Source organism: Medicago sativa, chromosome 7 (genome assembly GCF_051527215.1).
Source record: "Medicago sativa cultivar Bolivia chromosome 7, Bolivia_mono, whole genome shotgun sequence".
Lineage (NCBI taxonomy): Eukaryota > Viridiplantae > Streptophyta > Magnoliopsida > Fabales > Fabaceae > Medicago > Medicago sativa.
Genome location: NC_140755.1, coordinates 16,665,251 through 16,809,429, shown reverse-complemented (window position 1 = coordinate 16,809,429; position 144,179 = coordinate 16,665,251). Strand labels below are relative to the sequence as shown.

General features: G+C 34.1%; 6 protein-coding genes, 4 long non-coding RNA genes and 2 pseudogenes across 10 annotated transcripts; 8 read left to right on the top strand and 4 right to left on the bottom strand.

The window, feature by feature from the left end:
- Positions 1-8,647: 8,647 nt before the first annotated feature.
- Positions 8,648-9,085, top strand: LOC146904660 (secreted RxLR effector protein 161-like). The gene has a single exon (XM_085728336.1). The coding sequence runs from the start codon at positions 8,648-8,650 to the stop codon at positions 9,083-9,085; it is 438 nt and encodes a 145-aa protein (XP_085584462.1).
- A 6,791-nt stretch (positions 9,086-15,876) lies between these two features.
- Positions 15,877-17,512, top strand: LOC146904659 (uncharacterized). Its single transcript, XM_085728335.1, has 3 exons — positions 15,877-16,089; positions 16,158-16,379; positions 16,468-17,512. Exons 1-3 carry the CDS (start codon positions 15,877-15,879, stop codon positions 16,909-16,911), a joined length of 879 nt encoding a protein of 292 aa, XP_085584461.1. The 3' UTR covers positions 16,912-17,512.
- Positions 17,513-37,091: 19,579 nt separating this feature from the next.
- On the top strand, positions 37,092-37,493 carry LOC146904658 (protein GLUTAMINE DUMPER 6-like). Its single transcript, XM_085728334.1, has one exon. The coding sequence runs from the start codon at positions 37,092-37,094 to the stop codon at positions 37,491-37,493; it is 402 nt and encodes a 133-aa protein (XP_085584460.1).
- A 26,297-nt stretch (positions 37,494-63,790) lies between these two features.
- On the top strand, positions 63,791-65,035 carry LOC146904657 (protein SOB FIVE-LIKE 4-like). The gene has a single exon (XM_085726644.1). It carries the CDS (start codon positions 64,458-64,460, stop codon positions 64,833-64,835), a length of 378 nt encoding a protein of 125 aa, XP_085582770.1. The 5' UTR covers positions 63,791-64,457; the 3' UTR covers positions 64,836-65,035.
- Positions 65,036-85,061: 20,026 nt separating this feature from the next.
- LOC146904656 (agamous-like MADS-box protein AGL62) lies at positions 85,062-86,946 on the top strand. The gene is made up of 2 exons (XM_085726713.1): positions 85,062-85,580; positions 86,851-86,946. Exons 1-2 carry the CDS (start codon positions 85,062-85,064, stop codon positions 86,944-86,946), a joined length of 615 nt encoding a protein of 204 aa, XP_085582839.1.
- Positions 86,947-89,921: 2,975 nt separating this feature from the next.
- LOC146904655 (aspartic proteinase CDR1 pseudogene) lies at positions 89,922-91,330 on the top strand (annotated as a pseudogene).
- Positions 91,331-96,337: 5,007 nt separating this feature from the next.
- LOC146904654 (uncharacterized) lies at positions 96,338-97,946 on the top strand. Its single transcript, XR_015019043.1, has 3 exons — positions 96,338-96,780; positions 97,260-97,355; positions 97,447-97,946. It is a non-coding gene; the product is annotated as an uncharacterized LOC146904654 (long non-coding RNA).
- Positions 97,947-98,974: 1,028 nt separating this feature from the next.
- On the top strand, positions 98,975-99,642 carry LOC146904653 (uncharacterized). The gene is made up of 3 exons (XR_015019953.1): positions 98,975-99,228; positions 99,315-99,395; positions 99,541-99,642. It is a non-coding gene; the product is annotated as an uncharacterized LOC146904653 (long non-coding RNA).
- A 1,867-nt stretch (positions 99,643-101,509) lies between these two features.
- On the bottom strand, positions 101,510-103,151 carry LOC146904652 (uncharacterized). The gene is made up of 2 exons (XM_085728331.1): positions 101,742-103,151; positions 101,510-101,632 (listed from the first exon to the last, which is right to left on the bottom strand). The coding sequence occupies exons 1-2, from the start codon at positions 103,149-103,151 to the stop codon at positions 101,510-101,512; spliced, it is 1,533 nt and encodes a 510-aa protein (XP_085584457.1).
- A 9,289-nt stretch (positions 103,152-112,440) lies between these two features.
- On the bottom strand, positions 112,441-120,201 carry LOC146904651 (uncharacterized). Its single transcript, XR_015018435.1, has 5 exons — positions 119,930-120,201; positions 115,221-115,296; positions 113,918-114,077; positions 113,692-113,812; positions 112,441-113,145 (listed from the first exon to the last, which is right to left on the bottom strand). It is a non-coding gene; the product is annotated as an uncharacterized LOC146904651 (long non-coding RNA).
- A 10,936-nt stretch (positions 120,202-131,137) lies between these two features.
- Positions 131,138-136,568, bottom strand: LOC146904650 (uncharacterized). Its single transcript, XR_015019662.1, has 5 exons — positions 136,211-136,568; positions 133,660-133,735; positions 132,651-132,802; positions 132,425-132,545; positions 131,138-131,888 (listed from the first exon to the last, which is right to left on the bottom strand). It is a non-coding gene; the product is annotated as an uncharacterized LOC146904650 (long non-coding RNA).
- A 7,180-nt stretch (positions 136,569-143,748) lies between these two features.
- The window catches only part of LOC146904649 (6-phosphogluconate dehydrogenase, decarboxylating 2-like), a 735-nt pseudogene continuing 304 nt past the window's right edge, over positions 143,749-144,179 (bottom strand).

Here is a 144,179-nt window from a genome sequence, read left to right as displayed (position 1 = left end):
TCTTGCTTTGTTTCTTGTTACTTCTCCTTGCTCATTCAACTTGTTTCTGAATACCCATTTTGTTCCAATAATGTTCTTGTGCTGAGGTTTGGGTACCAGATCCCACACATCATTTCTTTGAAATTGATTCAACTCTTCTTGCATAGCTAAGATCCATCCATCATCTGAAAGTGCTTCATCAACTGTTGTAGGTTCAATCATTGAGATCAGTCAAATCATTGAACCTTCTTGTCTGAAGTATGATCTGGTTCTTCTTGGACTATCTTTGTTTCCAATGATTAACTCCTCTGGATGTGAAGACTTGTGCTTGAATGTGTTTCTGGGAGGATCTGCTTGATGTGAGCCGTCTTGTGCTTCATCAGAAGCAGCTTCATCTTGTGCTTCTGATGTGGGTTCAGCTTCTGGACTTTCTTCAGATTCAGCTATCTGATCAGGTTTTGGAGTATCTTCAGGCACCTGTATCTCTGCATAACTTTCACCTTGCTTTGAAGTTTTATCTTCAAGCTCTTTGTCATCAAATTTAACATGCATAGATTCTTCAACACAAAGTGTTTCTGAATTATACACTTTGTATGCCTATGACCTTTCAGAGTAACCTAAGATGATTCCTCTTTGGGCCTTGGCATCAAATTTCTTTAGGTAGAGCTTGTTATTCAGAATGTAACATGTACATCCAAATTGATAAAAGTAAGAGATATTTGGTTTCCTTCCTTTTAAGAGTTCATATGCTGTTTTCTCCAAGATAGGTCTGATATAGATCCTATTCTGGACATAACATGCTGTATTCACTACTTCTGCCCAAAAATGTTTTGGTAAATTGTTTTCATGGATCATGGTTCTGGCCATTTTTTGTAAAGTTCTATTCTTTCTCTCTACAACCATATTTTGTTGTGGAGTTCTAGGAGAAGAGAATTCATGGACAATTCCATGTTTTTCACAAAAAGCTTCAAATGGCTCATTTTCAAATTCTCCACCATGATCACTTCTGACTTTCAAAATCTTTGATTATTTTTCAGATTGAATTTGAGTGCAGAAACTACTGAATACATCACAAGCAACATCTTTACTCTTTAGGAATTTCACCCAAGTCCATCTGCTGTAATCATCAACAATGATTAATCCATATTTGCTTCCATATAAGGATGCAGTACTCACTGGTCCAAATAGATCAATGTGAAGTAGTTCCAAGGGTCTGGAGGTTGAAACAATGTCTTTGGTTTTAAAAGATGATTTCACAATTTTCCCTCTCTGACATGCACCATAGAGTGCATCTGAATGATAGTCAATATCTGGTAGGCCTTTGACAAGTTGTAACTTACTAAGCTTAGAGATTAATCTCCAGTTAGCATGTCCCAACCTTCTGTGCCACATCCATTTCTTATCATTCACTGACAAAAGGCAAATCACCTTCTGGTCAGCCAGTTGAGAAAAATTGATTTTATAGACATTTTCTACCCTCTTTCTCTTGAACACAATGGATTTGTCTTCCTTGTTGATTACAGTACAGTTGGCTTTCTCAAATAATATGTCATAACCATTATCACAAAATTGACTAATGCTCAAAAGGTTATGTTCAAGACCATCTACCAACCATACATTATTAATTGAGGTAGAGGAATTACCAATAGTTCTTGTACCTATGATCTTGCCAGACTGGTTGCCTCCAAATCTTACACTTCCTTCTTCCTTCATTGTTAGGCTGAGGAAACTGGACTTCTCTCCTGTCATGTGTCTTGAGCAACCGCTGTCCAGGTACCATGATTTTTGTTTCACCTTTGCTCTTAGACATATCTGCAATATTGACATTTTCAGATTTAGGTACTCATTGTCTTATGGGTCCTCTCAGGTTAGTACTAGAAGTTTTACTCTTCACTTCTTATACCTTGTGCTGTGAGTTGGTTGCTTCTGATTAACCATCACCTTAGGTTTTTCAACCTTTGGTTTTGGTACTTCAGAAGCAGTAACTGTCTTCTTCTGAAACTTAGACTTCAGAACCTTAGATTTTGGTTTCACCAAACTCTGAGGAACAGGTTCTGATCTCTTTAAAATCCTGATCTTTGAAGTGTTGGAATCAGAGTTGATCATAGACTTTGGCTTAGAGTTCTTTGGCTTTGAAGTAATCTTAGCCTTTGAGCCAGAAGCTTCAGGTTCTGATTGAACAACAGTTTCCAACTCAACATCTTCAGGTACAAAGAAGGTTTTCAATCCTTCCTTGATGCATTCACAACATGCTTTGAGATTGATTTCATTAGGTTTCCCTCCTGAAAAGCCAATCCCTTTGCCATTATTTCTGTAAATGTTGTATATCATTGAAGCCACTCTGCTACTGTCAATACCAGACATGATAAAATCCTCAAGAGCAATTTCATGGTTGCTTAAAGGTTTTTCATTACACTTTTCTTGTAGCTTCTGACATAAGAACCTGAGCTTGTCTTCATATGTTTTACAAATGAAGTCAAAGCCCCTAAGTCCTTCTTCAGAAGCTTTCAGATCTAATAGAGTTGATTTTTGTTGTTTCATTAAATCAACATATTTTTCTTTTAAATCCTTCAACTCATTGGTTCTTACTTCAAAATGTGTAAGAAGTTCTTTAAGTGACTCAACATGTTCATTTCTGGGAATTTTGGAATATACCTCGTTTTCATCTTCTGAGTATCTGATCCAGCTTCTGAAGTTACTGTTGCTACCAACCCAACAGCTATCTTTGCATCTTCATCAGCTTCCTCTTTATCAGATCCAGATTCACTTCCCAAATCATCCCAGGTTGCCATTAAACTCTGCTTAATCTGTTTCTTGAATTTGCTTGGTTTGAATGTTGACTTCTTTGACTTGTCCTTTGACTTTTCCTTCTGAAGATCAGGGCAATCAGCAATAAAATGTCCAGGCTTCTTACAGTTGAAGCATCCCTTCTGATCTTCTTTCCTTGAGCTTCAAGAATTACTCCTTTTGGTCAGAAACTTCCTATTCTTCTTAGCCAGATACTGAAGTCTGTTGGAGAGCATAGCCATCTCAGCAGCATCTGGTTCAAAATCTGAACATGATGGTTCTTCTTCTTCAGATTCAACCACTTTGAGAGCTTTTGATGACTTGCCTTTGGATGGAAGGGCTATTGATTTACTCTTCTTAGTAGACTCATGTTGATTAAGACTTAACTCATGAACTTTGAGAGAACTAACAAGATCTTCGACACTTAAAGTGTTTAAATCTTTAGCTTCCTCAATGGCAGTCACCTTTGGTCTCCATCTGGCGGGTAAGCTTCTGAGTATCTTGCTCACATGATCAGAAGCAACATAACTCTTTTTCAGGATTTGTAGTCCAGAGACTAAGGTTTGAAACCTTGAGTACATCTCCTCAATAGTTTCATCATCCTTCATCTTGAACAACTCATACTGATGTACAAGCATAAGATCCTTTGCTTCTCTGACTTTCTTGCTCCCTTCATAGTTAGCACAGAGAGAAGCAAACATTGCTTTAGCAGTTGACTTGTCACTCATCTTCATGTACTCTACTTTAGGAATAGCAGTGACAAGTGCTCCTCTGATGAAGTGATGCTTCTTGTAGATCTTCTTCTGAGAAGGAGTATGTTTCTTTCTATCAACAATAGCTCCTTCTTCATCAAGAACCAAGTCATTACCAACACCTTCTTCTAGTATGTCCCAGAGTTCTTCGTCTAAACTCATGACATAACTATAAAAGTTGGTTTTCCACCAAGAGAATTCTTCAGGGTCTCCGTTGAACTTTGGAATCTTTCCAACACTAGCTTTCTTACTATCACTACAATCATGTACGACATTATTATAGCTAGTTTGACTAGTAGGAATAGGAGATTCACCAGACATGTTTTTCTCAGATCTTGGACTGTTACACTGTTAGGTTTTATCAACATAACCAAGGCTCTAGATACCAATTGAAGGTGAGAAAAACACAAGAAGGGGGGGTTGAATTGTGTTTTGAAAAATTCTTCGTTTCTCTTCTAAAAACTGAACACACTGATCAGAAGCTAAGTGAAACAACTTCTGAGGTGATAAACAGAATCTGAACGCAGCGGAATAAAACAGAGAGAGAAGAAGAAAGACACAAAGCAATTATACTGGTTCCTTCCACAATCCGGAAGTAGTCCAGTCCCCCTTGCACTTCCAAGGAGATTTCACTAGAATGTAATATCTGATTACAATTGCTCAAGCACACAGCAAGAGACTTCCTTTGCTCAAGCACACTTTGCAAGAGTCTTCCTATGCTCAAGAACACAATCAAGAGACTTCTATGCTCAAGCACAACTGCAAGAGACTTCTAAGCAAACAAGATTACAAAGAATAATGTTTGAGATTGAACACTTGATATACAATCAGAGGTGCTCACAATACAATCAGATACAGACTCTAAGACTTAAGAATTTCTAAGACTAGAACTTTGAGAAACAGAAATTCTAAGTGAATGCAGAACAATTTCAGCAGAGGTTTGGCACTTGTAAAAGTATTGAGAGTCTTTCGTTCAGCATTGCCAAATCTCTAAGACTTCACTCCTTTATATAGAGGTGTGAAAGAGACGTTGTGAAATTGCCAGCACATCAAAGAGTCGTTGTTGAAGCTTGATCTTTCACCAATGATCTTTTGCCTGATTTGGTTGTTGTCCAATGAAGAACCAATTTGAAATCCATTCCCATTGTGAAGGAACATCTTTGCAGGCATAGCTGTTATTCTGGAGCTGTTTTCTTGTCTTGTAGCGTGGACACAAAACAGAGTAGTGGAGAAGGTGGTTGTACAGTTCGTACAAAGTACAATGTCAACGCTTTTTGAAGATAAGCTTCCAAATCTTCAAATCTTCACCAAAGTGACCGTTGCAAGGTTCCACTAGCCTTCTGCAAAGTTTTCGAATCTAATAGACAACTTTTGAAGTGTTGATCCTTGAATCTTCAGCTTGTGGTGATAATCAGCTTCTGATGAGCTTCAGCTTCTGATGAAGTCACTTCTGAACTATCCGCTTCTGATGACTATCAGCTTCTGATGACTTTCAGCTTCTGATGACTATCAGCTTCTGATGACTATCAGCTTCTGATGACGTCATCATACTTCAGATGCACTTCTTCAGATGCTTTCAAGCTTCTTTTTCTTGATTCCTTAGCTCTCTTTTTGTTCTTCAGAACCTTTATATGATGTAAATTTTAAATTGTGGTCCTGTACACTTGAACAAATATTAGCTAGTCCAATTTTCAATTTTTAATACCTTGTTATCATCAAAACTCTTTAAGATTCATTGTTAAACACATTTTGTTCCAACAGTGGTTCCCTCCTTACCATAAAGGATAATATCCATGAAACACTCAAAAGACTTCAGTAACGAACATAGCAACAAGAAAGCCTTATCCTCATCTTCTATACTAACCTCAATGTTAGCCAAGTCATCAAGAATTTTGTTAAATTCAGTCAATTGCTCCGTGGTTCATTTAGACTCCAACATCTTGAATGAGTAGAGTTGTTGTTTCAAGAGTTGCCTATGAGCCAACGATTTCGTCATGTAAAATGACTCCAACTTAGCCCACATCGACGCCACAGTAGCTTCCCTCTAAGAAGATGATGGAAAGTACTCACTATGCAAGTGGGGTAGGAAGCATCATGTATGGAATTGTTTGTCGTAAACCGGACTTAGCTTATGAGGTTAGCATTATGAGTCATTTTATGTGAAATTCAGGTATTATGCATTGGCAAGCTTTGAAGTGGGTGTTGAGGTATTTGGACGGGTCTTTGAAGGGAGGTTTGAAGTACACATGAGCATCTCAAGAGAAATACGCTTTGGAGGGGTAGGTAGATACGGACTATGCGGGAAATGTGGACACAAGAAAATCTTTATCGAATTTTGTGTTTACCCTTTATGGCACGACTATTAGTTGGAAGGCAAATCAACAATCCGTGGTGGCGCTATCTACAACTCAAACGGAGTACATTGCCCTTGTTGAAGGGGTGAACGAGGCCATATGATTGAAAGGTATGTTTGGTGAGTTAGGAAATACTCAAGAATGTGTGAAGATACAATGTGGTAGCCAAAGTGCCATTCACTTGGCAAATCACCAAGTGTATCATCATATGGCAAAGCACATTGACATTTGTTTTCACTTTGTGAGAGACATGATTGAATCGAAAGAGATTGTGGTGGAGAAATTTGCTTCGGAAGAGAATTTGGCGCATGTGTTTACCAAATCATTACCTAGATCAAGGTTCAAGCATTGCTTGGACATGATCAAGTTTGTTGAAGAGTAATTCCCTATTGGATAGAGTAGCGTTGTGGTTGATGGTTATATTGACATCATCACCAATTTGAAGTCAAGGTGGAGAAATATTGTTTATTGCCTTCAAATTTGTGATTCTGAGCATATGAAGAATCGTGACACGATTTTTGTAGCGTGTCACGATTTTCTTGGCAGGGAGCATGTTTTTCACGGTGTACAATCGTGACACGATTTTTACCTGTGCCTGACTGCTAGATAAGTGTTTCAGTTCAGATTTTTGTAGAGAGCTTGAAGAGAGAGAAACTTAAAAATACAAAGGAGATAACTTTAGGGTTGAATGTCTTTGTAGTGAGGTTTTCTTAGGTTGGGAAACATTATAATCACCTTGGGTAGTGAGATTTCACCATTGGAAGGATCAAAAAGCTTCCTTATGTATTTTTCTCTTAGGATTCATTGAGAGTGTGGGTGACTTTAATATGGTAGAAATTAGGTTTTGTTATTTTGTGAGCTTTTAAGCTAATTTCATGTAACCCTTTGTATCACTTTCATCTTAGTGGATTGGAGAGTTGTTCTCTCCCCCAGAGTAAGTCATATTGGACCGAACTGGGTTACCATCTTGATGTGCTTGTTTTCTTTCTTGCTTTAATTTCTTATCTTGTTTGCTTTGATTATGCTTGTAGTGATGCTTTACACATAGATTTATATTCTTTTTGTTGTTGTTATTGCTTGAGGTTAGTTGGCTCATTGATTACCACTCCTTTTGCTCTAGACATCTTTGTTTTTCATTGGTGTGATTCTTTTGAGACAGAATTCACAACACATCATATCCTATTTTATGAGGTCTTTGAAGAAATGAAATAATCTTGCCTAAAAAGAAAGAGTTATATGTGTTTAGCATTTTGAGTTGGGTGTTGAGGTATTTGAATGGGTCTTTGAATACGGTTTGAAGTACTCAAGAGCAGCTCAAGAGAAAGATGATTTGGAGGGGTATGTAGATGCATACTATGCGGAAAATGTGGACACAAGAAAATCTTTATCGGGTTTTGTGTTTACCCTTTATGGCACGTCTATTAGTTGGAAGGCAAATCAACAATTCGTGGTGGCTCTATCTACAACTCAAGCGAAGTACATTGCCCTTGTTGAAGGGGTGAAAGAGGCCATATGGTTGAAAGGTATGATTGGTGAGTTAGGAATTACTCAAGAAAGTATGAATATACATTGTGATAGCCAAAGTTCCATTCACTTGGCAAATCACCAAGTGTATCATGAGGGGACAAATCACATTGACATTCGTTTGCACTTTGTGAGAGACATGATTGAATCGAAAGAGATTGTGGTGGAGAAAGTTGTTTCGGAAGAGAATCTGGCAGATGTGTTTACTAAGTCATTACCTAGATCAAGGTTCAAGAATTGATTGAACTTGATTAAGTTTGTTAAATAGTAATTCCGTATTGGAGAGAGCAGCATGGTGGTTGATGGTTATATTGACATCATCACCAATTTGAAGTCAAGGTGGAGAAATGTTGTTTATTGCCTTCAAATTTGTGATTTTGAGCATGTGAAGAATCGTGACACGATTTGTGTAGCGTGTCACGATTTTCTTGGCAGGGAGCATGTTTTTCATGGTGTACAATCGTGATACGATTCTAAGCAATCGTGACACAATTTTTGGCATGTTTGGCACGTTTTAAGGATAAGATTGGTCATATCTTGGGTCGTACGTATCAATCGTGACACGATTTGTAAAATCGTGACACGATTTTGCCTGTGCCTGACTGTTATGTAAGTGTTTCAGTTCAGATTTTGTAGAGAGTTTGAAGAGAGAGAAACTTGGAAATACAAAGGAGGTAACTTTAGGATTGAGTATCTTTGTAGTGAGGTTCTCTTGGGTTGGGAAACATTGTAATCACCTTAGGTGGTGAGATTTCACCATTGGAAGGATCAAAAAGCTTCCTTTTATGTTTTTCTCTTAGGATTCATTGAGAGTTTGGGTGACTTGAATATGGGTAGAAATTAGGTCTTGTTCTTTTGTGATCTTTTAAGCTAATTTCTTGTAACCCTTTGTATCACTTTCATCTTAGTGGATTGGAGAGCTGCTCTCTCCTCCAAAGAAGGTCATATTGGACCGAACTGGGTTACCATCTTGGTGTGTTTATTTTCTTTCTTGCATTCTTATCTTGTTTGCTTTGAGTATGCTTGTGGTGATTCTTTACACGTAGATTTAGATCTGTTTTGTTGTTGTTGTTGCTTGAGGTTACTTGGCTCCACTCCCTTTGATCCACACATCTTTATTTTTCATTGGTGTGATTCTTTTGAGATAGAATTCACAACACATCATATCCTATTTTACGAGGTCTTTGAAGAAATGAAATAATCTTGCCTAAAAAGAATGTGTTATATGCGGTTAGCATTGTGAGTCGGGTTATGGAAAATCCAGGTATTGTGCATTGGCACACTTTGAAGTGGGTGTCGAGGTATTTGAATGGGTCTTTGAAGGGCGGTTTGAAGTACACAAGAGCAGCTCAAGAGAAAGACGCATTGGAGGGGTATGTAGATGCGGACTATGCGGGAAATGTGGACACAAGAAAATCTTTATCGGGTTTTGTGTCTACCTTTTATGGCACGACTATTAGTTGGAAGGCAAATCAACAATCCGTGGTGGCGCTATCTACAACTCAAGCGGAGTACATTGCCCTTGTTGAAGGGGTAAAAGAGGTCATATGGTTGAAAGGTATGATTGGTGACTTAGGAATTACTCCAGAATGTGTGAAGATACATTGTGATAGCGAAAGTGCCATTCACTTGGCAAATCACCAAGGCTATGTTTGGATTGGTGGAGAGTGGTGTAATGGAATGGAATAGAGTGGGGATAGAGCCACATTCCTTTGTTTGGTTTTGTAAAAATGGAATGGAATGGAATGGAGTGTGATGGAATCCAGTCCATCCAATACCACTCCTTCCTTTAATTTTTCATTCCGCCCAATTTGGGGTGTATCCAATGGTATGGAACAAATTAATAATTAAATTACAATTTTGTCCCAAATTTTCTATTCCATTACCCCTCCTTATTCCCTCTTTCTTCTCTTCATTGTATCTTATTTTGTCTTGCTCTCATCCTCTGCAGCTCTTCTTTTTTTTTCCCCAAAATTGATACTGATGCTTCTTTTCTTGATATTCATTATTCTTATTTGTGGGAAATCTATTGTTATTTGTGAACCCAAACTTCTTCATCTTTAATCATGTATATTTATTTGTGTGACCTAAAAATTGAAAAATTGTTGTTCAAAGCATACAAACAGTGACAAATGATGAGAAATTGTTGGTCGAAGCATACATATAGTGGTATATTATATCTTGAATCGGTATCCTACTTGATGAGGAATAGGCATCCTAACGCATACCCTTAACATATATTAAATTTTAAATGCATAAAGTTGTACCCATGTTTCACAATTTCCATTGAGTTCATGATTAAAGTTGGTTTTGTTCTGGATGCCAACGAAGACACAAGTGCTACTCATGAAGGATGCCAAAATAAGCACGTATTGATTGAATTGAGTTGAAAATTCAACTTATTGATGTTTTCAAATAAAGGGCAAAATTGGAATAGAAAGTTATAACTCATTCCATTCCGTCCACTATCCAAACAACGGAATGGAAAATTAGTTCCATTCCGTCATAAAATATCCACACAATGGAATGAAATCTTTGTTTCGTTGCATTCTGTTCCGCTCCATTCCATTCCGCTCCATTAGTTTTAATTAAAGCAAACAAGATAAGAAAGCAAGAAAGAAAACAAATACACCAAGATGGTAACCCAGTTCGGTCCAATATGACATACTCTGGAGGAGAGACAAGCTCTCCAATCCACTAAGATGAAAGTGATACAAAGAGTTAAAAGAAATTAGCTTAAAAGCTTAAAAACTCTCAATGAATCCTAAGAGAAAAACATAAAAGGAAGTTTTTTGATCCTTCCAATGGTGAAATCTCACTACCTAAGGTGATTACAATGTTTCCCAACCCAAGAGAACCTCACTACAAAGACATTCAATCCTAAAGTTACCTCCTTTGTATTTCGAAGTTTCTCTCTTCAAACTCTCTACAAAATCTGAACTGAAACACTTATATAGCATTCAGGCACATGCAAAATCGTGTCACGATTAAAACGTGTCAAACATGCCAAAAATCGTGCCACAATTGTTCAAAACCGTGTCACGATTGTACACTCTAAAAAACATGCTCCCTGCCAAGAAAATTGTGACACGCTACACAAATTGTGTCACGATTTTGCACATGCTCAGAAAGGCAATAAACAACATGATGTCTCTTTAAAAAAAAAAAAAGGATATGATCGATGCCATTTTATTTTGACAAATGATCGATGTCATTATTCAATTCTTAATTATCATCATTGCTATAGCTAAATAACCATAGTCGCGGCGGGCAGGATAAAACTTTCTTAGAAGGAGCATTTTGACAAGTACAATTGTGAGCCTGACTTTATGATCCAAAATAATTCATGAATTCTGCACTACAGTCGTCGTGATTAGCACAGTCGCCACTTGTCATATTTATGTGAAAAAATTCTACAAAAGGTTCCTTCAAAAATTCTACAAAAGTTTGATCAAATCATTTACTTTTTTTGAGAGGAAAATCATTTACTAACATGTTAGTTTATTCATAAATAATAATAATAATAATAATAATAATAATAATAATAATAATAATAATAATAATAATAATAATAATAATAAGATTAATAATAGTTTCTTCAAAAAAAATAAGATTAACATTAGTATTAAGTTGGATCGTGGTCTGGACCATCAATCTAGATTGTCGTATAGATCAAATTATGTGATTGCCCACAAATCAGTACAACTGTCCCTTGAGGACACCTGTTCAGTTGAAGGCCTAACAACCTAAAATCTTAATTATCCCCTATAAATTCTAATGTACAACAATATTAGGTCGGATATCCCACTCTTTAGCCTAATATTTGTCTCACTCTCTTGACCACTCACTGACTTGAGCTTTAAAGCACGGGCAAGTACACCATCCTCTTCCGATGGAGAATGACTCACAGTGGATCAACAAGAAATTCCTCCCTCTTTGTAGCAGCAGTCGACCCTTAGTCTGTCTTCCTTAGGTCTGAAAGGATTAACAATTTTACCAAATTAACCCTTGTTGAGGTGCTAGGTTTAGTGGTAAGAGCTTACTTTATAATCACAAAGTGAATGAAAACCCCATCAAAGATAATTGTAAAATGATTATTAATGTCACTTTATTAATAAAACATTTACCTTTTATGCTTTTTTTAAAAAAAATCTATTACTTGCTCGTTATTATTATAAGTGTATAGATAAAAATAATAACGTGTGACAGATTGAACGTGATATAATTTAAAAGAAGTAATTAATGTTACAATAGATATTGAATAGCAAAAATAATTTACCACAACTATTTTTTTTTATAAATGTGACAATATTATGAGAATAATAAACAATTCACATGATTTCATTTGTATTGGTCATTTGAATTTATCAGTAATACGACTTACTAATTTGATACGTACCTTTCGATACGTTTGTGTATCCTTTTTTTCTTGTTTTTTTTTCCTTTTTTTTTCCATTTAAAAAGAGTAAATTAAAAGTGTATAATGAATAATATCGCTCAAACACATATATGAAATATGAAATCCAAACCTAGGGTTTGTCCACATGATCATATTTCTTTTTTGATAAAAGCAAAACGATAAAAATTCATTCAATTTGATAGAATGAATCAGATACAATAACATGATCAACATCGCTAAAAACGTAAAGGGTGAATCTGCGAACAAACTTAAAACACCCAAGTTAATAGCATACAATGGTAAAATGCCTACAAATAATATGATAAAATTTAAATCACCAGAATACTCATGTTTGTGGATATGCAAGGTTGACATCCAAATCATTGAATGAATTTGTGATTAATTGAAACTGATCTTTCAATAGAAATCAAATGGACACCGCAATAAGACGAAAAATCAAGCAACGCCGCACAAGACGACTAACAACAACACGCCGCACTCGGACGACGAAATCACGAAAAAACACCAAAGAAATAACTTGATATATGTGGAAATCACTTATTTAGGTTGAAAGAAGTGAGAAAAAAAAGATGTAGAGAGGTGATTATAGGTAAAAAAAAAATAACCTAAAACCACTCATTCCTCGATGAGCGAAAGAGAAAGAGAACTTAAAGAGAATGTGGAGTTTCTCTCACTAAAAAATTCAGCTGAATACACCATTACTTGACAAGGACTTTAGTTATGTTTATATATTGTGCATTTATATATTTTATTAAAAAAAATATTTTTTAATAATGTATCGTGACTGAATCATGTCTTGAAGTTTACAAAATTTCTATATCGCCGGTATCATATTGGTATCGTGTCAAATATATGAACTTTCACATCTACTAATTCATAATCAATCTCTTAATTAGAAAATCAATTCCAAGTTTGTTGAATTTTTTTTTATCCGACCTTGTGTTTACGCTGATTTTTGGTAAACAACCGTTGGTTTAAACGTTGTTACTTGCAAGATCAACCAGTAAATCTTAGGAGCATATTTGTGCTTTTTGTGTAATTTCAAGAAATGTAATGTGCATAAAGAGTTAAATAAAACAAAGAAAATAAAAGCAATCGAACTCAACCAAGTTGAATTCAATCGAAGTTTGTTAAGTAAAAAACAAAGAAATTGTTCAACATGAACAAGTAAAATGCGAAAACATTTAAGACAAAGAACTTAAATTGCATTGATTGAATGTAAATTGGTACACAGATTCATACATTGCAACTTGTAACTCGTTTCTCGCTTCCATACGGATAATTTGAGTGTAAGTTTTGTATGATTGAATTGCGACCTTTTTTCCATCAGAAAAACTACTATTTATACAAATAGAAATAACTACCTAAATTCGAATTCAAACTTATAACTATAGAAAACTAACAAGTCTTATCCATTAAATTTGAATTTCGAACGCGCCTTAGAGATATCCTTATCCAAAAACTGTCTTCTCGATAGGTTTTGTCCGTTGAACCGGAACACGTGCTCCCAGTAAGCCCAACTTCGATGAAAAACCTTTGAGTTAACTTTCTATTTCTTCGATGATAAGGTCAACTCTCCTTGACTACATTTAATGATAGCCTTTAAAATTTACAGGCTAACAAATTGCCCCCCAGAAACGTCATTGTCGACTCATCTCATTGATGGGGAGAGAAAGATGTTTCTGAACCCGATGCTTATACTTTAGCTTGATCGATGTTTGAACTCAAATGACGTCATCCATCTAGGGAAACAATTCAAAAAAGAAGATTTTGGTGTCCCTACTATAGCTAGTGGGCCACGTTTCATTGGGAACTACCACTTTGTAAAAAACTGTCAACACAAGATGTTGACACATGTCTAGATCAAAAGGCTATAAAACACAAAGGTTTTACCTTTACCTTTTCCCTTTCCAAGCTTTCCTTTTTACTGTTTATTCTTCTTCTTCAACTAGGGACCGAGAAAAACCCTTTTCAAAAACTTCATCTTTTTCCAAAAAAATTTGCACCATTCCATTCGTCGTTTCCAATCATCAAATAATCAAACCATGACGAATGCACAAGGTTCTTCCTCTGGAACTACAAAACGCGATGAACCGATCAACTTTTCTAAGGAATTTTCTGTTGGTGCTCCTGTATTCACTGAAGAATCAGACATAAAAGAAGCAGAAGAGAAAATCTGGAAATCCCAGGTAATTATCTCTTGTCCTAAATCAACACATGCATTGTTAGGGCCACTCCCTTTAAACAAAGAAACCCCAAAAGGTCTTAGTGCCATTTTTCCATGTTCTGAAGAGCAACTCCCTTTAATCTTTACTAAAGGTCCATACGACCTAAGTTTTTTGAAGTCTAAATTCAGAACAGAACCGAAGATTAGTGAATGTGAACCCTATATTGGCTGGTTGGATAAGTTAGAAAAGAAAAAAGGTCAATTCTAGAAAGACATAGGAATCTTTGACCTTATCCAGCTTTCTAGGCAAGGACCCAAGTATCATAATGAACTTATAATTGCTGCCTTACACTTTTGGAATCTTTCGACGAATAGCCTGCACTTAAAATGTGGTATGCTTACACCTACTTTGTTAGATGTCGCAGGCATTACTTGCCTCAAACCCACTGGCCAAACTTTCGATCCAGAAAAGCACCAATCAGAAATCTCATTCGACTTTACTAGGCCTGCTTATGGTCTTTTCATTATAGACCATTATGATACTTCAACTACTGAAGTTTCTGATTCAGAACACATAGCCTTTTTAACCTGTTGGTTATCCAAATTCATTTTTTGCTCGAGGTCTATCCAGATCCCCAAAAAATTAACAACTTTAGCCATTCAATTACATGAAGGCAAAGATATTTGCTTAGGCAAGCTTATCTTAGGATCTCTATATGAAAACCTAAACCAAGCAGTAATTAATGTTAAAGGGTACTCAACTGGAAGAAGTTTGATTATTCCTGGTCCTATTTGGCTATTTCAATTGTGGCTCTTGGCCACTTTTAGGACAAAACTGGCCGTCACACTTCCTATTCACCTTAAGAAATCATATGGAGATAGCTCCATCGAAGGTATAGGTTTCGCCATGCTCCAATATGGCAATAGGACCTCTCAAGATTTATTTTCTATTGCTTTTAATACCCTCCTAGAGTGTGATACCTTTACTCCTGCCATGGCTCCATTCACAGTCAGACTCCAAGGACCAACTTGATTTAGAAAGGAATTTCCAGCAACTTCTGTCGAAGATGAGGCGGAAGTCAATGCCATTTGGCAAGCATACTTAACCCCCACACTTTTGTCTAGCAGACTCACTGCTGGTAGTCCATATGGGTTATATGGTTATCAACCAAATCATGTTGCTAGGCAGTTTGGGTTAGTTCAACCTAAGCCCTCTTCTTTGTACCAAAGCATAAATGACCTAAGGCAGCCAATGATCGAACACCTTTGGAGGTCAAATTTACGTAAAGCTGAAAAACAAACACTCGTTTTCAAGCCTATTCCATTTACTTTGTCTACTTCATGCATTGAAGCATTCTTTCGATGGTGGCATGAGTATTACAAGCGCCAGACCAATTGAGTGAATCCCGATCAATTGCTTCCTCAACTAATTCTTACTTTTACTACTGTGCTGAACAGGACAAAGAAGAACAAAGGTACTCATATTCGAGAAATTCAAGCTTTTCAGAAATATTTTCAAACCACATATGACCCTTTACATCTAAAACGGACAGTTAATTATGCTGCCCAAACTTTAAGGGATAAAATTTACGATAAACTCCCTTCGATGAAGTTCCCACCTTTCACTCCCAGTAAATATCTTTTTGCTTTGCATTTTAAAACAAAATTCCCGCCATTGCCAACTAGTAAATTGGCATTAGCTTTTAGGCCACCATATCCAAAATGGTTACCTTGCATTTCTTCACTGGGAATGAAACAACAATTAATAAAGAAAGATATACACTTTTAGAGTCATCTTGGCTTAGACCTTGCTCATATTCGAGTCACTTCTCCAATAGGAATAGGTATGAAACTACCAATCAACTTTTAGGAAACAACAAACAATTTTTATAAATGAAAACTATTGTCACTTATCTTGTATCCTGCCTAGTAGCTATTTCCTTGGATTCCAAAGATGGCAGTGATGATGACGATGTCCCAAAGCCATCGAGGTCTAAATTAGGGAAGGCATCGAGGAAAAAATCATCGAAATCAGAGAAGAAACGGATTACACCGCCTCCTGAACCATCTCCCATGGAGATTGAGGACCCTGTTCCTGAAGATCAGGTAAGTCTTATTGATCTATCTTCAAATATTTCCTTATGTGAGAATCTCATGGTCAATGTTTTTTTCAGCCTGATTCCACTTCTGGGACCATCGAAGTTACTACAACTTCAGAAATGCCAAAAAACAAAGAAGGCCGAAAGAAAAGGAAACATAAAGTCCAAGAGATCACTGTCGAGACTACACACACCGAGGGATCTCCAGTCAAATCGAGCCCAAAAAGGAGAAAACAAGGTCACAAGAACTCCAATCCTAACTGCGCTCAATCCTGTGTAGGTGACAATGTTTCGAAGGTAATTTATCGATCTAATGCCATATTTAACATATCCTATTTCATGTTGTTTTGACAAACCCTTACAATATTTATTTTTGTTTTTTTAGGGTATCGAACATGGCATTGCTGATACATCTCGACAATGTCAGATTCTCTCAACTGACAAAGGAACTCCAACACCTATTGTCGAGGAAGAGGAAGACGTCGAGATTAGTTCTCCTGAGGATATTGTCACTTCTCCCAACCAGCTATCAAAAGCACATGATGAAGGTCTAATCCTCAACAAGTTAACTGAGGAAGGAGAACCAAATCTGGAGAAGGACGCCTCAGATCAAAATGATCCTTCATCGAAGAAAGTTACGTCAATGGCCAATCTGGACTTGGTGGATGCCATTATAAGCCAGGAAGAACTCGATCGTCTTGAACAAGAAAATCCTCTAGATGCCTTTGCTTTCTTGATGAAAAATGATGTACTTTTATCAAGAGTAGTGGCAAATCATCGAATGTTTCTACTGATGCTCCGTCAAAGACATCTAAAGAAAATCTCTTAGCGGAATTTCGAGACAAAGTCTTGAAAGTCAATCTACTGGAAGCCATCAAGCAAGATGAGTGTTATTGATGAAGTGAAAGGTTTACTTCACAAATTATGTGAACTTCCTTCTGGTTCTAAATTCCAAAACCTCTCTCAAATGTTAGGGCCTCTTCTTGATAGCATCAATCAAAGCTTTCAAGAGAAGAAGACTGATCAGGCCCAACTCGAGGAGCAAACACAACGTTGTGACCAGCTTCTAGCAGATGTTTCCGCCTTCAATGTTAAATTTGAAGCCTTCCAACATGAAACTCCAGTCATTCGACAGAAGGTGGAAGATATTGATACTGCTATTGCAAAGCACAAAGCAGAAATCCAAGCATCAGAAACCCAGAAGACAAACCTCTTAGACAAAGAAAAACTTATGAAGCAAGAGGCTCATGCTGTCCTTCAAAAGGCTAAGGAATCACGACGCTCTCGAAAACAAATTCAAGCTCTTACTGAAAATTACAATGCTCTCGATGGAAAGCTTTCAGAATTCAAGAGCCAAATCGACAAACTTTTGTCCGAATTTGTCATTTAGTACAAACGTCTTTGTAATAATTTTCTTTTTTGAAACAATTTGTTCCCTTTTATCCTTGTTTCATATTTTATGATGGTATTCCTACCATCTAAATGGCGTTAATATTTTTATTGCTTAAATTTTCACTAGCCAAATTTATTTTCCTTAAAGTATTCCAAGAATACTATTTTAGGAACAAGTTTCAAGAAAAAGTAATGATGAGAAACTAAAAAGTTTCTTTTGTTTAACCAAACAAGTTAAACTAGCCTAGGAAAACGTAAATTTTTTTGTCAATAATGACATTTAGAGGAAAATAAAATAAAGAGTAAATAAGTAAACTTTTCAACTTCCCTCTTTCTCTAAGGCAATCTGCCGTTACTAGCGCCACGTATATGCATCTGAACTTGTTTAGAAACCGTAAAAAAGTAACTCCTTTTAAGAACCAACACGTGCTGGGTTGCTAAGCATAGCATGTACGACCTCTTTTATTTTCAAAGAACCAACAAAAGGCATGCAGTGATTTGTAGGGATCCCATTGTCACCAAATCTTTTGGTAACGACTGCATTCGTTTGCTTAATGACTTGGAACCAACTCATGAGAAACTTGATTTCATGTTGCGTTTATGGAACCATGGCAGTCCTATGTTCTGCCTCCTTCGATGTTCTCAACAAATGTTGCATGAAACTCTAAATCTTGATACCATAAACTGCTTGTTGAAGAATGCTGCTCCCTTTGAAAGTGCTAAATACTTTCAACTTCTCTTGAGGGCTCTTGGTCCTACTCGTTTAAACTATAAGAAACTTCTTGAAGATTTCAGGGAGCTACTGATGACTAGGAGAATGGAACAATTCCGGCTGGATATCCTGGGAGGTACTACTCCTTTCAGGTTTCGCTGCACTTGGTATAGGAGACCCATGCCTGCAGGTCTGATCCGTCGACAATTCTGCAACAACTGGCTTAACTGCCCAGGCGATGGAAGGGCGGGGCATTATCGCGGCTTTCTCCCTACTGCTGATGAAGACTACAACTTTCACAACTTCTGCATCGATTGTCGTCTGGACAGCGAAGTTCGATGGTTCATCGAAGTTTTCGGCATGAATCACCAGTGGTAGATTCTATAGCCTATCGTTGTTTAAGTTTTAATCTATCTAGTTTGTTTTGTTTGCACTTTTGTAATGGTCAATCTATCCATTTTGGGACTTATAATGTAAATTGCCCATTAGTTGGCACTATCTTTAATGCCATGTTTCGCTTTTTATTTCGAATTACTCTTGTGCAATTTTAATTTCTTGCAACATCGGTTTATATTTTTTCAAATATTTACCGTTTATGCGCATAACTCTTCGATCATCACTTAATTCTTTAATTTCATACGCATTATTCGAAAAAACTTTTCGAATTTCCCATGGTCCTTCCCAACTAGGAGACCATTTCCCCAACACTCGACTTTTCTTGTCCATTGGTAGAATAACTTTCCATACCAAATCTCCTTGTGCAAAGAGTTTCGACTTAACTCTTTTATTATAAGCCTTAGCTATTTTTTCTTTCTGCTTTGTGAGAACTTCTAGTGCCACTAATCTTTCTTCATCTAAATCTACCAACTCATCTAGAATCATATCCCAGTAATGATTCGTCGGGATCTCGAATTGTCTTTGGACTCTAGTCGATTGAAGCAATATTTCGACTGGCAAGACAGCATCATGGCCAAATGTAAGCCTGTAAGGTGTAGTATTTGTCGATTCTTTGGGAGAAGTTCGACATGTCCACAAAGCTTCACCAAGAAATTCATGCCAATTTTGGGGTTTGCCTTTGGCTTTCCTTTTAACTATAGAAATAATATTTTTATTTGCTGCCTCAACTTGACCATTTGCCTGGGCATAATATGGTGTTGAAGTTAAGAGTTTAAAACCTGTTTTTTCAGCAAATTTCACCATCTTTCGACCAGTAAACACATATCCTTGGTCTGTGGTGATAGTTTCAGGAATGCCAAAACTGTATATAATATGTTTTTGGATGAAACTTATCACTTCATCCTGTGTAACTTCTTTTAGTGGGATCGCTTCTATCCATTTGGTGAAGTAGTCTATCCCCACTAAGATATACTTATGGCCTTTCGATGACTTAGGTTTTACTTCCCCAATTACATCTAAAGCCCAACCTTTGAATGGCCAAGGCTTGACTATCAAATGTAGTTCACTCGTTGGTACGCGTTGGATTCCAGCATGTTCTTGGCATCCTTGGCACCCTTTTGCAAACTCTATACAATCTTTTAGCATTGTTGGCCAATAGACTCCTTGTCGAAATAAAAGCCATTTCATCTTATGGCCTGCTTGATGCGTACCACATGCTCCACTGTAAGTGTTGGAAACAGCCAAATATGCCTCAGTTGCTCCAAGACATTTAAGTAAAACTCCTTCTGGAGTCTTTTTGAACAAATCGTTCCCCACAATCACGTAGCTCAGGGCTTTATATTTTATTTTTCGACAAGTTGTTCCGTCAGGATTTTCCAGATAATTAACAATAGGTTTTCGCCAATCATCATCAGATAAATTGTTAACAACCAAAATTTCGACTAAGTTCATATCTTGTACTTGTCTATGAGATGACTCCATGCCCCCAAGTTTTGGTGTTGACAATTTTCTGGGAAGAGATCCTTTTGAACTACGCTTATTCCTGATCTCGATTGGCTCCTACTCTTGATCTTTCGAAACCTTATATCCAGAAGCTGCTTGAGCAAGGTCATTTGCTTCTTGATTATTGTAACGCCATCCTTTTTATTTAATTATTTTAATTAGTTTTAGAATATATTTATATGATTGGTATGATTTACATGATTTATGTGATATTTTGTTATGTTATATGTTGGTATTTACTAGCATAATATATTTGTTATTTGTTATAGATATATTTGTTATTTGGTGTAGAAATATATTTGTTATTTGTTATAGATATATTTGTTATTTAGTGTAGAAATATATTTGTTATTTGTTAGAGATATATTTGTTATTTGTTAGAGATATATTTGTTATTGGTGTATTATTATTATTAAGTGGGGGAGAGATATATTTAATTTAGAAATAAATAAGATTATGAGGAATAGAGTAGTTTTGAGGTGTAAGAGAAATAAGAAGGGGGTTAGAATAGAAAGAAGAATAAGTTGTTGGGCCAAAATAGATTTAGGAAGAGCGCTTAGTATTATAAATAGAGAAGCTTAGGTTAGAAAGAGTTTTACATTAAACCGCTTTTTGGAAAAGAGGAGAACAAGAGAGAAGAGAAGAGAAGAGAGAAGAACCAAGAGAAGAGGCTGCCCATCGATTTGTTAAGGTAAGGGTGAGACTATCTTGCATTAATATTAAGTTGTTAAATCATTAGATTACATCTAACAAGTTGGGGAGAGTTTGTGAGAATTTGAGAATTAGGGTTTTGTGAGAGATTTGATGATTAGATGATGAAAACTTGTTGAATTGATGTAGAAATTGTGTATAGACCTTAGATAATCCATAAGATGATTATTTGAAGTAGTTTTGAGGTTAGCACCATGAGATTAGGTGAAACTTGAAGAAAATCTGCATTCAGCCCGAATTTTGATATTAAAACTGGTATTAATCGGTGCGGAACTGGTCTTAGGTGCAAACACGAAAGTTGTAGGTATGGATGTTAGCTTTCGAATGCCGTTGGTCTCACGTCAAAACGATTTATAGAACTTGAGTTATGGTCAAATTATTGCATGTAGGTCACAGTGAATTTTTATGGACTTTCAGCACAACTTTTCCTAATTTAAAATGAAAACTGGTATTGATCGGTACAGAATTGGTCTTAGGCGTAAACATGAAAGTTTTAGATAATTTTGTTAGCTTTCTAGTGGCTTTGGTTTGACGTGAAAACGATTTTTAGTCTTTGAGTTATGATGAAAATACTACAGGGATGTCTCAGCGAAATTGCACAGTGACCGCATTCTTTGTTTCATGTTTTTGCGTTTTGTTCATATGTTTCTGTTTTGAATTGATCTTTGTTGTAAACATGAAAGTTGTTGATATTTGTGATACCTTTCCAGTAGCTTTGGTTTGACATGAAAATATGTTGTGGATAATTTATTATGTTTTTACAAAGATACATAGTGATTTATTGTTGATGTTTAAATACGATGTTATATGATGTTGTTTATGATTGATGAATATGATGTTTTAAGATGTTGTTTATTAGCATTTGATATTGTTATATTATGATATGACATGAATTATTTATGTGATCCATATGTTGTCAAGATGCTAAGATGTTAAGATGTTAAGACGTTAAGATGATAAGGGTTGTATAAGTCGGTCTATTTGTAAAGATTTAAAAAGATGTCCATGATAATGAAATTATAAGAGATGTTCATAAAGTTGTCCAAGTTGTAGGAAGATGAGTCCATTGCATACTCATTCAAGTTGGTTGGGGGTTTGATGCCCTGGAATGCTTAGTCATTCACACGATGGGTGAGGGCTTGATGCCCTGGAGCTTTTGCTCACTATGTTGGGGGCTTGATGCCCTGAAGAGCCTATTTACGCTCATATAAGTTGGTTGGGGGCTTGATGCTCTGTATTGGTACCACATGCATATTATCAAGATGTTTAAGATGATTTAAGATGTTAAGATGTCAAGTTGTCAAGTTGCCAAGTTGTTAAGATGTCAAGTTGATAAGTTATTAATGAAGTGCTATGATGAATGAAGACGAATAATTATGATGTTTATGTTGATGATTGATTATGATGTTATATGATTTATGATAAGATGTTACGTGAGTTATGATATGATGATATGTGATGTTTTATGAATATATTTATGATGATACATGATAACGTTGTGGTTGTACTTAGGATGCTATAAGATGATGTTTATAATTATGTTGATATATGAAGTTGATTACGAATTTTATTATGAAGTTGTTTTGGTAATGTTATGTTTTGATAATAATACTTATGTGAATTACATGATGATGCTTATGATTATATTTGATATTAGATGTTGATGATTATAAATAATGTTTGATGAAATGTGATGACATTTGTGATTAACATTGATGCTATGTGATAATTGTTGGTGACTATTATTGATGTTATAGGATGATGTTTAAGATTAGTAATTGATGATATATGAAGATGTTTATGATTAGTGTTATGATAGTTTATGATTAATGTAGGAAGATTAATGATACTAGTTAAAGAAGTTAAGTTGTTAGATATAATTAATGAATTATATGATGTATTTGTTGTTAAATGTAGTTTATGAGTTACCTGCTTAATATTTTTGTTTGAGAAATCTCACCCCTTTGCTTGAAAATGTTGCTCTTCGTATGGGTAACTTGCAGGTAACCAAGATTAGTTGTGGTCATGAGTGGACTCCTCACAAGTGTGTGTCTTAGGTGCTCTGATACGTAACGAGATGAGATTATGTCTTCTATTTCTATTCCTTACGTATTGTTTATGAACTTTTATGAATAAATGACGAAACAAGACTTTATGAGATTTCATGATGAGGCCTGCATGCCAAAGACTTTTTATGTTGAATGAACTAATTCCGCTGCGAAGTTTTGAATTACTTATGTTAAATGATTTTTGAAGAATAAACTGTTATTTATTCAGTTTATGAATTTTTAAGAAGTGTAGCATTCCGTTTAAAGTTGAAATACTCTAATTTATTTTGAAATTTTTACGTTGGAAAAACGGGGTGTTACAATTATCCATCCGAGGAATATGTTTTATTTCGACATGAACAAAACGTTTGAGTAACGTATTTGCCATAGTGAGGTGTAGAATTAAACCATCTTTGACACATTTGTATTTTTTGGTCAATTGTCTCTACACTAATTCTGAATCTCCTTTGATTTCTATGTTTTTTGCCCCCAGTTCGAGTAATATCTCTAAACCGGTAATTAAGGCTTCGTATTCAGCCTCGTTGTTTGAACAGAATTGGTTAATTCGAACCTTATGCTTAGTTTTAGTGTTATCTGGCGAAACAATCACAATTCCAATTCCAACGCCATTTTTATGACTTGACCCATCAAAATATAAATTCCAACACTGATTTTCGATGCCCCCAGGCAAAGGTTCTTCCATCGAATGATCAGCAATAAAATCAGCCACAATTTGGCCTTTAACGGACTTCAAAGATTGATAAGTCAATGAATATTCCATAAGCGCTAAAGCCCATTTTCCCACTCTGCTGTGCAAAATAGGTTTTGACAACATATGTTTAATTATATCGAAATGCGAATAAACATAAACATCAAAAGGCTTTATATAATGCGTAAGTTTTGTACATGAAAAATACAAACAAAGACACAATTTTTCGCTGGGATGGCATCTTGTTTCAGCATCTTGTTTCAGCACCATTCATCCTCTTGTGATAGCATACTTCCCATAGTATTTTCAGATGTTGCTATATACAATTTCATCTTTCTATCTTTTAAGAGAGGTGACAAAATAGGAGGGTTCATCAAATAAGATTTGATCTCATCGAAAGCCTTCTGGTGCTCTGGTTCCCATTTGAACGCATCTTCTTTCTTCAATCGAAGTAGTGATGTAAATGCTTGCGTTCTACCACTTAGGTTCGATATGAACCTTCTAAGAAAGTTGATTTTTCCCAACAAGGATTGTAACTCTTTCTTGGTTGAAGGGGCTTTAGTCTCCATTATTGCTTTGGTTTTGTTTTGATTTATTTCGATTCCTTTCTTGGGGACAATAAAACCTAGAAAATCACCTGCACACACACCAAATGCACATTTTAATGGATTCATTTTTAATCCATATTGCCTCATTCTTACGAATGAACGGCGTAAGTGATCTAAGTGCTTGTCTTCTGATGAAGATTTAACCACATTGTCATCAATGTAAACTTGCATGAAATCCTCGATGAAATCATGAAACATCGAATTCATTGCTCTTTGGTATGTAGCACCAGCATTTTTTAGGCCAAATGGCATTACTAGCCATTCATAACAGCCTAATGCCCCCGGGCATCGAAACGCTGTTTTAGAAATATCTTCTTCAGCAATAAAAATTTGATTGTAACCTGAATAACCATCAAGCATAATTAGATATTCGAAACCTGCTGCTGAATCTACTAGCATTTCTGCTACAGGCATGGGATATTCATCTTTGGGAGTGGCGAGATTTAAATCTCTAAAGTCGATGCAGACTCTTATTGTCCCATTTTTCTTTTTGACAGGCACTACATTTGCTAGCCAATCTACATACCTGGCCTGTCTAATGAAACCGCATTTCAAGAGTCTTTCGATCTCTTCTTTAATCTTTGGCAAAATTTGTGGCGCAAATATTCTGAGAATCTGCTTCACTGGTTTCTTATCTAGTCGAATTGGCAATTTTAATTCCACCACGTTTCGATCTAAACCAGGCATCTCATTGTAATCCCAAGCAAAACAATCTTTGTATTCTTTCAGAAGCTCTACAATTCGATCTTTGAATTCTTTGGGAATCTTAGCGCTCACATAAGTTGGTCTTTTGACTGAGCCGTCTCCCAAATTTACTTCTTCGAGAGGATCTTGCGCCTTCATCTTAATAGTAGAACCCATAGGATCTTCTTCGAAACCCAGAGGTTCGTCATCATATATACAATCTAGTTTTTGATCCTCGAGGAGGTCATCAGTAACATCTTCAAACGGAGTTTCAATCACCTCTTTTTGTGAAATCTCGGCCTCTTTAGCCGTTTTGTATCGAGTTTCGGCCACATAGGCCGTAATTTTATCCCAAAAATTGGGTTCAATCATGGATCAGTTTTCGACGTCCCACCCAGTTGGTGAGATTGCATACTTTGTCGATCCTGGACTGAGGTCATTAATAACCTTCTTGTATGCTGAATTTCTTGTTCTAAGTACATTTTCTTCTTCTATGGGAACTTCTTCACGATTCACCATTACGTAATCATGATCAACAAGTTCTCTTTCCCATACAAGACCATCTGGATGTAGTTTCATAGTACACACTTCATCTTCAGAAACTATATATTTAGGACCCAAAGAAAGGACTGGAGAAATGTTTGCAAGTTGTTTATCGAACTTCTTGGTGATGGTATTAACCTCAGCCAAAAAATAACTTTGATCGGCTTCGACATTTTCCACCAGACCATCTTCTCTCCAGATAGCAATCCTTTGATGTACGGTAGAAGGTACTGCCCTCACACCATGGATCCATTCCCTTCCTAACAACACATTAAAGTTAGCCTTAGAGGGAACTATCATGAATGTTGTTGTTCTTTTCACACTTCCAACTATCAAATCTACTTCGACAGCCCCAAGGGAGTTGACAGTTGTTCCTTCATAATTGGTGAGAACTATGTTATGTGGTTTCAAATCAAAATCAACAAGTCCAATTTTTCCTAAGAAAGATTGGGGTATCAAATTGACAGTGGCACCTCCATCCACCAACCCTTTATTCACGCCCACGCCGTCCGTTTATCTTGGCTTGGATAAATAAAGGTTTAAGGTGATGCATCATCGAAATATCAGGCCTCTCGAATACTGCATGTTGATCTTCGACACAGCCATTGTTCATCACATAATAACATAATGGCTTATGAATAGCCATTTCATCGGTGAAATCACTTTCCACTTTGTTTACTTCAGAAGGTACATCGTACTCAACTGGCAGTACTGACACAACATTGCATACTATGTCAAGACTTGGGTCAGATTCAGAGAAATTCGAAGTCATTTCCTCATCCTCCTTTGGAAGGTCTTTCTTCAAAGTTGATAAAGGGGGAAATATTCTTTCAGTGGCTGATCTTTTGACCATTTCAAAAACAGTCTCCTGTTTTCCTCCCTTTTTCTCAACATTGGTGATGTCTTTCAACACATTTGCCTTCTTCTGGCATTGATACCTCCGCCATTGTGTTTTTGTCATGGGATTCTTACCCTTATAATTGTTGTGGTAAGCATACTTGCTGGAATTCGATGTCTCCTGCTGATGAGATGTTGTGGCCACTCTTTTCACCCATTTTGTTGGTGGGGAGGAGTAACCAAATTTTTTGCCCCCAGAGAAGACCCAAGTATCTGTTGGAGCCTTCGAAGAAGGATTGAAAGTCCTCCTGTAACCTTGGCCTGGATTTTTCTCTGAAGGTTTCATCTTATAAGGGACACCGCGCTTGTTGAAACCAAACTTTGGACGGTTATCAACCCATCTGTCTTTACGCTTGACTTGAGGTTGAAATCCCTCAACGGATTTTGCGGCCTCTTTATCGAAAAACGCGCTACATCTTGGACAAAGCATGGCATGTGCATTGGAGATCTTTCATCTATTGAGAAAATCTATCAAAACTTCCTCAGCTTTAGGGTATGCCACTTTCATTTTTTCAGTAAGTTGGTCTTCAGTGACCATTGCATTCTTTGATTGATGGTCTTCAGTAACCATCTCTTCGCCAGTTTTTAAATTTTCATTCGAAACTGGGGCCAAGGAGGGAGATTCAGTATCAAATTTCTCTAAGATATCTACCATGTTTATGGTAATCACATCAGCATACATTGAATCAGCCTTCTTCAGAGGATCTGCATCTATCTGCATCGGCTGTTTGATCTTATCTCCAAATTTCAGCCTTCCTTCATCGAGAGCTTTTTGCACAGAGTCCCTGAAACGAGTACAACGAGATAAGTTATGGCCTAAGAACCCATGAAATTTACAAAATCCCCGCTTCTTTCTTTGTTCTAAAGGAGGAAGTTTCATATTTTTTGGCACCAAAATTATGCCATCTGCATCTAAGAGATCAAAAATCTCTTCACATTTAGAAACATCAAAAGTATATGTTTTAGACGGGTATTTATCGTTTTTAGGTTCTTCAGGATTTTTTCCATTCGATGGCCTTAACAATTTGCATGTATAAGGCGGCCCATTTTTTAGTTCTGCCAGGTTAATCTCATTTTCTTCGATAGTATCGGATACCCAATCGAATTCAGGGTCACTGTCACCTGCATCTACATAGGCGATTTTTTCCTTTTTAGGAAACTTGTTCGTCCAGGCTTTTTCAGCCTTAAGCCTTTCAACTTGTCGAACTTGGTCTGCTAATTGTGCCATATCTCTAAGATACAGAGTGTCCAATTTCTTTCGAACAGAATAATCGAGGCCACCGGCAGCCATTTCGACCAATTCATGTTCTGGCACTGAAGTAAAACATCTTGCCTTGAGAAGGCGGAATCTATTTAAGTAATCATCAATTGATTCATGCGTCATTCGACGAACGCTGGCCAATTCATTCAAACTGATTTTAGATTGGCCCATATAAAATTGTTCATGAAAGGCCTTTTCTAACTGATTCCAACTAAAAATGGAATGAGGAGGCAATGTGGTGAACCAAGTGAACGATTTTTCATCAAAGAACTTGGAAAATATTTTAATTTCAAGTTTTCATTGTTTGCCATTTCGCCAGCCTCCATAAGATATCGAGCAATATGTTCGACTGTTGACTCATTAGTTTCCCCCGCAAACTTAGTGAATTTGGGGACTTTCCAGTTTCTTGGTAAATCAGTCTCTAAAACATACTCCGATAAAGCCGACACAAAATTTGGCCTATGTAAACCCATATTAAAACCATTTTGGGCTAACAAAGCCTCGACAACATTCGCTATGTTATTATGGCCCTCATAATTGTTTCGACGGGCTTGCATGACCACTTGGTCTGCATTTTGATGCCTGTTCACCAATATTGGTGCCCTTTCAGGCTCTTCCAGAATTTGCGCCTGTGCCTCTGGCGGTTGAAATTGATTTTCAGGCACTTGGGCATTTTGACTAACTGCTGGGGGTTCTATTGACCCACCATTTAAATTTCGATTTAACGGTGTGCTTTGTGCAGCAGGGGCACCGAAAAAATCAGCAATGCGCTCCATTTGAGCGGACAACGCTTGATAACTATTATTAGTGTCTCGAATTAAAGAATTAATCACTGCACCCATCTGTTGTGTTACCAAATTGGCCATATCGTGGTTGGTCTCATCCATTTGTTGCCTTAATGCCATCATGGATGCATTGGTTAAAGTTTGTTGGGGTGTTGCAATCGGGATGCTCACCCCAGGAGTGAACAATTGGGACAATGACACATTTAGACTTTCTGAGAACGAAGACGGGTTCGTGTGTAGGCCTTGCATTAAAGATGTTGGCATGCCGTATGGCATGTTTCGACGGCTTGTACCAAGATTAAATGCTGGAACGGCCTGTGTAATTTGGCTAGGGACAGTTGGTCCCGTCGGAATGGCCTGAGTGATTGGAGCAGACGTCGTGACCGCAGGAATGGCCTGAGATGTCGACATGGCCATCGTCGATTCGACAGTCTCTTATGTTGTCGCCATGGTACTACTCGGAATTGCTTGTGTACCACCAGATGATGAGGGAGGGTTGGTTGTTGTTCCTGGTGCGGCATTTGATGCCGCCGCGTTTGGACTAGAAAGAGGACGTACCATTTCAGGAAGTTGTTTTCTACTCCTTAAGAGCATGCACAACACAAACCAACAATATAATTCAAAACAAATTTCACTATGAAATTATTGACAAAAGCATAAAAAGGTCCCACTGGGCGTGCCAATTTGTTTACGCTGATTTTTGGTAAACAACCGCTGGTTTAAACGTTGTTACTTGCAAGATAAACCAGTAAATCTTAGGAGCATATTTGTGCTTTTTGTGTAATTTCAAGAAATGTAATGTGCATAAAGAGTTAAATAAAACAAAGAAAATAAAAGCAATCGAACTCAACCCAGTTGAATTCAATCGAAGTTTGTTAAGTAAAAAACAAAGAAATTGTTCAACATGAACAAGTAAAATGCGAAAACATTGACAAAGAACTTAAATTGCATTGATTGAATGTAAATTGGTACACAGATTCATACATTGCAACTTGTAACTCGTTTCTCGCTTCCATACGGATAATTTGAGTGTAAGTTTTGTATGATTGAATTGCGACCTCTTTTCCATCAAAAAAACTACTATTTATACAAATAGAAATAACTACCTAAATTTGAATTCAAACTTATAACTATAGAAAACTAACAAGTCTTATCCATTAAATTTGAATTTCGAACGCGCCTTAGAGATATCCTTATCCAAAAACTGTCTTCTCGATAGGTTTTGTCCGTTGAACCGGAACACGTGCTCCCAGCAAGCCCAACTTCGATGAAAAACCTTTGAGTTAACTTTCTATTTCTTCGATGATAAGGTCAACTCTCCTTGACTGCATTTAATGATAGCCTTTAAAATTTACAGGCTAACACCCTGTTGCCAAAAAAAATTCCAAATCTGACCCCTTTTCACATTTAAATACAGATCTAACCCCCTTTCAGGTATTTTTTTTGTTTGGTTTGTCGTTTTCCTCATTACCGCAGTTTCAAATTGCGGTAATGAGCTTCCTTTCTGACACACGACTGGTTGGTACAGGGTGCAGCAAGTTTGACTTATTTTTTTTTTTTTTTACTTTTTTTATTCATTTCCGCAGTTTGGAATTGGAGTAATGAATTTTAATTATTTGTTCGTTTTTCCTCTTTTTGGGTCAATGTATGTTTATTAAAATTAAATGCAAATAATAATAAATAAAAAAATATTAATGATAATTGTAATAAATATTTATTTATTTATTAATTTAAAAAGGTCGACCCAATAGTACTCGCATTAGGTCGAAGAAAGGACACCGACGCCGAGACTGTTTGGGTTGTGTCGGCATCCCGGTCATATTAGGAGAAATTGTTCGACCATTAACTATCGGTAGTTAATATCGTTATGTATTATGTGTTCAACCAATCAAACGTGAAATGTTTTTAAATTAATCGTCATGTAAAAAAATTAAGTAGTTTTGTCGTTTTAATGTCTATTTTTACTATGCAAAAGAAGTAGAAATGTATGCAAAAATGATTGTGAATTTGGATGAATAGTATGATATTTTTATAGTGTCAAAAGGAGGAAAAACGAAAAAAATAATTAAAATTCATTACTGCAATTCCAAACTGCGGTAATGAATAAAAAAATAGTCAAAAAAATAGTCAAACCTGCCATGTGTCAGAAAGGAGGTTCATTACCGCGATTTGAAACTGCGGTAATGAGGAAAACGGCAAACCAAACAAAAAAAAAATACCTGAAAGAGGATCAGATCTGTATTTAAATGTGAAAGGGGTCAAATTTGGAATTTTTTTGGCAACAGGGTCGGATAAAAAAAAATTCAAGTTTGTTTATGTGGGTTGGTGGACGCGACAACAAGAGAGTGTTAAGATGTTGACATAATGCTTTTACAATGATGACACGCATGAATGAGTCAGAAAACAAGTAGTGGCTATGAGAACCTGATTTTCTTCATCACTTTTTGAAGAGCAATAATATATTTTCCACTAACAATGTCGGGTTTTGAAAGAAAATTTTGATAGGCTTGTTTATTCCGTGTAACTAAGACAAAGAAAAGGTGAAGAAGGTGTGACAAATTCCTTGTACATACTTCTTCATTTCATTATGGGCAGACCTAATAGGATCTTCTTCAATAGTTGTCTCAATTTTTATGGCTGAAACTAGCCGTTTTCTGTGGATATATGTGAGGTCATTCCATTGAAAAAATTAATCATGTTGAGGTGAATATTGTGGTCAACTCTCTCATCACAATAATTGCTTTCTCCTTAATGAAATATAAGAAAAAATAATAATAGTTAAAATATTGATGTATGCGGATTACATTTTAGATCATGTACATAAACTTTTAAACTAACTTTTTTTTTGTTTATATTTCATTTCAAAGTAATTTTAAATATCTTGAGAACTAATTATATATTATAGTAGACCATTTTTAGTTACAAATTTACCCTTAACAACATATGCTACTTGTTTTTAAATTCAAATTTAAAAACATATAAATAAAATATTGAAAGTGAAAATGAAATAAATTTAGATAACAATAAGTTATAAAATAGAACTAAATTTAGACTAAAAAACAATAACAATTAAGTAAAAACTAAAAAAAAAAAAATTTACAAAAAAAAGTAAGAACTAAATTTATAAAGTCTACATTTTACAATGATAAAAAAACATATTTAACTTTTTATACAGAGAATGTTGCTTTCCATCTTTTATAATTTTTATCAAAAAGATCATAGGTTCCATGTTTTAAAGAATTCACACTAAATTGCATCACCAATTAAATGTATCTTAATAACATGCCACCTCCATAGTTCATTTTAATTTATGTTCCATGATATATTAATCTATATGTACGTGCGAGAAGAAATTTAAAACATAAACAGTGGAAAAGAAGAATAAGAAATTTAATGGAGGAGAATACTATTCCAAAGAAATAATAGTACATGTAAAACAGTTTTTTTTTTTAATGATAATAGTTGTATACCAAGCTAACTGTGGGACACATCTACAATACACTATCAAATAAAAAATGGGAATGCTACAATGGGGAAAAATAAATTCCTTTTTTCATCCCTTTTTCTAAATTTCCTTAATATTTACTTTCTTATCTCAGATATTTTTCTTCCTTAATATCAAGCTAGGTACTTAAAAGCCTTAAATAGTTTAAGCCTGACGTTATCTCCAAATATATTCTTCATCAACAAAACACCTGAAGATAAAGCAAATACGGTCAGAAATCCATATCTGCTATTAATAAAATGAGAGGATAAAGTATCTTATTCCTCTATGCTTTCATGAAGTGTGCAATTTATATTGAAGAACCCCATTCATGGAAAGACTGGATTATTTTGTTAACAATACATGGCAATATACTGGATTCATTTTAATATTAATTACTTGTGTGTAATTGTTTGTTCTCTTTATTAAATAATAATAATTGTCCTCACAAGTTTTGCTCAGTTGGTAGAGACAATACATAAAAAAAAAATTGTAATTGTGTGTTCCTGAAAACATGACCTTCTTTTCACACACAAAAAAAAAAAAAGAAATGATATTTGTACAAATTTTGTACATTATATTTTTACCCCCTCTTTCTTTTTCTCTCACTCTCTATTGTTTTTGACCAATAAGAAGAGAGAAAAAAAAATTGTCACAAAGTTTATCACCGAATGGTTGTTCAAATATCATTACTAAAAAATAGTGACACAAATGGAGCGAGATTGTCACAAACTTTATTAGTTTTTTTTTTAAGGAAAATATTTTAGTTTCTAATCACCGTGTTTAGGAAAGGACCAATTTTTCCAAAATATGAAATCACTCACGCAAATGGAGCGAAATTGTGCATTACATGTATGAGTTGGCGAGATACTTTTTCCTATTATGTTAACAGAAGTATCTTTAGTGCAAATGATGTGATGAAAACATAGCGTTGGATGGTGTATTGGTACAGATACACATATCTCGTTGATGGATCATCCTTGGTTAGCAATAAGAGAGAGTATCTCGCCAACTCAGATAGGTAATGCACCAGCTCACTCCATTTGTGTGAGTGAACTGATTGATCAAGCTACCAAGACGTGGAAACGTTCCCTTGCCTCTCATCTATTTGATCCACATACTACAAATTTGATCTTGAATGCTCCTCTTTTTCCCCAAGTTACTAATGATATGTTGGTGTGGAAGGGTGAAAAGAACATACGGTATTATGTTAGTATTGTTATCTAATTTGTGCAGAATCCATTCGAGATATTACTCATTTACGCAAGCCAAGAAGTTGGAATTCTATATGGAAAATCAAAGCACCAGCAAAGGTGAAAAAACTTCAATTTGGAGAGTATGTCGTGATTGTTTTCCTACCCGTATTCATCTTCTTGGTAAATGTGTTACATGCCCTTCTGAGTCTGTTATATGCAGTGACAATATAGAATATACTTTACGCGCTATTTTTACTTGTCTCTGATCTATACAGGTATGACGCACAACGAACCTCTGAATTGATGTAGAGCTAGCCGTGATGTATTTTGATACCCCGACAACAATTGTTTTTACATTATTACAATGATTTCAAGAACCAGAAATTGCTTTATTTGCAACCGTTCTTTGGATCTTCTACAAGCGTCAAAATATAATATTATGGTAACAAGTAGACGAAATGAATACCTAAGTTTTTGAATGTGTTGTGCATATGTTAGAAAACTTGAAGCTTGCACAAGAGTTGTGCAGAACAGTAAGAACAACAACCACATTTTTCCACCAGGATTGAGAAATATTCACAACGCACGAGGGCACTGTTTCGCCCAGGTAGATTTAAATGTAATGTTGATGCATCATTCTCATATATCGATACTCCCTCCGTCTCACAATATGTGTCTTCTTTTCTAAAAAAATTGTTCCAATTTTTTGTCTTTTTTACAATATCAATACAACATTTATTATTTTTTTCAATAACATATCATTGTTTATTGCAGTTCAATCATTTATAACTCTTCCACAAGTCGTAATTAATAAGAGTGTTTTAGTAAAGATACAAATTTTTCCATTAAAATCAACACTATTAATCATTTCCTTAATAGTCATGTCAAACTCAAATACGGCACATATTGTGAGACAAAAGGTTTCTCTATTGAAGATTTCTCTATTGATTTGAAGATTGTTGTCGATACTTTTAATGGTGACAACAATAATAATAACGAGTTTGGCAGTATTATTCACCATTGTAGATAGTTGTTTAACACATCTTTTAACAATTTTAAGGTTGAGTTTAGCCCGAAGCAAAAATAAATAGGATGGCTCATGAATCAGCAAAGACAACCCCATTAAAAAGTAGCTTTCAGTTGTTTATTGATGTACTATCTTATATTAACGCTTTATTATCAAATGAAATGAGATGAATGTTTTCCACTAACAAAAAAACCAAAATTATTAAGTACTACCTTTTTTTTTGTTTGAAAAAAAAAGTACTAATTTAAAATGATTATATTTGCAATGATAGGAAATATATTCAAGTCTCATTTTAATTTATAGCATAACATTAAAAGTTTCCTTATACATATTTTTAAAACTCTATTCTTCCTCTCTCTCTTCTCTCCTTCTCAAACCCTAGCCGTCACCCTTTTCTTCTTCTTCTTCTTCTTAGAGGGGTGATTTAGGGTCAATTTTGACCCAAAAATACCCCTCCGAATTGTTTTTCTTTCTATCCTAATTGAATAAGTGATTTCACATATTTTCTGTTTTCTTTCGTTTGTTTTTGTGATTTCGTCGTCTCTGAACGACTTTGTTTGTTTTGATTTCCCGTCTTTGTGCGGTGTGTTTTTGATTTCCCGTCTTACTGCGTTGTTGATTTGATTGAGGTTGAAAGATTAGCTTTGAGCAAGTGCAGATCCGATCAATGACAATGACAATGACTTTGGCGTCGTCAACGTTGCAGATCCGGAGACATGAGTATTCCGGAGATGAATATAGTCATATTAGTCATATTTGTAGGCATAAATACTTTACCGTTTGGATTTATAGTCATATAGTCATATTTATTTTTAGCAAATTTGGATTTGTATTGTATCGATGTACTCTATCAATTTGAATGAATGAATATCGTTTATTTTTGTCAAAAAAATAAAATTAAAAGTTTCCTTATGAAAAAAACCTAACATTAAAGTTTATTTGTTTGATTCGCAATCAAGAATTACAAGGTTCCTATGTTTTTTTCCTTAAAAAAAAAAGGTTCCTATGTTTAAAGTCGATAGCAGAGTGAGTTTTTCTATTATAAGAACAAACATCAGAGTGTTTTTTTAACGATAAATTCATGGGAGAAACAGAGAGGGTAATAGTTGGACCACCATATCGATCATATCTCATTGTTTTTACTAAAAAAGTCATCATGATTTTTGTTTTCGTTATGTTACTGTCTAGCATGTTTAAAATATGTTGCTGAAATATTGTTTGAGTAGAAAGTTTGATCAATATCTTAATGAAGCCCACTAGTGATAAGTGTAAGTTCATAATACTCTCTCCTCCGTCCAAAAAAATATAAGAGAATAATATTTTTAGATTTATTAAATAATTAATGTATATAGACTATACTAAGAACTAAATACATCATTTATTTAATAAACCTGAAAAAATATTATTCTCATATATTAGAGGGTGTAGTTCGACTTTGTAACATCAAATGCAGTGTTTAAATTCTTTCAGAGACGTTCTTAAAATAACCATTAATTTAACTTTAATTAATAATTGTATACTCATTAAAAAAAATTAATGAAATATATATCTCATCTCAATGATATATGCCCATAAAAAACATGTAACTGAACAAGTTTTATTTTTCTTTACTCCTTAGCACTTATACTGATTCTTGGCAACATCTAGATTTTCTAACTTACTTGTGACTCTTTACCATATTTTGGCTATAGAAACTTCGCCTTTTCAATTTTCAAACATAAAAAGCAAAAAAATATTGTGCCTACATGTGGTTAGGTGAAAACCAAGTAAACTTGTGTTGTGGAGCCAACTCATTCTCATGGTAGCACCATGTTTTCCCCATGTTTTCATTCTCTTGGTAGTCCAATATTTTGATATCAGGAAATTAATATTTATTTTGAAAAAGATATAAGTACTATTCTGGGCAAAAAGGATTGAATTCTAGAGAAGCACATTATGGGGCTGCATTGACGATAGATCGTTGCTAACCTTCCTAATACTGAGTTTTAAATGTAAGTGGTTAAATTTTGCATGGCTTATGAATAAGTAAAATATTGAATAATTAAGAGAGGTGATCCATATATTAATGTCCTAAAGTTTTAGATAGAGATGTAGTGTCTCCCTCTCTTGTGGTCCTAAAACATTGACCCATTAGCCTCTCGGACTCCCCAACAATTAGTATCAGAGCCTTGATACATCTTTGTTGGGGAGCAAGAGCTAGATATTGTTATATGAGGTGGGAACTAACAATTGAGGTGGATATTGTTGGGTTTCAAGTATGAGTGCCTAAGTCTCACATAGACTATGAACGAGTAATGTTTGATATATAAGAGCGGTGATCCATATACTTAATGTCTTTAGAGATAAGACGTCTCCATCTCTTGTGGTCCTTGAGCATTGGTCCGTCGTTGCTCTCAAAAGGCTATCAAAAAATCACTTCATATTCCTTTCAACAAACTCAACGGATTTTTACATGAAATCTTGAAATCCAACCTTTAAAGGGACATCTACTCAAAAGAATGGTACATGCCGAATCTAAAGTTTTTTGTGTAGGCATAAATACACAAAAGTACTCATGTATAACTTTTGTGTAGGCATAAATATGACATGAATATAGTCATATTAGTCATATTTGTAGGCATAAATACAATTTTTGTGTAATAATGATATTCAGACATTCTTAACCTTTTAACACTCATGTATAACTTCATTTTCTTTATTTTTATTACATTATCAATTTATTACATTAAGCACATCACTTCCGTTGTCTCTTTCTTTCTTAGAGTGTTGATGAGGAGATTGAGTGTTTGCAAAACATTTTCTTTTTCTTCTTCTTAAACCTTATCTCATATAAACCACTTTTGACATACAATATCACTAATGCATTTGCACTACTCACGTCTACAAGCATCTAGCTAAGCACAAAAAGGAATCTTCCTTAATACCAAAAGGGTACTTTTGTAAACAAAATTTGTCATTTTTACTATAAATTCTTGAACCCCCACTTCACTTTTTTTCACTTCCATCCATAAAGAGAGAGAAAGAGTTAGAAATTAAAACAAAGAGAGAGAAAAATGAGGTCAATCAACACTTTATCATCATCATCAACAACTCAAACCAATGAGATTAAGATATGGCAATCTCCAATTCCATATCTATTTGGAGGCTTAGCTATAATGCTAATTTTAATTTCAGTTGCATTGGTGATCCTTGTATGCTCCTACAAAAAACGTGGTTCTTCTCAATCATCATCAAATAATTCAGATGAAGAAATGAAACAGGTAATGTCCAAGAACATAGAGAAGATTAATTCTGAGCCAGAAGTACTTGTGATTATGGCTGGAGAAGATAAACCAACTTACATAGCCAAACCAATTATTATCACTACTTCTTTACCTTACTGCACTTGTGGAGCTGAATCAACTTCAACAACATCTTCATCAACCTTAACCAATGACCAAACATTAACTAATTAAGTTGTTGTAAGCAACAAAATTTTGATATAGTATAGAGAGCGCTTCCTTTATCATATTCTAGTGGTTTTGTGAGCACTTGAATATGATCACTTAAGATGAGTTTTTTTTTTCTTTCAATTTTTCTTTTTGCATGAAGTTTTGCTTTTGATAATGAAGGGATGGCGACTTACTTTGCTACTAACTATGTTTGTTTGTTTTTGTTTAATTAAGTTTGAGGATGTTGTTAATATATTTATTTAGTTATGCAAATTAATCACCATAGTAACAAATAATTAAGTTTGAGGATGTTTGTGACTTCGCTTGCTTGTTGGTTAAACTAGGATTATGAGAGCCACGTTCTTCTAAAAATCGGAAAGTCAAAAGAAAAAATAACACTTAGTTTTTTAAACTATTTATAAATTCAATCTTATATCAATGCGTAAGAAAAGATATTCGTTGCGAGATATTAGTTCTTTAAATAAATCAAAACGAACCGGCCAATTCAACCCAAAATTAGTTAACTCGATAGTTAGTTTAATACTTTTTTTTACGTATTTATCACCCGATTCGATTGTGATTGAACTAATTGACTATTACTTGAAGATCTTGCATGTTTGATCTTCAATTAAGTTTTTGAAACGTTGTTTGAGAAATTAGTCTATGGCCCTTGATCGAGATTAAATGGTTCAAAAAAATAAAAAAATAATCACTATATATAGTCTAAAGGGTCTAAGCATAGAATTGAAGTTTAAAAACAATAAATTACACAAGAACAAGAAATCTCCTGAACTAATTTTTAATATATAAACATATTCTCTTAATTTTTCTATCTTAAATCATGGTTTGGAATTACATTCTCTTGAACATAGTCCGTGAGTTTTTTAAAAAAGAGTATAAATTGGCATGTCACATAAAAACATCATTTTCTTTTTGTTTCGATTTAGCATATGATTCCATTTGTTTTGTGAGTTAAAATTTCTGAGTGTAAGGGATGACACGAAACGCATAAGTGTGTACTTCGTAAGCAAAAGCAATTATTATTTTAATGTGGGGCTTCACCAATAACCAAATACAAACATTTTTTACTGCTCTTTCACAAAAATAATCGTTATTTTCAGTCTTAACCTTTCGTTTATTTTGGTCAAGTAACATAGTGGCTAGAATTCACCTTTTTGAAGGTGAATAAGTGGGGTGTCTTGGGTTCGAACCCCAGCCCCTGCGTATAATTATGCATATCTCTGTCAACTGAGTTATGCTCAAGGGACTAACCCTTCGTTTTTTAAAAGAGACTTACCGATACAAAATCTAAATATGAAATAAATAAAGTTCGATCAATGATTGTTTTAGTTAGCATTCGAACTCTAATTTTGTTTTTCTTCAGGTTATAATCATTTAAGTTCGATCACTTGTTATAAAATGAAACATTGAAACATATATCAAGAGAGATTAAGATAAAGAAAAGGGAGAGAATCATATTTTGGTGGGTTGATGATGAAATAATCAGTGGCTAGCATTGAAGTCCTTAAACCTATCAAAATCACATAGGCAAATGGTATATTGGATAACACAGCATCTAGGCATGTGAAAGTGGAACCCTTTTGTTTTATAGCAACAATGTGGTTTTCTTTTTTCACTTTGTAGGAGCAATATTAAAGATTTGGCATTAGTCTTCAAATTGGTGCAGCGGCGAAACGCACTTGTTTTTCTTTTCTTCTCTCTTTACTTTTCCACTTTATTTGATCAATTTCAGGTTTTCTTCTTTGCTTTACAAAATGGTTTATTTAGATTTAATTCATATTAACTTTTTCTTACAAAACCAAAACAATATTCTTTTATTCAAATAGATAGATTACATCATTTAATATCTTGTAAACATAACTCAGTTGATAGATGTAAGAACATTTATATGCAGCGGTCAGAGTTCGAACTCTAAACTTTCCATATTTATATTTCTTAATTTCTGTAAAAATCTTAAATGACACTCATTTTAAAATGGATATAGTATTATTTAAATTTAACTATATATTTTCTATATGATACAAATGTCATCTTTTAATTGATCGATATATAGTGTGAAAAATGACACAATGCAACATTTTCTGTGGTACAGGTATTTTGCTTTTGTGAGATGCGGCGGCCTAGAATTGCAAAATTTGGTTAGTGGAAGTCCACAGGTTGAAACTTGAAACCTTTTTTTTGACAAAAGTTGAAAGTTGAAACATGAAAACAGCTAATTAAATGCGAGTAAGTGAGAATTAAAATATGCAAATTGGGCCAGCATCAAATTGACATAAAGTAACGGATACACATTTTGATTTTTTTATTTTTTGAAAAAAAAAAATGATATTGATTCAAATTGTCAGAGTATATCAATGCAATATAAATTTAAAGTCGCTAAAAATAAAAATGATGAATTTGCGAACAAAGTCACAACATCCATGTTAATAACATAAAACGGCAGAGTACATATGCCTACAAATATTTAAGTCTATGGAATACTCATGTCTTCGGCTCTGTAACGTTGACGACGTCAAAGTTATTGATTGAATCTGCACTTGTTCAAAGATAATTTTTTAACCTTAATCAAATAAACACCGCATTAAGACGTGAAATCAAACCAAACATAATAAAATAAATGAACCAAGACAGAAAATATGCGATAATGACTTATTTTGCAAAAACAGAGAGATAAAACAAACATGAGGGGTTATTTCAGATCAAAACCAACTATAAATCACCCTTCTCTGGTAAATCAAGAATAATAAAAATGGTGACGGCTAGAGTTTAAAAAGGAGAAAAAGGATAGAAAGAAAGAGATCGAAGCTATATGGTGTAAAAGTATTAAGTACCTGCTTACCGATGTTTTTGGTAAACAAAAGTGTTGGTTTTAAGATGTTACTTGCAATATCAAACTAGAAATCATATGACATGTTGTACAATGTTTTTTCTATAAACTATTTTAGTGTTCATGATGTTAATGCATTTTAAATGTAAAAAGATGAAAGAAAAGAACTACATTGATCAATCAGAATCAATAAAGTTTTTTTTCAAAAAAAAAAAAAAAGAATCAATAAGGTTTTGAGAATTTAAAATAAACAATATTTTTAATAGATAAAGTGATGAAGCTTAAAAGAAATTTGCATTGCATAAATGAGAGTTGGTTCATCAAAGCAGGCATACATTATCTTGTTACTCTTTTTTCTCTGTGACTTGGATATTTCGAGCATGAAGAACTCTGTATATGATTTGTGACCTTTATTTCCTACGAAAAACTCATGTATATACATAAGTAATAATAACTGAAAAACCAACAGTCATAAACTATAAATCTTCGACACACTAGGCTCGACCTCCACGTGTCTTGGATTTTTTATCTTGCCTCTTCAAAGAGGATTTGAATTCCCTTCAGGCTTCAGTTGAATTCTGATACTTGAAAATGCTAATATCATTATATTTTGTCGAATCACATTTATATTCAGTTTAAACTTGAAGAAACGTCCCTTTAACTCAACCAAACTCATGTCGAAAACAAGCACTCAAAATACAGGCTAACAGTACCATCTATTACTTGCCAGATTTGTTTTTAGGTCTAGTTTTAACATGTTAGTCTGTCATTAATTTCGATAAATAAGACTACTTTACAAAAAAGTTTTGTCCCTAAATATAAGACTATCTACAAATTTCTAAATACATTTATTTCCTTTTTTTTTTCAAATACACCTCTCATTAATATTAGAAAAATGCTAACTTGTCTCTTACGACACAAGATAAGGATCTAAAAATAGAATTGAAAAGATAAGTTTTTAAACTTTTACCCGTTTGATGGTCAGGATAGGATAGAGGCAAGATATGATATAAAGCTGGATAGAGATAGGATATAATAAGGAAATGATAAACACTAATCATATCATGTGTTTGATGCGCACATGATAACAAACATGATATCATTATAATTAAATGAAAAAATTGCTCTCATAATTAATTAAATAATATAAAAATGGCATGTAATTAATTATAATAGAAAATACATGCTATCATTATTTTAAAAATGACAATATTTTAAAAATGGCAGAATATCAGGTTAATAAATAAGGAATGATCTTCTAATCCCATCAGGATAATTTCTAACCCAGCCTATACTCAGGATAGAAATTACAAAGGAAAGACAAGATAAGATAGGAAAATGGTTTATTTTATCCTATCCCTTTGGTGCATCAAACATGGGATTTAAGCAGGATATGATTAATGTATCATATCATGTCTCCCTATCCTGACCATCAAACGCACTTATGAATGCACAATTTTCAAGATTAAATTACTACATTTAGTTTCTTATTTTGTGTCCTTAGGACACAAATTAGCAAGACCCTTAATATCATCAATATATATATGAAAAGTTAACATTAGATATCTTTATAGGCAAAGGGTAATTTAGTAACAGTAACATATATTTATGACAAATTTATTACTTCAAACATTTTTTAAATAACCGCGATTTTTGCAAACTGTTCCTATAAAAAGGGACTAAGGAGGTATTTCTTAACTAATAGATCGATCATTAAGATTAAGTTCTATTTTTTTGTCAATAAAAAAGATTAAGTTCTATTTTAATATCTTAACATATCAAATAATCTTGTGTATCCGTTATGCTATAACATCAAATGTTTATACAATTTCTCAATGTTTTATGATATTTTAATAAAAAAAGAGCATTTGCCTTTTGTATTAATAAAAATTGACTTACTTTGGACCTGATGAAGCTTAGGTCCTCAACAATAGATCTCTGTCTCAACTATTTATGGAGAATTTGATGATAGTTTTTCATGGGTACGCACAATGTTTTGATGAGGCTGTTGGCGTTGGGGGGAATAGATAAAAACATCCCAAATGGATATTCCATATGTTGCATGTAGATGCACACACTTGGATGACAATGCCAATGTGGCTTAGACTGTTAGACACCGCTGGGGTCTTGTCAAATATCACAATGATGGTGTTTGTATGAAGAATATGGTTCCTAGTTCTTTACTGCTTTTATTTTTGGGTCATGTTTCAGATGATATTTGTTTAGAAATTCAAATAAAGAATTATGAGTTTTATATAGAAAAAGTTAATTTGTACAATTTTAATGTGTTGAATGTATGATTTCCAACTTTAAAGAAATTTGTTAACATTTTTTTTTTTTATAGAAATTTCTTACTACATTTTGAAGGTATTTTTTTTTTTTTATATATTTTGAAGTTATCTAGAAGGTTCGGACAACAATATAAGAAAAATAAATTTTGTATTTTTTATTATAAATTGTATTTGATCGTTCCATTTTATAATCAAATATAATTTTTTTTAATTGCTCATGTTGTTTCCTCTATTTGAATATTTTAATATCTTGTTCTATTTATAAAATACATTTTAAATGATAATTTTAGTTTATTGATGAATTTGCAGTTAAAAAAGAAAGTCAATTGATGCATATGAGATTGCTATAGTTTATGGGAAATGCTAACCAATGCCCGAGACATTGGTTAAGGAGTCAAATATAATAGTTTTTTGCATTGAAAGTTGTGTATTCAATGCAAGCTTAGAAAGTTTCCATTTTGACTCAAAATTTTCTTTTTTTGCTTCCTTAATCAGTGCCCCCGGGGCACTGGTTAACATGACCCATATTTTTATACTTAGTTACCTTTTCTTTATGATAGTAGAGTTCCACTCGAAATTTATTTTTCACATGTCTTCCTCTTTGTCTGCCCCAAGATCATAATGCGGTTGTTGTACAAATACATGAGATGTACTATGATCTTCACCACGAAACACATTATTTGTTTAGTTGTGTCTTCAAGTCATCCAAAGTGTTTGTCAGAGTTAAGAAAACCTGAATTGTCTTCTTGAAAGCGAAATATGTCACATTACCTTCAATTTGTGCATTTTGAGACATGTTGAACTTGACATAAGTTTTCAAAAAAGTAAATATAAGAATAAAACAAAATGAACGGCAAAGTACATTAATGTCGAAACTTAACATATAATTATAATAAATGCAAAACATTAATAATCGAGTAAAATGTCGGTGTCTTGTACACAACATAGAAGTCAAATATATATCCCAAAAAATGGCTAGTTACACATTGACCACAAAAAATTACGTTACATTATATATTCCAAAAATACGTCGGTGTACATCGACAAAAAAAAAAGAAAAAAGGATGAACACCGATAAAAAAGTGTCATATTTTATCTAATGGAATTAAATAATCTTCATATTCCGCAATAACTTCAAATTCTTCATTTGCTTTTTCAGGAGTGTCACACAAAATTGGATTGTTTTGGTTTGAAACTTTTTTGGGTGATAACGGTCTCTCCTCTTTCAATTTTCATGAGTATTCGAAAGAGATCGTGTTGATCCAAAAATTCAAATTCCCATGATGCCGCCTCTTCGCTTTTGTGTATCGTCCACTCCGTACATGATGGAGGTAGTGTACAATCATCTTTCAAAAAAAGAAGAACTAAATGATTTGAGAATAAACCATGATACATGATGTGGCTTTTTGGGTTAATAGGAGACCTACCTCTAATTGGGAAAAAAAGTGGATGAAATTCTAATTTCAATGCTAGTTATCTCCACCACAGGCTTATTGTAATAAGTTGCAACAATGTGACTCAAATGTCAACCATTTATTTGGAGGTGCAAAACCACTACAATTTTCGGGAGGTTACAATCCATTCAAGATGTAGTTATAACGGGTCTCGCCCGCATATATCCACATGTAGTCGTTCCTATGCTCTTTCGCCTCTCGAATAAGTGCTCTCCGCACCATAACATGACTTTCTTCCGTTAAACCCAAGGACTCAACTATAGCCCTAAACCCACAATTCTCATCTCCTCTAACATCCACAATTTTCTCAATAAATGGTCTCATGAATTTTGGCATGTAATACATAGGACTCGATGGATCATAAGTAGTTAGAATAAAGATAGGCTTTAGAACCTGAGTTGGCGTTGGAACCCGATTTGGTGTTGGAACCCAATTTGGTATTGGAATTAAGGAACGTGGAGAAATGCCAAGGCGAGCACCTTTTTTTTTAGGGTGTGAAGACTATTTTGGTGAAGATTGACTATCTAGTAATTGAGAATCAATAGTCTCCCACGAAGATGAGATCCGACTAGTCGATGCCACTTTTGGTTTAGATTTGGATTTTTTCTTGGCTCTTTTGGTCGGTACCCTTTTTGGAGGTGGTGACATCACCGTGGACTCCGGAAATGCTAACTGACGCAAACCCTCTTTGATTTGTAGTTTTATTTGGTATGGGACTCTTTGGAGACGTTTCTGAATACCACTCCACTCCTCCGCAACAGGAAAAAATCCTCATTACTTTGTTCTTCACCCATATATAAACTATGCCAATGACGGTCTATCTCATCCAATCAAATAGGTTTGTTGTGATGGATTTTCATAGCAATGAAGCATGCACAAGGTAGCCCATACGATGTCCTTTGAACACAACTACAAGTTTGCTTGTCCATGCACAAGGTTTGCCTAACACGTTGTTCTTCCAAAAAAAATATTGTTCATGGCTTGTCTAGACATATTACCCTCAACCCAGAGTACAAAATGACGTTCCTACCAAATGATGATTATATCTCGCCTAACTGGATTACCAACATCTCATCTATTTTTTACCAACAAGTACCCAAATCACGCTTGGAGGTGGTCAAATATGCCTTTACTCTACCATGAGCCCCTTCAATTCTGTTGGTGGTTCTGCACTTTTGATGCAACACAAGGTCTGTCTATGCCCTCACTATTTTGTCCTTAACAGTGTCCGAAATGGTAGTTTGAACATAGTGAAAAGACTTTGGAAATTTTTTACAAGCATCTTGGATTTGTATTACATTACTTGAGTATAACTCTTGAGTAGGAGATTCAACCATTTTTTCCCATGAATCAAATATGGTATCAATTATCTCACTAGGCTTCGCCTCGTTGACAAGCTTCTCTTTCCCATCCACTATGACAACCTTTGGTTTCACTCTACAATCAGTGATGATTTTTGCTCTAACATTTTTCCCAACATGGAAATAACAAAGTATTGCACTACTTTCAGGGAGAACAGTTGCTACGATATTCATCAAAGTTGTGTCTCTGTCATTCACCACCACCTTAGGCATATCACTATTTGGTTTAAGAAGTTTAAGCAACATTTGTAAAGCCCAAGTAAAGTTATCCTCCTTCTCCATCATAAATGCAAAACAAACCGAATATTTCATATTGGTTAAGGTGACTCCAACTATCTCAAATAATGGCATCCTATACACGTTGATTTTGTATGTGGAATCCATTATCAAAACAGTCGAGAAATTGTTAAACAACTTAACCGATTGTGGATGAGTCCAAAAAATGTCTTGAATAGTATCATTGTCATCTTTTTCTCTTATGAAATAAACATATTTATTCTCTTACAACTTTGAGATTAGAAACTGCATCTCCGTCAAGTTTCCTCTTTCAACCTTTTTGAATTTATGACGTTCATTGTAGACTTGTTTTATGTTTGTCATAGACTCTTGTCTTTTCTTATTCAAATTTGTCAAAATATTTTTTGGTTTTACCAAACTTTTGGTCAAGTCGTGTACAATCTTCTTGTCGTCCTGCCATTAATCTTCCCATAAGAAGGTGCCTACCTAAATATGGCAACATCTCATGGTTGTGAACACCATTAAGAATAACCAACTTCCAAGCAATTTTCTTCGTTAACAACATATCCACGCACCTTGAACAAAGACTCACATTTTCTTGATCTAGCAGCTACATGCATCAATTTTTTCTTTGGTACTTTGTGCTCGCCACTCATTTCACAAACCAACTCTAACATTGGATTCCTTATTGCACAAGATCTTTATATGACAACTGTAAATCCATCCCTATTTTCTTGTCGATGTACCCATCCGAGCAATTCATCTTTATCTTTCCATGTATCTCTAGTTGGAAAAAAAAAAATCAAATGTGTCCACTTCGTTGTCACGAAGATTGGACACACGAAATTGACCCAAAAACCTTAAACTTTCATGGCAGCTTCAACTTTAACGGGAGCTTCACCTTTCACGGAAGCTTCAACCTTGGGCGGTTTGATCTCGACAAAATGATCGACAAAACTAGATTTTCAATCAACTAGATCACCATCCGCATTCACAGCCATAATTATAAATAAACAACATATAATTGCAAAATTATTAATTAAAATCTATCTAACATAATGTAAAAACAAAACAAAAAAATTAGGCAGTAGCTACTGCCAAATTGAAAAAATTAGAAAACTTAAAGTCCACAACGGTAGTTAACTACTGTTGTTTCCCAGCTGTAGTTAACTACCGTTTCTCCTCAGCAGTAGTAAATTACTGCTACGCTGCATGTCAGAATACATTTCAAAAATTCCAAAAAAATCAATTAATGTAAATGGGTTAAAATATGCATTACCTATTTCTTGACATCAAATATGTGTAGAAACTGTCATGCAATCCTTCTCCAATGATTTGAGTGGAAAATTTTAGTGAATTATTTTGGAATTGTGGATGTTTTGAGTAATAGTGATGGAAGGTGATTGATGAATAGTAGGAGCTAGGGTGGAGTTGTACTGCATCTATAGAAAAGCTAGCAATGGTAGTTAACTACCGTTAGGCTGAGCGGTAGTTAAATGTTACCGATTTTTTAAACATGGGCGGTAGTTAACTACCGCTGGGGGTATTTTACTATTTTGCATGTGTGTTTAGGAAATTTTTGTTGTAAACAAAGCAATTTCTTGTTAATTTTAGTATTGTTGATTACCCTTAAAAAATGGATCATAATTAAGATACTTTCATTTGGCCCATTAGTTTGAGCTCATTCACAAGTGTCCAATTACATTTATATGTTTAGAGATCTTCTTTTTCCACCCTCCTGCCTGCTCATGTGCCCTCCACGTTTCTTATTTTACCGCGTTCATATTATATAATCTGAACCGTGTCCAAAACACAACATTAAAAAAATTGTCATTAATACGAAAATAAATGGCATACAAAATTATATCTTGTACTAATAACAAGTAAAAATAAAAATAAAATTAACTAATTCAACATATATCTTGTACTAATATGAAAATAAATAGTATATAAAATTATATATACAATTTGATTTGGTTCAATCCAAGAGATGTTTAAAAAATGATATCCAAAGAGTGTTAGAACCAGAGAGATTTGGAATTCTACGCTGTAATAAAATTTTGGTAACAACCCACACAATTGAAAAATGTATCATTTGTTATTAGACAGATTCGTGACTATTAGTATGACTGCAAGGAAAAGAAAAACTATTTTTTTTTTCTAAGGAAATGTTCTTATCATCTAGTGAAGAAAGTGCTTGGTTTGCATTTGGCGTGACACAAAAAAAGCTTGCCTCTGGTGAAATTTCGAAGAACCGTCTTCTAGTCATTTGAATAATCAGTATCTTATAGTTAATTGAAAGAAGTCATATTAAGAAGTATGTGACATCATATACGAGAAGATACACACACACACGTGATTTTCAAAGCTCGAAATAACAATGAACACTCTTTATAAAGGAGTATAAATTGTTGTGAGCTTCTGTTATTTTTTTTTTTGAAGACAGTGAGCTTCTGTTATTTAAATTTAATCTTGCTATAAAGGAGTATAAATTGTTGTGAGCTTCTGTTATTTTTTTTTTGAAGACAGTGAGCTTCTGTTATTTAAATTTAATCTTGCTTTTGTCTTAGATTACATGCTTGTTTGATAGGTTAGGACATCTAATAAAATTCAGGTTTGCCTGGTTTTTAGACTTTTTTAGTTTGCTTTGCGGTTCGAATTTGAATCGATTTAGATATGAACAAGTCATTGTTTTTTTTTTTGTTTTTTTTTTTTTTTTTTTTTTTGGTCAAGTAGTCTGATGGTTAGAATTCAAGGTGAATAAGTGGGGTGTTCGAGGTTCGAACTCTGACCCCCTGCATATTACAATGCATGTCCCTGCCAATTGAATAACGTCGTTGTTTGATACAGATGTTTATGAAAAACATCTTAAATATTTGCATTTAAATATGTAATTGAAGAATTTTACAAATAGAAGAACACTATAATTTTTTACTATAGACCACGCTGAACTATGCGACCGTAGCTAAAAAACACAACTCTTGTATTTGAATGTCATAAATTTCATATATCCATTCAACATTTTATTTTGAATCTCTCTATATTTTTCATCACACATCACCAACATATCAAGGTGACCACATATCAAAATGTATCTTGTCGCATTCCTTATTTATTTCTCTCTCTGGTGACTAGAATTTCACTCCTCAAGATGAATAAATGTGAAATTTGGGTTCGACCCTAACTCTTGTATATATAATGCAATGTCTTTATCAACTGAATTACGCTTACAACGACATATCTTTTATTATTTTAATTATATCCGATTCGTGATTAAATTTTCAATCTGTTTTTTTTAATGAAAATTGTACATCTGTACCTATATTCTATCCTTATTATTTAAGTCATTTTATATAATAAGTATGTACCAGGCATGCAACACCCCTTGATTCAAAGAGAAAAAAAGCATATGCAACACACATTTATTAATAAATAAAAGAGGCATGCAAAACCCAACCCATTTTCCGTGTTCGTTAGGGACAAAGTATCAGGCTTCAGACCACTAACTAGTTCCCTATTATCACTGGAAATTGCTCTTGTAACTACCAAAATTGCTATCCCGCACTTTGAAATGACCATTATATCCTCAACTGCAGTTAAATGCACTTTCAACTGCTGTGGGGTTGGCTTCATTCTTTGTAAATTTTTTCAGCTATCAAAGAACAAAGAAAAGGGACTATATTGAGTTCTATATTCCCTGCTTTTTGCAAGCTTGGTTAGCATGTGCACATGCAAGGTATGATGAATATGCGTTGACTTTGTTCTTCTCATTTTTTAGTCAAACTCAATTTTTTTATTCGCAGTTGTTTTGATGTAATTTAACAAATGGATTAATTTATTTTTTTTATCTTTATATAAGTATGAACATCTTTGAGAAAATTGACAATTTGGTTGTTAAAATTTGGATTTTATCATTCAATGCAACATTTTTTTTTTGAATAAATGGTGAAATGAGGTAAAAAAAAAAAACCAAATTGAAGGTTCAATTAATCATGGTCATGTAAAAAATTACGAGTTTGGAGGGATCATTATGGAATTTCCCAGGAAGATTGTGAAAAATATTACAAAGAATGAAGCTAACGACACTTAAGTGCAGTTGGAACGACAGTTAACTGACTGCAGTTCAAGGTACAATGGTCAATTCGGGGTGTGGGAGAGCAATTTTCACAGCTAAAAGAGCAACTTTCAATATCAATTTAGGATTCATATGCAGCCCATTTTTCTCAACTTAGGCATCACATCCATAGTTAATGGGAATAACTTTTTCCACCCTCCGTTTTTCTCGGCCGGCCTCTAAATTTTTTATTTTGACCATGTTTGGATATAATATAGTTTTTATCTGCTTCAGACTATAAAATTCAAAATGTTCCAATAACAGATGACACAAAGGCCTTTGTTGACCATCATGTTATCCCCATAAATACTGCAAAACAATTTTGGGGATAATACGAGGGCCAACAGTGAAACTAATGCATCATAACCTACCCCCAGATGGAAATTTGAAATAAAATGGAAGAAGAAAAGAAGTTGAGGTTTAGAATGAAAAACATGGAAGAAAGAAACGAACATATAAACCGACCACGTAGGTTGTAACTACAATTAATAGGAACATATAAAACGTCCTAAATCGACCCAAATCATCTTACCAACCAAACCTTGTCTGCAACGACATCGTCCAAGTTATGGGCTTGTTTCAAATTATATCATCCAAAAATAGTATTTGACTAGTTCGAGTTATATGATTCGAAACATGCCAAAATTGTGTAAAAACTTGTGCATTTGGGGATGTGGCATAGTTCAGATTATATAATCTTAAACATTCAAATACAAGATTTTTATGTGGTTTAAAATGCACAAAACCTTTTATAAATTTGCGTGGTTGGTTAATTTGCAAACCACACCATAAAACTAAGAATACTTATTCACTAGATATGAACATTTAGTTAGTTTTAGTTTACTACAATATGGGGAAGCCCAATCTGTTTAGGGTTCATGTTGATGTTGCACTGTTTGGCCTAAGGGATCAACTTGACCAAATTAATGGTCATCTCATCAAAGACCTATGAAGAAATCAGAGCTTGCATCGATAAACCCGATGAAGAATTTGGTTTGCCTTATCCATGATCGTGTTTATGTTCAATTATCTTGTTGCAATTATTGTTTTTTTTGTTGACAAATTGTTGCAATTATTGTTGTTGTTTTACGATAATGTTACATTATGTTGTTGAATTATGTTGTTGTTATTTATGTTTTTGAAATTGTTGTGCTTTTCCTTACATATTTTTCTCTTTTATTGTTTTTTATTGTTTTTTGACGCGTTCGGGTTGTATAATCTGAAATATCCCAAAATATTTTTGGATTATATAATCTAAACGGGGTAAAATGGTAAAATCAAAGGACTTGCGATAAAAAGAGTAGGGTGGAAAAAATATTCTTTAATTTAATTAAGATTTTGACATGCTGAAACATAAATTTTGGGGTTAATTTTCGCACCGTTAACCTTTGCAAGCTATTGCAGAAACTCCTTTTGAATTAATTGGTATCATTTTAAGATACTTACATATTCCAACATATATTGTTCAAACTCCAAACTAAATAATTAATTTAAGTATATAGTATCATTTATGTCACACTCTTATGTTAGAAATAAATAAACAATTAGGCAAGTATACAAGTTGGAGTAAAATATGCTCAGATGGATAGAGTAAAATCCATGCTAGAGGTTCCAAATTGAATAACTATTAAAAAATGGCTTAAATATGTTATTCGTCCCTGCAAATAGGGGTCGCTTAAAATTTCATCCCTGCAACCGCTAATCCTTTTTTTTTTGCCCCTGCAAAGTTTAATCAGTTAAAAATTCGTCCCTTGACCAAGTTAATGACTGCCACGTCATCAAATTAACAAAATGACATGGGAATTGACGAAAATACCCCTGGCTTATTTTTTTTTGTTTTTTTTCCTTAAAAAAAAATCAGTTTTTTCCCGAATTTTTTTTACGATTTTTTCCCGAAAATTTTTCAATTTTAATTTTAACAGTTTTTTTCCGAATTTTTTTTTGACTTTTAATTATTTTTTCAGATTTTTTTAATTTAAAAAAGAATTTTCAAAATTTTGAAAAAAAAAAATTTGAAGGAAAAAAAATAATTAACCCAGGGGTATTTTCGTCAATTCCCATGCCATTATGGTAATTTTGATGACGTGGCAGTCATTAACTGGGTCAAGGGACGAATTTTTAACTGATTAAACTTTGCAGGGGCAAAAAAAAAGATTAGCGATTGCAGGGACGAAATTTTAAGCGACCCCTATTTGCAGGAACGAATAACATATTTAAGCCTTAAAAAAATGGTAATCATGTTTCATGAGGTCAAAAGCTTAGGGAAGTGAGGATTTGATCTTACTCAAGCTTAGTCAACAGTCAGAGCCCATATATATTTTTTTTTTTTTTGACTTCAAACATATTTCATTCAAAAAAGAAGGACCTTGTCCTTATAAAAGGAAATAAAGTCAATAGAAAATGTCGATGTGGTAAGGCAAAGCTGATATGGAAATGAGATGACATGGGACAATTTATTGATGGTGCTGCAACAATATCATTGAAAATGTAGTAAGGTTGGTTAGTATAGTGGTAATTATTAGAAAAAATAACAGGGAAGACTATATATTTATATATGTGGGATAAAATTAAAAATAACTATTTTCAATCCTAAATGTGACGCGCATTATCATTATAGTTTATTGAAATTGCAAACATATAATTTTTTTTTTTTTGAAGGATGCAAACATATATTTAAATGTCTATTTTGTTTGCCTACAAAATAAAAGTGTATTTTATTAGTAATTTTATGATCGATCCAAAAAAAAAATTTAGAATCAAAATCACTGTCAAAAGATACATTCAATGATCACAATGACAAATTAAAAAAGACATATTCCTCTCATAAAAGCAAGACACTTATTACAACAATTTCAACCTCCACATATGGTTTTATTTGCAGCCAATCTTGTTAGCCTCTGGAAGCGTCAGAATATGAAATTATGACAATAAGCAAACGAAACGAATACCTGTGTTTTTGAACGTGTTGTGCATATGTTAGATGACTAGAAGCTTGCACAAGAGTTACGCAGAACCGCAAGAACAACAACTACCGTTCTTCCAACAGGACTGAGCAATAATCACATCGCACGATTGCAGCGACCGCACATGTGGATTTGAATGTAATGTTTGTGTATTCTTCTCTACTGATAAAAAGGTTGGTATCAGAATGTGTATCGTGATGTTGAAGGGTGCTTTCTGTTAGCAAAAATCACCTAGTTATCCCCCATTGTGTTTGATGGATATCGGTGATAAGCGTTACGACTCTCAAGCGTTGCGGTGGGTGACTGATTTAGGTTTCAATAGCACGAATTACTCTCTTGATTCGAAGATTGTCGTTGGTACTTTTAATGGTGACAACAATAATAACAACTAGTTCAACTGTATCATTCACCATTGTAGGCAGTTGTTCAGCACATCTTTTAACAAATCTAAGGTTGAGTTTAGTCAAAGACAAGCAAATGAGATTGCTCATGAATTAGCAGAAGCAGACCCATTAGTAGCTAGTTGTACCACCTTGTATTAAAGAAGACTTATTGTCTTTTTTTTTTTTGTGGTGGCCGAGGTTCGAACCCCGGACCTTGCATATATTATGCATTGTCCATACCAATTGAGCTAAGCTCACGAGGACAAAGACTTATTGTCTAATAAAAGAAATTGAATTTCTTCCCTAAAAAAAATTTATTTTAAAAATTTTTATACTTGGTATATTTCTAGCTTTTAGCTTGGCATAATTTGTTTTTTGGTACAATGGTATTTTTTTTTTTTTGATGAAGCTAAAATGGAATATATTACTGAAAGCCTGAAGATTTCAGCACAAGGAGTGCCGAAATCTCAGCTGAAAAAGTATCAATTACAACCGAAAACAAACGGGGAACAAAAAAACAGGACCATAAAAGAAAGCTACCCTGTTACATAATAATTCCCAAGCAAGGTAAAGGATTTAACCACCATGAATGGTAGGAGAAAACAAAACTAGGACGATTCGCTTTCAGCCACCAGTAAGATTGAAGCTTAACTTTATCTAGCAATTGATTAATCGAAGCTTCTGTTTGATGAAAAACCCGAACATTCCTTTCAAGCCAAATTATATTTTATTTTTAAAAACAAAAAATTGTTTTATAGTCCGAATCATTCGATTTCAATCCAATTATTGTATAATAGAATTGTTTTGGCTTAATTGCACTTTTGGCCCCCTATCTTTCCAAAACTTGCGGTTACAGCCCCCTAACTAATTTAAATACAAAACAGCCCCTTAAGTATTGAATCTTTGACAGTTTTGGCCCCCCAAGGCCAAAAAAAAATAAAAAAAATGACACGTGGCACCTCATTTAGGGTGTCACGTCAGCGTTGGGGGCCAAAACTGCCAAAGATTCAATACTTAGGGGGCTGTTTTGTATTTAAATTAGTTAGGGGGCTGTAACCGCAAGTTTTGGAAAGATAGGAGGTCAAAAGTGCAATTAAGCCAATTGTTTTTTTAAGGTTTTTGCATAGTGTAAGTATGTATCTAGTACAATAAAATTAAATATATCATTTATTCAATCAGTTTTAAAGTCTTTTTTTAATGGTAATGACCGGATGATACAATTGTTTAAGATGCATGACCGATGAAAAAAATTGTTTGCATGCAATCCGATAGAGAATATAATGTGGTAGAAGAGGAATGAGGTGTAGGAAGCATACGTGTAAGATTTAGACTTGTGGTAGCCACGATATTGTCGGAGGGGGTGTGTGTGAGTTTAGTGTGATAAACTGTGATGACATGTGTCAGTTTATGGGCAATATGATCATTATAAAATTGTATTTGCCTTGTGTAAATTGAGTCATATTGAATTCAACTATGAGTACGAATTTTGCAAAAAATATTGGATAGGGTACGAATTTTGCAAGATGGTTGAAAGTAAAAGATCTATGGTTAGCAAGTGGGGAACTCTAACTTCTCTAGTTAGACCATAATAGGTTTCAATGCTTTGAATCCTACTATAAAATTGCGAAAGTCAATAGATTTGGTGAAGTTGATAAAAGCAAACTCATATTTAACAAGCATATGATATAAGTTAAATCTGAGGGTCTCATGATTAACAAATAATCTCTCAGTGTCTCTATATTTAAGTACTTTGAGATTTACAAAGATACTAGCGAGCTCTTAAGCTCCAACTAATAATATGACTTTATGATTTTTTATTTTAAAAAAAAATGTAAGATTTGCAAGAGAAGTGTTAATACTTAGTGTTGATCGTTGCAGATCCGGAGACATGGGGATTCCGGTCACTTTCATTTTATCATATATTTTTGTAGGCATTATGTTGTTATATGCTATTAACTTGGATGTTGTGAGTTTGTTCGCAGATTCATCCTTTACGTTTTTAGCGGTGTTGAATGATGTAATTCATCGTTTTGAATGAATGAATACATTTTGTTTTTGTCAAAAAAAAATACTTAGGTGTTGATAGTTACCGCCATTAACTAATAAGTACATCATCTGATCACTATTATAAACAAAAATCAACATTTTAGATTCATTTAATTAATAATGTACATGGTCTTTATTATAGACCACATACATTATTTAATGAATAAATCTATGTTGATTTTTTGCTTATAATAGAATAAGAATCTAACTTTCTTAGAGTTCTTCTCTTGGAATGATTTAATTAATGATCTTGTTAATCGGTGTTCCTCTGACCTTCTTTAAGCATTCTAAATTAAATAATCATGATTTAAAAATGTCAAAAAATTTCAGTCCATTAATTACATAAAGTTTCATAAAAATTTACAATTTAAGATATTTAACTAATGCTCTGAGACACTAGTAATCATTTTCCTTTAATTAATTATTAAAGTTTTGTTCAACTCAAACAAATTTATAAGGAGATTATTTGAAATTTGTTTGACAGTAGTCTTGCTCAAAATTAAGATTTGCTAGTTATGTAGCGATACTTGCTTCGTAAACTTTTTTATTTCCTTTGAAGCACTTCTAGTGTGTCGAAAAGAGATTTTTTTTTTTTGTTGACAAAATGTCGAAAAGGGATTTAATCTTTTATGTCTTTTGACTTTAAAAAATAAATATAGAATATTCTTTTTAATTTTTTCTTAACTGTAAATATATATCAACTTAAAAAAGAAGATTAATATAATTCTTTTAATAATGTAAAAATGAAGAATTCATAAAAAATAAATAAATAAATAAATAGCAATATAACCGTTGACGAGCTCTAAATTGACACATCAAATTCCTTCGACGAATAATTCAACATTGAATCTCACTTAGTCAACCTACCTATATTTAGAGAAATGATATTTTTCCCCCATGAAGATAACTTGCTAGATAATTTGCCTAGCAAGTTATCTAGTTAGTTGATCATAACTAACTGTTATAGCTAGTATGCTTTATAGAGCATATAACATATAACATATTCAATCATACCCACTGTTTTACCTATTTAAGTTGCAACAAACTATATTATTAAGTAATGAAAATTATTTCTTCATTCATTTCTTAAATTCATAATGTGGTATCAATAAGTCTTGTCAAAAAAACCTTCTCTAAGAGAGAGAAAGTTAGTTACAATTCAGTTATGTCTTCTGCCATTGATGCCTAATCTCAAAGCTTCATGTTTTACTATGGTTTTTCATTGAAGATTCATCATCTTCATCTTTAATTTTCTCTGTTTTCTTGATCGTGTTTTTTACACGAATCTCTTAATTCTTCGTCAATCTTGATCTCTTGAAGATTTTTCTACATTTTTCAAACTTTCTTGTTGATTCGATCATTCATTTTCACAATTTCGTTCGTCTTCTCTGTTTTTGAGGAATTTCTCTGCTTTTCCTTCAATTTCGTTTCTTGCTTCACAATATTTCTTGTTTTCTTCTTCAGTTTCTTCTTTTTCTGAGCAATCGTTGAATCTTCTTCCATCGTCATCATGTCTCCACGACAAAAGCCAATAAAGCACAAAAATTCTGACACATCCCCTCTTCTACGTTCATGTGATTGAAGGGCCAACTTCTCTCATTATTTCTCTGAAGAATAATGGTTCAAATTACCTTTCATGGTGATGGTTAGATTTAGGCAAGTGCACCAAATCGTTTACAAGTAAAAAAAGTGATAAGTAGAGTATCGTATCCACATGCCTTCTCATTCCATCCAAGCAATTTGCGTTACTTATTTGGGAACAGAAAAGATGGGGGGTGGGGTGGTTGCAATTAAGTTTGTTTACAGTTGAGCAAGAGTTTAGGAGTTAACCTGCTTTTGATTTTAGAATGTTAACGACGGTTAGGATTCTTTGAATCTCCTTTATTCATTTGTTGGATTTAATTAATGGTCAAGCATTATTCAGTTTGTACGTCTTCTATCTAAGTGATGAGTTCATGGAGTTTTACTACCTACCAACTGTCAAGTTACACCTATTGATCACACGGGTTTGTAAGTGTGGGGCCTTACTCTCTCAGAGGTCTGGGTTCATTCCTCTTCAGCTGTCAGTTGCAACCATACACTAGAGTTTCTACACGGTTCAGTGTTTAGGGTCGTCAATCCAATAGGGAGATACACTTTCGCGTGTCAAGGTACACAGGTTTCTTACTTTCTCAGAGGTATTTGAATCAATGTTGGATATTAGGGTTCCTAAAGTCACTATGTCAAAAAGGCATTATTTTGTTGGGTGAAATCCATATGGGTCTCACCACTTAATATGAGACTTATTTTCAAAGTGTGTGACCTATATTGATTTCATTATAATAAGAGAAAAAATGTTAGAAATGGTGTTCTTAGCACTTCTCTCGGATGGAACCTCATCCACTTTGGGACTCTTAACACACCACCTCAAAACCCAATACTTGGAAGGTGTTCATAGGGTTTTCAAATAGGCTCAATTGTGTGGAGAAAGAGACCATTAAAGCTCGAACAACATTCATTTGCAATCAATAATAAGAAGTCTTTGAACTTCATTTCTCTCTTTCTTTGTCAATTCCTGCTTACGTTGATAAATTTGGTACTATACTGTACTTCACTACTATAGCACTTGTTTTCAATCTGTTACCACATTTAAGATACGAAGTTTCTGTTAGCGCATCAATGGAAGCTTTAACAACAAGAAACTGAAACAATTTTAGGGTTTCTAGGGTTTTTCTGGTTTTGTGAAATTAGAGAGAATGAGAAGAAAAAGTAATGATTAGAATTGATAAAAGTGAAGTGTATAATTGTGATATTTACAAATGTACAAGAGTTTAGCTTATACACACAAACTTGGTTAGGTTGCTTGAAGCACAAGCTAAGTAACAAACCCTAACCTTATGAGCTAATCTCTAACTAAATTGTAACAAAATTCATAACAAACTGAAACTAAATGTGATTAACCACTAATTGTGATTATATCACTAAGTAACTTGAATTAAAACAAACTAACATCCTCCCTTAATTCAAGTTTCAACTTCTTTCATGCCAATCAAACTCCTTAGCTTGATGAACCTGTCAACCTTCAATGCCTTAGTGAATATGTCTGCAAGCTACAGCTCAGTGGAGCAATGGACAATCTGCAGTGCTCCCTTGTTCACTTGCTCCCTCAGAAAATGGAACTTAGCTTCTATATGCTTGCTTCTTCCATGCAAAACTTGATTTCTTGATAAGCTTATATCAGATTTTTTTTTATCTATGAACAATGCAATAGGTCTGCTAACTTCTATCTCCATCTCCTTGAGTATATTTTCAAGCCATACTGCATGATATGCTACCATACATCCTGCAATATACTCAGATTCACAGGTACCCTGAAGTGCTTTTCCTATCCTTCTTATCTCCACACCAATCAGCATCAGAATATGCCATCAGTTCCATAGAACTTTCATTCAAACACTTAGGAAATAGGATGCCATACTGCAGTGTTCCTTTGATGTATCTCATCACTCTTTTGGCTGCTAGCAGGTGAGATACTCTTGGTTCACTCATGAATCTACTGATTATACCAACTACATATGCAATATCAGGCCTACTATTGCATAGATACCTTAGTGATCCAACTATTTGCTTGAACAATGTAGGATCCACAAGTTCTTCTTCTTCATTCATCACCAGTTTCAAATTTGTCTCAGCATGTGATGATGATGGATTGCAGTTCATCATATTGAAACTCTTAAATATGTCAGATGCATACTTTAATTGATGCATCACCAATCCCTCTGCAACTTCAGTAAATTCCATGCCTAACAAATATGTCAAGTTTCCTAAATCTGACATTTCAAACTCACTCATCATCTGTGATTTGAATTCTTTTATCTCATTCACATCACTACCAATCACTATCAAGTCATCAACATAAAGAAAGGTGAGTAGTTGATTACCTTCAATTACTTTCTTCACATATACACCATATTCAGACTTGCATTTGACAAATTCTTGCTGCACAAGAAAACTGTCAATTCTCTTGTTCCATGCTCTCGATGCTTGCTTCAATCCATACAGTGCTTTGTGTAATCTATACACCATATCCTCTTTCCCTTTGATTTTGAAACCTGGTGGCTGTGTTACATACACTTCTTCATCTAGAGGACCATTTAGAAAAGCAGATTTTACATCCAAATGATACATTGGCTAGTTTCTTCCACAAGCTATTGCAACTATCAATCTCACAGTCTCTAATCTTGCTACTGGGGCATAAACTTCAAAGTAATCCATTCCAACCTTCTGCATGAATCCCCTAGCAACTAATCTAGCTTTGTGCTTGGCTACTTCACCACTTGGCTTCAGTTTTAACTTGAAAATCCATTTCACATCTATTGGTTTCTTGCTAGCAGACAGTTCAGTCAGTTCCGATGTGTTGTTTCTGTTGATTGAATTCAACTCTTTAATCATAGCATTCTTTCATACATCTTCATTCAATGCTACTTCATGGTTGATTGGTTCTGCATATGCTAATAGTGCAAAGGGAACAAATTCCCCTTCTTCATTAACTAGATTATCCAGAGTAACTTCATGTCCAGCTAATCTTGTAGAAGCAAATCTAGTCTAGCTGAAGTTCTAGTGGTTTGATTCTCTTCAACATGTACTTCAGGTTGAACTTCAGTATCTAGTTGAACTTGTTCAACTTGATCATCTTCTTCAATTATTGTGGGAATTGTATGATCAGAATTCTTCACTTTTCTGTTCCAATCCAAAGCTTCATTCTCACAGATTTTAACATCTCTACTAATCACTATTGAATGATTTAGAGGATGATATACCTTGTATGCACATGTTTCATGATAACCAACCAGTATCATAGGCTCAGTCTTGTCCCCCAGCTTTCTTCTCTTTGCATCAGGGATATGCATATAGCATAATGAACCAAAAACTCTTAAGTGTTTAGTTGACTACTTGCATCCTAACAAAATTTCTTCAGGAATTTGATTAAGTTTCTGAGTGGGGCATCTGTTTAATATGTAAGTTGAAGTTCTTACTGCTTCTCCCCAAAATGTATTAGGCATCTTCTTCATCTTTAGCATACTTCTGGTCATGTCAAGCAGGCTTCTATTTCTTCTCTCAGCCAAACCATTGTGTTGTGGAGTATAAGGAGCAGCGACTTCATGAACAATACCATTATCTTCACAAAAAATTTCAAACAACTTTGAGGTATACTCACCACCACCATCAGTTCTTAAAACCTTAATAGATTTTCCACTTTGCTTTTCTACTAAGATTTTAAACTTCTGAAACATTTCAAATGCTTCACTTTTGGCCTTAATCAGATATAACCAGAGTTTACTGCTAAACTCATCAACAAAACTGATGAAGTATTTGTTGCCCCCTAACGAAGGAACCTCTAAAGGACCACATACATCTGAATATACAACATTGAGTAGTTCCTATGATCTAATAACAATACTTGAACTGAATGCATTTCTAGGTTGCTTGCCCAACAAACAAGTATCACAAACTGTGCTAGGCATCTCAATTTTAGGTACACCAAGTATCATTTCTTTATCAACTAGTTGATTAAGACCACTGAAATTGAGATGACCAAATCTATAATGCCATAACCAGCTATCTTCATCTTTTACCATAGCAGATAAACAGTTCAATTCTACAGATTTCATATTGGTCTGAAAAGTTCTATTCTTTGCAAGAGGAGTTTTCAATACTAACCTTTGATGTTTTCAAAGTGTCATCCTTCATAATAACTGAATATCCTTTCTGAATGAATTGACCAACACTAAGTAAATTGCACTGCATTCCAGGGACATAGAGAACTTCTTCAATTATTGCCCTTTTTCCATTCTTTCCTTCAATTGCAATCTTCCCCATTCCTTCAGCAGTTAAGGTTCTATGATCTGCAATCTTCACCTTTTTAGTTTTTCCAGGATCCACTTCTCTTAACCAAACCTTATTTCCATTCATGTGATTAGAACGACCATTATCTAAGAACCAACTTTCTGAATTGCAGCTCTCAGTACTAGTCGTTGTAACCATCAACAGTAATGAATCATCTGAATCATCTTGTGCAACCTTAGCTTCCTGATCATCATTCTTTGCTTGTTTCCCTTTACTAGACCAACATTCAGAGGCAAAGTGTCAAAATTTCTCACATTTGAAACACTGAATCTTCTTCTTATCAAAAATTTTCTTCTTTTGATCAGAGTTTCCTTTCTTTCAAGATTCACCTTTATCATATCCTTTATTCTTGCCTTTAGACCAGTTTCCTCCCTAAGAGTTATTCTTCCCTTTTTTTGAAGTTCTTCCTATCCTTCTTGATAGTTTGAACTTGCAGGGGTTGTTGAATTGATCTTTCACTGCATCTTTCTGAAACCATCAATTGATGAGCTTCTAATGAACTTTGCAGCTCCTCAATCTTCAAGGTTTTTACATATTTTGATTCTTGAATTGCCACAACAATGAAATCAAACCTTGAAGATAGGGTCCTCATAATCTTCTTAACAATTTGTTGATCAGTCATAGCTTTTCCACAAGCCTTCATCTAATTCACAAGATTGATGAGTTTGGAGATATATTCAACAATTTTCTGATCATCCTCTATCTGCATCAATTCAAACTTCCTCTTCAGTGATTGAAGCTTAATCAACTTCACCTTATCATCACCTTCATGATACTTTGAAAGAATATCCCATGCTTCGTTTGAACTAACTGTTTTTGAGATTCATTCAAAATTTGCTTCATTAAGACTTTGTTGAATCAAGAACAAAGCCTTACAATCTTTCTTCTTCAGATCTTTGTGTGCGTTCCTTTGCACTTCTGTTGCATTCGCAACTAAATCGCATACACCATTCTGCACAATTTCAAGCAAATCTTGTGCACCAAACATATTCTTCATCACTGCACTCTATCTTTCCCAATTGCGTGCTTCAAGAACTGGAAGATGAGTGTTGAAACTGCTGCTACCATTCATGGTTCTTCCTTCAGCGTTTCTTCCTAAATTTTGCGTGATTGAAGATCTTGATTACCCCTTAGAACGAAATCAAAGGCTCTTGATGCCAATTTGTTAGCACAACAATGGAAGCTTGAACAACAAGCAACTGAAACAGTTTTACGGTTTCTAGGGTTTTTCTGGTTTTGTGAAATTAGAGAGAATGAGAAGAAAGAGTAATGATTAGAATTGATAAAAGTGAAGTGTATTATTGTGATATTTACAAATGTACATGAGTTTAGCTTATATACACAAACTTGGTTAGGTTGCTTGAAGCATAAGCTAAGTAACAAACCCTAACCTTATGAGCTAATCTCTAACTAACTTGTAACAAAATTCATAACAAACTGAAACTAAATGTGATTATATCACTAACTAACTTGAATTAAAACAAACCAACAGTTTCCACTACAATTTAACGGTGACTAAACTCTATCGAATAATTTGTTGGGCATACATGGTAGATTCCCCTCTCCCAACCAAAGTTTCTTCATATTAAAGTAAGAAATCGAATCCTTAACCACTTATTTTAAGGATCCAATTATCTTTAATACATTGTTGGTATTAATATACCACTTCATGAATGTGCAAAACAAATGAATTTATAAATGTGACCCAATTTATAATTATTTAAGTATTTGTGCGATTATCAAGATTTGAAAATAAAATGATGCCTCGAAATTATTCTCTCCAACGGTCCAAAAGTCGAACTTTTCATGGTAGATTATACTACTTTATGTCGAATGTGGTTTCACTACACATACATGTGTTTAGTTTCTTTTTTTTCTTTATTTTTTGGATACAAACATGTGTTTAGTTTCTATTAGGCAAAATCAATTCTATTAGGCAAAATCACAATTATTAAACATTAATAAATGTTAGCCTAAACATGCTATTAGTAAGGTTTCTACGATGGTCTAACATTGTGGTTAGCATGATCACATCCCACCTAAACAAAGTTTAGCCAACAAACCTCACCAACAACGACCTACCATCACTTATTTAAAAGTTGATTGCGCACTTTGAAGACCAATAAATACTTATTGAAAAAGATATTAGCCAGCTTTACACAAAAAACTACCCAGAATTTAAATTTGATTATGCTTATGCACCTTCTCATCAATTTAGTTAACAGCTTATACACAACACTGACATATGTCTAATTCCTTCAAGAAAAAAATTAAAATATGTCTGATGTGATAATATTTTTTTGAGGAATAATGTGATAACGTTATTTACTTGTAAATGCTGATCACTATAAATTGTAAATCATAACCAACGTAGATTTCTGGATATATTTTTCCTCGTGTGTTAGTTCTCAATACTAGTAAAAATTACATGCAAATAAAAAAATATTTGAGATTTGGATTAGGGTGTTTTTTTTTTTTTTTTTTTTTTATCATTTTAGATTTCTCGCAATCACAATTTGCACACGGTCACGCAGTCAGTGCACCAGTGATCATTTGGTCGAAATTGAACGGTCTAAATTTCAAGGTATATTATGACTGTTTTAAAGAAAATATAAAGAGAAGTGCTATATAACACGACTCTCATAGGGGAGAGAGAATAAATTGTTGTGCTATATGTGTTACTTCCAACGACTATAATGTATTCGTCGGATTGTCGTGCACAAATGGTGTCATGCAAACAATCATTTCTCATATAAAATTGAACTTAAAATTTGGACCGTCTGATTTCGATTCAACAATCACTAATATACTAACTCCGTGAATGTGTGCAAATCTCGACCGTAGGGAATATGAATTTGTGCTTTCTACATGCAAGACAAATTTTTTTTATGGAACTGACAGATACATACAAAGTGAAAAAGGAACTTTAAAAAAAAACATGTTCAAGGACCAAAGATATTATTACATTCTTTCCAGTTGTGCACCTTATGTTAATTGGGACATCTGTATTATGCAATAAAAGTCAGATTTCAATTTCAATGACAACGGCATAGGTTAAAAAAGTATTATTTATAGATACATCTTATGACTCAAGATGGTAGCCCCAACATTCCTTTTGTTTAATTGGTTCTTACAAATTATTTTAATCAAGAGTATTATAATATAAGGAACCTTCCTAGTTCTTACATCAAATTTAAGCCTTTTTGCACATAATGCAACTACCATTTCACTACTTTTTGGTTCTTTAACCAAATTATGTTTTTGCAGCTCAACAAGATAAAAGAGTGTGTGATATCTAGCTAGCTAGCTATACTAATGTAAGTTCAATATATAGTTATTTTAATTCATCATCTATATAGTTTTTTCTCTCATTCTTTACTTCCCTTGCATCAAAAAAAAAAAAAAATGGATTCTTTTAAACAAATCTGGGGTGCAGCAGAAGGATGTAGCAGTAGTGAATCTGGTTGGACTATGTATATTGATTCTCCTATGCAAGAAGATGATGCTAGATGCAGTAATGAAAATGATGGATATCATCGTCACGAAATCTATGGTGAGAAAAACAGAAGAAAGAAGAAAGTTGATGAAGAAGAAAGTGATGATTCGATGGCTTCGGATGCTTCGTCCGGTCCAATGAATTATCAACATCAAACAAATTATGGTCGCGGACAAGGAAAGTCGGGGTCGAAGAAAGATAAACAAGATCATGGAAGCAAGAGTTGTTCTAAGAAGAATGGAAACAAACAAGAGAAGAAACGTGTTGATAGTAGAAGTAAAAAATGATGGAAAATGTTCATTCATTCTATTGTATATGATGCTTGGGATTTTTGTAACCTTGCATCTTCAAAATTTGAATTTGTTGATTTGTACTCATACCTCTCTACCCAAAAGAAATTTCTCCAAACATTCTTTCAAATATTGGAATCATAAATCTTAGAGATTCATCTTTCACATTCAACTCTCTGTTGAATGTTGTGATCATTCTTTTATTGTGATCGATCTTATCAGTTAAACGTTTTTGAATTCAAACATTATCTATGATATTCAAATCAAATGAAACAAGTTCCTAAGCAAAACAATAGACGGTTTTCTTGAGGGAGGGGTCATAGCGAAGAAGGTAAAATCACATATAGTTAAGTTTTTTTTTTTTTTTTTGAAGAATCACATATAGTTAAGTTATTCATTGATTTTAGGCGTGTTGGTCCGACATATGTCAGTGTCCTATATTTTAGACATTAGCAATGTCTACGTGTCTGTGTCTGTATCAGACGGCTTTGTTGAATCTTTTATCATGTAACCTCAAAATCATATTATCTTTTTAACCAAAGTCTAAAAATAGAAAATCAAGACAACTGCGAAGAGAATGTCAGGTGATCCATTAAGGCATAATCATAGGTAGAAACACTAAGTTAAGGTAAAACAAAAACATTATAGTAAAAACATGCTGCAAATCATAAAGTGTAAAATTACAAAATTAGAATATTTAGAAGTCTAAAAGTAAATTAAGAAAAAGTTAACTGCTGCAATAACAAACAATGTTCAGTTCAATCATTATATACACCTATAATTTGTCATGATTGGATTTGCAGCGAGATTGATCAAATCAAAATAAACTATCGCGATTTTGACAAAAGTTACATTTTAAAACTTCAACAAAATGAGAGTCTCACCGTTATTTTACCACTTCGTATTCAAGTTACTTTCAACTAAAATCAACTTTTATTACCGCAAAACCGAACCTACACTAAATATACTGGTTGACATAAAATACAAGAAACATGACAAAAGATTCTAGATAGTATAGCACAAGAAAGAAAGTGATTTTTGTTTGAAGAACATGGTAATAATGATTTTGTGGGTGCACGTGTTTGCTGCCAAAATAGCTATGAAGCACGAATGGGGTATGCTTTGCTGGAAAGAAGGTAAGGTTTCACACAAATGACAACTAGAAGCAATAAAAGCATTGTTGTTGCAGTGACAACTTTGTAAATATGGGACACAAATGTAAACAGCAAAGCAATAGCAAGTTTTAGGCTGTATAAGTGACATAAAAACATGAGGGTACACATGACCTAAAAGGAATCAAAGAAATCATAAATTAAATGGTCACACACATTCATATAAAAACAATACAAAGTGAGTCCTTTTTTTTTATATTTTGTGTAAAATACAAAGATAGAAAAGAGTGTTTCTCTTTTGTCCACGTTTTACCACAGAACTAGCTTTGGTTTTTGTTGTCATTATTAACTGAATCATGACAAGACAAATCATCATAAGCAGTACAAATAAATAGAACATGTAACCCTGTTTTATTTTTAAATAGAGAAATGATATTCTAACAACCATTTTGTGACAACCTATGTGACAACTTTATCTCTCATACTCACATTATCTTTTTACTTTCTCTCTCTATTGCTTTGGTTTCTGTGTCAGTATCTACTTTTCCTTTGAAAATTGATGGTTGTCACAAAAGTTGTTGATTTTTGGTTGTTAGAATATCATTGCTCTTTTAAATAATCTACTATGTTCCAACCTATAAGATATGTATTACGACACTTCAAATCAAGGATGTGTTCAGTATCCAACATATATCAGTAGTTGACACCAATACGATACTGACATGTATAATTAAACTTGATTATTCTATTTTATCAAATTATTACCGGAGCCAATATATTTGTGTCATTCTGGTGTCCATGTATATGTCGGTGCTTCAGAGCTTCTAACATTAATAAAAGGGAATTTTAATAGCAATTTTTATATCATTAGGATTTAGGACTGTATTTCTAAATAAACTCATGTAATGGATTATATAGTAAGCATTAGGTTTTACATATAGAAAAAGAAGTGCTGACACATAACTATGACCCTGAATTTTGTTAGGTTTTTGTGTGATCTATAAACAATTAATTTTATGAAACTCATGGGTATCATATTATCAAAAACATTTTGGTTAAAAACTACAAAATAACAAGGGTGAGTGAGATCAATCCAGGGTCATCGATTGTGGATTGCAACCCATGGCAGAAAGCCAAAAATCTACCATTTTAAGCCACCATATCGGCCATAAAATGAAATGGCGCCGCCATAATTTATTTTACAACTTAAGACCTTGGAATGTGCTCTTCTCAATCTCAGATTCGATCCCCCTTGTGTCAATTTCGGTGGGTTAGGTCCATACAAATCTATGTTCTGGCTTTTAATGGGCCCCTCGAGTAGAGGTAGAATTGGATCCCTCGGATTAGTTGGTTTTTAGGTTGAATACTGAGTTAAAAAAAAAAAGTTATTTAACAAGAGATCTCTTCAAAGGATTTTTTTTTTCTTTTCAAACAAAGGATCAAACTAGGAAAATCTGACTAAGGAATATTCCATGCACACATTCTCATCACTTAAAAACCTAGTATGCAACTATTAAAAATAGTTTGTCATAAAACTTTTTTATATACTCAATTTGTTAGTCACCACTTGAAGAGTGGGTTTAAGATTTGAATAGATTCTTGCATATCAGTTAACAGCAAACAAAGTAATGGAAAGATAATTACTGAGTAACATGAAAGAATATCTCAATTGTATATGAATTATGATCCATTTTCTTATTTTTTGTTTACAAAGAAGTGGTTCTCAACAAGTGTAACAATTATTTAAATTTTCAATAATTTAATGTTTTTTGAATTTAAAAGAGATATTTAAACCCTCTTGAGATTTTGTGGAAAGATATTATTTTCTAAAAATAGTTTATCATGAATCTGTGCCCACACCTATTTCAGCCAAACACCATTACAAGCTTCTCAATCATTATTCTCATTATTGACAAAAACCATTGAAGACTTTTCAATCATTGAGTCCATTATTGTCATAAAGACTTCAAAACAAAATGTAATAAAACAAGAAGCTCAACACCAACAGAAGAGAAAAGAGAAAGTATATAGATTGACAGAAGTTACTTCTAACAGCTAGCTATGATATAAGTTGGAAGTAAATGAAAAGCAAAGCATAAACAAAATAAAAGAAATTTCAAGACATTCTAATGGTGACTTGCACCTTGTTTGGAAAAATAACATAATTAAATGCTTATCGTATAAGTGTTTCTATATAAGCTATTTTTATAACGAAAGATAAAATAACGTCAAATAACTAAAGGCTAAGAACACAAATAAAAAGGTCATTCTTAGCACTAGAGACTGTTGACCTTCTACATAGAGTTCAAAGTGTATTGAATGGCAATGTCATGTCTCCTATGTCCATAAATATTGTGTTTACCAGGATTGGTTTTGTCATCCAAAAAGGTCTAACAGCGTAGCTTGTTTTTTGCTTGCCTTGTAATTCATGGGTAAGTAATCTTCGACATATATTAACAAATAATCTAGCAAACTCTCAATCCATGGAGGCACTTAATATACAACACATGTACAGATAGGATTAGGAAGGTTCTTACACAATAGTTTTATAACCAAACTAGAATTAAAAACCAAACACAACCCCACAAAAGAAGAAACATGAGTGGAAAAAAAAGGGTGCATGTTTTCAAGGATCATAAAAAGGTATGAATAATGCAGAATTCATCTATATAAATATATCATCCACACTTCTAAAAGGTAGATTCTTATTTGTCTTTGTCTGTGGGACAAGCTACAAATAATCAAAATTCGTCAACCTACACAGGTATGAAATTCCAAAAGTGTGCAACGATTAATAAAGTATATAAAATAAAGTGACAACAACAACCAATACTTATCCAATTAGGTGTGCCTAATTAGATTAATTAATCAAATTCAGTGCCTAATTGTCTCTACTAAAAACCAAAAACTGAATTGGCAATTCATAAATATAAGATGGGTATTTTTCTTTTGCTGGCTTATGATAGAATTGATTACTTTTATTTGAAAAAAATTAGACATAAACCCTAATTACAAAGGTATTAGACATAAACACTATGCTCAAAGGCCTCAAGGTTTCACTCTAAATCTATGAAACGCAGACAGAACACTGCACATAAATGCCGGTAATAATTTAAGAAAATAGAATGGATTGAATGTAATCTCATATGTCGGTGTCGGACATCTACATGTATTGAACATCGTACGTGGATACCAGTGAGATTTTAAGAAAATATAAATGATTGAATGTAATTACATTCGTTGGTATAGGACATCGATGTATCGAACATCGAACATTAGACACACCTTTAATTCGAAGTAATTGTGCTATATAGCTCTCAATATGTCTTAGTTATAGACAAGGTCTTATTTCTTTAAGAGTCCGTATGGAATGGCACATTTTAGTTTATTTATTGGCATAAGCACTTCTGAAAACGGTCTATGGCATGTCCATGAGTTATTTTCAATTTTTTAATTTATACATCTCAATGATATCTTATGAAAACAATTTACAACTTATATGAAAAAAATTGACTTTATTTTATATTTATTATAGAAATAGTTTATACATAAACACTTATACAATATGCGCTTTGAGCCTTTGACTAAGTTGTTTATCCAAACAGGGCCTAATTATCCAAGTCCCCAACCAGTAATTAACAAACTAACCAACGGGGTTACCTATTAATACTTTCCACAAGGTGGAATTTTGGTTAGCAAAATAACATAACAATACATTGGCCATATGCAATTATGGTAGAAAATAGCAATAGAAACAAAGACAAAGCGATTCAGCAGCCAGATGATTCTTCCATTTTCCGAAAATTGGACCAAAAACATTGAAACAATGTGTCTAACATACTTCCTTTCTCCCTCTCGCCTGTAGTCCTAGTATTACGACTAAGATTGTTCATTGTTCAGTTCATGAAGAAAAAATGAAATGAATCGTTAAAATAGTTCGGTTGAACTGAGCTGAATGTTAATGGTTCTGAAAATTCTAGCGCACTTATTTTAATATGTTCTATAAGATGTTTTAACGTTTATAATGTTTTGTTCAATGTTCCAACATCATGATATAAACAGAAATAAAAACAAGAAAATAAACGACAAGAAAGTAAAGTACACAGTGAGTTTGTTGACCCAGTTTGGTGACAAACACACTTACTCTGGGGGCTACCAAGCCAGGAAGGAAATCCACTAGTGTAGTCTTTATTTTATAGCTCTCAACAAACTCCTCGTTTACACTAAAGACCTAGGACCTACCTGTATAAACTTCAACCTAGGAACTCCTAGATCTGAGATCTCATCTCACTATCCTATGGTCAGTCACAGCCCCTGTGACCTATCAGACCTAAACACAAACTCAAACGGTGAAGTTACCTTCAATCACAACAACTAACACCTTGCTTGCAAGCTTTGGTGTAGTACACAAGAGTATCAAACTCAACACACAGTCCTAAACAAGTATCACAAATGATACAAGAAAGGCACACAATAAAGGTTCTAAACTTGCATCAACATGATACAAGAGTAGAGCATATGTAGACTCAAAACCCTAAAAATCTAAACTTTTTAGAATGACGGCTTGAATGATCAATTAGGTCTTGAAGTCTTGTTTATGTACTGAAGCAGCTTGAGCCAAATACTTTAGTTGGGCTTCAGAACAAAGCAGATCGGTTCAGCTAATCTGCAAAACAGAAATCAGAAACAAAAATGGAAATTCCTAAAATGTCGGAACATCTTTAGGATCGTCCAAAACAAATACAAATATTTCTTAAAATATAAATACTACTTTAGGAATATTCCCGAACTGATTATGTAAAGATATGCGCGTTGCTTAGTTAATAAGATAAGAAAATATTGTTTCCTTAAACAATAAAGGGCGTGCATACAAATAGACATGAACCCAGGCACATTGAACCGTGCGAGGATGTTAGAACATCATATCCAACATCTTACAAGGATGCCTAAACACATGTTGGAACATTGGTTCCAACAACACAAACAAGGATATTTGTTTTAGCAACAATGCAGCCAATACAAATACCCAACAGGTTCGTCTAGAACCACATCGAATGAGTATAAAGGTTTGAATTACTAGTTTTGTGTTTTTTAACCAAACTGAACTTTTTTTAACTAAAACCAAACTGCACATTTGAAACCATGTGAACCAAACTGCAGAAGGTGATATGGTCTTTCTCCCTACGTGTTAGTGGTTTCTTCGGTCCTTGCACCATGAACTGCGTCTCGCAATTCTGGTTGTGGATGATAAGTCAGTTTGTATATAAACAAGAGCTCTATCAATGTCTATGATCTGTTCCCAACCACAAAAGCTATCAAGTTTGGAAGATTCTGGGGTGGTGGTGAGTTGTACTCGGCCAGGCTGCACGAGACCCACCCTTTCAAGATTTTCTCTTGCTTTTCGACATTGATGACACCACTTCTGTAGTGCCTAATGATGCTTCCATTGCACCACATAATACGTCACATCCTTACTTTATTCTCGCATCTCCCTACAATCATGATGAGACCAATAATGACACTTTTTGCATGTATCTCTATCATTGACTGATCAACTTCTTTGTATCTCTTCTATGCCCATAGTAATGTTTCTCCTATTCCTAGGTTGTAGGCACCTCCTTTGTTGTTATGTCTGATCTCTTCCTCCATTTTCATGATCTTATTGCAATTTTGTTTGCTGCTTTTTTGGACTAACTCCTTGTTCTTAGGAATTTCCATTTGCTCTTTCTACATGAGGTTGCTCTTATCCTATGAAGCTAAAGGCTCTAGTTTTTCTATTGTGCTAGCTTCCCAAGATTGCAAGTCCTCCCAAATTTGAATATCTAGACTAAATTCCAGCTGGAACCGTTTGAGCGATAACTTTTCAAAAGTCGAGCATGTCACATTCTGGTTGCTCCATTTACATGAAAACCACCTCCGTAGAATTGAGAGCATCCCTTCTCAATTCCATTATTTCCCATGATTCTGATCTACATTAAACATGATAAGAATTGGTAACTTCACTTGATAGATTAGAGATAAATCCCAGTTACAGAGATAGACCACTGCAGAACTTTGATGTTATGTAAACCTCCCTATAATCAAAGGCCCTAAATCTCAGCATAACTTGCTAGCCATTGTCCCAATCTTGCAACACAAGATAAAAAATTCGTCAAAGGAGTTTCTTATCTATTGTCCCAATCTTCAACTAATTTGGTTGATTAAATCGGCCCATTTTATACCTATAAGGATAAATTACCCATTGCAAAATTTGGTTGAGATTTACATTGAGGAGATAATTAAGTTGCATATTGTTCCTTCAAGTATTTTTTCAGATAGAGATCAAATGTTCACATCAAGATTCTGGGAGAGTTTGCTAGGGGCGTTGGGAACCAAATTGAGGTTGAGTTCTACTTATCACCCTCAAACTGACAGTTAGACTAAAAGGATCATTTAGTCATTAGAAGATTTGTTGAGGGCGTGTGTGCTGGAGCAAGGAGGGAGTTGGGATACTTACTTGTCGTTGATTGAATTTACTTATAACAACAGTTTTCACTCTAGTATTGGGATGCCTCCTTTCGGAGCGTTGTGTGGTACGAGATGTCGAACACCTTTGTGTTGGTATGAATTTGGTGAGAGTGCGATGCTTGGCGATAGATTGTTCAACAGACTACTGAGAAAGTTAAGATGATTCAAGAGAGGATGAAGGCATCACAAAGCAGGCAGAAGAGTTATCATGATAAGTGGAGGATGTCATTGGAATTCCAAGAAGGGGATCATGTGTTTTTGAGAGTCACTCTAGTGACAGGCGTTGGTCGTGCTTTGAAGTCTAGGTGGCCTTTAGCATGGACCAATGTAAAATTTGCCCACGATGGACCACTTTTGATTATTGGCTAGATTATGCAAATCTATTAAATCTTATTATACACCTTACACACCATATTACTTCTCCTTCTTCTTCCATCTCCCTAGTCCCTCCTTGCTTGCACCAGCAACCCACTCTCACAAAAACATTTGCAACAACTTTCGCTCTGCTTCTCTTTTGCTAACTCTCTTCACTGGAACTCTCTTTGATCTCTATTTCGAACAACCCGTATTCCGGAAAATTTTCGGTGACAATTGGAAGATGTAAGAATCTCACTGCACTTTCCTCTGAGATAAACAGGTTACCGGTTACATTCCTTAAGGAAACTGGAGAGCTATGGAAGCTTGTAATTTTACCTCTATGATTTACCCAAAGACCATTACCTGAATAAATGGAAAAACTCAAATCGCTGACCAAACTTACCTTTCTTATAACCCTTTAAGGTGTTCAATCCAATTTTTTTTTGGGAAATCGAAGAATTTAAACCTTATCTCTTCTTAGCTTAGTAGGAGCGAACAACCCCCAATTGAATTTAATGAATTATTTTAAGTTCTTTTTTTTAATGGATGATATTATTACAAGTGTTTGATGAAAATATGAATTATATTTTATATTTTCTAACTTAAATTTGAAACAACATCCATTAAACCTTGGAATTTTAATTTGTTTTACATTGAAAGCGATTGTGAGAGTGGGTTGGTGGTGGTGTGGAACAAGGAGGGAGAGAAGGAAGAAGAAAGAGAATTCATATGGTGTGGAAGGTGTATGATAAGATTTAATAGACCACTAAAATCTAAACAATGATCATAAGTGGCCCATCATTGGCAAATTTTACAATGGTCCATGCTAAATGCCAACTGAAGTCTAAGAAACTTACACCATGTTTCATTGGCCCTTATCAAATTATAAAGAGAGTTGGAGAGGTAGCTTACCAAGTCGCTCTACCATCTTCACTTTCGAATCTTCATAGTGTGTTATATGTGTCTCAACTTCGGAAGTATGTCCCAGATCCATCTAACATAATCCAGGGCCATCCATAGGCATAGGTCGGGGGTGCGACGGCCTGGGGCCCTTGCCCGTAGGGGTCTAAAAAAGTATTTTATAGGGGGTGCATATAGCAAAACTAACAAAGATTGGGGTTCATATAGCAATTCGTATTAGCAGGGCCAGATTAAAATCCTTATATCGGAAATTGGAAAGAAAAAATACTTTTTATGAAATTGGAAAGTGATCGTACCTGCTCAGAAGGTGACTGCCGGTGCTTTGAATGTGGTGATTGTGATGGTGGTGAAAGGCGTCAGAACGACTCTTGGAGCGAATGGGGGGTGTGTACCTGCAGGCACTCCGACGCTCAAGTCAGTAAAGATCAGAGAGTGAGAGGTTTAGGATGAAAGAAGATTCTACCTTGGGGACTGCATTGAGTCCCCTATTTATAGTAATGGTACACTTGGCTCTGGCGGTTACAAAATCGTGGGAAGTCTAACCGCCTGAGAGTTTATTGCGGGAACGTGCAAAGAGACATTGTGGCTCGTTTGAACCGGTCTCGCTCGTTCTGCACACCCCCCTCGCGGAGAGGGGTGTGCCGCAAGTAACGTTGCCAAACATGGGGTTTGGGCTTTGGATTGTATTGGGCCTAAGAAATGGGTCAAGGATCTTTCGACCGGTCCAGAACAGTATCCCCCCAAGTCGTTGCTCTTGACGAATAGTGATGACTTAAGTGCGGGCGTCTTGGACGGTCACAGTAGGAGATTTGATCTGATGTGCTTTCTAGTCCGGGAATGGAATGAGTCTTGCTCGCCAGACATGAACGCATCCCTGACTCGGGGACTGTTTGCAGGGATGGTCAAGAGTCATGAGGATTGGGCGAGCGAGTGTGTGAACGGGCTCGCTATCCTCAAAACCCCACATGTCCTCTAGATGAGTAAGTTCGTCCAAGGGATGAGTTATGTTTGGTCTTCGAGTGTTCGGTGTAGCAAGATCAGTTAGGAAGATTCCCTCGCCAGGAAGTTTGGTCGAATGTCATTCCGCAATTAATGCCCACGTCTTGGGAGAAAAATTGAAGGGACATGACCTTTGGTTTCCACATGACATGTGTAAAGGCTATTGTAGTACTTAAGTACCCATAGTTTGTAGAGTGTTCTTGGTCTGTGTTTCCGAGGTGCCATCATCACCGTTGATTTAATCGTGACATTTAGAGAACCGCTACAAATGATCAGGGCCCTTAGATGAATGGTTTGATTTAATCTGGACCGCAAAAGTGTTATTTGAAGGGAGAGTTGTATGTGAAGGGTTGTATCGGATAGAGCATTGCGACTTTTGAGTGTTTTACGGAACGAGTATAAATAGTTCAAACGTTGTTTGGAACATCACTGCGTTTCATTTTCTCAGGAGCTTAGAGGTTTTTTCCCCAGAGTTCTTTCCAAGGCGAAGTCTTTCCGAGCTTTCAACTTCTCACTTTCAAGTACAGTTCATCAGTCGTAATAGGCAATGCCCTGATGAATCCATTTCTTTCGTTTTTGTGCTTCTGATTCTCTTAGTTTCTGTTTTTAGAAACCGTAGTGATGCATGCTTTTAGGGAAGAAGTTATTCTGACTCGGTGGTTTCCGCCATTGGCTATGGCGGTTTCCACCGTACATTAAGAGTTTTTAAGATATGCTGTATGTTTTCTGTATGTGTTTAGAAAAACATTGGCGACAGGCTTTAGCTTCTTTCACAAACTTTGGGTCCGTTCGCCGAGAGTTGGTTCCCTCGAGGCATGAATCAGATCCGTTGCTTTCTTTTACCCCATAACTTTCAGCGGTGGCGCTCGACCCCATCCTCGTCGTGGCCGACCTGATGGGTGAAGGAAGGGTGGATTTGAATGTTGGATTCACTTTTTCCATGCTTTTTCAGGTCTTTTATAGCGAACGAGGGAGCTGTTGCCTCTGCTGCATCTTGGCTGGGAGAAGAGCCTTTGGAGAAGAGCCTTTGGATTTGCTGCTGATGGAGTGGGTGAGGTTCCTTTTGGGACCATCGACGGAGTAAAAGATTGGGAGTTGATTCTTCCGAGCACGTCTGACCGGGTGTGCTCGGAGTACGAAAACTATGTCTTTCCCATGTATGAAGTGGTTTTCAAAGACATGGGTTTCCGGCTCTTCTGCGGAGGATCAAGATTGACAAACGGGGAAACCCATTGATGAGCGTGGATGGGACCCCAATATTAGAGCCCCGCCTCATCAATACCTATGAGTTGTTGACTTCTGAAGACTTTGAACCTATGAGTTGTTGATTTCTGAAGACTTTGGAGATTGCCTTTGTAGTTTATACTTTCTTTCCTCCTTTCATCTGCTTGTCCTCTTGCTTTATTCTTGTTTTGTTTCCACTATCTGACGAATTTTCCCTTTCTATGTTTTGCAGGAAAAATGAAAGATTTGGGGGCTCTTGTGAATGCAACGAGCAAGAAGATCTCTGCCAAGAAGCGACGTAAGAACGTTTAGTCCTTGGAGCACCTCATAGCTGGTTCTGGTCTCGGCTCAACCTCTAGTCATGTGGTGGACTTGGAAGGGGAAGATCCTTCTGAAGAGCTGGTGCAGGAGTCTGCGAAGAGGCATAAGGTGGGAGCGCCCTCTGAGGAGCCGATTACGCCGATCAGAGCAGTTCTTGTTCGTTCTGAGAGAGGAGACTTCCTTCAGCTTCCAAAAGTATGGTCTGAGTCGGAGCTATGCGGTCCTCAGTCGAACCTCTGCTTGGATGACTCTAAGCTGAAGATTATCCAGGACCTGGGTCCGGCTGGTCGGAGTAAGGCAATAACCGACGGGGTTATTGCTACTATGAAGGCTTTGTAGGTCGCTGCTGCCCTGAACAATGCTTCGCTGGAGGGTGAAGTTTGGGTCGATGCTTTGGTGCAAGAGAAGGATGCTCTGACTGCCAAGGTTGCTGCTCTGGAGGAAGATGCAAGGATCAAGTGGTCTGTTGCGGAAGAGCGTGACCGTCAACTTGCTGTTGTGGAAAAGCAATTGGAAGTGGCTTGGACCTCTCTTGAGCAAGCAACCGATTCTTCCCGGAAGCTGGATGAGGAAAAGGTGTCTTTGGACGAAGCTCTAAAGAAGGCAGACCTCCCTGGGGAGGATGAAGCGGAAGACACCGCTGCCCTCAGGCACGCCGACCTTGTGACAGGATTAGTGAGCTGGAAGGAAGCTTGTTGGACGTCGTCAAGCTAAGTTTTGATCAGGCGGTGGCTCAACCGAATGTGGTGAACCCGGATGTCGACTTGATCGTCGAAGAAACTCATCCCCTTAGTGATGTAAAAGATGGGGGTGATCATTCCCCCCACCCGATCTAGAGGAAGACAACGGGTATGTTGATGAAGCCCAGACTTGATGAGGCCTTGTAATTAATCTCTTTAACAACCATGCGTGCAATGAAATTGTGCGCCCTTAGTGGTTTTAGCACCTTTATAATACAATTAGTCTATTCTCAATTACACTTGTTTGAAAAAGCATGATTTATTTTCAAGTATAATGTTTTGAATCTGATTGCTCGTTGTGTGAGGCTTTTTTATACTGTTTGAAGTATTTGTTGAGAGCGAACAATTTATCTTTTATGTTTAAAAATTGTAACAATTCGTATGCTCTTAGTGTTGCTCGCTTTTTGGAGAACGAGGCTTGAAGTGGTGTAAGTCTGCTGAGGTGGGACGGCCTACCCTCCGGCAGGCATTATTTCGACGGAGTGAATTAAAGGCCGGAGAGTTTTGCGTGCCCGCCTATGACCTTGTTACTTTGACTTGTTTTTCTTCCCAGGTACTTAGTTACTTTGTTTGGAAAGTTTAACCTTTGCGTTGTTTTGCCAGGAAGAGTTCGGGAACGAGAGTTCTAACTGTTACGCGGAGTATTAGTTAGAAGTATTTCACATCAAGAGATCGTTTATCTGAATGTGTGTCCAAAGTTGTGTTTCGGACGTGTAACAAGGATGAACGAAGAAATCATTCTAAGTTATAACTGTCGGCGAGGACTTCTTGGGTCTCGATAGGTCCCAAACACTTGATAAGTGGTGTTATGAAGTCCCTTTTGTACAAGGTTCCTTCCACTAAAGTGAATGAGCAGGCCCTTCGTTTCAGCCTTGTTTTTTCGTGCGGATCAGAAGGGAGCGCCCCCTTTTCTATGTATCGAGAAATAGGTCCCTCCAATCTTTTATCCCGATGATTGAGTTGATCTCTTGAGGTTGAGCTCCTTTTTCCTAGATGCTTGGTTCGTTGAGAACCTCCTGTTTCACGGTGTTGTTCCCGTTTGCAGTCCGTGTACTTGTGAGTTTTGAAAGAATGTCTGCTCGGGTATTTTGTTCACGGGGAACGTGAGTTACCTCGACAGTTTCAAATTCTTTCATCATTTCTATTACTAACTGGATGTACTGTTGGAGGTGTTCCTCTTTGACCTGGAACTCTCCCGTGACTTGGGAAGCCACGAGCTGCGAGTCAGTAAAGATTTTCACCTTTTTGGCCCCCATGTTTTGTGCGGTCCGTAAGGCAGCCAAGAAGGCATCATACTCTGCAGTGTTATTGGTTACGGGAAAAGATAAAGCAAGAGAAATCTCGACAACGATACCTTTGTTGTCTTCTACAATTATTCCAGCCCCGCTTCCTTTGGAATTGGATGATCCGTCCACAAAGATGGTCCATTCTTCGGTGTTATCCTCGGTCGGGAAAGTCATTTCGGCGATGAAGTCAGCAAACACCTGCGCCTTGAGTGCCTTTCTGGATTCGTAGTGTATGTCGAACTCGGATAGCTTGAGTGACCACTTCATCATCTGACCGGCTTCGTGAGAGCGACCCAAGATTTTTCGGATGGGTTGGTCCGTTCGGACTATCATCGTATGAGCTAAAAAATATTGCCTCAATCTTTAGGCCGCTGTGAGGAGGGCGAGAGCTACCTTTTCGATTCTCTAGTACCTCGTTTCAAGTCCTAGCAACGCCTTACTGGTGAAGTAGACTAGTTTCTATCCCTCCGCCGTTTCTCTGATGAGGACGGCGCTTACCGCGTCAGAGGAAACAGAAAGGTATAGGTAGAATACTTCACCTTGGTTGGGTCGCTAGAGGACTGGCGGTACAGAGAGAGTTTCTTTGAGATGTTTTAAGGCGTTCTCGCACTCGTCTGTCCAATCGAACTTCGATTCCTCATGAATTTACCCCCGGAAAGAGAAATTGAGTTTTCAATTGATTTGGTTCTTGGAGCGGAACCGGTGTATGTAGCACCTTCTTGAATGTCACACATGGAACTCAAAGAACTGAAATCTCAACTGGAAGAACTTATTCAGAAGCATTTTATCAGACCTAGTGTGTCTCCTTGGGGTGCACCAGTATTGTTGGTTAAGAAGAAAGATGGCAGTATGAGGTTGTGTATTGATTATCGCCAGCTAAATAAGGTGACTATTAAGAACAAGTATCCTCTACCAAGAATCGATGACCTACTGGATCAACTTTAGGGAGCGACAGTGTTCTCAAAAATTGATCTCAGGTCGGGTTATCATCAGATTCATATCAAATCTTCGGATGTATCCAAGACGGCTTTCAGAACGCGTTACGAACACTGAATTTCTAGTTATGCCGTTCGGTGTGACTTATGCTCAAGCAGTTTTCATGGATTATATGAACAGGATCTTTTAGCCGTACTTAGATCAATTCGTTATTATCTTTATTGATGCCATTTTGATTTATTTCAAGACCCCGCAGGAACATGCTCAAAATTTGAGGATAGTGTTGGATGTTCTTCGGGAAAAACAATTGTATGCAAAATTCAGCAAGTGCGAGTTTTGGTTGTCAGAAGTTAAGTTTATGGGGCATGTTATTTCTCAGGGAGGCGTGGCAGTTGATTTGTCGAAAGTAGAGGTTGTTCAGAATTGGACTAGACCAAAGAACGTTTCAGAAGTTCGAAGCTTTTTGGGGTTAGCTGGCTATTATCGACGGTTCATTATGAATTTTTCCCAAATCGCTTTACCTTTAACGCGGATTACAAGGAAGGACATGGCATTTGAATGGAATGAAGAATGTGAGAAGAGTTTTAGGACTCTGAAGAATAAGTTAACCCAAGCCCCAATTTTAACTATCCCAGATCCTGAAAAGAAATACATTGTATTTTGTGATTCATCGTCTAAGGGTCTCGGTTGTGTACTTATGCAAAGAGACAGTGTAATAGCTTATGCATCCAGGCAGCTCAAGACGCATGAAGAGAACTATCCCACTCATGACTTAGAATTGGCAGCTATACTTTTTGCTTCGAAAGTATGGAGACATCACTTATATGGAGCGCAATTCGAACTATTCAGTGATAATAAGAGTTTGAAATACTTGTTCGATCAGAGGGATCTGAATATGAGGCAAAGGCATTGGATGGAGTACTTAAAGCATTTTGACTTTGAATTGAAGTATCATCCAGGGAAGGCTAATGGTGTAGCGGATGGTTTGAGTCGTAAGGCCTTAGCTCAAGCTGAAGTTATGATGCACGCTTGTAAGTTGTATGAGAAAATCCGAGACCTTAACCTCGAAGTCACGGAGGTTGACGATGGTATTTGCTTGCACAAAATAGAAGTCTCATGTGATCTACGGTCAAGGATTGTACAAGCACAGGAAGCAGATGTTGAATTACAGAAAAGAATTGGTTATCCAGAATTTTCCATGGCTTCGGATGGAGCGATTTTGTTCGAAGGAAGAGTATGTGTTCCGAATGATCCAGCGCTTAGAAGACTAATCTTAGAAGAAGCTCACAAGAGTAGTTTCTCGATTCTCCCGGGTGCTACCAAGATGTATCAAAACTTAAAGAGAGAGTATTGGTGGCCTGGCATGAAAACAGATATTGCAGAGTTTGTAGCGAGGTGCATTGTCTAACAATAAGTTAAGATTGAACATCATAGACCAGCAGGTTTACTTCAACCGTTAGAGATTCTACAGTGGAAGTGGGAGCATAAATCTATGGTCTTTGTGGGAGGCTTACCCTGTACGCAAAAAGGGTATGCCTCGATTTGGGTAATCGTGGATAGATTAACCAAGTCAGCTCATTTCTTACCGGTTAAATCTACCTACAAAACGTTGCAATATACAGAGTTGTTCATCTCGAAGATTGTCAATCTACATGGTGTTCCATTGACTATAGTGTCGGATAGAGATCCAATTTTCAATTCACACTTTTGGAAGGATTTTCAGAGAGTTTTAGGGACACGCTTGAAGTTAAGCACGTCTCATCATCCACAGACTGATTTTCCAGTGACGTATTAGTTAGCCTTACCTCCAGCCATGTCAAGTTTACACGATGTATTCCATGTATCTCAGTTGAAGAAGTATATTCCGGATCCCTTCCAGCCAATTCAACTAGACTCTATATAGTTGAAGTGGGACTTGACATTTCAGCCGGAACCAGAAAGAATAATAGACCGTGATGTCAAATCCCTCAGGAGTAAAGAGATTCCCATAGTGAAGGTAGTATGGAGAGGTTCGCCGGATGGTGAAGCTACGTGGTAACTAGAATCGGAAATGATGAACCAGTACCCGTATTTGTTTTCAGGTACATTCTAAATTTCGAGGACGAAATTTTTTGAAGGGGGGTAGGATGTAATATTTTGCTTATTAATAATGCGATGTTTTACCTGATAACGTCAAAATGCGCGCGACTAAGGTTAAGGGTATTATTGTAATTGTACATTGAGGGGGTATATAAAGACTTTTGGGCTCAAAATCTTCATTATGTTTTGAGCTTTCTCTCTCTAAGGTTTTGAGAAAACTTGAGCTCTTTTCCCTCTCTAGAAATCGGTCCACTCTCTCCCTCCCAACTTCATCTTCACTTAATATTTTCTCTTCCAAGCAAGCAACTATGTAAGGAATGAATAGATCTTGATGGGTTCAACTAGGAAATTCTTCAAGCAAGCTTCATCAACTTGATCTCACTTACTTAGAGATTGTTCTACTAGAGTTTTGGTGTTCAGGCTTAGAGTTTTTGAGCTCAACTTCAGAATATACAAGGTGAGTTCTTAGATAGAATCCACCCTTGGGATTATGTGATTACTTTTGTGAGAAAATCATAAAGTTTAGGGTTTTATGCATAGAGATTAGTTACCCCTTCTCATGCCATGTTTGCTAAACATGTGAATACTTATCATGTGAATGTTTTTCAAGTATCCTACGATCAATAGAGTCAAATAGATACCTTGGGTCACTTGGTTTTGAGGTTTTTGAGCTAAAAATACCATTCTTGCAGGTTCTGGGCTGTCATAACTCGTCGGGGCTAGCTAGGACTCGCCATGGCGAGTTAAAACCACATAAACCATGGTTTACTCGACTCACACTCGCCACCAACTCACCTAGGCGAGCTAACAACACCAAAGCTTGTTGTTGGCTCGTTTCAGGCAGTTTTGGCATTTTTCGAGTCGGTTTTCTCTGTGCTGTCTTTTTACGACAGTAAACCCCTCAAACCAAGGTCCTATTGGATAATCTTTTAAATGTTTTTCTTGGAAGTAAAGCAAGTATTTAACTTATTTAGTAAAGCATGGCATACGAGAGAAATGATATATTCTTGATCGGGTAGCGAACAATACTTTAAGAAAGGGAATGAAATTCTAGAGCCTCGATATAGTTTATCAAGAACTAGAAAGTTAATTATGAACTATATGTATGTTAAGACGTGAAGCGATTAGTTTAATCTTTTCACTAAGAATGAATAAGCAAGACGTAGGTGTCGTGTCTCTTGCGATCCACGCTAGGTTAGGATCTCAAGGGGTTTCGGCCAGGGGAACAGGATAAGCTTCGCAAGGGGGCCCCGCACGATATTGAGGCAGTCCGATGTACCTTAGATAGGTTTCCATTGGTCATGTATGGGATTGTACTCCGGATTACTCCACCAGGGGCTCTCCGTAAAATGAACTTAGATAATGTTGTTCAACGCTAACTTCTAACATAATGAATGTATATGACTACGTATGGCACGATATGAACATGATTAGGATATGTTGTTAGACATGTATGTATTATTTATAGAGCAAGTTATGAAGTTACGCCGATGATGATCTAGGTTTTCCCCGATCGTCTGGTTTAGGATCGTGTCATGAATATGTTATGTTCTGGCCTTGATGCGTTTAACGTATCTTGGGGTCGCGGTCTTAGGTTCCCTTGACCGCCATGACACGTAAGTTAGAAGCAAGACCTATGTCAAGTTAAGAAGAACCTACGACGGATCTAGTATGCACGACCGTCTAGGTAAGCATGACCACACACGTATAATCAACCGTCAGGTTGTATTGTAGACACGTGGTGACCGTAGGTTTCCCCGAGGTTAACTATAGCCTAGGGTTAGGTAGAACTCACTGAGACATTATGTCTCATCCCTTTTCTTCTTTGTTCTGGTTCACAGGTTTCTCGTGGCAAAGGTAAGGAGAAAGCTACGGATTGATCGTGCTATCTTGGACCCAGCCCTTATGTCTCTTAGCTTGATGAAATGTTATATTATAAGCTTGTGTGTAATGAACCTTGTTGTACGAGTTTCATTAGACTGTTTTTGTATAAATAATGTAACATAAGACTCAAGTTAGCTTTGTATCCGAATTCTCGACTTATATCATTTTCTTATTGTATAATTAATGTATCCAATATCAGATATAACCCATATGTTGAAAATTCTAGATACTTTTGATTTGGGCGTTACAATACCAAAAAAAAGAAAGTGACAAAAAAAAAATCACGATTTAGATGTTATTTAACAACATTCTGCATCTAATTAACTTGGATAAACAATATCACAATCTTAGTATTTCATATACCATGAGAACCGTTTTGCACAAAAATATATGTCAAATGTTCAAAGTTCAAACATGTGATAACATATGAGAAATTTGATCCTTAGGTTAGACAATAGTCCATCTTGTAACAGAACACAATAAACTAGTAGGAGATATCACTCATCATTAAAAACCCAAAATTGGTCATACTTATCGCAATGCTCATTTTTCACATTTTTTGTAACTTGGTTTCGCGCCTGTACGCGGGTTCGCTGGGTTGCGCCCGTGATTGGTAAATAAATATATTAATCTAGTTTGTTACACTTTTTAAATGATAAAGGGAAAAAATCATATATATGTATATATACTTTTTTTGAAGAAATTATATGTATATTCATATCGTGTTTGTTATTTTTTTAAAATATTTAAATTTATTCTTATCTATTTGTTACATGTGTAATTATTTATATTGAAAATTGAGGTCATTTTTAGAAAGGAAAAAGTCAGCCCAAAAGAGGTGAAAGATGTTGTTTTTCTTATATATAGTATAGATAAAATATTAGCTTTAAACAAATAGATAAAATAATAAAAATATTGTGAATAAACTTGGAAGCAACATGTGACATTTTTTTTTTTGACAAACGATTATAAAACTTCTAATTAAAAAAAGGGATTATGTAAAAACTTTCTGATTTTTTTTTTACTCTAACGATGTTATGACTTGGTTGTTTATTTCTTCCAAAAATAAATGTTTGAGCATTGGGATACAGAAACTCTTCTATTTCACTATTTCAAGCAAAACAAAGAAAAACCAAAACTAGAACCATATATAATTAGCATTTTTTTTTTGCTCTAGAGAATCAAGCAATTTTAGGAGATAAAATAGCAATAAAAAATTGTTTTCATAAAAAAGGAATATAAATTTTTAGCAACATGTAAGAGTTAGTGCATAATTGATTTAGAATCTTAGATAGGGAGAAATTTTAGGAACTTTTTTATGGAAGGATTCCAGTAAAAAAAAACACAATTTTACGTGATAAAATGGCAATCAAAATTTATATTGATAAACTAAAATATTTCGCACTACCAAAAAAACTAAATTTTTTTTTTTTGTGGTGGCTGGGGTTCGAATCCAGACCTTGCATATATTATATATTGTTGATACCAACTGAGCCAAGCTCACTGGAATAAACTAAAATATTTCTAACCAAACAAAACCTCATCGAAATATTTTTTTTGAAGGGACCTCATATAATTTTTTTTTTTGTTTTTGACAATGTGTAATTCTTTTATTTACCGCCTTCTTAAAACTCTTTTATTTACCGTCTTAAAACAGTTTGATAAAAAATGGAATATAAATTTTTTCTCAATATGTAAGAGTTAATAATTTTTTGGTTTAGAATCTGTTTAGTCTAAAATAAATTGATCTAGAATCTTAGATAGGGAGAAATTGTAGGATCTTAATTTATGTCACAGGTTCTTTCCCTATAAATAAATCTCTATCAAGTTTTACAAGAATGCAATTTCACCATCACCATGGATATGGTTAACCAAAGAAAGAAGAACATGGGGCGCCAGAAGATTGAGATCAAGAAGGTTGAGAAAGATTCCAACAAACTTGTCACTTTCTCAAAAAGAAGACAAGGTTTATTCAGAAAAGCAAGCGAACTTTGTGTCTTATGTGATGTTCATGCAGCCATCATTGTGTTTTCCCCTGGTGACAAACTTTACTGTTTTGGTCAACCCGACACTAACGTTGTCCTCAATAGCTACGTCAAAGGAACCACTGAGTTTGAGGATTCAAAGTCAACTGAAAATTTTCCGACTTGCAAAGATTACAATAGACAATATGAGGAGGCGCAAAAGACGTTGGAGACGGAAAAGAAGAAACTAGAAGATGTTCAAAATATGGCTAAGATTTTCAACAAGGGTGACTGGTGGAATGATTCAATTGATGATATGAGTAGTGATCAGCTTGAACAATTTATGGTGTCCATTTACGAGTTAAGGAGGAAGCTTGTTGAAAGGGCTGATGAACTTGTCATGAAGCAAAGTGTCATGCCCTAGAATAGAATTATTAGCTATCCATGAATAAAAAAATTCTTTCAGTATTTTCGTTTTCTTTTTAGGCTAGGGTTTTTCAGTCTGCACTTTTTATTTTTATTTACTTGCTTTCAGTCTGCACTTTGTATACTGCAATCGAGATTTTGCTTTATGGTAATTTAATTTGGATTATCTTTTTTTTTTTCACACCATGTGCTTATTTGTTTTTTGTATGTTTCAAATTGATTTTACTTGACGTCTCTAAATGTTTTGTGGTATTCATCCATTTTTTTAATTATGTGATCTGGTATTTGATTGTAGTCACATTGGCGGAGTAGAAGAGGTTGTTACAAGCATTGTTATCAAAAACCCGACTTAAGTCCCAAAATCCTGGTTTTTGCGACTTTGCGTAGCTTCAACGACTCAAATCGATAGCAAAGTCCCAAAATCAGGCAAAATCCTATCAAAATCGCACAAAATCGTGAAATCCGTTCAAAATCGCAGGATTTTGATGGATTTTGAAGGATTTTGTTCATTTTTTGATAAGGGTCAATTTTTAATCCCTTTCGTAAATTGACCCGATTTGAATCTATGACCCGGTTCTATAAATACCCTAAAGGCCAAAAAAATTTCATTCTTTCACTTCCCCCACACTTGTGATCAAGTATGTATATGTATTATTAAGCCAAATTTTTTAATAGCCTTACTCACTTGTGATCAAGTATTTTGTCACGTATTTATGATTTGCCTTTAAGTATTTTGTCTAGGTTGTTTAGCATTATTATGACTACTAAAGAATATTTGCATCTAGGCTTTGAGTCATTTATGTATATGTATTTTGTGGACTTTGAACTTTAGTCATTTATGACAATATGCAATTTACAACATATATTTAGCATTATTTTTGTTTTGGTAGAATCCTCATTTTGATTGCGATTTTACAAGTCCCGACTTTGCTTGCTATCCTATATCGATTCTACAAAAGTCCTTGAGTAAAATCCTTCGATTTTGATTGCGATGTTACGAGTCCTGATTTTGCTACACCCTTTCGACTTGAAGTAAAGTCCCGATTTTGATAACCTTGGTTACAAGTGTAACTCCGTTTATAATCCCCAATATCTTAGATCAGTTTCACAATTAGATTGGAATAATAGAAGAACCTCTATGATAACACTTATTTTATTTTTTTTTCATTAATGTTGATTGTAAACTTGTTATCTTGTGGTAACTACTAAACAGGAATCTTTTGTTTTTGTTAATAGATGGTAATCGAGTTTCATAGTCTGCGTTTGGATGGGAAAGGTTGATAGTTTTCGCCACCAACTATGTGCAGATGCTTGATCCTGCTGCACTTATCAGATGGGGACTAGCATATTGAACTTTCCTATTGTAGCGTTAAAGTGCTTGCTACTAATAATTACTTGAGGCATGAAACTCATACATTGTTTGATCATGTTGTTTAGAGCCTTATGCCGTAATCATATTTATTGAACATAGAATTCATATTTGCTGGTGATGCAAACTTGATCTATAATAATAGAATTCATATTTCTTGTGTGTCTATTTATCTTTTAAGATTAACTTCATTCATGGATAAACAAAGGAGAGATCTCTGATAATGCTTCTGATCCTTATCTCTAATAATGCATGAACTTCATTCTTAGATATGTTGTTTTAAGTTTTAACTCTACTCTAAAAATGGAAGCTTGATGTTCAGCCAGTCTTTTTGCATGTTTTAGCTGAAGCTTGATGGTTAATATTTTTCTTTAATTTACTGGCATTGATTTGATGTACTGCTCACATGTCTGTAGTATTATTTTTTTTCTTCTTTTATAAAGTTTTAATAATGCTCATGTTCAAGCTGATATTATTAACAGAGAAAGCATGCGCTCAGTGGTTCAGAACACATCCAAAAGAAGTATGCTATAATGTTATATTTCTAACTTTGCGAATGCTCCAGATTTGATTTGTTAACTCAACTCATAACGTTATGATTTTACATATCAAGCATTCTTAAAGATTTCCTAATATATAAGATGGATAACAATTTAGCATATAGTTGTTTTTCAGATTAAATGATGACAATTTCTGTTAGCCTCTTGGTGTTAGAGGTTTTGTTAGTAATGGTATGATACATATTGATCTTAGTTGTCTGTCTGTCGCACATTATTTGGCGTATATGGACTAAAATTTTTATAAAATAAAAAAATAAAAAAAAAATCAGCAAAACCTATCAAAAGAGAAAAACAAGTATGCTTGGACACTCATCCTGACCAAATAAGGCCCTTACATATGAAGTTGGTGCTAAACTTGAAATTTATTATCATAGCAACGGGCATTTACTAAAAGATGATTGAGTTTTAAATTTTTGGAAAACTCAAAACACTTTGTCAAAAGAAATAAGCAACATTCTTGAAAGAAAAAAAAAGAAATAAGCAACATATGGCCAAACTTATAATAAGCAACAGGTTGGTTTCTCTTATAGTTATCATGACTGGTGGAAACATCCGTTACTGTGTATGTGTATCCATTAGTTTATATTGTTTTGATAGTGCTCTCTTTAAATGTGGCACTATGATTTTGTAAATACTTATGCTTGTTTCATCCTTTGCACAGCTTGTGCGGGATGATCCTCGGTTAAATATATATATATATATCATTTTAGCTTGTTCAAAAAAAAAAGTGACATTTTCTGTTGTTTTTTGGATTTCCAAACTGTTGTATTTGGATTTCCAAATTCTATTATCTACCGAAGTTGTTACTAGGTTGAGTCACGACCAGGTCGCTCTCTTTAAGACGTTTTGTGGCACTGCCCAAAATTATGCAAGACAGACTATCAACCACGCCGCCTCCAGGATAAAACAAGCCCAGCTACAACTGTGCGGTTAACTACTGCACTGCAGAAAACCGTTCGAGAATTACACCCTCAAATACGGTACTAAGACCAATCTTTAATACTGAAACCACTTTAATATGGTACTGTTACCACTCTATTATGGTGCTGAGACCACTCAAATATAGTGTTACCACCATTCCAATTATTAACTTCTCCATATGATACTATGATCACTCATATATGGTTTTACACCATTCTAACGTCTAACTTCTTCAAGAACCGAAGAAGAATATATTTAAGATCGTTCATAATTTTGAAGGGACAATATATCGGCCGGAAAAGGGACTATGATCTTAAATTATTATTTATTCCGAAGGACATAAAAATATCGAAGGGACTATGAACTTAAGACCATTCTTAATTCCGAAGGGACATTAAACCGAAAAGAGACTATGGTCTTAAGAACACTCTTAATTCCGAAGGGACAGAAAAAAGGAGATGAAGAGAAGAAAGACTCGTCAACACAAGTCAAGAAAGAGAGAAGAGAGAAAGAGTTCCCGACAACTCAAAGAAACTCTTTGGTGTGATTTTTGGACTAGGTTAGCTCTCCTTTTATAGGGAGAGTTTGTAATTAATTTGGAGAAACTTAAGAACTAAGTAAACTTAAAAATTAAGCAACCACAGATTAGCTCAAATAACAAACTAATCGGACTAGTTCAAAAAGAAACAAATCCACTAACGAAGGAAAGATAGGAAATTCAGTTGGATTCTCAATCTTATCACAACAAACATAACCTAAAATTATGGGAAGTGATATCCATGAATAAAGAATAATAGTTATTATTATTTTCATAATAATAATTATTATTTTCATCATTATCAGGTATTTAAAATTAAATACCACTATTTAAACACTACTAATGTGTGTGTTCTATTTTATGTGGGACCCCCACACTCTATTTTTTCAATTCAACACTAGATCAAAGTTTAATTAATTACTTAGTGTTTAATCTTCCAACCTTCCAATTTCTTTCCAACTTCACACCAATGTTCCAACATTTTCTTATACATATGACCAAATTTATTTATTTTTTGAAAATTTTCTTATAGTATACTCCCTCCGTTTCACAATACATGTCTCTTTTAGAGAATAATTATGTTTCACTTTCAATTTTCAATGCAACATTAATTATTGGTTTGTCAATAATACCCTTACCTATGTATTTGTAAAGAGAGAAATAATAGAATACAATAATAAATGGTTAAGGGTGTTTTAGAAAAAACACAAAAATTTAATCAAAAATAACAATTTATTTGCTTGAAGATATTGGTCAAAGATTTTCAGTCAAAGTTTTTTTTCTTGAAGATATTGGTCAAAGATAATGGCATAGTATTAAAGTCAAATTCAAAGTATTAAAGATATTGGTCAAAGTCTTAAACGCATTTTTGATTGTTGTTGAAGGAAATTCAAATAAATACACAACTTGTGTCAGCATACTTTCAAACCTCTAGCAATAATGTCTCGTTTTTCAGTTTTGACGCTTATTTTCTTTTATCTTTCTTGTTTCATTTATCTTTCTCATGCTTCGAACAAAGGTTTCAGTGTTGAAATGATTCACCGTGACTCCTCAAAATCACCCCTATACCATCCCACAGTAACTAAATTTCAAAGAGCTTATAATATTGTGCATCGTTCGATCAATCGTGTCAATTACTTCACCAAACAATTCTCTCTCAATACCAATCAACCTGTATCAACTTTAACCCCAGAATTAGGTGAGTATCTCATTAGTTACTCAGTTGGCACCCCACCCTTTAAAGTTTATGGTTTTATGGATACAGGTAGTAACATAGTTTGGCTTCAATGTCAGCCTTGTCATACATGTTTCAATCAAACCTCTCCTATATTTAATCCTTCAAAATCTTCAAGTTACAAAAATATTCCCTGCTCTTCTAGTACATGTAAAGATACAAATGAGACACATATCTCCTGTTCCCATGGCGGAGATGTTTGTGAATATTCTATTACATATGGTGGTGATGCAAAGTCACAAGGGGATCTTAGTAATGATACTTTAACATTAGATTCCACCTCCGGATCTAGTGTCTTATTTCCTAACATTGTGATAGGATGTGGACACAACAATGTGCTGCAAGATGACAGTAAAAGCTCGGGTGTAGTTGGAATGGGAAGTGGACCAATGTCGCTTGTAAAACAAGTAGGCTTGTCAGTTGGTAGCAACAAATTCTCTTACTGTTTGATTCCTTTTAATAGTGAGTCTAACTCCTCTAGCAAACTTAGTTTTGGAGAAGATGTTGTTGTTTCGGGTGAAATGGTTGTTTCAACTCCTATGGTCAAAGTCAATGGTCAAGAACACCATTATTTTCTAACATTAGAAGCATTTAGTGTAGGAAACAATAGAATAGAACATGGAGAAAGAGAAAATGCTTCTACTCGGAACATCCTAATTGACTCAGGCACACCGCTTACTATGTTGCCAAATCTTTTTTTGTCTAAGTTGGTATCATATGTGGCACAAGAGATTAAACTACCACGTATCGAACCTCCTGATCATCGTTTAAGCCTCTGCTATAATACCACCGGGAAACAACTAAATGTTCCTGACATTACTGCACACTTTAATGGTGCAGATGTTAAGCTAAATTCTAATGGAACATTTTTTCCATTTGAAGAGGGGATTATGTGCTTTGGTTTCATATCATCTAACGGCATTGAAATATTTGGGAACATAGCTCAAAATAACTTGTTAATTGGCTATGACCTAGAAAAAGAAATTATCTCTTTCAAGCCTACTGATTGCACCAAGTATTGATTGAGTGTAAACATTCTTTACCCAAATTATTTGGTTATATCACATCACAATAATAATAATAATAATAATAATAATAATTGCTTATTTTTACATCTTAGTTTTCCATTTTACTTTAACTTTTCTTAACAAGCAAAACTTTATTAATCACTACTACTCATACCACAAAAAAGAAAGTGACAAAAAAAAAATCAATCACGATTTAGATGTTATATAACAACATTCTGCCTCTAATTTACTTGTATAAACAATATCACAGTCTTCGTTTTTCTTATACCATGAGAACCGTTTTGCTCAAAAATATATGTCAAATGTTCAAGGTTCAAACATGTGATAACATATGAGAAATTTGATCCTTATGTTAGACTAGACACTCCATCTTCTAACAGAACACAATATATTAGTAGAAGATATCACTCATCATGAAATGTTTTAAAAACCTAAAATTGGTCATACTTATAATTCCATTATTTATCAATTCGATGCATGAAACAAAGCACATCAAGCATAACTTGTTTAGTTCTATTATAAGTATGACCAATTTTAGGGTCAATGAACTATAAATATATTTAGTAAGTGAAATCAAGTACATCAAGCAGTCATGTCATTGACATTGAGTTTTAACAGGGACTGAATTCACAAAAACATTCATACTATTATAAATATCCACCTTAATTTACACCCACCTTACTGATTTACACCCACTTTAATCAAAGTTTACAAAATTATCCTTGATTTCATAGTGACTTCAAATAGTAAAAAAATGATTTGATGAACTGGAGTATTGCAATACTGAGATGCAACATGCAAACATTTTCACCAAACCATTGAAGAAGGCAAGGTTTGATGAATTGAAAAAGCTTATGGAGATGAAGAGGCTCACTAATATGAATTAGGAGAAGTGTTTGGACTTGATGTAATTCATTCTAGAGGTACAGAGGATCCAGAGGTGCAGAGGATCCAAAGGTATAGAGGATCATCACAGAAGTTATACTTGATGTATATACTATAGAGGATCATCAAGAGAAGGCAATAATCTAGTGGATAGTTGTAATGATGCATATACATATACTTTAGATTAACACAAGCTCCTTATTAGTTTGTTACTAGCTAGAAGTTAGTTGGATAAGGATGAGTTAGTTACTTAAGATTAACTCAGCCATATGGTTTACTTGGTAGGTCAAGTAACCATAGTTAGTTAGAAGTTTTGATTTGTGTATATAAGTGATGTATTGCATTGAGAAAATGTATCAGGTGTATCACTCATCAGTTGAATAAAATTTCCACAAAATTAAGCAACTTATCCCAACATAAATTGCCTATTAATCTTGTAAATTGATGATTATTTATCATGTGTAAATTGCCATAAACATGGAGTAGAGAAATTATGAGTAAGTAATAGGCAAAGAGACACTCTAACTATAGTGCAAAAAGAGGATCTACCATACTGATGTATCGTGTGTGGAAAAAAAAATAGAAATCTTATTTCCTACATATTTTTCCTCTACCACTTGTAAATTATGACATCAGAGCTTGAGTTCTAGAGAGATGGCTAGCAATGACTTGATTTTTCAAGATACTTGGGAGGTTTTAAAGAAAAGCTATATATCCAACTTCAATGTGAGACTACTTTGTCACCAAATGAGAAGAAAACTTTGATGAAATTGAAGAAGGGTCAACAAGCACCTGCCTTCATTCATAAGGTTAGGATGTAGCCATGTTTGAGAGGTGCCTAATGCAATCAAATACAAAGAAGCTTGAGAGATTTTGAAGTAATTGACAGTGTGAAGAAGATGCATCTACAAACTCTATATGTATAGAGAATTAGAATCATAGCATACAAAGGAAACATAATCGGTTTCGGATATTGCAAAAATGGTATTTGCTAGTGTAAACCAAATGCAACATTATGAATGAAACATACAGATTTATGTGCTGAAAATATCTTTCATAATACAGGAACCTTTTCAATTCAAACAAAAATAGCACCATATCCTAATCATGTAATGTAATTATATACATATATACATTATTTTACAAGTATTCATTTCCTATCCATCTATTAGAAAAACTAGGATTTGAGTCAAAAAAGAGGAAAAAATTGAATCTTTAATCTTAATTTTATGTATGTAGCTCTAGTCCTAGAGTGTTTTGTACTATAAAGGTGCTAGTGTTTTGACTTTTGTTTTGAGGTAAAGCTATGGACATGGTTTGACACATTATACGAAAGTCTAGTAGGATGTTATTGAATTGTTGGCTTCCGCACAATACATGCAGGTAAACATATTTCAAAACGTTTGAAATATGTTTGGTGAGTATAAAACATCATATTTTTCGTTATATAATATTATTAATTCATTATGTTGAATATTTGGTGAGTAAAACACGATTGAATATATAAAACTTCTATGAAGTCATCAAATAATTTGAGAACAAATTTCAACACACACTATCGTTTGTAATTTACACGTAAATTTTTATAAAATATTGTTGATAATTTACACTCATTAACGTTTTACAAAGAGCGAAAAGACATGTACATGAATGTCCGTCTCTACGCTAGTAACCAAGAACAAATGTTAGTATAACCTAATAGTCATTAAATTCTTCAACCACAGCATTTTTTGTAACCATTTCTAAATTCAAGGTCAGAATCAAAGTCACCGAATTTCACATTACATTATAATGCGCCATTTTTTTTTCTTTACCACAAATATACATACCATTCGATGGAAAACATCTAACATTTTTTTTCTTTAAATATTTTGTAAAAAAGTTGGATATACCTATATCGATTTAAGAAATTTGGTCCAACAATAAACTTCAAATTTTTTATTGCAAAATCATAACAAATAAAGAATGAAAACAATCAACCAAATGCAGTCTATTATATTGGAAAATGTTGTCCATTATTTTATAAACAAAATGCGATAATACAGTAAAATTATTCAAATTATACATTGCCAAAATCTGACATAACTCTTAACGTAAAGAAAAACTGATAAATCAGAACAACGAACAAAATCGTAACCTAAAATATAACCTAAGCATGTTTGACACTAAAATACAAAATTCATTCATCCTGTCATTAGAGCACCAACCATGACTTTTGCTTCCTCGTCAATTCTACGCGCATCAATCATGCGCTTCCACTGTCATTCAATTTTGAAGTGCTCATATGAAAGGGATCCAAAAATTAGAATGCAATCCCATTTGTTGCCACAATCATCAACCATAACCAAAGAAGTAGTTTGTTTGTTCAATGTCAACTCACAAAACTCAGAATACTAAAGCATCTAAAAACAACAACAAAAAATAGTTTAATCAAAATTGAACATATTGGACATGTATGCAATTTTCTCTGATATACCTATAAGAAATAAACAACGCACGAAAAATTCGAAAGTAACATCATAGGAAGATAGTTTTTTCTAGCATGAAAGCTGAAATTGATGATTTTGGAAGAAAGTTGGGGTTAGAGTGATGAGAAAGGGGATTCGGCCATGAGAAAGAGTGGGGGAATGAAATTAAGCTAGTATTTATACCAAAGAGGGGTTCCAAAGATCATGATGGGAAATTTGTATGTTAAATTAGGCAAGTTTTTTGATGAATGAAGAATGATAGAGTGGGGGAGTGACACGTGAGAGAAAGTGGAATGTTACACGAATTAGGTGGAATGTTACAAAATTGTCCACTAAACAGTAAATATTACATTTTCAGCTTAAAATCCTTGTACGAAAGTCAACTAGTCCTTACTCCTGCGAGTCCTTCAAACTGTAGTTATTTTTCTTAAGGGGCCAAAATCGCAACTTCTTGAAACTTAGGGGGCTAAAACTGCTATTAAGCCTTCTAATTAATCACAACCATGAAAGCAACTATTCAATGATACTTTTTGTTGGTTAATAGATTAATTAACAAAACTCTTATATCATAGTTAATAGATTAATAATTAGTTTAATCATTGTGAATCAATTTGGCAATGGCATCCAATATTTTCATAGAACGTTAGGTGAACAAAACAACTTATTTTCTCTTGTATGGATCTATTTTTGTTTTTGTTTACTTGAAATCATAATTATGATTTTTCATTATTATTAGTTTTCTTTGTTTGATGAACTAAATGAAATGCCTAGTTTGGGAGTTGGATGCCCATGTTTGTATGATCACTACTACAAAATTGGGAAAATATAGCGCCTCATAAATAGCGCTTTTAACACTAAAGCGCTATAAATTAAAACACGGAGGTCTTAGCTAGCGCTTTTTTGAAAAAGCGCTATCTATCATTTTAAGTATATATAGCGCTTTGTATTGAAAGCGTCAGTATAGGTTAAATAAAAATAATAGTTATTTAAATAAAAAACATGATTAATCGTATATGGCACTTTTTATGAAAAGCGCTATATATAAATCAACCTTAAATAGCTCTTATAGGTTAAAAAAAGCGCTATTGTATGCTTGAGAAAGATAGCGCTTATAGGTTAAAAAAAGCGCCATTTTATTAACTGATTTAATGTACATTAACGAACAGGTCCCCTGTTCGATCCCCTGCATAGCATATTTCAAATATTTTTTGAATTTTTATGAAAAATGGATTGCATCTTTCAAATAAAAAATGAAAAATGGATTGCAGTAACAAAGCACACCTTTTTTTAAAAATAATATTTGGTACAAACCTTTTTTAATTCTTTTATCATATATATAACAAACCTTTGTTATATATATTATATATAACAAACTAAATCTAAAACTTTTCAAAAAAAACAAATCTAAACTTTTTCCCAAAAAACAAATCCAAACTAAAAAACAAATCAAATGTCCTGGTCCCCCTAAATCCTACTTTTCCATAAATCCTACTTTGCAGGTTGCGTTTTTTGTTTTTTTATTTATATTTGAAAAAAAAAACGCTTTATACACTAACAACAAAGCTTAACTTCTTTTTGTTATATACTCAAAAGTAACAAAGAATCCCAATTTTAATGGAAATCCCTATTTTAATGCATCCTAAAGATAAAATAAAAACTATAACATAATTTTCATGAAGTTTTCGTTTTTTTATTTATATTTGTAAAAAAAAATGCTTTTTTTTTGTTACACAAAAAAAACGCTTTATACACTAACAACAAAGCGTAACTTCTTTTTGTTATATACTCAAAAGTAACAAAGAATCCCAATTTTAATGGAAATCCCTATTTTAATGCATCCTAAAGATAAAATAAAAACTATAACATAATTTTCATTAAACGTATTTTTTAAAGCAATTAATAACATAACCCAAAACTACTTTACTCAAAACTTTCATTAGATCGTGTGCAGGCAATTTAGTCCAGAACCACCACCTCTATCGATTCATTCATCACCAACCACCTATATCTATCAATTCATTCATCACCATCACTCGCTTCCTTCGATCTATTCCAAAACCATAACCGTCTCTTTCGATTCATTCCAGAACAACCACCTCTATCTCACTCTTAATTGTGGTGCATCATATCGTCGCTGCCGTCGACTGGTTACAGCTTTTTCAATACTCAATTCTTCATCTCAGGTACCATCTTCATTCTTTCCTTACCTCAATTTAACTCAAATATTCTTTAATTTTTTCAAATTTTCATCTGGATATTTTAGGTTTTCAAGGTTCAAACTAAATTTAAGACTGCACTGTTAGTGATTAGGATGAATTTGACAATCGAAAATTCAAAATTTTTGTTTGATGAATAATTACTTAAATTTGACAATTGTTTATTAAAGATTTTGGGTTTAATAAAACTCTACACAACCAGTAAGATGAATAATTTTTCTTTTGGTTCAATTTTTTTTTTTATATATATAAACAATAACACTTTTTGTGTGTGACTAGAATTATTTTCTAATAAACTAATTGAATGATGTGATAATATGATATACACTATGCATATGCCTTTTGTATAACCTACTAATCAATTCCATAATCATCCATCGTGACTTCTACATGGCATACCAAATAAACTAACTTATACAATTAGTTATTATTTTTATTTTTTGTAGTGTCCTCGCCAAGAAAATGGTATAGATTGCGGGTACTTTGTGATGAGGTTTATGAAAGATATTCTCATTTCAAAACTAAATGAGATTCCAAAGTTGGTATGTTTTTTTTTTATATTAAAGTATAATATCTATGTATAATTAAGTTTATTAAGTAACATGGTTATTTTTAATGTTATAATATATACAGTACATTGATGGTTTCAAGTGTGTGACATACTCAAAAGATAAACTAATAGAAATCTAAGAAGAATGGTGTCGGTTCATGATCAGCCTAAAAGTTATATGATTTTTTTTTATATATAATAAGGTGAGTTTAATGTTTCTAAATATATTTGCTAGAGGTGGTAGTTGTTTTAATTTATAATCTTGCTTTAATTTGTACTCATGATCAGTAGTACTTTGAATTTATCTCTAATATAATATAGCGTTATTGCTTAATGGCGTTTTCTGGTATATATTCAGGTGGAGGAGAGTGAACGAAATTTGGAAATGAATGATGATTTGCGTGCTTGTTTTGGATAAAAATGTTGAGAAGACCAAGAAGATAGATGAAGACAGCATGATACCATAGAAGATTTTGATCTTTATGTCAACTAATTAGTTGTAACTCTTAGAGATATCAATGTTACCATATTAGAGGCTATACATTTCTGACTTTTATGCTATATATACATACATTTTTTATGATATGGTTATGTTTTATTTGATAAATAATAGTCTCAATTATAATGTGCCTAAATTATATACATTTCCCTTTAAATTTAAGACTTTATATATATATATATATTACTTTAAATTAATAAAAATACACTATCTGGAAAGGAATTTTTTTTTTGATAAAAATAAAATAAAATAAATGCTTTTCCTAGCGTTTTTTTTCCTTTATAAAGCGTTATCTAAACCTATTGTTACATAGCGCTTTTAAAACAAAAACGCTGTTTTTAAACTTGTCTTAGATGGCGTTTATTTTTGAAAGCGCTATCTAAGGAGAACCTTTGCTAGCACTTTTTGACATAAAGCGCTATATAAACCCTGCTATAGCTAGCGCTTTATACAGAAAAAAAGCGCTATATTACCTTTACCAGCGCCATTTACAATAGCGCTTCAAAAGCGCTACCTAAAGCAAAAAAAAAGCGCTATATAAGCCCATTTTTGTAGTAGTGGATGTTGTATTCCACTCACCAATACTAGTACTAGCTAGTATTGTTCTCACTCACGAAAATTGAATGATCTTGCTAATTACTAGCAATTTTGGAAACTAAAGGGCCTACTAATACATAGTAATAGTTATTGATTGGTGTCCTCCATCCACTTTACAACAAAACATCACTATCAATTGAATTTCAAAATTTGAAGTAATTTCTTTGGGATTGATTAATATCTCACACCAACATTAGTGTTTTTGTTATCTGAAATGCATGCATACACTACAAAAAACGTACTTTATAGAAAGCATTACTAATATCAGAAAGGTATCTGTAATATCCCGCCTGTCAGCATCGGTATATTACCAGTCAATCGTGCCAGAGGAATTAAATTATGGAAAAGTAAGTTACTGGAAAATATTTTATGACATGTCAGCATAATACGGATTAAGTATCAGTGTCGGATTTAAACACGTTCAAGGCAAAGGCATAATGGTAATTTCACGGAAAAGGATATTTATATGTTTTGGAACCAAAAATATCTTCATAATCCTTTTTCTTTCTCTCTCTAGGGTTGAAGTTGGGAACTTCTCTCCCTTCCCTCTCTTCTTTCACGCCAACATCCTCTCCTTCTCTCCATCATCCTTTTCAAATCTTCTTCCTCCCATGGCAAGCTTCTAAAGTATGTCCCTCCATGAATATTATAAGTTAAGGGAAGCTTGTATTATGCTTGATTTCTTCCCTATCACCTCTCAAGAAGCTATAGTTTTGTTGGAATCTCTTTCTCTCTTCACCAATCTTTCATGACACTCCATCCTCACATGGTAAGTTCCCAACTTGTTCCTTTATGGTCACTTAAGATTAAGGAAGTGTGTATTGTGTTTGATTCTTCTATTTTCTCCTTTTGAAGAAGAGATTGGAAAACTAGGGTTTGATGTATGGTGAAGATGGTTTCTAAATTGGTACAAGGTATGGCCTCCACATGATCAAGGTAATAATATTAAGTTTGAGTGGATTAATATCTCTATCCTTCCTTACCAAGAATTCCTTTTGATTTCAAGTTTTGAATATGTGTTTGATGGTAATGTTGGAGTATGGTTTTGAGCTTGGAATGGTGTCTTGGTTTGCAAGAAAAGGATGACAAGTTTGAATGGTTTGAGCAAGGAAGCAAAAAGGGAGAAAAGCTAGGGTTTTGGCTTGAATGGGCTTGGAACTTTACGATGCTTCAAGAACATGTTTGGGTGAGTTCCATAGTTAGTTTTCCCACCTTTTGGGAGTATGTTTATGACTTGTTAGATTATTATGAATATTTCTAGGGTTTTCAAGTGAAGGTTTAGTTGCCTTTTCTTGCCATGCATGCAAAACATGTTACACTTGCCGAATGAATGTTTTATAAGTTTCCAATGATCAATTATGTTTCAAAACACTTAGGGACACTTTATTTGAGGTTTTTGGGCTCAAAATATCATTTTTATGTGATTTGGACTGTCCTAACTCGCCACGGCGAGCTACTACTCGCCACGGCGAGCTAGAACTGCGAATGGGGGGTTTTGCTCGCCCCCAACTCGCAGCTGCGAGCTGCTGCTCGCCTCCCCAGCAAATCTACTCGCCTAGGCGAGTAAGACAGGGAGAAATCCCATTGTTTTGCTCGCTTCAGGCAGGCATGGGGATTCGCGACGCAGTTTCTCTGTGGTGTCTTTTAACGAATGTAAACCCCTCAAACCAAGGTCCTAAATGATGATCAAGGAAAGCAAGATTCTTATGTTAAAGAGGCAAGTATTATGCATGTTAGTAAGGCATGGTATACAAGAGAATCATGTTAGAAATCGGGTAGTAAGTTACTCATTAAGCAAGGGAAAACTAGAGCCTCGACATAGTTGTCGAGAACTAGCTAGTTAGCATGAATTCTTAAAATGTTAAGACGGGAAGTTATTCCCTTCGCACACGATTAAGAATAAGATAGCAAGCAAGTTAAGTTGTGGTTTGATTAGTTAATCTCTCCATTAAGTTTAAGCATGAACAAGTATAAGTTTACCGTTAATCGGATCGACTCAAGGGTCCGAGGTAATAAGCAAGTATGTATGTATAAGTTTATTTTATATGAACGACAAGACTATGACTAATATAAGTAGGTGGCATGTCTCTTGCTATCCACATCAGGGGGATACAAGAGGTTCTCGATCTAAGGGGAACGATTCAAGCCGTAAGGGACCCGCATGTCACCGAGGGAGTCTGATGTACGTACATCGGTCATGTATGGGATTGTACTCGGGGTTACTCCACCCGGGACTATCCGTAAAATGAACCAAGATAATTGTTTGTTCAACGCTAACATAATAATGAATGAACTTAGATACGTTTATGTATGATATGATTATGATTATGTTATGTTCATGAGTATGCAAGAGTGAATCCATGCAAGTTTATGATTAAGAATAAGAGAATTAGATGCTACATGACAAGTACAAGGCATGGATTAGAGTAACTAAAGAACATGATACCGATGACGATCTTAGGTTTCCCCTAATCGTCCGGTTTAGTATCGTGCCATGATTATGATATGGTTAGGCCTCGATACATAGAGTGTATTCTTGGCAATGCGGTTTTAGTTTCCCCGTTAACCGCCATGACACGTATAGGAAGTGAAGCCTATAACAAGTTAAGTTATGATTATGATGGCTCTAGTATGCACTACCGTCTAAGTATGCAAGTCCCCACACACGTATAATCAACCGTCAGGTTGTAAATTAGACACGTGGTGACCGTAGGTTTTCCCCCGTGGTTGCCTATAACCTAGGATTAGGTGGAACTCACTGAGACAATATGTCTCATCCCAATCCTTATTTGTTTCAGATATCAAGATGGACGTAAAGGTAGTAGCCGGATGGATATTTCAGCAAGAGCTCGTTCGTACCTGAAGCATGAAGAATATGGATCTCAAGGATGTATTTATTTTAAATAAGATATGATGTATTGTTATTGTACGAACGTGTTTTGTTGTATATAAATTCATTCGAAGTTTTATTTTATGTTGTATTTTTTTAATGTATCCAATACTAAATTCAACGCACGTGCTAGACTTTCTAGATACGTCTAGTATGGGTGTTACAGTATCCCCCTGTAGTAACCGAATTCTGGATTGGGAAACCGAGTTCTGGGATTTGTTAGCCTGGAGGAAACATCTTTTTGAAGCTTCGATGTCTTTGTTGAGAGAGGCGGTGATGTCATCTTTCGCATGGTATTTTAACTTCAGATGAGCGGTTGAACATGCAGCCCCTAGTTGGGCAAGCCCGGTTCTCCTTATAATGCAATTGTAGAGAGAAGGGCAGTCGATCACCAGGAATGGGACCTTTATTGTTTCCTTGGCCTCCTTTTCGCCGAAGGTGACCAGCAGTTCTACATATCTCCATGGCTGAGTAGACGAGCCGTTGAAGCCGTAGAGTTCATTTCCAACATAAGGAGAAAGGTTTTTCTCTATCAGTTGAAGAGTTTTGAATAGGCTGGTGTACATGATATCGTACAAGGCCCCTGTGTCAATCAGGACTCGTCGGACGTCTGCGTTGGCCATCGATGCTCGCACAAGCAAAGGAATGGCAGAATTTGAAGCTCCACCAAGAAGTTCTGAATCATAAAACGCTAAAGGTGATCTCCCTCCGTGGTTGGAGGGGGCCATCAAGTTGGCGCTCATGAGCTCCTTGAACTTTCTCTTCGTGCTTCCTATGGAGATATCCAGTGTTCCTCCCGTGATGACGTTGGCAGAGGGGAACTGCTCCCAAGTGCATGAGTAGGGGGTGATTTCCACGTTGTCAGGGAAATCACCAAGATGTTCCACAGACATGGCAATTGTTTTGCCAGGTTCGGAGCCGACACCAATGAGCTCGACGGTCTTTCTTTCCGCTTCTGGGCTCTTCACGAACTGCTTGAGCCAACCCATTTGGATTAGGAGCTCAATAGCATCCTTCAGATGGATGCAGTCGTCGGTGGTGTCTCCGTGGCATTTGTGGAATCGACGGTATTTTATTTTGTCGACCCCCGTTTTCTCCTGAGATGGAGCCTTTGGTGGCTTGATGCCAGCTTTCGTCAGATCGGCTACCGCGATCTCAACGAGGATTTTCTCCCTTGACATGGCCAAAGGAGTGTACTCGGTGAAGTGACCGTTGGGTCTTTTGCTTTCCTGAGTAGCTTTGCCTTCCTTCTTCTTCTCCTTGAAGGGCTTTTTGGAGGATTCAGCAGCAGGCTCCTCCTTCCTCGACTTGTTGAGGTTGTTCGCATACAGTTCTTCTTTGTATGCGATGTAGATCTTGGCTATCGCTAGGAACTCGTTGAGAGTCCTTTGGCGATCCAGGCGGAGAGCTTTCTTGATGTCTGTGCCTTCGCGCAGACCTTTGGCGGTGGGGTACTGTTTCATTGTTTCATCGACACCTCGTACCTGAACAGCTTCTTTATTGATCCTCTCGATGTAGTCTCGGAGGGGTTCGCTTCTTCCCTGGACAATGGCTTCAAGGGATGCTAGCGTCTTTGGTTGCGTTCTTGAAGTGGTGAAGTGGGTTATGAACTCGTAGCAGAGATCGCTCCATAAATTGATGGAGTTTCTCCTTAAGTTCTTAAACAAGGTGACAACTCCTCGTCTCAGTGTAGTGACGAAGAGCTTGAATTTGACGGCACCCTGCACCGATTTGTAAGTGAGAACTGCTTCAATGTTCTCGATGTACTCGTCCAGGTCGGTTGTCTCATCGTATGAATCCATCTGTGGAGGCTTCTCCAACCCAAGGGGGATAAGATCTTCTCGGATGCGCCGTGTGAATGGACCATAAGCGTTACGGTCATTTCGGGCATCGCGAGTGTACTCGGAGCCAGAGGAGGACTAAGAGCATCTGTTGCGTTTTGGCGGGGCTCTTCTGGAAGGGAATCTCTTCAGGGGAGATCGTCTTGGAGGAGACCACCTTGGAGGAGTTCGCCTGGGTGATCTTCTTCTTGTCGACCTCCTAGTGTAACTCGAAGATCTGACACTTATTGAATGCCGAGGGGATCTGGAACTTGATTGGCGAGGGCTCTTTCCCCTTCTGCTACGTACTAGGGAAGTAGTCTGTTTGGTTTGGACAAGGTGGCGCGTGATGGGATAAACCGCAAGTGCACGGTTTACCGATGTAGTAATAAAAAGAGTATCGTTCCGACAGGGAGTTGTTCAATTTAACTAACTTTTAGAAGATGATTAGAAGAGAATTCAATTGAAAAGGTTTGATTTTTAACGGAGGAAAATAATAATAAAAAGTGTCTTGGGATTATTGGTTCATCATAATAACGATTCCTTCGCAAACAAACCCTAAACTTCTAACTTTATATTTGATCTACTTTCTAAAGACAAGTTTCTCTTTACCGTATCAAAGATTCTCTCGAAGTCAGTGAGTGTGTTCCTTTATCAATCAAGCCTATTCTCATGGTTGATTGTTATTAGAATCCTTGAAGAACGAAACTTTATGTGTCTCAAGGTTTTCTAGATTATTCTCAAGTTTCGCAACCCTTGTCTAATTTCACTTGTTCCAATAACAAAGCTCCACGTTCGCTTTACGAATTGATATTTGAGATGATGAATTAACGATTACAAAACCCTCCGCGTTCGCTTCTTAGTTCGGTAATTGTTAATTCATTATAAAAACGGTGAAATTAAATTAGAAAGTAGACTTATATAAAATTAGGGTTTGTGGTTTGGTTTGATTAGGATTACGTCATTAAACTTATCCAACAATCCCAAGATAAATAGAGTCTACTCACTCATGTTCATCGTAGACATGGAGAAGAAGAAGAAAATCATAAAAGTAAAATAACAAGAAAGTAAAGGAAAATAAAAGAAATTTTATTAAGAAAGACAATTGTCACTTATTGAATTGCAAGAACAAAAGATGAATGTTAATGATAGCTAGCTACTCTATTTATAGTCTTATCGTCAACTTAAAACCAAAGCAACTATTAACTAGAATGTTCCACAAGAAACCACGGGCTTTTCGGTGAAAACAGGCAGCTAATTCATGAAGCAAAAGCAGCAAAAGATGGCCTGGGAGGTGGCACGGACTTGCCAACTGGTGGCACTGGCCGTGCCAAGCTTCTGACTTTGGGGAATCATAATTTTGTCTTCAATCTTCGTACTTTTCATCCGAATCAGCTCCTAATCCTCTTTCTTTTGCTCCAAGACTCAATCTATCAAACGTTCGTTCCTGAAATATAATAATATGCAATTGAAGTAAAATAGCTCTAAAAGGAAATAATATTAAAATAAAATAAACTTAAATCTAAATAAAACGAAACTAAATATTATATAAAAACTAATAATTATTGACTCATCAGCGCGCTTGCTCCAGATTCATCAGGCGCCTATTTTGTTCCTCGATTAACGACGTCTATCGTTGAACCGTGCGGATCAGGTTACCGACGAGGGCACCAGTTGGTGTGGTATCTTCAGGTGTCTCTGTAGGTCGTAGGGGACCTTGGAGAGGCCTTTGTTGGAGAGGAACTATTTGAGCTAGTTCCTCCCTGGGTGTGTCCACAGGTGAAGGTGAGGATGTCATACCATCCCGTTGAGGGATGCGTATCTCACTTCGTATCTGGGAGCTGGCACCGTTGGCAGCCATGGTAGTTTTTTGGAAAGCTTTGGTTTTTAGGAGTATAAAAACGGGGAGAGCTTATATATTCCCCACAGACGGTGCCACTGATCGTACCTGATCAGAAGGTGACTTCCGGTGCTTTGAATGCGGTGGTTGTGATGGTGGTGAAAGGTTTCAAAACGACTCTTGGAGTGAATGGGGGGTGTGTACCTGCAGGCACTCCGACGCGCAAGTCAGTAGAGATCAGAGAGTGAAGGTTTAGCAGGAAAGAAGATTCTACCTTGGGCCCTATTTATAGAGGTGGAGGGCTGCAGAGCCGTTGTAATGGCACACCTAGGTCTGCGCGGTTACAAATTCAGGGGAAGTGTAACCGCCAAAGAGTTTATTGCGGGAACATGCAGAGAGACGTTGTGGCTCGTTTGAACCGGTCTCGCTCGCTCCATGCACCCCTCTCGCGGAGAAGGGGTGTGCCACAAGTAACGTTTCCAAACGTGGAGTTTGGGCTTTGGATTGTATTGGGCCTAAGCAATGGGCCAAAGATCTTTGGACCGGTCCAGAACAGAAAGGTACAAATAAAGAGGGAAAAAAAATCTTTTTGTGCAATTGAAAAATTACAACTCTTAAAAACACATTTAAACAAAAACTCTTTTTGTGCAATTAGAAAGAGTGAGAAAAATAAAATTATTATTGATTCTCACCATTTTCTTAAATTTCTCTCTTCAGGTGAATTGTTTTAGGTTTATGTCTTTTTTTCTTATTCCAATTCTCTTTCATAATGATTGTTTCAATTCTCCAACTGCTTCATGTGTTGAATTCTAATTGAATTAATTTATGCTTTCTCCAATTGAATCCATTATTGAATTCACTAATTCTCACCATTATTGAATTATAATTGAATTGATTTTTGCTTTTTACAATTGAAGCATGTATTGTACACACGTGAGTAATATTAATGAATTGTTGCCTAAAAAACATTTATCTAGTAGTGAAAAGCGAAAAAAAATGAAATGAAGAGGTAATAAAATCACAACAAGAAACTCTTGATAAATTTGTTTTCAAAAGGTAGGTACCAAACAAAATGTTCTTAATGCTGTGCTAAATTTGGATATTTTGTGAAACTATTGTATATTCTCAATGATGGTCTATATCTATATGTCATATTTTTATTAGAGTTGATTTCTCTAGATAACATAGGTTGTGTTTGGTAACACAAAAAAGCTAGCTTATAGCTTGTTGGACAAGCTTATAAGCTTGTTTTGATAAAATAAGATGTGTTTAGTAAAAAGCTTTTTTCATTAGCTTATAGCGTTTTTTGAAAAGCTATTTCAATTAGCTTTTGAGCTTTTAGCTTTTAGCTTTTTATATTTTCTTTAAATTTTAACCTTTTATTTATGGCTTAATACATCCCCAGGTCCCTTAACTTATTTTAATTTCCAGTTTCGTCCCTTAACTATTAAACGTTTCAATTTGGTCCTTATCTTTGTTTCTTCATCGATTTGGTCCAATTTTATTAATTTTAAATCCCTAAAAAAGAAAACCGTTGGATCAAGGAAGTTCATCATATCTTACCGTGTACCACCAACACCTAAGTATCTGAAATTTAATTTTAAAAAATAATATAAATCCATTTATATTAATTTAGAAATAAAAAAATCTAAAAAGTTTGAAAAAATTGGAAAATTAATTTTCAAAAATAAAAAAATTCTAAAAAATCTAAAAAATTGGAAAATTAATTTTCAAAAATAAAAAAATCTAAAAAATTGGAAAATTAATTTTCAAAAATAAAAAAAATTGAAAAAAATCAGGAGTTTTTTTTTAAATCTGGAAATGTTTTTTACGGATTTAGCCAAAAGGGATTTTTGTTAATTATGATTCAGATTTTTTTCGAAATTAAAAAGATTTTACAAAATTCAGGAATTTAATATTCAAAATACAAAAAAAGCAAAAATTCAAAATTTTACAAAAAAGGTCATATTTTTTTCGAAAAAAAGTTTTTAAAAAATTCAGAGTTTTTTATGGATTTTTTTTAAAAAAAATCTGGAAAATTAATTTGGAAAGAAAAATCTGTACTTTTTTGAAATATATTTTCTAATAATTAGCCAAAATCGTAAAATCTTCATAACTTCGTAAAAAAAATGATTTCAAAAATAATCTGAATTTTTTCGAAAATAATAAAATTTTGAAAAAAAATCTAGATTTTTAAAATAATCGTGATTCTGAAATAAAAATTTTGAAAAAAATAATCTGAATTTTTTCTAAATTGGTATCGAAATTTTTAAAAGATAAAATATTTTCCAAATTTGTTTTGTAGAAAAAAAATTTTAAAACTTTTTTTCAAAAAAAAAAATCTGACCTTTTTTGTAAATTTCTGAATTTTTTCTTTTTTTGTATTTTGAAAATTAAATTCCTGAATTTTGTAAAATCTTTTTAATTTTGAAGAAAATCTGAATTATAATTAACAAAAATCCATTTTGGCTAAATCCGTAAAAAAACATTTCCAGATTTTAAAAAAAAATTCCTGAATTTTTTTCAAATTTTTTAGGATTTTTTTTATTTTTGAAAATTAATTTTCCAATTTTTTAGAATTTTTTTATTTTTGAAAATTAATTTTCCAATTTTTTAGATTTTTTTTATTTCTAAATTAATATAAAGGGATTTATATAATTTTTAAAAATTAAATTTCAGATACTTAGGTGTTGGTGGTACACGGTAAGATATGATGAACTTGCTTGATCCAACGGTCCTCTTTTTTAGGGATTTAAAATTAATAAAATTGGACCAAATCGATGAAGAAAACGAAGATAAGGACGAAATTGAAACGTTTAATAGTTAAAGGACGAAACTGGGAAATTAAAATAAGTTAAGGGACCTGGGGATGTATTAAGCCTTTATTTATTTTATTTTGTTGTTTTTAATTAAAAAAAACTAACCACTTTCTAATATAACCGCTCACGTTCCTCTGTAAAACTGCTCACGTTTTAGCATTCAGCAATAGTATATATGGCTTTTTAATTTTTCTTGTTCAATTTTTTTTACCTTACTCTTAATTCATACAATAAATAATTATATATAAAATTTACCATAAATAATGAAGCAAGTTTAGTTAAATAAAATTTATAAAAAAGTTTTATTAAATAAAAAATGTCAATTAAATTCATAAATATATTTATCATTTCAGAGATTAAAATAATTTGAAATAAATTTAAATATTTAAAAAGAAAAACATTAAGTAATAAAAATTATATATGAGTTATAAAAAAAAATTAAACAAACATGTCCCTTTATGTCATTTTATATTTATCAGCCACTTCATCAGCTAATTTTACCAAACACTTTAAATTTTAATAAGTTAACTTTTCAGCTATTGATAAGTGTTTAAAAGTGATATATTTCATATAGGAGTTTAGGCATTTTAGTGACTTGTTTTGCAAGATTCTCTATGGAAAACTCCAATTATTGTGTAAATATGTCATTTATGCTTTTGAGCCTTATTCTACCCTTTTTGTGCAGGAAAATACAAGCAAGGAGCAAGAAACGTCAAAGTTCAATGTCCTACGCTATTAGCGTGTCCTACGCTATTAGCGTGAGAAGAAATGGCCAAGGTCAGAGAGATACGCCATTAGCGTACCTAGGGCGTAGGTTTTGGAGAACTCTTGAAGAGTACGCTAATAGCGTATTCTGAGCTATTAGCGTACAAGCTCCAGAGAGCTACGCTATTGGCGCACCTGGAGCGTAGCTAGTCAAGAAGAACTACGCTATTGGCGTAAACTACGCTATTAGCGTAAATACTCCAGAGAGATACGCTATTGGCGTGGCTGGAGCGTAGCAGCAGGGCAAGGCCAACGTGGCACTCTCCTATTGGCCAGATTATAGGCCGCCTTACCACGCTATTAGCGTGAGTTGCGCTATTAGCGCAGGTGTAAAAATGCAGGCCCATTTAAATAGCATTCTTCCCTCTCTCTACTATTATTCACTATTCCATTGAAACATTTTATACATTTCTAGAGAGAGGTTAGAGCTATTTCAAAGAGAGAAACACAAAGCAAGTGATTAAGGAGTAGATTCAACCCTAGATTCATTGAGACATCAAGGATCTTGGCATGGAATCTTCATCTTTCCTTCCTTCCTTGCATTAGTTTACATGTCTATATGTAACTATCACCTTCTATGTAGTATTGAGGTAACAATCAAGCTATTATGTAATCTTTTGATCTTTTAATATATAAGGTTCTAGCTTAATGATTCAATATTGTTGTTATTCTTGCTTTTAATGCTTTCAAAGAGATTCAAGATGATTTGGACACAAACCCTTGAATCTAGAACTAGAATAACAATCTATCTTATGTTATATCACTCTTGACAAGTTTGTAAACCTTTGATAATTACTTTTAATCAAGCTTTTAATGCTTTCGGATACTTAATCAGGCTGGACACGGTCGATTAAGTCATCCGATCGACTTTGTTATCGTTTAAGGAATTTGGACACGAATGTTTAAACGCTAACTTAGAAATAACGATGTCGCTTTGGACACGAAGGATGTTGTAGAAATGATTGTAATAATATTGGTTATAAAGCTAGAGTCTGTTAATCGATCGAGAGATTGCTGCTGTTATGCTTGTTCGTTATCTTATACCGCAAGCGAAATAGTTCAATCTCCTCTCGTTTTTACTTTTGTAATCTATGGATATAGTGTTACAAACAAACAAATTATATCCAAACACTTAATGTGAACTATTGCGAAAATGCTTATAAATAAACGTAACTCCCTGTGGAAACGATCCTATATATACTCACGTGTACATAGTTATATGACATGTAGGAAAAATCTTACATCAGCTATAAGCTACCAGCTATCAGCTAGCTTATAGCTTATTTTTACTAAACACACCCATAATATCACACTACCTCACTTACATCATTCACATGTACAAGCATTATCCACAATTATACATCAAATATACAACTCCACATATCTCACAAATTCACCAAGTAACATAATTTATCAACACAAATTTCACCAAGGCACATAGTCAATTATGACACATTTCACATATCTCGAATGCATGAGATGTTCTAGATTCGACTCTACACGCAAGTGGTATCATTGGATGTCGGAGTTAATTTTACCGATTAATCCATGTACATATCTCTACATATCTCCATATATAGGACTTATGAATGCATGGATGTCAAGTATTGACTTGATAATGCACCGCACCAATTTACTCTACATATTCTTCACATATCTCCACATATTGCATTATCAAACAATACATCCATGCATCACACATTGATCAATTAATAAATCGTCTCTACATATTCATCCTCAACAATCATAAACAATTTGTCAAGAATTCATAACCATAAAGAAACAATAACATTTCAAAGTCACACTTTGCATAAAAGACGGCCAACTAACCATATCATGAAATTCATCATATTAAACACTCAATCAACATTCATTAATTCTTACTCTATCAAATTATCATAAATACAAAGTCATTTGCAAGTTATCCGATCATAAAATCTCATTTTGACAAATTTAGTCTATTTTCACAAAAATCATCGTTTTCTAAATAATTTAGCGAAAACAAAACATTCATGTTCAACACATCAACAAATCATCTTCACATATGACATATCATCACAATAGTCCACACATATCAACCTCAAAGCTCAATTCTGGTTAATTCCAAAAATTTACTAAGTTCGTCTCATTTTCTCATTTTTCAAAAGTAATTCATTTTCAAAGTAAAACCAAGTTCTAAGCCTACATACTCCTTGCATATTCATTCTAAACTCATAGTTACATAAGGCAAATCATAACCCTATCATTTCATTTGAGAAAAATGAGTTTCCGAAAATTCTTTGTTCTTGACATTTTTCAACTAAGTTTCAATCCAATTCATCAAAACCATTTTAATTCAATCACATTGAAGTTCCAGTAGGTTTAAAAATGAAAACAGCAATCAAACATATCAAAAGAGACACTAAGGGTTGTTTGGAACGACCCCCAACTTCCCGGGACGCCTAAAATCATGGGTTCTGTCCTGGGCTACTTGCCACAGCAAGCTACATGAACCAAGATTTTTGGGTTCCCATCGGGAATTCATTCCAAATGTTCATAAAACTCTCGATTTTGATCTCTTTTGATCCAAATTCTTTTCCTAAACTATGTTATTAGTTAACAGAAATCAAAAGACAATCAAAACACTTACAAACATGAATTCATAACGTTACTTCATCACAAAATCAACATCAAGCTCATTTTTCACCAAAAACTCATATTTTCACAATTTCATTCAATTTTCACAAACAACACCAATAAATTAAACCCCATCAACATACAAACATGTATAATCATTTATCAAGTGAATTTAGACATGTTTGAACAGTAATCACTCACAAATTCATGATTTACACTTAATGGAGCAAAAATCACCATAACAACTTATTTCACACATCAACTATGAAATTGAACATATAAACACATCAATTTCATGAAATTTAACATACCCATAACTACACAAAATTAGGAGCACGAAAATCAACATCAAAAATCATAAAAATCATAATTCACACAAAAACACTTATGACCCATAAGCTAAAACTTAATTATAAGTGATTATATGAATACATTTATCTATCCTCCTTACCTCAAAGCTTCAATTCTTCTAGTTATGGCTTCACTCTCCCCTCTAGCTTTCCTCTTCGCCAAGTTCTTCCTCTTCTCCTCTTCTCTCTATCTTCCCACTTTCTCTCCATAGCCTCCCTTTGTTATGAGAATGAAATGTTCTAACTCAAGTTTCCCTTCATGAGTTAAGTATATATACTACTCTCCAATGAGCAAGGTTTCTAATGTTCTAAACCCTTACTAACAAATATCCCTTAGTCTTAAAATGATTGAAATACCCTTCCAGTCTAAAAATCTACTAATCCCAATTCAAATACACACATAAGCAATTAAGCACGTATAAACACTCATAAATACTTAAAATAATTCTAGCTAAAAACTGGCTGTTATATAATCCAAATGGATGAAATGCAAATATTATGTTATGTGGATTAAATGATGAGAAGAGGAATTAAATAAAATAATAGAGGTGGGATGTGCGAAATAGAAGTAATAAAATAAGTGGGGGAGGAGGGAGTAAATTATGTCAGGTAGAGGGGAGGAAAATAATAATAATAATAATAATAATAATAATAATAATAATAATAATAATAATAATTAACCTAGTTTCCTAGTATAAATAGAGAAATAGAAAATCAAAATAAACATGTTTTTCTAAACGGAGAAAAGGAGAGAGGAGAAGAAGCAAACCCTAACTAAGGAGAAGTGACAAATAATTAATGGAGGATCGAACCATGCTCTTGATGCCAAGTTAACAATATTGGGTTTCAATAGAAAAGATAGAATAACACAAAACGGCTAGTTTCATAAAATACCAATATCTTAACATTACAAAATGTTACAAGAGAGAGTGTGTATATATATATATAACCTAATGGACTACTATCTTAGTAATAGAAAGACCCAATAGCTTAAGCCCAATAATTTATTATCTAACACACGACACTTATTTGATATGCAAGTCTTTTCAAATATTCAAGTGTAGGTGCTTATAGTTTGCAAACATTCAATGCTTGAAACATTGAATTCACTAACATTGGAACACTTGGTGCGCACCTTGACCTTAGAGTTGCTTATAGATCTAAAACATAAATTGTGATTGCAAATTGAAATTATCTTTCGCCTTGATACTCATCTCTTATTTGATATGCAAGTGTTATCAAATACTCAAGTGTAGGTGCATGGAGTTTGCAAACGTTTAATGCTTGAACTTCTTTAATCACTGACATTTGAAGACTTGGTGCACACCTTCAACTTAGAGCTGCTCATAGATCCAAAGTTCCAATTATTCACACCATTATTGATATGGTTGAACAAATCATTTCAATTAAACTATGGTTTTGGAAACTGGTAGAAGAACCGTCGTTTGATGACATTTTTCTTCAAACATGAAAGGTTTGGAGATCTTACTCCAGTTTTGTTTTAATAATGGAATATTAGTCCGACCATTCACTGTTCTGTGATTTCACGCTGAAATATATGATACTTCTGCAATTTTTATGTTTATCTGAAACATTATTAGAATTTGTAAGATACTGTAGAAAAATTGAGATGACAAATGTAAATTAGAGACATAAAAAGTGAAATTGGTTACCAAAATGTTGTAAGATGATTACCATAACATTTGAATACAACTTAAATATATTTTGAATTATTTTGTAAACTTATATGATAGCTTATAAATAGAGCCAATTATTTACTTTAAATTTGGCAAAATTATTTGTATTGAGAGAAATTAGAATGGAATAGAATCACTCTTGAGTGATTCTAAGTCTGAATCAGATTCTGATGATGGTGATATAGAAAAAACTTAAAAACCAACTTGTTACAGTTAATTATCATAAATGATCAAAGTGGTACCGAAAAAATAAATTCAAAGGGCCAATTTGTTACAATTAAATAAATTAAAGAACATCTGGTATAATTTAGTCTTTTTCTTATATGCATGCTTAATTTTTTTTAGGAAAAACAAACTCATGGTTACTCATTTCCCATGGTATCCCAAATTACATGATTTTTAATCTAAAATATTCATTTCAAATTGACAACTTACCTTATCAATCCTGGATCCATTACTTATTTGTTTATCTTTAACTTCCCAATTGTTCATCAATTCAACGCGAAGCCTTTTGGTTCTTTGGTTTTCTTCTTGATGTAATAGGTGGAATTGAAATCTAAATCCATATATGGCTGAAAAGTTATTAATAAAATTTAAAACAATAAAATGCCAAAATATTCTACCAAAGGTATATTAAAATATGAAATAATCTACAAATTACCTCATTTGGTGGAGCAATGATGATGGTAGTATCATCATTATTTTTTAGGACTATCATTTTTATCATTACCGCCATCAAAATTTGTATTATCGTCATTGACATTGTTGTCATTTGGAAACATGTATGATATTGGTTTAGCATCATACATCACATCATCTTCCTGATCAATTAACATGCATATTACAAGTATAATTAAATTAACTATACATATTTCTCACAAACAAAAAAAAGTAATACAATGGATGTACAAAATATGAATGTAATTAATTCTATTAAATAGAAAATCTAATATGCTATAGTTAATTTATTTTACATAGATATCCATTCATTATTGTCAAAGTATGATAGTAATAAAGAATACTTTTTTAAAGGATAATGGAGAAGTGTACTCAATACATAAAAGAAAACAAATTAGTAATTAAGGTGCAAGATGATCAAACTAGATTCTTTATTTTTATAATTCATATCAAGGAACATTAAGTCTTTCAAAATCAAAGCACACTAATGAAAAATACACATTTCACTTAGATCTTGAAAGAAAGAAAAAAATTAGAGAAATCAAAATGAAGATATTCAGAAAGATAAAAGTATGGAAACAGGATGGGATTATACAAAAGTATAAACAAAGCATCATATTCAACAAAAACAAGTTTCTTGCTTCAACAATTCCGACCACTTTCACTTCATTTTAAAGGAACGTAATATATATTTGAACATTCGTGTACATAAGGATATTTATGTAATTTACTATATTTAATAGCGGGTATGGATATCCGTGGGTACATATATCATTAAATCAGCATCTGTATCCATCAATTAGCAGGTAGTTAAAATATCCGTTTATTTTATCCGTGGATATCCACTAAGATATATGCACCGTGTCCATGGCGAATTTTATCTGCCGCTATCCACGGGTTTGGATTCTTTTGCCATCCGTAATAATATACACTACTGTGCATGTGTATCATCCCTAATTAGATATGCCACGGTTGAAAATTTGATAAGTACTGTTTTAAAAATCTCTATTGAAATATACAATATATTTTAAAGTTTGATATAATAAATTCGGAAAAAAAAAGAATAAAAACAAGTTTTTATAGATCCATATACTATGATTGACCAAAAGGATATGCATAGAACTTGTACAACTTCTAGAGAGAAAACAATGAAATATTAACATATAATTTATTAAATGGCAAAAGATAAAATGAAAACAGAAAACGAACAAACCTAATATATATATATATATATATATATATATATATATAATTGAAAAATCTAGCAACTACACTGTAGTATTTACCTTTTCCACCAAAGTCTCTCTGTTTTTGAGTTTGGATTGGCAGCCATGGAAAAGAGGGGATGGTAGTTGTTGACACCTAATGAAATTTATATAAATAGTCAATATATATAAATTAGGGAAAATAAAAGCAATTTGATTGAGGCTATATATACAACAATATATTGAATTTATAGATTCATTGAATAATTGATGTATTTTGTCTATAATATTGATCAAATACACCAGTTATTTAATGAATATAAAAAATGGTATTTTACTTATAATAACGACCAGAGAGTCTATATACAAGTATTAATGTATATACAATTTTACATTTGACTTTATTTTAAGACGAGTTAAAACAAGATAAAGATAAATCCTAAAAAATATTGGTCTTAAACATAATCCAAGTAAAGGGCAGAGAAATAAGCATGACTCGTGCATTTCATAAGCACGACCACGCGTTTTTCTACACCCTGTGCAGAAATGCAGATTTTTTTGCAATTTCCACCATTGGAGCCTTTCAAAGCTCCGATTCTAAACCTCAACACACCAAACAGCCCATAAACATTACATTAAGGTTATACTAACATAATACACCAATTTCACAAAGATTATCCACTAACAACGACTTTTCATAGGATTAATTCACCATTAAACACTTAACCAAACCAATCCAATTTTCACTCACCACCAATGCACACCAACATATATCACCAAATACCAAAAATAATTGCACAACATCTAAAGGGTTCATGAGAACATCAATATTGGGGATGAATAGACACAACAATGACGAGGGTTTACGAACCCTCTTTTCCCCTTTATAAAATTACACCCTAGGATGAATAATGCCCCCTACCTCGAATTCACAGAGTTGAAGCTTTTGCTTGTGTCCATAGGTTTTGCTCTTGCCTCTTCCAGTCCTTTTTTCTCCTAGGTTTCACGTACTGACTTCTCTGTATTTCTATTTTTCTTTTTATACTAAGAAATTAGTGTTATCTTTTATTATTACTATTTTCCTCCCCTTTACTTATCATAATTCACTCCTTACTCCACCAATTATTTTATTATCTTATTTCTCACCTCCTGCCCTTAATATCTTTTATTTTATTCACTTTCCTGTGATTTAATCAAATAAAATTTTAATAATTCTACTAAGACTCCACAATGCCTCAATAATAGCCTATTTCTTTAACTAAAGTGCCCCATCACCATAATAAATATTTGAAAAAATATTTAATTTTACTAAATTAAATGAATGAAAAATCATGGTGTTAGAATTTGTGCTTAGGTAATTAGTCCAATTAGATGATATTAAGTGGTCCAAAATCATAGCTGACTTCAGTGCTTAATTTATGCTCCATTTTTTTTACCATAAAGACGTTTTAATGAGCTTCGAGTGGAAAATTAAATTTGTATCTCCATTCATTTTCTTTATAATACCTATTTTCACGCCACAATCAGATCTACTGCCAAATATATCTTTGAATCTCTATGCTCTACCTGGGAAGGGAACCAACAGGTTAAGGAAGCTAAAACTAACCAATTTGTACATCAGTATGATATCTTAAAATTGAAGGAAGAGGAAGATATTGACACTTTGTACTCAAGGTTTCAAACTCTTATGTTTGGCCTTCAAGTTTTGAAAAAGAGTTATTATGTACTTGATCATGTCAAGAAGATTCTTAGAAGTCTTCCTGTCAGGTTCAGACCAAAGGCTACAACAATTTAGGAAGCAAAGGACTTGAATAAGCTAACTTTGAAAGTCTCATAAGCTCTCTCAAGAGTCATGAGATTGATCTTGTTAGAGATGAACCAGCTAAGAAATCCAAGTCTATTGCTCTGATATCTAAAGGTAAATTTATCAAAGCTCTTCAAGCTATTAAGTCAGAAGAAGAAACTCCTAATGGAGATTCTAACAATGACTCAGAGTTCAAGAAATGGCTTATTTAACCAAAAGATCCAGCGACCTGACCACAAACAAAAGGTTCCTGGGTAAGAGAAGTGGTTCAAAAGGTTTAGGATTCAGGAACAAGTATGAAGATCAGAATGGTTACCGTAACTGCAAGAGATTTGGTCACTTCATTGCTGACAATCCAGAGTTACAGAAGGACATGTCAAGAAAAGAAAGTTCTAAGGAGAACTACAAGAACAAGATGAAGAAAAGTCTCATGGAAACATGGGATGAGTTTGATGAGAAAGCAAAATTTGACAAAGATGAAGAAGAAGCAAATCTTGGTCTAATGGCCAAAACAACTTCTGATGCTAAATCTGAATCAGATTCTGATGATGGTGGTAAGGAACTTCTTAAATTTATTAAACCAACTCAGAGTCTGAGACTGAAAAGTCAAAGGTTTTGACCAAACTAGCGTTTGAGACTTAGAAGGCCAATACTCCAGAAATGTCAAAACCAAAGACGTAGAGACCTCAAGTTGTGGGTGACTCAAAATCTGAAGCTAAGAACAATTCAAGACCAAAAACTTTTAAACCAAAATTCTTGGATAATTCTTAGCAACAAAGCTTCAAGTCTAAGGCAAAAAGGAAGGGAAAATCTTTCATGACTAAAAAGAAAGGACCCATTAAGATATGGGTACCTATAAATGAAATTGTTTACATTTCACGTATGACTCGAGGCAAAACACTGGATTCAATCCTAACTCTTGGAGAATGGATATTCATAAAACATGATGGAAGGAATGCATGTGTTCCAAGTCCTAACACTGAAAGAGGAAGATACCGTGGATTCTGGAGGAGACCAGAAGAGAAGGACTTCTGGTAAGGTGATTACTGTTAATCCCTCCCTCTCATGTAATTATTGTTTTGTTGTTTGAATTTTTGATAGATCTCAACATAATACACTTAGCATAAATTAATTATGTGATAGTTATTATGTTATGATGTGAGATATGAAAATCTGCATAGTTATCATTATGACAAGTTCTTAAGGTTCTCAAGTCTAAAGAAGGGACAACACTTTTGTAATCAATTTTTGAATCTTGATGATAAAAAAAAACATATTGTTTTATGAGAGTAAGTAATGGTTAATCACTTTGATATAATAAGATTACAACGTGCCAACTATAGATTAATTTCTATAGTTTAGCAAGTTGAACTAGTCAAGGGACTACTAGTGTTACAACATCACTCAGATGCTCTTTAAAGGGGAATGCCATAAAAGAACTTTTGATAAAATCTTTTCAAAATAAACATCATTGTCCTATTTCTTCATAGTTTAAGAACCTCCTCATATGAACTTGCCTATATCAGTTAACACTGAACAAGCAAACAGGAAGGAGTATGAACAAGTCATACATGATAACTACAGCAAGAGAACTTAGTTAATTTCTCATAACTTAAGTTGAGACAAATGATTTGAACTGTACATAATGAGATCTGAACAAGATTTATTCCTAACAAGAATATTATGGATCTGTTTTGAGAAATAAACCAAGCATGTCTCATCTTCATAAGTTTAGATGTATCAGTTATATCTTAAACATCTAAATTTGTCAGAAGCAAATTGTGCCAAAATCTACTAAGTGTATTCCTCTAGGAATTATAAATAAAAGGGTTAATATGTGTTTACCCCCCTATAATATAGGCCATTTCCGGTTTTACCCCCTGTAAAATATTTTTTTTGGATTTCGTTCTCGTAATTTGAAGATTTTTGGTTTTGGACCTTCATGAGCTTTGACAGTACAAAATCAAAGATATGGCAGGGGGTAAACCGAAATTTGCTCAAATGAACAGGGGGGTAAACCAAATTTTTTTCAAATTACAAGAGGGGTAAACCTAAATTTGCTCAAATTACAGGGGGTGAAATTTTCAATGAAGGTCTAAAACCAAAATATTTTCAAATTTCAAGGATGAAATTCAAAAAAAAATATTTTACAGGGGGGAAAACCGGAAATGACCTATATTACAGGGGGTAAACACATATTAACCCTAAATAAAATGAATAGAGATACAATATTATAGAACATATAATTAAATATAAAAACAGTCACCATAACCTAATATGAGATATAAAACTCAACACACGACATATGATGTTTTTAAAAAAAATTGAACTCCTATATATTTATTTAGGGTTAATAGTGCTTTACCCCTCCTGTAATATAGATCATTTCTGGTTTTACACCCTGTAAAATATTTTTTTTGATTTACCCCCTTGTAAAATATTTTTGTTTTAATATACCCCCCTAATAGGTCATTCAAAACCAATTTTTTTATTTTTTTCAGAAATTTTGGTTTTTGAATGACCTATTAGGGGGGGTAAATCAAAACAAAAATATTTTACAGGGGGTAAACCAAAAAAAATATTTTACAGGGTGTAAAACTGAAAATGACCTATACTACAGGGGGTAAAGCACCATTAACCCATTTATTTTTTTTTCTAAGAAAACAATTCGTAATCCTACTTTACGAATTTGAGCCATGTTTCACTCTGATTAACATGATCACTATATTACATAATATATTTGAATCAATGACCTAGAACATAATTTTTACTAATGACAAATAAAAAAGTTTTATGATCAACACATCAATGAAGTTAGATCCAATAATTTTATTCATAAACTTTTTTTCTTAACAATAACACAAATTATTTCTATAGGCTAAAAATTCATCTGATAATAGAATAGAGAATTTGAAGCAAAATAAGAATTAAAAAGAATATATTCATATAGTATGATAAATATGAAAATAAATTGTTGATGGTATACCTTTGGTATTTCGTCGATTTGATTATGTGATTTATAATTATTTTTATTTGAACATCTTCATCTTGATCTACAGATTCACCTTCATCCATTGCTACATGATTCAAATTGGACCACCCAATCTACAAAGTTTGAGCAAAAGGATTTGGACAAGCTATTCGATCCGGAATTCTATCGATGAGTGTTGTTGTTGTCAAATTGGATGTAAATCAAATTTAATGGGAACAAGTTGACAACAAGATATGCTTCAGATCAAGTTGACAACAACATTAGTTTATGAAATCAATTTCAGATTCAAAGAGGCAGCGAGATCTTGAAAAATGATTAATAAATAAAGAATATCAGAGAAAATAAAAACAAATTATATGAAGAATCTGGAGAACAAAGACTAATTGTAGAAATAAGGAAGAAGCATTATTGAAAAGAATTAGAAGAAATGAATGAGAAAATATTGTCGATGCGGCCATATTTATATTGAATGAGTAACAAAAGAGAGGATGGGCCATCGGGTTTTGGGACAATGGGCTTGGGCCGATTAATCATAGAAACTAGAGAGTTGATCTTCTCCCATTTAGAATTGCTTATTCCCCTAAGAAAGCCAGACATGGGTTAAATCACGTAGGTGTATTTTCATTGTGAGTTCACTCATGTAGGTACTTTTATCAGTGTGAGTTAACTCACGTAACACGGGAATGAACAAAAACAAAAGGGAGAAGAGCAATTCTCTAGAAACTATATAAACCAAGACATAAAATGTTGCCAAGAAAAGTCTCAAGATGCCTTCAAACTCCCTTATAATATGCCACTTGCACTAGTTAAATGGATACATATAATTATAATTATTTAAAGGTTTATTTATCTTTCTTTGTCCCTTAACTTTATTTTGGAGTTCATTTTGGTCCCTTAATAAAAAACAAATTTAATATTGGTCTTTCAAAATCTAAAATCTTTGTATCGAGCAAGACTTGTATAGTCATAATCACAAATGTTTTTAATTTAGGAACACACACAAACGGTAAAAAGTAAAAGATGAAAAATTGTTATCTATATTATATATAAAGAAAATAACATGGTTTGACTCTTTTGGGCTGCCTTTTTCTTTTTCCAAAATTACTCTCCGCTTTCAATATAAATAGCACATATAAAAAATAGATAAGGGTAAATTCAAATATTAAAATAAAAGTGTAACAAACATGATCTGAGTATATATGTCCAGTTTTTTTCCTTTATCCTTTAAACAGTGTAACAAACTAGATGAGTATATCTATACTTACTTTTTCATTATCCAAATTATACCTTTAAACAAATTTTTTCTATCATAAAGATTGTTGTTGGTGTCAATAAAAAAAATAAGAATTTAAATTATATTTTATTGTTATATTGTTGGTATCATTGAAATAGATAATTATAGTTAGTTTTATTTTGTTTTTGAAGAAAGTTAGTTTGATTTTTTTTAATTTAAAAGCAAAAGACATTTATATATATACTTTTAATCAAAATCAAAATTTCATAAAAAAAAAAATATTGTGCATAATTTTCAAACGTCAGCGCAATAAAAAGAGCGGAAAGATTAGCACGTGAGTCTCCGTCTTTTCGGTAGTTTTCAATAATAATAACTTGTTTTTTTCATTTTCTACTTTTTATTATTTATGAGTGTTTCTAAATCAAAATTATTTATAGTTGTTACTATACAAGTTCTTCTAATTTTTATCAACAAAAAAATTTGAAACCTTGTCGAATATTTTTCTACGTCATATGAATGTGCTAAAAACACAAACAAAAGAGTTTAAATTGTGTTGACCATTTTTTTCATTTTGACGTAGGTATGATTAAACCTTAGTAACTTTCAACTTACAACGTCTATTCTCTTGCAGCTTCAACTCTTTCATCCTTCAACCCACTAAGGAACCTGGCATCCAATGAAGCTTCAATCGTGGGAGCAGCAACTGATAATTCACCTGCTTGCTGAACAGTTCACTTACCGGTACCCTTCATGCAAGTTTTGTCGAGAACCTTGTCAACAAGATATCCATCAACCTTACCATCCGAATATATCCGCAGTGATTTCAATCAGGAAACTTAAAAGATCTCCCTTGTTCCATTCACTAAATGCACTTTGTAGCTCCTCATTTGACAACTTTCCAATTGATTTCAACACATCGTAAGCCTCAGCAATCAGCTGCATGTCAAGTCATCATAACCTGCTAGTAAGCACTACAAATATATAGAACTTATAACCCTCTTTTATTTGTAAATAATCAAGTAGTATATTCTAACTTATAAGCTATGTATCACCGACACGTCATATTAAAGATCTGTCTAACGTTCAAAGTCTGTAAGTGTTTGACATCAACGTGACATTGACACATTACATTTGATTATTCTATTTTATCAGATTATCAAACTAGGAGAATCTGACTAAGGAATATTCATGCACGCATTCTCATATCTTACAAACCTAGTATGCTACTATTAAAAATAATTCAATTTGTTATACAACTTTTTTATATACTCAATTTGTTAATCCCCACTTGAAAAGGGATTTAAGATTTGAATAGATTCTTGGATATCAGTTAACAGCAAACAAAGTATGGAAAGATAATTACTGAGTAACATGAAAGAATATCTCAATTGTATACGATCCATTTTCTTGATTTTTGTTTACAAAGAAGTGGTTCTCAACAAGTGTAACAATTATTAAAATTTTCAATAACTTAATGCTTTCCTTGAATTTGAAAGAGATATTTAAACCCTCTTGAGATTTTGTGGAAAGATATTATTTTCTAAAAATAGTTTATCATGAATCTGTGCCCACATCTATTTCAGCCAAACACCATTACAAGCTTCTCAATCATTATTCTCATTATTGACAAAAACCATTGAAGACTTTTCAATCATTGAGTCCATTATTGTCATAAAGACTTCAAAACAAAATGTAATAAAACAAGAAACTCAACACCAACAGGAGAGAAAAGAGAAAGTAGATGGATTGACAGAAGTTACTTCTAACAGCTAGCTAAGATATAAGTTGGAAGTAGATGAAATTTCAAGACATTCTTATGGTGACTTAGACCTTGTTTGCGAAAACAACATAATTAAACGCTTATCGTATAAGTGTTTCTATATAAGATATTTAACGAAAGATAAAATAAAGACAAACAATTTTCTTATAACTATAAGCTAAAAACACATAAACATGTCACGGGCCATTCCTAGCACCAGAGACGGTTAACCTTCTACATAAAGTTCAAAGGTCATGCATAACAATGTCATGTCTCTTAAATCTATGAATATTTTGTTTACGAGGATTTGTTTTGTCATCCAAAAAGGCCTAACAGCTTAGCTTGTTTTCTGCTTGCCTTGTAATTCATGTGTAAGTATATATATTAACAAATAATCTAGCAAACTCTCAATCCAAGGAGGCACTTAATATACAACACATGTACAGATAGGATTAGGAAGGTTCTTACACACTAGTTTTATAACTAAACTAGAATTAAAAACCAAACATAACCCCACAAAAGAAACATGAGTGGAAAAAAAAGGGTGCATGTTTTCAAGGGTCATAAAAAGGTCTGAATATAAAATGGACAATTTTTTTGCAATTCATAAATATAAAATGGATTGGCAATTGTATCAGTGCGTAATTGTATCAGTGCCTAATTGTCTCTACTATAAACCAAAAACTGAATTGGCAATTCATAAATATAAAATGGACAATTTTTTTGCTGGCTTATTATAGAATTGATTTCTTTTATTTGAAAAAAATTAAACATAAACCCTGATTACAAAGATATTAGACATAAACACTATGCTCAAAGGCCTCAATTCTCTTGGAATGATTAGCTAGGTTTCGCTCTAAATCTATTAAGCGCAGACACAACACTGACACATAGATGTCAATTTGAGAAAATAGAATTGATTGAATGTAATCTCATGTTTCGATATCAAACATCTACATGTATTGAACATCAGACGTGGATACCAGTAACATTTTAAGAAAATATAAATGATTGAATATGATCACATTCATATTGAACATCAAACACACCTTCAATTCGAAGTAATGTTGCTACATGGCTCTCAATCCGTATTAGTTATATAGACAATATTGTCTGATTTCTCGAAGAGTCTATATGGATTGACATATTTAAGCTTATTTACTGGCATAAGCACTTGTGAGACTGTTTGAGAGAGTTTATAAAAACAATCAATGGCATGTCTATGAGTTATTTTCAGCTTATTTACACAAACTCTTTAGGATATCTTATGAATACAGCTTACAACTTATATGAAAAAATATTTTATATTTATTACAAAAATATTTTATACATAAAACACTTATACAATATGCACTTTGATTAAGCTGTTTATCCAAACAGGGCCTAATTATCCAAGTCGCCAATCAGTAATTAACAAACTAAACAGTGGTGTTACCTATTAATACTTTCCCCTTAAACATTCACACTTACATTCACACTTTCAACAAGGTGAAAGTTTGGTTAAAAAAAATAACAGAACAATACATTGGCCTAGTGCAATTCTGGTAGAAAATAGCACCAGAAACGAAGACAAAGTGTTTCAGTTCAAACAAAAGTCCAGATGATTCTTCGAATTTGAAACACCTGTATATTCTGCCCACAAGCTGTAATCAAGTTTCCAAATTTTGAAAGTACATTTCAATGCCATTACATTGAGCCTGAAACCACATAGCAATAATATAGACCAAAATAATTAGGGGAGAAAACTGGACCAGAAACGATGTGGCTAACATTCTTCCTTTCTCCCTCACACGTGTAGTGCAAATAGTACGAGGACTAGGATTGTTCAAGGTTCGGTTCAGGAAGGAAAACTGAAATGAACCGTTAAAACAGCTTGGTTGAATCGAGCGGAATGTTAATGGTTCATCCAGAACTGCATCGAACCAGTATAAAGGTTTGATATACCGGTTCTGTGTTTTTTAACCAAACCGAACATTTTTTAAGTTAAAACCGAACTGCACTTTTCAAACTGTGTGAACCAAACTGCAGACGGTGATATGGTATTTCTACCTTTGTGGTAGTGGTTTCTTTAGTCCTTGCGCCACGAACTATGTCTAGCAATTTTGGCTGTGGATGATAAGTCAACATGTATATGAACAAGAGCTCTGTCAACGTCTATGATATGTTCCCAACCACAAAAGCAGTCATGTTTGGCAGATTCTGAGGTGGTGGTGAGTCGTACTCGGCCAGCCTGCACAAGACCCACCCTTTCAAGCTTTTCTCTGGCTCTTAGACATTGATGACACCACCTGTGTAGTGCCTAATGATGCTTCCATTACACTGCAGAAACGACACATCTCTACTTTCCCTAGCATAATGATGAGACCAATAGTGACACTTTTTGCATGTATCTCTATCATTGACTGATCAACTTCTTTGTATCTCTTACATGCCCATTGTAATGTTTCTCCTATTCCTAGGCATCTCCTTTGCTGTTCTATCCGATCTCTTCCTCCATTTTCATGATCTTCTTGCAATTTTGTTTGTCGATTTTTTGAACTAACTCCTTGTTCTTAGCAATTTCCATTTGCTCTTTCTACATGAGGGTTCTCCTATCCTCTGAAGCTAAAGGCTCTAGTTTTGCAATTTTGCTAGCTTCCCAAGATTGCAAGTCCTCCCAAATTTGAATATCTAGACTAAATTCCAGCTGGAGCCATTTGAGCGGTAATTTTTCAAAAGTCGACCGTGTCACATTTTGGATGCTCCATTTACATGAAAACCACCGCCGTAGAATTGAGAGCATCCCTTCTCAATTCCATTGTTTCCCATGAAACTGATCTATACATTAAACTTGATAAGAATTGGTAACTTCACTTGAAAGAATTAGAGATAAACCCCAATTACAGAGATAGGTCACTTCACTTGAAAGAATTAGAGATAAACCCCAATTACAGAGATAGACCACTGCAGAACTCAATGACATGTAAACCTCCCTATGATCAAAGGCCCTAACTATCAGAATAACTTGCTAGCTTTTCCTTTCAACTGTTCTTACTAGTTTTGTGAATTTGTGGAACGTAAGAGAAAAAATTCGTCGAAGGAATTTCTTTTGCATTGTCCTAATCTTCAACTACTTCAGTTGACTAAGTCGGCCCATTTTATACCTATAAGGATAAATTACCTTTTGCAAAAGTTGGCTGAGATTTAGATTGAGGAGATTGTTACGTTGCATGGTGTTTCTTCGAGTAATTTATCAGATTGAATCAGATGTTCACATCAAGATTTTGGGAGAGTTAGCAAAGGGGCGCTGAGAACCAAACTGAGTTTGAGTTCTGCTTATTACCCTCAGACTGACGGTCCGGCTGAAAGGATCATTCAGTCATTAGAAGATTTGTTGAGGGCATGTATGCTGGAGCAAGGAGGGAGTTGGGATACTTACTTGTCGTTGATTGAATCTTATAACAATAGTTTCACTCTAGTACTGGGATGCCCCCTTTTGAAGCATTGTATGATAGGAGATGTCAAACACCTTTGTGTTGGTATGAATCTGGTGAGAGCGCGGTGCTTGGACCAGAGATTGTTAGCAAACTACTGAGAAAGTTAAGATGATTCAAGAGAGGATGAATGCATCACAAAGCAGGCAGAAGACTTATCATGATAAGCGGAGGAAGTCGTTGAAATTCCAAAAAGGGGATCATGTGTTTTTGTGAGTCACTCCGGTGACGAACGTTGGTCATGCTTTGAAATCTAATAAACTTACACCATGTTTCATTGGCCTTATCAAATTATAAAGAGAGTTGGAGAGGTAGCTTACCAAGTCGCTCTACCATCGTCACTTTCAAATCTTCATAGTGTTTTATATGTGTCTCAACTTTGGAAGTATGTCCCTGATCCATCTTGTTATACCCTAATTTTGGACCTAAAAATACTTGTTCAAATTTTTCTTTCATCTTTGATATATGTCTATTATTCTTGAATAATTGCCAATTTGCTATTGTTTACACTTACATTTTACTCTGCTTTATCTCTCAACTTAGCTTTACAAGTCTTTCAACTGTGTATTTGTCCATGTTCTCTTGCATTTTAAGTCATCCAAAAACATCTTTCTTGCATTTTAAGTCATTTGATATGTCTCTGATCAATTGCATCTTTCTCTGCATCTTATTTCAATATTATTTGCAAAATTCATGAAAAAAGGGTATTTTAGTCATTTCCTATGTTAAATTTTCTTTCAATCTTTGAAAAATTGTCCCTGAGTCCTTTCATTTGGTTTGAATGAGTTTTTGTCTAATTCCATGTCAAAATCCATTTTAAACATTGCATCTGAGCCATTTTGAGTCAGTTTAGCCCCTAGGGGCATTTTAGTCATTTCATACGTTAAATTCCTTTTAGTCTCTAAAAATTGTCTCTGAGTCTTTTAAATTGCTTGTATAAATTCTTGCTTTAATTCCCTGTCAAAAAACCATTTTAAAATTGCATTGAAGTCATTTTGAGTCGTTTTAGTCCCTAGGGGGCATTTTGGTCATTTCACACAAAATTTTGACAGAGAGAGGTTACTTTAAAGTACCTCATTTAAGTAATTGGTTCGTTTTAGTCCGTTTTGTCAGTTTTAATCGTTTCACTTTACGTTATTTTCAAATTACATTTTTTACCAATTTTATTTTATTTTTACTTTTTAGTCCTTTTTGTCATTTTGTATTTTGGTCCATTTGTTAGTCCAAATAATTTTCAGGTGCCACATGTCCCACTCCAATTGGTCCAAGGCTTACCACATCACCTATAAAGGTCCAAGTCAAGGTCAAAGTCCATACTAATCATTTTTTCCACAAAAATACACAAAAAAAAGTCACAAAATTTTTTCCTTTTCCTCTTCTCTCTCTAACCGTAACTAACTTTCTCATCCTCCACCTTCAACCCTAACAACTTTCCACCACCACTCTTCCACCACCCTAACAACTTTCCACCACCATTCTCCACCACTCTAACCACCACAACCAACTTTCTCCACCACTTTAACCATCTACAACCACCCTAATTAACCACAACAGAACCTTCCAAACACCAAAATACTCTCTCTCCTCATAATTCTCGGATCAAGCCCCTTATTTCCCCAAAATTCATCATGAACATCATATGAACATGATGAACACAGATTCATCCAGCAATTAATCCCAAACGCAAGTAACAAATTGATTCGCTCCTGCAAGCTAACAACAACAAAGGAATCGCAAAGAAGAGGAAGAGAAGAAACTGGTCCGAATCAAACGAATCGAGCCGTTCAATCACTGGTACAAACCGCAGCCAAGAACATTCACAAGCCAAATCGAATCAAAAGGAAGAAGAAGACGATCTCAGTGGAAAAACGATCCAGATCGGGATCAAGCTTTGAAGTTTTCCGCATCCAATCCGTCAGTTCTCCGATTTTAGCTCAGGTATTTGTTCTCCTTCAATCGAATATATGTATATGCTTCATCGTTGTTGTGATTAGCTCTCTGTTTGCTCTCTGTTTGGTTTGATCGCCATTTGTCCCCTTTATTTTGCTGGAATCGTTTCTAAATACTATCTTGTGTGGTTTCGGTCTGCACATTTCAAATGTTATGTTGTGCGTTTGATGCTTGAGAAGGTGAGAAAGGTTTAGGGATGTGTAGAACGTGTTTTTGCTGGAACCTTCAACGTGTTCTTAGAAAATCGATTTGAGAGGTGATAGGTTTAGAGGGAGTCAGTTTGTTTAACGTGTTTGAAAACAGGGAAGAATGGAGCGGCTAAGAAGATTAGAAGGAACTAGGTTTAGAAATGAGCATGCCTGTGTTGTGTTTGGTTTATATACCTCCTCCATTTTTTTACCATTTTTTCTAATAACCCATGGATATGCTCCATAGCTAACCCATGACCCATGGTTCGACCCGCTGCCTGGTCCAACCCGGCCTGTTTCTTCCCCTAAGGCCCAGTTTCCATGCCTGTGTGCTTGCCTGCTATGCACACCCCCTTTCCTGTGTGTTCTTGGCAATTTCTTGCTCACTGCACCCCCTGTTTGATTGAATCTTGCATTAGAATCTTTCTAAAATTTGCAATGCTTGTTTTTTCTTAATTCTAATTGTTTTTAGTATTAATACATGATTAATTTGGATCTAAAACGTGTGAAAATATATTGATTTCTTTGTTAATTCATCGATTCTCATTTTTTGTTAAGGTGTTGAGAAAAATTCCAAACTAATCATGTATTTCTTGCATAGTCTTTTCTTGTGTGTGTTTCTTGAATTCGTGCATATTAACTTTTACCTCCAAAATGTGGAAAATACATGTGATTTTCATTCTTGTTCGTTTGTTAAGTTTGTACTTGAATCTTGATAAAAAAATGTAGAAATAAAGTGATGAATACACCTAAAATCTTGCTAGGATTGCTTGGCTTGATTGTGTTCACTTAATTTCCATGTTATGGCTGAAGGAAAAATGCTCTATAAAATTGCCATAATATGGGAATTATAAGTCCTACACTTGCCACTATCTTGTAGTGAACTTTTAGGTGTATTTAGCATCTTTTCTTTGTTAATTCTAGTTATGTGTTTAATAGTCTTTTGATTGCTTATAATCATCATGATATTTCTCTATATTGTGTTTCTAACCTTTCATTTCTTGTTCTATAAGTACTTCATAAACATCCCCATCTCATCTCATATTCACCTTTATTTTCTTGCAATTTAATTTTTTGCCAAGAACTAGTATGTAAATTTAGGTATTTTGTAATATTGCTTTTAAGTTCTCACAAAGACATAGAATGTATCTAGGCCAATGATGTAAAGGACAATGGACTCTAATGATGTACACCGACACAAGCACCGACACATGCACACACATCACATAGATACTTTAGATGTATGGCTAGGATATGCATGTTTAGATGTATGTTTAGGATTGCATGTTTAGATGAATGCTTAGGTTTTACACTTAGAAAAATCTTTTTTCCAAAAAAATATGAACAATATCACTCAAATCATTTTCTAAATAAACTTTGGGATCAAAATCCCATTGATTTTCCTTTTATTTTCTTAAACAAAATTTTAATGAATTTTAATCATACTTTGACTTTCTTTTGCAAAATAACTAATTCAACTTCACAATTTCACAATTTTATGCCCTTGAGGCCTCTCTCTCTCATTCTTCAAATTCCAATTTTCAAACTTAAAATCAACCAACAAAAACAAAAACATTTTTTGGAAGAGAACTACGGTGGATTTGATCCCTTAAACGGGTACGTAGGCAAGGAATCAAAATTCCTTCAATTCAAATAAAATAAAAATTCAAACACTCTCTTCTCCCTCCAATTCTTGACTTAGTAAACTCTTAGGTGTAAATATCACTTTTCAAATAGCATTTAAAAATAAAGCGCGCGCGTAGAAAATAAAGACGGTTCCTATAGGATACTATAGTCGTTATGGGTGCCTAACACCTTCCCGTAGCGAAAACAACTCCCGGACCTCGATTCTCAAGGGTTTTGCTTATTTTTTCCCTTCCCAAGAAAAAATGAGATATCACCGGTTAAAAAGGTTCAAACGTAATCAATGTTTGACACCCGAAAACCAAGATAAAACACATCTAACATAATCCAATTGGATGAAGTGCAAGTAAGGGATAACTTGACTGTTGAGGCCTTACCCTTGATAATTGAAAACCGAGAGGTAAAAAACTTGAGGGGTAAAGAGATTGCTTTAGTGTAGGTGACATGGGGAGGACCTTCTGGAGGAGACATAACATGGGAGCTCGAGAGTTGGACGAGGGAATCTTATCCAGAGTTATTTTCTTTCAGGTAATTTTCGACGAAATTCTTTAAGTGAAGGAGAGTTGTAACACCCCGAATTGCTATTTAATTAATTTAATAAGGTTAAATAGGTGGAGTCTTAATTATTATTATGATAATGCATTTGGCTTGAGTATTATGTTATTGCTGAGGAAATAGAGTTTTGGTGACTATTATTATGTTAAGATGATGATGATGATGATGATGATGATGATGATGATGATGATGATGATGATAATAATAATAATTAACCTAGTTTCGTAGTATAAATAGAGAAATAGAAAATTAGAACAAACACTTTTTTCTGAACAGATAAAAGAAGAGAGGAAAACAGGCAACCCCTAGCTAAGGAGAAGTGACAAATAGTTCATGGAGGATCGAACCATGCTCTTGATGCCAAGTTAACAATATTGGGTTGCAATAGGGAAGATAGAATAACACATAATGGCTAGGGTTTTATAAAATACCAATATCTTAACATTACAAAATGTTACAGGAGAATATATATATATATATATATATATATATATATATATATATATATATATAACCTAATGGACTACTATATTAGTAATATAAAGACCCAATAACTTAAGCCTAATATTTTATTATCTAACACTCGACACTTATTTGATATGCAAGTGTTTTCAAATTTTCAAGTGTAGGTGCATATAGTTTGCAAACATTCAATGCTTGAAATATTTTGATCACTAACATTGGAACACTTGGTGCACACCTTGACCTTAGTGCTGCTCATAGATCTAAAACATAAATTGTGATTACAAATTGAAATTATCTTTCACCTTCATACTCATCTCTTATTTGATATGCAAGTGTTATCAATTATTCAAGTGTAGGTACATGAAGTTTCCAAACGTTTAATGCTTGAATTTCTTTGATCACTAACATTTGAAGTCTTGGTGCACACCTTGAACTTAGAGCTGCTCATAGATCGAAAGTTCAAATATTCACACCATTATTGATATGATTGAACAAATCATTTTAATTTAACCATGATTTTGGAAATTGGTAGAAGAACTGTCGTTGGATGAAGTTTTTCCTCAAAAATGAAAGGTTTGAAGATCCTACCCCAATTTTGTTTAAATCATGGAATATTAGTCCAACCATTCACTGTTCTGTAATTTCACGCTGAAATATATGATACTTCTGCAATTTTTATCTGTATCTACAAAATCATTAGAATTTGTAAGATACTGTAGGAAAAATTGAGATGACAAATGAAATTTAGAGACATAAAAAGTGAAATTGGTCACCAAAATGTTGTAAGATACTTATCATAACATTGCAATACAACTTAAATATATTTTGAATTATCTTGTAAACTATATGATAGCTTATAAATAGAGCCAATTATTTACGTTTTGGAAAAATTATTTGTATTGAGAGAAATTAGAATCGAATAGAATCACATTGAGTGATTCTGAGTTTGAATCAGGTTATGATGATGGTGATACGGAAAAACTTAAATAACCAGCTTGTTACAATTAATTAACATAAATGACCTAAGTAGTAGAAAAAAAATTAAAGGGCCAATTTGTTACAATTAAATCACTTAAAGGACCTCTAGTGTAATTTAGCATTTTTCTTATATGCATGCTTATATTTTTTGAGGAAAAACAAACTCCTGATTAGTCATTTCCTGTGGTATCCCAAATTACATGATTTTTAATCTAAAATATTCATTTCAAATTGACAACATACCTTATCAATCCTGGATCCGATGCTTTTTGGTTTCTCATTAACTTCCCAATTGTTCATCAATTCAGCGCAAAGCCCTTTGGTTCTTTGGTTTTCATCTTGATGTAGTAGGTGGACTTGAAATCTAAATCCATATATTGCTAAAAAGTTATTAATAAAATTTAAAACATTGAAGTGCTAAAATATTCTACCAAAGGTATATCAAAATATGAAATAATATACAAATTACCTCATTGGTGGAGCAATGATGCTGGTAGTATCATCATTATTTTTAGCACTATCATTTTTATCATTACCGCCATCAAAATTATCGTCATTACCATTGTTTCCCTATGGAAATATGTATGATATTGGTTTAGCATCATACATAATGTCATCTTCCTGATCAATTAACATGCATAATACAAGTATAATTAAACTAACTATACAGATTTCTCACCCAAAAAATAATACTACAATGGATGTATAAAATATGAATGTGATCTATTCTATTAAATAGAAAATCTAATATGTTAGAGTTGATTTAATTTATATAGATATCCATTTATTATTGTCAAAGTGTTGATAGTAATTAAGAAAACATTTTTAAAGGAGAATGGGGAAGTGTACTTGATACATAAAAGAAAACAAACTAGTAATTAAGATGCAAGATGATCAAACTAGATTCTTTATTTTTATAATTCATATCAATCAACGTAAACTCTTTCAAAATCAAAGCACACTAATGAAAAATACACATTTCACTTAAAACTTGAAAGAAAGAAAAAATTAGAGAAATCAAAATGACGATATTCAGAAAGATAAAGGTATTGAAACACGAGGGGATTATAGAGAAATTGCATTATTTCAATATGTAATTTTAGGTGATAATTCCATAATTTACAATAGTGTATGGTATGTATTTCACAGACATAATATACACTACCGTGCATGTGTATCATCCCTAATTAGATATCCACCGTTAAAAATTTGATAAGTACTGTATTAAAAATCTCTATTGAAATATACAATATATTTTAAAATTTGATATAATAAATTCGGAGAAAAAGAATAAAAAAAAGTTTTTATAGATCCGTATACTATGATTGACCAAAAGGATATGCATAGAACATGTACAAATTCTAGAGAGAAAACGTAGATATATTAACATATGATTTATTAAATGGCAAAAAATAAAATGGAAACAGAAAACGAAAAACCTAATATATATAATCTAGCAATTACACTGTAGTAATTACCTTTTCCACCAAAGTCTCTCTATTTTTGAATTTGGATTGGCAGCCATGGAAAAGAGAGGATGGTAGTAGTTGACACCTAATGAAAGTTATATAAATAGTCAATATATATAAATTAGGGAAAATAAAAGTAATTTGACTGAGACTATATGTATACAACAATATATTGAATTTGTAGATTCATTGAATAATTGATGTATTTTATCTATAATATTGATCAAATACACCAGTTATTTAACTAATCCGAAAAAGGGTATTTTACTTATAATAACGACCAGAGAGTCTATATACAAGTATTAATGTATATACAATTTTACTTTTAACTTTATTTTAAGACGAATTAAGACAAGGTAAAGATAAATCCTAAAAAAGCTGAATTCAATATGATCGTCTTAAACATAATCCTAAGAAAGCAGAATCTGACAAAGATGAAGATGAAACAGTTCTTGGTCTAATGGCCACAACAACTTCTGATGTTGAGTCTGAATCAAACTCTGATGATTGTGATAAGGAACTTCTTAAATTTATTAAACCAAGTTAGAGTCTGAGACTGGAAAGTCAAAGGTTCTGACCAAACCAACGTCTGAGACTTGGAAGGCAAAGAATCCAAAAAGGTCAAAACCAAAGACACTAAGACCTCAAGTTCTGAGTAACTTAAAATCTAAAGCTAAGAACAATTCAAGACCAAAAACGTTTAAACCAAAAGTCTTGGATAGTTATCAGCAACAAAGCTTCAAGTCTAAGCCACAAAGGAAGGGAAAATCTTTCATGACTAACAAGAAAGGACCCATTAAGATATGGGTACCTAGAAATAAAATTGTTTACATTTCAGGTATGACTCGAGACAAAACACTGCATTCAATCCTAACTTCTGGAGAATGGATATTCACAAAACATGTTGGAAGGAAAGCATGTGTTCCAAGTCCTAACACTGAAAGAGGATGATACCGTGAATTCTGGAGGAAACTAGAAGAGAAGGACTTCTGGTAAGGTGATTACTGTCAATCCTTCCCTCTCATGTAATTATTGTTTTGTTGTTTAAATTTTTGATAGATCTCAACATAATACACTTAGCATAAATTAATTATGTGATAGTTATTATGTTATGATGTGAGATATGAGAGTCTGCATAGTTATCAATATGACAAGTTCATAAGGTTCTCAAGTCTAAAGAAGGGACAACACTTTTGTAATCAATTTTTGAATATGGCTGATCGAAAAGCATATTGTTTTCTGAGAGTAAGTACTGGTTAATAACTTTGATATAATAAGATTACAACATGCCAACTATAGATTAAATTCTATAATTCAGCATGTTGAACTAGTCAAGGGACTATTTGTGTTACAATATCACTCAGATGCTCTTTAAAGGGGCATGCCATAAATGACAATTTATAAAATCTTTTTAAAATAAACATCATTGTCCTTTCTCTTCATAGTTTAAGAACCTCCTCATATGAACTTGCCTATATCAGTTAACACTGAACATGCTAACAGGAAGGAGTATGAACAAGTCATACATGATAACTACAGCAAGAGAACTTAGTTATTTCTCATAACTTAAGCTGAGACAAATGATTTCAACTGTACATAATGAGATCTGAACAAGATCTATTCCTAACAAGAAAATCATATGGATCTGTTTTGAGAAATAAACCAAGCATGTCTTATCTTCATAAGTTTAGATGTATCAGTTATATCCTAAACATCTAAATTTGTCAGAAGCAAATTGTGCCAAAATCTACTAAGTGTATTCCTCTAGGAATTATAAATAAAATGAATAGAGATACAATTTTATAGAACATATAATTAAATATAAAAACAGTCACCATAACCTAATATGAGATATAAAACCCAACACACGACATTTGATGTTTTTAAAAAAAATTGAACTCCTATATATTTATTTAGGGTTAATAGTGTTTTACCCTCCTGTAATATAGATCATTTTCGGTTTTACACCCTGTAAAATATTTTTTTTGATTTACCCCCTTGTAAAATATTTTTGTTTTGATATACCCCCCCTAATAGGTCATTCAAAAACCAATTTTTTAATTTTTTTTCTTCAGAATATCTGGTTTTTGAATAACCTATTAGGGGGGTAAATCAAAACAAAAATATTTTACAGGGATTAAACCAAAAAATATATTTTACAGGGTGTAAAACCGAAAATGACCTATATTACAGGGGGGGTAAAGCACCATTAACCCATTTATTTTTTTCTAAGAAAACAATTAGTAATCCTACTTTACGAATTTGAGCCATGTCTCACTCTGATTAACATGATCACTATATTACATAATATATATGAATCAATGACCTAGAACATAATTTTTACTAATGACAAATAATAAAGTTTTATGATCAACACATCAATGAAGTTAGATCCAATAATTTTATTCATAAACTTTTTTCTTAACAATAACACAAATTATTTCTATAGGCTAAAAATTCATCTGATAATAGAATAGAGAATTTGAAGCAAAATAAGAATTAAAAAGAATATATATTCATATAGTTTGATAAATATGAAAATAAATTGTTGATGGTATACCTTTGGTATTTCGTCGATTTGATTATGTGATTTATAATTATTTTTATTTGAACATCTTCATCTTGATCTGCATATTCACCTTCATCCATTGCTACAACATTCAAATTGGACCACCCAATCTACAAAGTTTGAGCAAAAGGATTTGGACAAGATATTCGATCCAGAATTCTATCGATGAGTGTTGTTGTCAAATTGGATGTAAATCAAATTTAATGGGAACAAGTTGACAACAGGATACGCTTCAGATCAAGTTGACAACAAGATTAGTATATGAACTTGTGAGATGAATATAAGAATTAATCAATTTCAGATTCAAAGAGGCAGCGAGATCTTGAAAAATGATTAATAAATAAAGAATATCAGAGAAAATAAAAACAAATTATATGAAGAATCTGGAGAACAAAGACGAATTGTAGAAATAAGGAAGAAGCATTATTGAAAAGAATTAGAAGAAATGAATGATAAAATATTGTCGATGCGGCCATATTTATATTGAATGAGTAACAAAAGAGAGGATGGGCCATCGGGTTTTGGGACAATGGGCTTGGGCCGATAAATCATAGAAACTAGAGAGTTGATCTTCTCCCATTTAGAATTGCTCATTCCCCTAAGAAAGCCAGACATGGGTTAAATCACGTAGGTGTATTTTCAACGTGAGTTCACTCATGTAGGTACTTTTATCAGTGTGAGTTAACTCACGTAACACGGGAATGAACAAAAACAAAAGGGAGAAGAGCAATTCTCTAGAAACGATATAAACCAAGGCATAAAATGTTGCCCAAAAATGTCTCAAGATGCCTTCAAACTCCCTTATAATAATAGGTTAACATCAATGTAAAGTACTATGCCAGTTGCACTAGTTAAATGGATACATATAATTATAATTATTTAAAGGTTTATTTATCTTTCTTTGTCCCTTAACTTTATTTTGGAGTTCATTTTGGTCCCTTAATAAAAAAATGTAATATTGGCCCTTCAAAATCTAAAATCTTTGTATCGAGCAAGACTTGTATAGTCATAATCATAAATGTTTTTAATTTAGGAACACACACAAATGGTAAAAAGTAAAAGATGAAAGATTGTTATCTATACTATATATAAAGAAAATAACATGGTTTGACTCTTTTGGGCTGCCTTTTTCTTTTTCTAAAATTACTCTCAGCTTTCAATATAAATAGCACATATAACAAATAGATAAGGGTAAATTCAAATATTAAAATAAAAGTGTAACAAACACGATCTGAGTATATATGTCCAGTTTTTTTCCTTTATCCTTTAAACAGTGTAACAAACTAGATGAGTATATCTATACTTACTTTTTCATTATCCAAATTATACCTTTAAACAAAAAATTTCTATCATAAAGATTGTTATTGGTGTCAATAAAAAAAATAAGAATTTAAATTATATTTTATTGTTATATTGTTGGTATCGATGAAATAGATAATTATAGTTAGTTTTATTTTGTTTTTGAAGAAAGTTAGTTTGATTTGTTATAATTTGAAAGCAAAAAGCATTTATATTTATACTTTTAATCAAAATCAAAATTTCATAAAAAAAATATTGTGCATAATTTTCAAACGTCAGCGCAATAAAAAGAGCAAAAAGATTGGCACGGTCTCCGTCTTTTCGGTAGTTTTCAATAATAATAACTTTTTTTTTCATTTTCTACTTTTTATTATTGATGAGTGTTTCTAAATCAAAATTATTTATAGTTGTTACTATACAAGTTCTTCTAATTTTTATCAACAAAAAAATTTGAAACCTTGTCGAATATTTTTCAACGCTATATGAATGTGCTGAAAAACACAAACAAAAGAGTTTAAATTGTGTTGACCATTTTTTTCATTTTGACGTAGGTATGATTAAACCTTAGTAACTTTCAACTTACAACGTCTATTCTCTTTTTATATAGGTTTACCGGCTATGTATAGTTTGACTACAAGATAGAGAGCTTAAGATAAGGATATAACTCTGAACCATTGTTTTACACTATCATCTCTAACATATATAGCTCTAACATAAAAACTGTTAATATCTCTTTGAATCTCTTTTTTTAATTTTTTGAGGGGTCCCGTTGAATCTTAATGATGCAACAATATATGATCATATCATAGCATGTGTTCAGAAGGATTAATATTTTAAGGGTCATGTTAACTTGTGCCCTTAGGGCACATGTTAAGCAACCTAAATAGAACAATTTTGATTTGGAAAACACAATATAACAACTTTTAAAAGTTGAATGCTGTTGAGAATATGGATCAGAACCTATTATTAGAGTTTATTGCATATTCCTATGGTTATGACTGTTATGATTTTAATTATAGGAATTATGGGAGGTTACAAATTTATGTTGGTCTGTTACAAATTTATAGGTAGTTTTATTTTGTTTTATTTCTGATTATGAGTTTCTTGTATTTAAAGGTTGTTAGAAGGAATGAAATGTGTGAGTTTTCAGTTTATCAGATCTCATAAGTCTTGTTTAATTTCTTTTCTAAATTCCAACAGTGGTATCAAGAGCATTCTTGTTCTTGAGGGACCTGGTGAGGTTGAGAGTTCCACTAAACACCCAAACACTTACCAAAGAGTTGAAAATGCACTCTGATAACTCAGCCATAAAATTACCAATCTTTGAGGGTGAGAATTATCACCTATGGGCAACCAGAATGGAGGCTTATCTTGATGCTCATGATCTTTGGGAGGCTGTTGAGGATGATTACGAGGTTGAGCCATTACCAGACAATCCAACGCTGGCACAAATCAGAAACCATAAGGAGAGAAAGCAGAGAAAATCGAAGGCAAGGTCTTATCTATTTTCTGCTGTTTCCGAAGCAATCTTCACAAGAATCATGACTCTGAAGTCAGCAAAAGCAATTTGGGATTTTCTCAAACAAGAGTATGAAGGAAATGAGAAAGTCAAAGGGATGCAAGTGCTGAATTTGATCAGGGAGTTTGAGATGCAGCGGATGAAGGAGTCAGAAACAATCAAGGAGTATGCTGACAAACTTCTAAGCATTGTCAACAATGTGAGGTTGCTAGGAGGTGAGTTTTCTGATATAAGGATAGTCCAAAATATCCTTGTAACTGTTCCTGAAAGGTTTGAATCCACCATTTCATCTTTGGAAAATTCCAAAGATATGTCAACAATTACTTTGTCAGAATTGGTGTATGCTTTGCAAGCCCAAGAACAAAGGAGACTTATGAGGGAGGAAGGCACAATTGAAGGTGCATTGCAAGCTAAACTGAAGCTCAATCAAAGTCACAAAGGAAAGAAGAAAAAGGGCCAATGGAACAACTCTGAGAAAGGAGAAAGTTCCAACAAAGGGAGCAGTAAAGCTGACGATGAGAAGACAAATAATCCTGCATGTCAGCATTGCGGAAAAAGAAATCATCCACATTTTAGATGCTGGAAGAGGCCTGACATACGCTGCAACAAATGCAACCAGCTTGGACACATTGCAAAAATTTGCAAGAACAAAAAGCAGGCTCAATCTGAAGCTCAAGTGGCTGATCAACAAGATGATGAGGAGCAGTTATTTGTAGCAACCTGTTTTTCCACTAACAACCATGGTGAAAGTTGGCTAATTGATAGTGGATGTACACATCATATGACCAATGATGAGGAGTTGTTTAAGGAGTTGGATAAAACAACCATTTCCAAAGTCAAAATCGGCAATGGAGAGTGCATTTCAGTTAAAGGAAAGGGCACAGTTGCAATTGAAAGCTGCTCAGGTACTAAAATCATTACTGATGTGCTTTATGTACCAGATATTAATCAAAATCTGTTGAGTGTTGGCCAATTACTTGAAAAAGGTTACAAAGTGTTGTTTGAAGATAAAATGTGTTTAATTCAAGATGCAAAAGGGAATGATCTGTTTAAGGTCAAAATGAAGGGAAAAAGCTTCTCTTTAGATCTTATGGAAGAGGTGCAGGCTGCTGTTTCAAGTCCAATCAGTGCTACTGAGCTTTGGCATAAACGATTGGGACATTTCAATCATGCTGCACTGCTGTATGTTAAAAAACATAATATTGTGGAAGGCTTGCCATCATTAGAAGACTATGTCAGTAGTTGTAGTGCATGCCAATACGGGAAGCAATTCAGGCCACCATTTCCTCAATCAAATTGGAGAGCATCACAAAAATTGCAGCTGATTCATACAGATCTTGGAGGACCACAACCTGAATTATCTTTAAAGGGAAGTCGATATTACATTGCCTTTATTGATGATTTTACTAGAATGTGCTGGATTTATTTCTTGAGATTTAAGTCTGAAGTTGCAGGAGTTTTTTGGAGGTTTAAAACTTGGATTGAAAATCAATGTGATTTTAAAATTCAAGTTATAAGATCTGACAACGGGAAAGAGTATGTATCAGATCAATTTAATTCTTTTTGTGAAGAGGCTGGAATTGAACATCAGCTTACTACTCCTTACACTCCACAACAAAATGGAGTAGTCGAGAGGAAGAATAGAACCATAATGGAGATGGCTAGATGTATGATGCATGAAAAAGGCCTTCCAAAGAAATTCTGGGCTGAAGCTGCTAATACAGCCGTGTTTCTATTAAACAGGCTTCCTACAAAGGCTGTTCAAGGAAAAACTCCTTTTGAAGTATGGTATGGTCATAAACCTTTTGTTCGAAATCTTAAAGTTTTTGGATGTATTTGTTTTACCTATGTGCCAAAGGTGAAAAGAGACAAGTTAGATAAAAAGGCAGAGGAAGGAATCTTTATTGGCTATAGCACAACTTCAAAGGCTTATAGAGTCTTTCAACCACAAACTGGTAAGATTCTAATAAGTAGAGATGTTCATTTTGCTGAAGATAAACAATGGAGTTGGGAGAAAGATAAACAGAATCAATTTTCTGATTTATCTTTAATTAAAGATGAACAAATAGATGATCCACCTGTTAGAGGAACTAGATTGCTTTCTGACATTTATGAAAAGTGTAATGTTGCTGTGTTAGAGCCTGAAAATTTTGCAGAAGCGAAGAAGGATCCAAAGTGGATTGTTGCAATGCAGGAGGAGCTTAACATGATAGAGAAGAACAAAACATGGGAATTGGTTTCTAGACCCCATCACAAAAATGTTATTGGTGTGAAGTGGGTGTTTAGAACCAAACTCAATGCAGATGGATCAATTAACAAGCACAAGGCCAGACTTGTAGTGAAGGGATACGCTCAAGTATTTGGAGTTGATTTTTCCGAAACATTTGCTCCAGTGGCTCGGCTTGATACAATCATATTGGCCCTTGCTTTGGCAGCTCAAAAGGGTTGGAAGGTGTTTCAACTAGATGTGAAATCTGCTTTTCTCAATGGTTATTTGCAAGAGGAGATATACGTTGACCAACCAGAAGGATTTGAAGTTAAAGGGCAGGAAGACAAGGTTTATTTGCTGAAAAAGGCCTTGTATGGTTTGAAGCAGGCTCCAAGGGCCTGGTATAGCCGGATTGATGAGTACTTGCTGAGTATTGGCTTTACAAAGAGCCTCAGTGAGTCAACTCTTTATGTGAAGTGCTTGAGTTCTGATATTTTAATTGTTTCTCTGTATGTGGATGATCTTTTGGTTACAGGAAGCAATAATGTGTTTGTTGAAGAGTTTAAGCAAGATATGATGAAGGTCTTTGAAATGACTGATTGTGGAGAAATGGCTTTTTTTCTCGGAATGGAAGTCAAACAAAATGAAAAAGGAATCTTTATCAATCAGAAGAAATATGCAAAAGAGATTTTGAAGAAGTTTCAGATGGAGAACTGTAAGCATGTGGATACCCCAATGGTTCTTAAATTGAAGCTAGGCAAGGAAGATGGTGCAGAAAAGGTTGATGAGACTGATTTTAGAAGTCTTATCGGCTGCCTCATGTACCTTACAGCAACAAGGCCTGACATAATGCATGTTGTGAGCATTCTCTCAAGATTCATTCATTGTGCAAAAGAAGTGCATCTTCAAGCTGCTAAATGTGTGCTTAGATACATCAAAGGTACTCTTGACTATGGAGTATGGTTCAATTACAATCAAGAATTTAATTTTCATGGATTTTCTGACAGTGATTGGGGAGGATCATTGGATGATATGAAAAGCACATCAGGTTATTGTTTTACACTTGGTTCTGGAATGTTTTCTTGGTCTTCAAAGAAACAGGATATTGTAGCACAGTCAACCGCAGAAGCAGAATTCATTGCTGCTGCTGCAGCTGTTAATCAAGCTTTGTGGCTGAGAAAAATTCTAGTTGATCTACAGATGGCTCAAGCAGAACCAACTAAGGTGCTTGTAGATAATCAAGCAGCAATTGCAATCTCTAACAATTCTGTTTTTCATGGGAAGACTAAGCACTTCAATATTAAGCTGTACTTTCTTAGAGAAGTCCAAAAGGAAGGAGAAGTCTTGTTACAATATTGCAAGACAGAAGACCAATTGGCAGACATCTTTACAAAGACTCTTTCAAAAGGAAGATTTGAGAACTTGAGAGAGAATCTTGGTGTCAATAGCTTCTGATCCAAGGAGGAGTGTTGAGAATATGGATCAGAACCTATTATTAGAGTTTATTGCATATTCCTATGGTTATGACTGTTATGATTTTAATTATAGGAATTATGGGAGGTTACAAATTTATGTTGGTCTGTTACAAATTTATAGGTAGTTTTATTTTGTTTTATTTCTGATTATGAGTTTCTTGTATTTAAAGGTTGTTAGAAGGAATGAAATGTGTGAGTTTTCAGTTTATCAGATCTCATAAGTCTTGTTTAATTTCTTTTCTAAATTCCAACAAATGCACGCCTTTTGATATGTGTATTTCTATAATGAGTATCTTAACATGTGCCTTGAGGGCACAAGTTAACATTAGCCATATTTTAATGGTCTGCCATTAAACCATATTCATGATAGGATATGTCCAATTAGCGGATTCCAGCAGGTGGGAAAATACTGAGAAAATACTTTGGCTGTTATTTTTGTGTTGTATGCTAAAAATTATGACTTCAGGATTAATTTTTTTTTAACCAAAAAGATAGAGTAGCAAAGAGCTACACTATCCCAAATATATTAAGAAAAAAGAGGAACAAGAACAAGGAACAAAGGAGGAGAACAAGGAACAAGTTAACAAACCTATGGTTAGGCATTCCTAGCCTATTTTGTCCAAAACGATCTCTAACACACATAGGAATATCATACCAAACAATCAGATAGTTCAATGGTTAATACTATGTTTGCTAAAGCATCAGCACAGTCAGAGACTTCAGGATTAGAAAAGAGAAAGAAGGCTCAAATTCATTCTTGTTTCTTTTCCATTTCTACTCCGCATGCGAGGGCTATGGCCGGAAAACGAAAAAATTTGGCCAAAAAGTCTTCTTACTAATAGAAACATGGACTTGAACACTGCCAGTGCTGAAAGCGGATAGCCTGCAAAAAGCGTTGAACCAGAAGTCGTTTCAGCTTCACAATTCCACGATTACATCGCTATTAACAACATTGCTTGATAAGAGAATATTGAGATAATGTTGTACGTATAATACTTTTACCTAACACTTCATGATTATACCAATAGTTAGGTAAACCACTAGTACTACTTGTACAACCCAGGCCTACATGCATGAAGACTAATTCTTAACAAAGAAAGATATTTTTCATCACTAACCTCCATGCGGCCGGTGTGGTGTTCAATTGTTTCCTTTTCAAACTCTGGATCAACAAGAAGGTTTGCGAGATTAGGGTTTCTGTCATATGCCTGCTTGATTCTGTCCAAGAATATAGCTCTAAGGATGCAACCTTTTTTCCAAATACGGGCAAGTTCACCCAATGCCAAATCCCAACCCTTTTCAGCACTCTTTTCACGGATCAGATTCATCCCTTGTGCGTAACTACAGATCCTAGCTGCGTAAAGAGCCTTCCTAACATCATCAATCAACTGCTTCTTACTTGTTGGTCGGTCAAGATATCACCAAAGCCACCTGATTTAAAGACCTGCAGCTTCAACT

Excerpts from the sequence above, each read along its gene's own strand:
- LOC146904659 (XM_085728335.1), top strand. The coding sequence starts at position 15,877 with ATGAAAACTATTGTCACTTATCTTGTATCCTGCCTAGTAGCTATTTCC. Across the intron at positions 16,090-16,157 it reads ACCCTGTTCCTGAAGATCAG|CCTGATTCCACTTCTGGGAC; the intron begins GTAAGTCTTATT and ends TGTTTTTTTCAG. Across the intron at positions 16,380-16,467 it reads TAGGTGACAATGTTTCGAAG|GGTATCGAACATGGCATTGC; the intron begins GTAATTTATCGA and ends TTGTTTTTTTAG.
- LOC146904657 (XM_085726644.1), top strand. The coding sequence starts at position 64,458 with ATGGATTCTTTTAAACAAATCTGGGGTGCAGCAGAAGGATGTAGCAGT.
- LOC146904660 (XM_085728336.1), top strand. The coding sequence starts at position 8,648 with ATGGAAAATCCAGGTATTGTGCATTGGCACACTTTGAAGTGGGTGTCG.
- LOC146904656 (XM_085726713.1), top strand. The coding sequence starts at position 85,062 with ATGGATATGGTTAACCAAAGAAAGAAGAACATGGGGCGCCAGAAGATT. Across the intron at positions 85,581-86,850 it reads AACTTGTCATGAAGCAAAGT|TCTGCGTTTGGATGGGAAAG; the intron begins GTCATGCCCTAG and ends CGAGTTTCATAG.
- LOC146904652 (XM_085728331.1), bottom strand. The coding sequence starts at position 103,151 with ATGGATTCATACGATGAGACAACCGACCTGGACGAGTACATCGAGAAC. Across the intron at positions 101,633-101,741 it reads CAATAAAGGTCCCATTCCTG|ATGACATCACCGCCTCTCTC; the intron begins GTGATCGACTGC and ends ACCATGCGAAAG.
- LOC146904658 (XM_085728334.1), top strand. The coding sequence starts at position 37,092 with ATGAGGTCAATCAACACTTTATCATCATCATCAACAACTCAAACCAAT.